Source organism: Alligator mississippiensis, chromosome 4, assembly GCF_030867095.1.
Source record: "Alligator mississippiensis isolate rAllMis1 chromosome 4, rAllMis1, whole genome shotgun sequence".
NCBI classification, from domain to species: Eukaryota; Metazoa; Chordata; order Crocodylia; family Alligatoridae; genus Alligator; species Alligator mississippiensis.
This window is the reverse complement of record NC_081827.1, coordinates 182,131,969-182,264,622: the sequence shown is the minus strand read 5'-3', so window position 1 is coordinate 182,264,622 and position 132,654 is coordinate 182,131,969. Positions and strand designations below refer to the sequence as shown.

Sequence of the window (132,654 nt, the reverse complement as noted above, 5' to 3'; positions counted from 1 at the left end):
CCGGGGTCGTTTGACCCCAGCATTCTTTCCTGCCCATGGCAGGGGGTCAGACTTGATGATCTGCTCAGATCCCTTCTGACCCTACCAGCTATGAAACTATAAAACTACAACAACACAGGACCCTGACATGTCATACAAACCCCTGCTGCCAAACCACATGGACCCTCACATTGTGCAAGCCCCCCAGTTGCACCACACAGTGCCCTGCTATGCTGACATGCTGCATTATGGAAGCATCCTGCTTGCACAGACATGCACATGCAGTACCGTGTGCAGTCCCCTGTCATATGCTACCCTTGCTCCTCACTGCACTGTGGGCGATTCCTGCTGTACCACATCAGCACAGATCCTTACAAGCCCTCCAGCCATGTGATTCCTCAGCTCAGGGGAGGGGTCAGGCAGTAGAAACTGGAAATCTGAAGACTTGACATCAGCAGCAAAAAACAAAGTGGCAAGCGATGCCTAGACCAGGAGCCTGGTGCAGGGTCACAGTTTAGCCCCTTGTGGACTGCAGGCAGTCCATGGGCCACCAGTTGGAATGCCCTGTGCTAGCCCAATGTTGTGTCTAAAAGGGACCTAAAAAACTTAAATCAAATGCTGTTATTCTTTCAGTTGCTTTCCTTCTCTATTTGAAAGCTCTCTGCATGGGACAAGTTTCACTACACTCCCCCTATAAATTAAATTGCTCCTATTCTTGTAGGCCTTTTGTACAACAACATGGAAAAAAAATGAATCTTAAAAAAAAAGGACAGGAATATGTTTGGAAAAACCAGAAAGATGATCTGAGTGGTTGAGGAATTTGTGCAGTACTTTAACCTATCTTAACTTGCGTTCACAATTTGCTGTGTGCAAAACAATGGTGGCTTTTAAGATACAATTTTATAGATCAGGTGAAAAATCACACATCATAAATCTTGGATTTTGAGATATTCATATGAGCTGACTGTAAATTAAATGCTTACTGTTCCTAGGTGGTCCAGCAATAAAAATAAATAAATCCTAATATATATGTTATTAACATAACCAACTTTGAATCTAACCTTTATCACTATTGAATTCCTACTCAGGCATCATTCTATTGATAATATCCATTTCCATTTTATCAATTATTACTTTGTTTTAAAGCAATATATGGCAGTTAATAAAAATTCAAAGAAAAATTATACACGCAGAATAATATGAGAGGAAGGGAGAAAGCTTAGATAATGTTTAATGTTTCTCAAATTAGTACTTTTCATTATCATGGTACCTATTATAAAGGGTGAATAAATGATTAATAGACCTTTCAATAAATGGTTAGTCAACTGTTAGAAATTGTAATAGAGTCCAACAAGTCATAGGTTGATTAGTTAGAATAATAGCTAATAAACAGGTAGAGCAGGCTGTACCATCTAGACCACACAGTGCTGGCTGTAACATGGCTATAGCATTTTTTACTATCGTATTTTAAACAATTTAGAAATATAAGGCATTTGCACACATGCTTGTGCTGCAGCACTGGGTGCTTTTAAAAGCTCCTGGCACTGTGGCGCATGCATTTGCATAAATGGTGAAATGCGCATCACTGCTGAGAAAATGGCAGTGGCACGCTTTTGAACTAAAACACATCAAAGGTGTTTAGTTCAAAAGCACACTGCTGGCATTTTCTCAGCACTGACATGCATTTAGCTCTTTGTACAAATGCATGAGCTGCAGCACCAGGCACATCAGCTTACATCCTCCACAGACTCGATTAATCGAATCTGCTCCAATGCACCGTATCTCCGCCGTGCCAGAGCAGACAAATGTCTGTGTATAAATGCTTATACTTTTCATGCCAAGTGTGGCCTACTTCATTTCAGGCCCACTACTATCAAACTGGAGGGCAAATGACTAAGAATACTCCTGTTCTTACCGATTAACATGTTATCCCTTCTGTTAGTAGGACCAGGTAAAGTCAAGTATCAGAATGTGGCCTTTGATTGTACATAGTGAAAATGACCTGCAACAGCCTTGTGAATCCGAGTATGTTATTATCTCATGGCAATGGGATCTAGCCTCAAATTTCTAAACTGTGTCCATTGACCAGTATCTGGGAGCTTGACTGTGTTATTTCAATCCTAATTACCTACCTGAATGTTCTCATTATTCATCAGAAATGGGATAGATGTTTGAATAGAAATCCGTTTGTGTTGGTTCAGAGTGTAGGCAGGTTCAAGTTCTTCTTAGAAAGAGTGAAGTGAAGTGTAAACTATATTACGTAGTTAAAGGACAATGTTAGCTGTTTTTTCCCCCTAGAGGTTTTTCATTCTTTGTTTATAATCCTTCTTTCTGAAAGGCTTTAGTATAATTTTTCCCTTCTTTTGTTCTCTACCATTTAGCAAACATTAATTCCTCCCTTCTAGCCCCCTGTTGTGAGCAGCAATGAAAAAATAACAGCTGTGTTAGTAGCACCAAGAACAATTTCACCTCCACGTCATGCCAAAACACCTTTGTCTATACACCAACATCAGCAACTGTTTCAGTACGGCATTAAGAGGAGGATTTGCAGAGCCAGCAACGACAACAAAAATGGCTTTTCACGTGTCCTACAAAAAATGACTACTAAAAAACATTCTTACCAAAGGAATGGCATAGTCTTAAAACAGATCTTGCTACGCAAAATCTGAAGGGGTTTAAGGAGATTTTGGAGTAGAATAGTTTTAACATGTAGACAGCAAAAGGGTCACTGTGCATGGAAAAAGCTATTGCTATTTCCCAGTGGGTTTTGGTATCTCAAACTTTGTTTAGGGGAAAACCTTCCAAATTTTAATATTTTCTGGAAAAGAGACCGGAACCCCAGGTCCAGGGCAGGACATCTAGTCAGTGGACTCATGGCAGTATAATGGAAGGATGGCTGCTTGCCCTGGAGCAGTGCGTACACAAGCCTGGGCCCTACAAGAGTCCTCCAAAGTGGGCTGCTAAGGAACTAGAGAGGCAAGCTGGCTAGAAACTAGATAGGTTTCCAACAGCAAACTGCCCATTTTCCATTGCATCGTCTTTGAAATCCAACTGCTTTTTTGAAACACTCTAATTTCAATGCATTGCCAGAGTCCAATGGAAAAAAAACAACCCATGGAGAATTTCCAACCAGGCATTGTTATGAACTGTAAGATCCAAAATGAAATGCTATGGAGGTTCACAGATTTATTGTTATGGCGAGCGTCATCAGGTGGCTCAGTTACACTCAGTGTTCCAACTTCTTTTTAGCATGCAAGCTAGCTTTCACTCTTGGAAAGACATCCTATGTTATTAGTTTGGGTTGTGCAAGGTTTTGAACAGGGACAGCTTGTAGTAATAGAGAACTGTGCAAGCTGTGGGACAGTTTACTTCATGCCTTGGGCTTCGATTAGTCAAATCTTGGAAAAGAATTTCTCCCTGGGGTAGCAAACTCCACAGAACTTAGAGAGAAGAGTACAAGTAACTGGAGGAAGAATTTGGAGAAGGCACCAGAAACTGAGTCTTTGCACATGTAACTATAATGGCAACTGAAGTGGAGGCATTTTTGTAAACAGCTGTCTTAATAAACACCCAATTTAGTTTTACAAGCATGGAGTTCTCTCATTTTATTATCCAACATATGGTAAACATCAGGCCAGCAGCAAAGAAATATGGCAAACCAAAGAGCACCTAGAAACAGTTCTCCAGCAGGAAAAGGGACTCACACCACTGGGCGGCCAGTCAAAAATCCACTCACACCACTGGCTTGCCAGTGTTGGGAGTCCCTCTGCCACTGTGCAGTCTTGGAAACAAAAATTGAATCTGTATACAGAGCTAACCAGGGGCATAAAGGTAAAGCATAACCTTTTTTTGCTATCTCACTGGAGAAAGAGGATGAGAAGTGACATAGATGCTGTTGCAAAAACAGTGCCCCAAACCCTGAAACAGCTGATAAAAGAAGTTTGGGGAATATTTTGGCCCCAGACAGAATGAGATTATGGAGAGGTATTAGGATTTTTCATTTGTTTTTCTGAACCAAAGAAGCAGGAGAGGGAATAGACATATGCAGTATAGAAATGCAACCTCTTGCACCCTATGTACCTTCAGAGGCAATAAAGATTTCCTAATTAGAGCCAAAATTGTTTGTGCCAAGCCTGATTCAGCTTATTGAGGAAACTGTTGAAATCCAGAAACATGCCAGCGATGCTGCTCCTGGCATCCCTCTTCAGCTGCTGTCAAGACCTTGGTCTCTGGCACGCTGGAGAAAGGCTGCTTGGGATGACCTTGCAACACTCTCCCTGGTATATGTCCAAGTTTGGAGCAGCAAGTGGGAGTGGATGAGCAGAGTGTGCTTGGGAGTATCATGGCTGGGGCTATACTGTAACACCCTTAATATACACACACTCCAGAAGGCAGCATGTGAACTATGCTAACGGATCAACAATCGATTCTATTTCCACCGCAGCCTGGAGCTAGTCACAGTAGACTCCCTGTCATACTGATATAAGATTCTGTGTACATCTGTCAGAAGTCTATGTATTCTTGAGATAGCCGGCACATTGTAGCATAGGAAAGTGCAAAAAAAATCACGAGGCATCAGTTTTAAAGTACAACTCTATACAATAAGTGCAGCTAATATGAAGGCAATGGAAGAGTAGCACTGATCCAAAACCAACAGCCCACAGTATTTGCTAGTAGAGCTCTGACATGTAAAGGAGACATGCTCACCTTGTAAAGGAGTTACTGACTGTGCCAGACTGGAATGATTCCATCAGCTTACCTTTGCGCATCAGGTGGACATGCAGGCAGATCACCAGGTGGTAGGACCTATATTACATCATCTGTTACTGAGACTCAAGTACTATGAGGAGAGGATGAGGTTCTGCTCAGGAGAGTGATTACTGATAGCAGAGAGCTTGAGCAGGTAATTTCAGATTATAATTGCAAGCTCTAAGGAACAGGGGACAAAATTTATCAGGCCACTATCCCTTCACATCTCTGAAGGGCAGTTCCAGGCAATTGAACAAAGTACCAAAGAGGATGGGGTACTAGAGGCTGTAACACAGATTATGGTCCAGTGTTGATCAAACAGCACAGAGAAAGTACTATAGGAAGTTATGTGTAGCTAGGAATGGAGGCATGCCCAAGACAAGCAAGGCAGAGTAGTAACTACTGGTCAGGCATACATGCCTAATTAAAAGCATACACAGAATAGATTCAACATGATTCAAAGAATCCCAACCTTAGGAAAAGGTTGGAACAGATCTGTTAACTTTTAATGATAGATACTCCATGGTCATACTAGATTACTCCACTTGCTGGGAGGTGGACTACCTGGAGGACAGTTAGGCAAGAACCATGATCAGGAAACTGAAGATCATAGTATGCTGGAGTACTCAGAGTATTTGATTGCAAGGCTGGGTTTGAGGACAAGATGTCTTCCATTGTGCACCCATAAGGCAACAGGGAGGCAGAACTGGCAATAAAGCTGCTCAGAGGTTGATGGCAAGGGCAAAGCAGACAGGAAGCAGTCCCTTCCCACTAACATTAAATTGTTGTGGGACACTCTCACAGAGACTACAAAGGAGCCTATCAGAGAGATAGATGGGCCAGACAACCAAGACTGCTTCCTACATGGACTATTCCACATCTCAGCACAAGAACAGCTGAGTATGTGCAGAAGTTGTTGAGAAGACACCAACCTAGGCTGTCTGCCCACTACAAAGGTGGCAAAGACCTGAGGCCACAAACATATGTGAGCAAGCCTGCAGCCAACTGCCAAATAGTGCAATGGCAAAAAGCAACAGGCCAACCTGCAGCAGGACACATGTTGTGAGATAGCTAAAGACCTAGGACAGCTGTAGAGTTTAGAAACAGAGCTATGCAGTAGTGGCAGCCAGCCAGCATACTGTACCTGGATAGATGAGGCCAAAGCCAAGACTGAAAGGACTGAGAACGAGCCTCAGCCATCAACTGGTTTAACGTAGGAGGTATCTGAATAACATGGAGAATCATCCTGGTAGAATCACAGCAGCAGAGTAGATATAAACCCCTTGCCAACAGCACTAAGACAAAAAAGATGCAGGAAAGTAGTCTGAAGACCAGAAAGGTTATGAGAACTGCCGGGCCATAGTGGACTGGTAGCAAACACTATGCCCATGCAGTGGAATATATGCTAACAACCTCTGGTCCCCACAGGTCATCACATGCTTTCACAAGACACAAAACAACCATTTTAAAAAGGAAAAATGTAGCAATCTTCATGAATCTTGGAGAAAAGAAGAGGTTGGGGAAAGTGCCAGAAGCTTAGTCTTTTTACACCTGGATATGCTGCTAGCTTTAGTTGCGGCATCCCTGTACACACCTCTGAATCAAAAGCTAGTTACATTTTTACAAGCACAAAGTCCTCTCATAGTATTACTCAGGATGTAGCACATGAAGCATTTGGGAACTGGCCATTGTTATTCGGCTAAAATTCCTGAAAGATGAGATTCTCCTTCATGTTTCTTGACCACCCCATGTCAGGACTGGTGTATATAGTACAGGTACGACTGAATATATACCCACTTCCATATTAGCAATTTCTCTTCAGCTCAGAAACTGACCTGCAAGGCTCTGCTAATGTTTATCAAAGAGGTGTCTTTGGACTCTGAAGAAAGGGCAATATTTTTTTTCAAATATAAATGGCCAAGCATAAGAAAGCTCCCATTTTGGGCAATGACAAACTTGGCATTTATGGTGTAGTTATGGTCTTATTTATGGAAATAGCTTCTATATTAAAGCCTCATTTCATCAAAGTGCTAAAGGGCATATGTAACTTGCAGTGAATGCAGGGTCTCTTGAACCCAATAATGTACTCACATCCTTAAAGCAATACAAGGACTAAAGAGCATTGTTTGAACACAGCCTTTTGGGGGAGGTCATATGCTTGACTGCACCATCCCTTTTATTCCACAAGTGAACAATTCCCATCCCTCTTCTGCTTTTTTGTTGTTGTTGTTGTAATGGCTACTTTATTTGATCAAATAAATGCTCAGTATTTCTCTGGGATTGTTGTAAATATGAAAAGAGGACAATTATGGTTTTGTTGGTAATGTGTTATGACACATGCTTCATCTATTATTGATGAAATGTGTAAATGATTGCCTACTGTCAATCTACCTTACTGTAAAATGTTAATATTAATTATTAAAAAAAAAAAGAATATTTTTGAAAGGTCACATTTGGGTCCTGAAACATTGGACTGTGGTGTGCATCCATTTGGCTTCCTTTGTGCACACATCCATGAGACATGACTGTGCACTATTTTCCAAGTGTCTCCTGAAATGAGAGTGACTGTTTTTGCTAGTTTTGGGTGTACAAACTATTCTAGCTCCCAAAACTTAAATATTCTTTCCACAGTCATCTGTAGGCATACGTCTGTAAAGAGGAGCACCTTCTGGCAGCAGTTTAAGCTCAGTTCTGCAGTGCTGTCAGCTCAATCCCAAAGTCCTCACAGCATCTCTAAAGTTTCCAGTGTCCGCATTCTACAGCGCTGACTCTCAAGACCAGTCATTTTGCTCTTACACCTTAAACCTCCCCATCCTTGCTCGTGAAAGATACATCCCCTGTCCCCAAAACTCTCCATTTCTGCCTACTTCCAGTACAAAAAGGAAGACAGCTAACTCTCATGTCAATGTGACATCCATTGATGTCCTCTTTACAGGAAGAGCTTTTCAAAGATGACCATCAACACACCAACGGTCCAATACACTGAGATGGACCATAACTCAAAATGTCCTTTAGGGAAAAAGTATGAAGAAAGCAAAGCATGGAGCCCCCTTTTTCTACTCTCCTTGCTTTCATTCTCATTGGTGTTTTAGACCTCCAGCCTCCCTGGTCCAGAGAACTATCCCTTAAACCTTTAACTAAACTAAACAGAACAGAAGGGTGTAAAAGCCAGATCTGCGGTGTGGAAGAATTTAAATCTATCTGAAATAGGGTGGATCCATCTGAAATTGGCCAGTGAATGTCATTTAGGATACCTGGAAAACTGTTCTTAAAAAACTGCTCTCAAATAATAATTTTTTTTTAACTTCTTTACGGTGATGGCAGGAGAAAAGCAGAACTCTCAGGCTTAATCATCCCTTCTCCATTGATTGCAGCATGCGTCACCGAGTGCAGGCATGTGGGAGGTGCAAGCAGCCTCACAATCAAACCCGCAGCCTTTCAGGATTCTAATAACACCTCAGGGGGGACGCTTGCTTTCTTTTCCTTTTCAAAATAAAAACAGGAAAGGAAATAAATACTTCTAACAATATAAACCAAGGGGGGAGGGAGGGGAAGCCCCAGGAGGAAAAAAAACAACACCCCACATTTTATGTTGTTTTTTTGTGCGTGACATCTGGTGGGTTTTTGTTTTTTTACATTGTTTGGTTCAGCAGCAGTTAAAGATAATAGGGCCCCCTGGTGACCCTGAGGAGATAGAGTAGGAATTTATGGACTTTGAAGCTATGGGGAAAAATGCTGGCTTGGTCCAGCCCTGAGTTTTGGTGCCACTTCTAGTTGCACCGATGCTGTGTCACCACTTCCATACCGCTTGCTGCCTCCCCACCACCTCTGTATCTGTCCGGTTCAGTCCCAGGGCACTAGCACCTTACCCAGCTAAAGCAACTTCCACCCAGTGTGTTAGGTAAATGGGGGTTCCTCACCAGAACTTTTCAGCTCTGCTGCTGCTCTCTGCAGCTTCACCACTGGTATCAGGACTGATGGTGTTTACATGCTTTCCCTTTCTCTATTCTCACCTCTATTCTTAGACACAGTGTTCAGGGCTTCAGGCTTTTAACCAAGAAAGACTTAATGTCACCTTTGTGAAACTAGATCCAACTTTATGGTTCAGTTTTGTCCTTGCATTATGGAGGGGTTCAATGGTACATTGGATCCTTAAACAGAGTCTTTGCTATATGGGATTTCTCCCCACACTTTATGGGATGGATCTGGCTTTGGCTCCTTTCAAATCCTGCAGAGCTCTAGGGTTTCTAAAGCCTGGATGTGCAGAGATACTGTCATGCAGCACTGAAAAATGGATGGAAGCTTGAACAATAGGAGGGCTAAATAACAAAGCTTGTTCAGATTAATCAAAATGTATGTAGTTTTTTAAGAACAAACAAAAATAAAAATGCGGGGGGGGGGGGGGGGGGAGTTTTTAAACCAGCTCCATTAGCTAAACTCTTCCTTTCTTTTAATCGGCTGGGGAAGGCTAAATATGTAGGCACCTCCTCTAGGTGCCAGACACTTTTTCATTGACAGCATTTACACCTCTGTTCTGAAAGGCAGGCCTTCCAAGAGTTTGTGCATAAACTGCCATGTGTAGTTTCTTTAATGGAATTTTTATTCTTCAAAGAGCTGACACAATAGACTGTAGCTGCTGATCAAGCACACAAACTCATATTTAAGGAAAAAAAGGCATTTTATTTGCTCAGTAATTCAAAATTATTCATATTTCAGTCTCGCGCATAAATCCCTCATAGTCCATAGACTTGACGGGATTGTAATGACTGTGGCAGCCCCAGCTATCAAGACCAACAGGAGTCATATAATAAAATGCCTATCAATATTATCTTCAGTACCAAGAAACCGATCTTTTGCCTTTCCTGAATAGATCTGAACTGAAGGTTTGGGAGATGCAGGTACTTGGCACCTTGGGACATGAGACAATACCTCCACCAGCCTGCACTGCATAAACAGTCAGTATTTTATGTTTCCTGTCTTGAGACTATCATGTGTATTTCCAGAATAGCCTGAAGAGGTGTTAGGCTTACGGCCTCATTGGCATTTATTATGAAGAGGTCTACAAGATGGGCACCATTTGAAAAGATACCTGTTGAATTGTAAATTCCTGTCTGAATTTGCTAGGGGTGCTTGCACTCTAATGTTCCAAACCAAGTGCCAGATGTGGACACAGGAAAGCTAAAGACAGAAGTACTGGCTATTTGCTATACCAGCTTTCCACATTGCTCAGGATCTCCAAGGGTCACTGTGTCTGATGACACCAGTATCATTTAGGAGAAACCCTCCCAGAGAGGGAGAAACATTCCTGGAGGAGAGGAGGAAACAATCAATTCAGTTACCTATGTTATATATTCTAGGCATATCATGAGACTGAACAGCTTCCACAGGAGATGTCTGTGTAATATTCTGAAAATAAAGTGGGAAGACAATGCTAAACACTGAAGTACTGGAGCATACAGAATCGACACACTTAGAAACCACTATCAAGAAGATGAGGTTGCAATGGATTGACCATGTCAGGAGAATGGGAAAAGACCATATTTTGTATGGTCAAGAATATTTTGTATAGTGAGATTCAGGACAGCTCTAGAAAGTGAGGTAGCTCTCTATGGTGGTATTACAATATCTACAAAAATTATATGAAGTCATTCAACATCAACATAGAATAGGATTTTGCACGCTCCTCCCAGCTTTCTATCTGGAGGGAGTATCTGGCACTAGGTGCAGCTCAACAAGAAGTGGCTTTGATCCAGAGGATGGAAGCAAAGTGAGAAAGAAAAAAGCACCATGCTGTAAAACTGGGACTCTAACTCAGACAACATCTGGATCTTACGGGTATCTATACACCTGATGGACCTCTGCTCTGACGCATGCTAATTAGCATGTGTCAGAGCAGACTTGATCAACTGAGTCTGCTGGAGTGTACTAATTAGTGTGCTACAACAGCCTCCACGTCATGTGTATTCAGCATCCGTGTTTCAAAATGGCAGCGGGGGAGCTTTAACTAAAGTTCATTGAATGAGCTTGAGTTAAAGAGCCCCTGCCACCATTTTGAAACACAGGGATGCTGAACACATGCGACACTAAGGGCACTTTAATTAGAGCCACTCTAATTAAAGCGCCCACCCCCACCCTAGAGCACTTGTTACAAGTTTCACAGGGTGTCTATACAAGTATAGGTGTGCAAAGTGGGCCCTATTCGATTCGGATTCAGATTTGGCCCAAATCAGGGACAGTGATTCGAACTGTTGATTCAGATCACTCTCCCTGATTTGATTTGGTTGAATCCGAATCTGACGATTCAATGCTGATTTGGAGAATCAGAGATTTGGCTATAGACACAGCTTTAGATGTTTTTTCTACATACCTTGAGGTACCAGGTGCAGCTTGTGATCTTTGCGATACTGGGGTGCATGGAGCATCCCACAGGAGTGCAGGGTGGAGGGGGTGGGGGGTCTCCATGTGCTTGGCGGCAAACCTGGAAATGGACTGGAAGTACTTCCGGTCCACTTCCGGGTCTGTTAGGAGCACGTGGGGGAGTCCCCCCTCCGGCTCAGTGATCGGCTGTGGGGGGGACCCCGGCTGCCTCCCCCAGACCCAGAAGGCACCAGTTGCTGAGCCAAGGGGGTGCTTCTGGTCCACTTCTGGGTCTGCTGCCAAGCATGCTTGGGACCTCCTGCACTCCTGTGGGATGCTCCATGGGCCCCAGCATCGCAGCATTCACGAGCTGCCTGCTACCTAGAAGTATGTAGAAAAAACATTTAAAGCTGTCTCTATGTCCGAATCTCTGAATCTTTCTGAATCTCTCTGAATCGATTCGGGGGGTTCCGATTCGATTCAGAGAGATTAAAGGGTCCTCTGATTTGATCTGGATCCAGAGATCCAGCCACCGAATCGGCCACTGAATCGGGCTGAATCAAATCAGGGACCGAAGCTTCGCACGGCCCTAGTAACAAGGTGTATTGCTCTCAAATTAGACTCGTCAGCCAGAAATGGATTCTTCAGGCACCTGACTAGACCTTCTATGCGTACACCATAATCTGGAGGATCAATGGTTGCCTACTATAGCAGAGCCTAGGGGAAAAGGGGTTTTAATGGAGGGGACTCTGACTGAGTCCTGGTTCAGACACAAATAACCTATGTGACAGTGGGCAAGTTATTTAATCTTTCTTACCTCTCTTTGTTTCATCTGTAAAGTGAGGAGGACATTTCCCTGTCTCGCTGGGGTGCTATGAGGATAAAATTCCATTAATGACTTTGAAGTACTCAGATACCCTGGTGACAAGCACCATCTAAGTACACAGATAAAATAAAAGCTTCATGGCCACTGTGAAACAGGAGAGTTATAGCAAGGTCACAGTAGTAAACCAGGGTTGTAAGATTAGCATTGGAGAACAGTGGGAAATCAGCCATTTATCCTTTCTGAACTAGCCCTCTGGTAGTCGCTGTAACCTAAAATCACATACCGCCCCAGAGTGACTGTTCCTTTTTTCTATTAGCTTTACATTTGGAAAGCTCACAATCCAGCAGTCAGATTCCAAATTATGTTTTTCTGAATGTGCTGCAGTTGGTGCTCCATTTACAATAGATACATTATTCTATTCTATTCTCCAGCCTGTGAGTAATACATTCTATTGGTATTAGTCATGTTTTAAATGCTTACCTTTCAAAACTGCATTGGATTCGATAGGCTAATCTTCCAATAGACATGCAGGAAGTTTTCATTGAGGGATGCAGTCCTCACAACAAATTACAACCTGCAGTTCTTTGTACTGCTACATTGAATTCTTTTGTTAGGGTGATGTTTGAAACCTTGAGTGGAGGGAATCAATAGCCACTTAAAGGTAGATTTCAAGTAAACAATAGGTTTCCAGCATTTTGTGAAATCCAAACAACACTACAACCACATTGGTTACCTGCTGTAAGATTCCCATTTCTGACCTTAGCTTCAAAGGTTTTTCTTCTTAGGGGTCTGAGCTCCAACACCTGTGTCAGCATACAAATGACTTGTTTCTCTTTTGGAAAATATATATATTTTTTGCCAGCTGGTATGAGGTGAATATAAGTTTTACTTTGAAGATATCGTACAGTGGCACTTGTAAAAAAGCAGTTTTCTCTACAGACTTGCTCACATTAGGAGATGGATTCTTAATCTGTGCCTTTATTCATGCTGTACTGTGTTTAGTGCCCTTTCCAACGACCCAAAAGTGGAGGGTTTTGACTGGTAAGTTGTTCCTTTCTTTTTGCCTTTAGACGTACAATAACTTTGAATATATGCAGTGATTGTAATCCAGCACTGCAGAGAGATGGGACAAAGAGAATGGTTATTCATATGGAATCAAGCTGCAGAACTTTATGACGCAGGACTGCTGCACCCTCCCTCAAGAGTAGTACTTTACATTCTTTACTAGAGACAGTTAGCAATTCTTTGACATTCTTTGATTTTCCAGAAAATGATGATTGGTCCCCATACTTACAGGGTTTTACTAAGACATCTGTTTCAATAATCTTCCAAAGGAATACAGTCAGTGGGATTCCATGTTGCCAAGACTGTGGGTCCGGGCCAACCAGCAATGAAGACCACCCTGCAGTCTGGAACCCCAGTGCCTTTTGGGTTTGCATTTCCAGAATGACACACTGCAAGATTTCAGTTCCATTACAATTTAAGGTTTGGGGCATTTTGTCCCAACTGGGGACATTAACAAATTTCCAAAGCTTAAAAATCATCATGGAATGGGCATTTTTATTTCCAGCTGCCTGTTCTTTATTACTATCTGCTGCTTACTACTCCTAACTCCTTACTTCTTACTCCATACCTGAAGAAGAATGTCTGGCATTCAAAATCTTGTCTAACTCTATCCCAACTATGCAATTGATCCAATAAAAAAAAAATACACCACCCAAAGAAATTTTTGCCCCTCTCATAATTCCTGACCCATTATGGTTACAGTATCACTCTAACACCGCATTACTACCACAGAAATAGATTAGAGACAAAAGAATGGCAAGTGCATCTGGCAACACTGGGATAACCTCATTTCCTGTTAATGTAGCAGAAAAGCTATTCTCAGAGCAGTGCAAGAGCAGGCCATGAGACTAAAATCAATCTTAAGTGTGGAAGGAGGAATCACTGTCTAATTCTTTGGCATGGGAAGGATTGCTATGTACCCTAGCTAATACAGGATAATGTTTTTAGATTGATATTCAGTAAGACTCAAAGTTCAATATGGGAGCCAGATGTCAACCTGGAAAAGCAAACTAACTACTCAACATCTGGTAGAAGTACATGCAAAATTGCCTCCTATAGTAAAAAAATACAGCCAGCACCAGAATGGTGAAAAGAACCCACTTGGGGGTCTATTTACTCTCAGTATCTGAGATTAAGATGGGGGTATTCTTGTTTACCTGTTAGTATTTCAAACACAATCATGAAGTCTGTATGAAACAAAATGCATTTTTACAATGATCATTGTTATTTTGGTATCTAGAGATCCCAACTTAGATCAGAGATCCATTGTGGTAGGTGCATTACAAATAGATAGTAAGAAACAGTCCCTGCTCCAAACAGCTTACAGTCAGGATAGACAAGACTGGAAAGAGAAGACAGTTACACAGGGGTATAATCATTTTTCCAACGTCACTCGGAAGAAGAACTTGACACACCACATTGTCCTGATTATTTGTTGACCTTTTTTCCCCCCTCAGAAATAACCATAAAAATTGCAGCCAACCATACCCCTTGCAGAAATACTGAATGTTGATTATTGTAATATTTTAGGGAAAAAGCAGTGTTTCCTAAAATTGAACGTGTAAAAGCAGAGATGACTTATAATCAGAACTTTATAGGTCTTCTTTTTTTTTTTTTTTTTTAAAAGCATGGATGGTATAATCTGTGACCCACCAGAAAGGCTGCTGACAGCAAGAAGAGAATTAATCCAAAGCACAGGGTACAGGGCTGATAGAAGCTTTTCTTCAGAGAGTTTCTTAAAATGGGTAGCAGCAGGTTTGCAGCTCTCTAAGAGCATGTCTGAAGGGTTGGGAAGCCCCACCTCCCTGTTCTACAATAAAGGAAAGTGTAATTAAAATAATCCTCCCCTTAGTATGCTGGTAACAGGCTCAAATGTGTCAGACAGTCGAGGCCTGATTCTCTCCCATCCTGTGCCTCGCATTGTCACTTATATTAGAGCTAGGGTGGAGTGTAAAATCAGATGGTTCTCTTTTATGTATGCTTTGGGCTGGTGTAAAAGGCATATGCCAGGAACAGGAGTAACAGAATATAGTCCTTATTGTTTTGCAACAAGGAAAATTTAGAATAGTTTAAATAAATCTGAGGGCTTTCATTTTTTAATTGTCTTGGGAAATCTGGAGTGCAGGATTTTGTATGCATATCCTGGATAGTGCCCCTGGTCACAGCTGGGGACGGGAGGACAAGAGGGTGAATGATTCTCCTTTTTAATGTAAAACAGTCCACACGTTTTCTAGCATGAGACTCCTATGCAAATGGTTCCTGTGCTGTTTAAACCATTTGGGCTCCTTCCTTATGCTGTTTCTAAGTTTGAAGAATGCCTGCTGGGTATAATTAATATTCCTCCTCCTACACTTACCATTACTCCTGACAGTAAAAATTAAAACATGAGCTTTTCTTCATTCAACCCCAGCCCACGGGAATTTGATTACACAGGAAAAGTTGCTAATAAAACGAAAGGTTTGTAGATCTGCATTCACCCAGGCAAGGTGTAGTTTTCATTCAGCTACCCTGATGGATAAAGGATCTCTCACCTCATTCTGATTGGATGCTTGGCAGTAGCACTGTTTAGCCCTGTTTGGAGAGAAGTGACAACAGACTGCACTGCTGAGCCAGCGTAGACTGTTGATTCAATTGCCTCTCTCGTGGTAGATGCCTGCAGTATTGTTGCAGTCTTCCTTGTACCAGTCGGTGTTGCTATGGGCACTGCTGCCTAGGGAGCAGAGAATAAGACAGGGAATAAAGAGAAGCTGTCCCAGAACCTTCAATAAGTAGCTTAGTTTTATGCTGCGTATTTTATCTTCTCCTGTAGAATAAAGTTTTATTCTTATTCTAAGCATTGTTGGCAGATGTGTTAATTCATGTATTTAAATAGACATTTAACAACCAGGGAGAAGCAGCCTCTAAATATAAATCATTATTCCAAACAGGCTATTTAACATCAGACTAATTCTTTTGCCTTATTAGAGTGTCATTTCATGCACATATCAATTTGGATTAGCAGGAGTAACTTTATAAAAACTTACAAAAGAAGAGAACTCAGGCATTTTATAGGCGTGTCAACCAATTTGTTATAGGTTTACCATTTTAGCCTCCTTTGACTTGTTCACTCATGACAGACAACAGATTTTTTTTTCCACCTTGCTTTGCAGCAGAAGGCCTAGAAAATGATCCATCAAACTGAAAGACTACCACTCAGCCCAGTGGCATCTGACCTACTGGTTCTCAATTCTATAGTTTGATCCTTTCTAGAACTGAAAAAAGGCATGTAGGAGGTTAACACTACCAGTTCAGAGGACTGCCTCTGCTTCTATACTGCATAGAAATGAGGACCATAATGGGTCTGTGTTGCTCAAGCCAGTTGTTCAGGGAAAAGGATGGAATTATTTATTGGAAATACTGAAGCTCCCTCCTCACACCCTATGGGAAAAGGGTGTTGCAGGCAAACATGCTTCACCCACTTCTTGGTCTTCAGTGCAACCAGTCTTGGAATGAGCAGCACAATGTCTTGGAAGGAAGGATGGATAAAGCTTAGCTGGTTATAACTCTATGCAGAACACAATGAACAATGTGAGACGCAACCAGAATGACAGACAGTCATCATCTGTTACACAGGTCCACAAGGAAGGGACTGACTTTGAACAGGAGCACTTTCAGGATGCAAGTTCAAGAAACCCTTTGTAGTTCAGATTTCGAGAGAAACTGACACACTCTTGCTTGCTGTCATCCCTTCAGGATCCGTCACCTGCTGTGGGCCTTCAAACCCAGAAGCTGCATCTAAACTTACTGTGGCTAAGGAAGTTGTGAAGGGGATTAAAGAGCAACTGCCACCTTTCACCAGAGGCTATGGAGGGTTTTCCAAATCATGGACTGTGGGCAAATCACCCGAATCACTTTAAGATTGAACTCAGTACGTTTATCAGATGGACAGCATGATGGGAGAGGGAGTTCTGGCTCAACAAAAGGTGGGTGTAATATGTGAAATCATGTATTAAAAAACCCTATGGTGGGGGAAGGAGGTAACTTTCTTGTAGTATGGTAGGTCTCTGGTAATCTTATTTTTCAGGATTTCTATTGATTATCTGCAGGGGCCAAGAAGGATTCCCCCTCTCCCTCCTCCCATGAACGTTACTAGCTTTACAGGGACAAAGGAGAAGGGAGGCTTACTCTCTGAAGTATTGGATATTCGTCAGAGCTAAGGCCGCAGGTTTTTGACTGGTGTGTACTAATGCTCCTGTCAGTACTTTGGAGTCACTGGCCGGAGTCTCTCTCTCTTTTGCTAAGAGTCAGACCAGTTTCCTTCATAACGCCGTTTAGCATTTTCTCCACAGATCAGATTGGCATCAACTGCAGGGCTTTTTACCTTCCTCTATAGTGGAGAGCATGGCCCTTTTCCTACAACCTTCTTAAGCATGTGTTAATCGACGACTGCCCTGTCACTGCAGTGGCAGGATATTGGCAGTGCCCTCCTCTCCTCTCTTCTACTTTTACTTATGGCATATTATAGGGTATTCTTGGTGTTTCAGGTACTGTGTCTCAGTTACATGCGATGGTTTGAAGGGGAAATATTGGAGGTAATCTGGTAAATGATGGCCCACGATCACAGTGCTGAACTCAATGCCTCAGCAGATCCCTTCTGGTCCTATGTTCCTAAAATCTTGAATGAGCCATCCTTTGTACCCACTACAGCTTTTTCATGGGCAGTTTTCAGTGCAGCTTTTTATGAGCAGCCTCAGAAGTAGCAGGAAAGAAGCTGATTGGTAGAGGCAAGTAGGAATTGCCACATTGGAATAGTCTGTCCTGCCCACTGCACCCAACAACAGTGGGCTGCACCAGTCATTTTGTAAGGTAAGAATCCATGCAGTAGTGGCAACAATAGGTCTCCCCATTGGCAGAAATCAGACTGCACTTGGAAGCCTGTAGGCTAGTATTCCCTCTGCAGTGCTTTCAGTTTTTACTGTCATAGTGCTGGATATTTTTCCCCAGCCATTTTCAACTGCAATCCCATTTTGACTCCTGCTTTGCTCTGAGCCTCAGTGATCACAGAGGACCAATTCTTCCACTATAAGCCTGCAGAACCAACTGCATGATCAAGTCACTGGAGATGAGTGAGGTAAATCGAGAAAGGCAGTCCACTTGGGAACTAGGTCTTGTGCATCATAACCAAGTGCCCTAGTCTATTCCTGAAAGCAAATGTGCACTGCATACACAGAACACCTTCTTTAAGGTCTGCAACTGGTCATTCCCCTACTCTCATCCATCATGGGTTTGATACCACCTCACTGGTCTTTCCTAGGTGAAAGTGCCAAGGGCCCTGGTGGCAGGAGTGACAAAATACAAATGCCCCAGTGCAGCAAGCTGATGTAACAAAACAGGAGGAAGCGCAGCTAGAGAAGGTGAAGGATTGACAGCCTTCTGGTTCATCTCCAGCCCCATTCTTTTATGTTGGCCAGGCTGCCCTGAGTCCTGTCACAAAAGACAGATGGGAAATTCCTTGCAGCAAGAAAGATCTGAATTTTGAAAGGAAGCTGGGTTCAGCAGAATCCCTGCTGCACTGAGCAGTGCCATGGGAGGAAGTGTGTGCAGATGCTGTGGTAGAAGCAGATACAGAGTTACTCACTTACCACTGCTACAACATTTGCAGAAGCTTCTGACTTAGAATCACTGTATTTCTACAGATGGGATTGTATTTATACCAGGCACACTTGGCTATGCAGAGAAAGGCTAACAGGACTTACAAGCAAATGGCAAACCCTGTAGAGGTTTTACAGGGGAGCTATTAAATCAACAATATTTCAGAAGGTCAGAGCATGATGGACCCAGTCAGTTCCCAAGAATTCAAGCTATTGGACTGTTTATCCATATGTATTAGCTTTCATCTTTGAGAAAGAATCCTGAAAGAAAGTAGCAAGATTGTGGAAAGGTAGAAGTGAGCAGCTTTGAAACACTCGCAGGGAAGTCAAGAAGCATCAAGAATTTTTATATGGAAGTTGAAGACCTGGAATTGTAAGAGATTCCCCAAATTTCATTTACAATTAACATTCCTCATAGCTGCCCCTGCTCTTGATAGTGTCGTTCTTCAGCTCTGTAGTATATCTGTCTTCAGGAGGAGAGTGGGGCCTGAGCAAATACTTTTTCTCCATTGACTTAATGCCAAATCCTGATCCCAGTGAAGTCAATGACACACAAACAAAACTTATTTAAAAATAAGTACTGCAATGGGGCCAGAATGTAGTTCTTAATGCAACATTTATAACACATTTCTTTGCTTTTCTGATGTTTATAGACTTCCCAAAGATATTATAAGAGTCACAAAATCCTGAAATAATGAAACAAAATATGCCTATGTAAATTGCTTTGAAATGTTCTCACAAATAAGCAGCTTAATAACTAAGAGAATGCAGGAAAAAACACATCTGGGCTCACTTGACTTCCACAAGGATTAGCGCATATCCTCCACTCCAGGAGAGCAGGGGCACAACCTGACTTCAGGTCACAACTGGACCCACAGTGGTGGGGGCAGACACAGGGCTCCATCCCTGTCCCCCCCTGCCCCCATCATTCTTAATGGGCAATTTGCTAGTTATTATATATAGATGTATGCCCTTTTTCATTTTTTAGATAAAGACATTTCTTCATGCGGTTTTCCATGCCCTTGATCTCATTGGTCTATACTCACTGCACCCTTTCCAGCTCTTAATATTATTTTGAGGTGGTATAAACCGTGTACACAGTGGCCAGGTACAGCTGCATCATTACTTTGGACCAGTTGCCATTCCTTATGCACCTTACCCAACTTGCTTTTCTGACTTTGGCATCACGTGAAGCCGTATATTATGACGATGCCCAGACCCCTCTCCATTTCATATAATTAACTTTGAACCCTGCAAGGTGTAAAAGCAGTTTGAATGTTTCCCTGTGATGTGCACTAATATGCAGGAGTCCTTGAATCTCATTTACTGTGAGGCGTGTCCATCCATCTAGCTCAGTAATGCTCAACTTCTGGTCAGCAGGTGTGATCCAGCACACAGAGTCATGATATCTAGCCTACAGGGCAGCAGGGGCAATTATCCATGCCACTGCTACTCCACTTTCAAATTTCCAGGCCCCACTGCAAGATGACATGCCACAGTGTGCCATACTGGGCTGGCATGTGAGGCTGTGGCCAGGACTGGGGTGGCAGGTCCAATCTGGCATGCATACATCATGGCCAATGGACCAAACTCGTGCAGTGAATCTAGCCTGTGGACTGCTCAGGGTTGCCAAGACAATTTTTTTAAACTCATGATCTGCAGACTTCTTATTAACAACCAAACTTTTTTACTGACACTTTACATATTGTAAAATTTAAAAATTGTCTTAGTTGGCAACCCTGCTCGATTGTAGCAATGGTTTTATACCATGCTGCACCCATCCCAAAGGTCTCCTACTCACTCCCAAATCTTGGTACCCCTGAATGCACCCCATAGCATGCTGCCCCCCAGCCCACCTTCCAGTCTTACACCCTGCCAGCTCCACCCTTGCCTTGGGTCTTGGCACAGACCCTCAAGGAAGGACTACTGTCTGCCTACCTGTCACTCCGCAGTGTTACAGACAGACAGGAGGTGCCCCAGGAGCAGCAGCAGCAGCACATGGCTGGGGGTTGGGGAAGGAGCCAGAGAGCCCTGAAAAGGGTTCCCTTTAGGGTGCTGCACTCCTGCTTGGACACTAGGTGGTACTGTTGAGCTCTGTGCTTCAACATTGCTTTCAGCTTCTTTTGCAACCACAGAGCTTCAATCAGCTCCATGTTTTTATGGAGCTGATTTTATGGAGGTGTTTTTGCTTCATGTTTTTACAGACAGCACATTTTAATGAAATTTAAGGACAGGCAATTTTAGCCTGGTTATTTACAAAGTGTCTGTGCATTTAGTAATAGTTGGAAACCCTGGTACCGACACTGAACCATTTATCCAGCATGCAGCCAGAACAGTTTGGGCACAAATGATCTAGCTCATTTAGGTCTCACTAAAGTTCCTTATTTAGAATATTCAGGGCCAGGGAGGACTGTACCTACCTTTTTGTTATGAAATATTGAGGTCCCTTCCTTATCTTTTGCCAGGATGAAAATTTATTATTTGCCTTTCATCTCCTAACCAGCTTTTGAGCTATAGAGATACTTGGCCTCCCACTGTCCCCTCTCAAAAGAGGTGTTTTAAGAGTGGATGGCTTCCCTCTTTACCCATCTCATTTGGTTAGAACAGATCATTAAACACCAAACTGGAGAACTGTCTTAGACCCCGGAATGTTCTAAGACATGTCTTGTAATAGCAAGTTATATAATGCTAATGAACCAGAGGCTCTTATATTTTTAGCATGACAAGAATAATTTTAATTGCAACCCTTCCCCTTCAATTAGCACCCCCTTTTAGAGCCAGGAACTCAAAATAAGTCACCAGAAATTACGCAGCAGAAGCAAACCAGAGAAAATTACCATTTTATGGTAGACTCTGTATTTAAGTCAGGAAGCATAGCTGTTATCTGCAATAAGACAGACACTTTACTGTATTCACCTGTCAAGTTCTATTGCTTGCTTTCTTGCATTTTATTTATTCTTTAAATGGTGCTATTCCCACAGTAATCCAGTTGCTATAAATTATCCATCTATAATGCATCACACTTTGCTGATGGGTGTTCAATAAAGGAGGCTAAAATTAAAGAATGGTGGGCTTCAGGTTTTTTCCTCCTTGACTAAATGGGGCAAGTACCTCTGAGATACCTAAATGCCTTTGCAGTGTATCACACTTCAAGATACACCCTTGTTAAAAATATGAGCACAATTGCTTGACCTCATTGTGGCCTAACAGGGAGGGTTTGGAGGAAAAACACAAAGTATATTGCCTTGACAATTCTAATTGTTCAAACTTTATTCTGTCTGCGTAGCTGCTAAGACCTAATCACACTCACAAAAAAGCCATTTCAATGGGTGTGCTGAATGTGGAGAAATACACAGCCAACAGTGAGGAACAATCATTTTCTTTTCATCCTTGTTAAATAAAGCCAAACAGAGTAAATTAAGTCTGGTTTTAATGAAATTTTTATAAGTATGTAAAGGTCGGTCTAAGCTAATGGAATACAATTTGTTTGAACTCTGTAGTCCTTTTTTAAAATTAATTTTTCATGATCCATTTCAATTTTTCTATTACTGGTAGGTTCATAGAATTCAATTGTCTGACTATGTTGATAGATTTAACCCTTGCAGCTCCTAATAGTTTGTAGGCAGTGTGTGTGTGTGTGTGGGGGGGGGGGTTGTGTGTTGCGGGGGGCCAGGGGGTGTTAGGTGGGAATAGATACTTATATTTTGGAAGATCTACTGGCATTATATCATTTCCTCCTACAACTGATTGCCATGAAACCCACAAAAATGATGGTCTCCCTCTTAAAGTGGATCCTATATAGACAGATGTACCTCCTGTTCTTTTGCAAACAGCAAAGCTGCCTCACTTATTCTGTAAATGTCAAGGTGCTAATTAATTTAAACTACAGTCAGCTGTGGACAAATCAAGGCATTTAGAAGAGAAAAAAGAGTCAACAGAAATACAGCAGTGCACACAGGACTGCAGGGTATGTTTTACATAGTCTGCTTGCAGTTTTTGAAAGAAGTGGTTGAAGTTTGTGTGATGTCTTACACAAAGAGGATCTGTGTCATACTGATAAGAAGAATTCAACTAGAAATAGAGAGGGCTTATTGTATCTTCTAGTTCAATGCTGTATACCTCTTCAAAGGCCCAGGACACCCAGTGACCAGCTTAATTGTACTAAATAGGGAAGGGGAAGGCCATGCTAAACCCCCAGAAAGCCACAGACTTCTGCTCCACAGCATTCCTCTTTAGCAACTGAAAGGAGTGTATGAATAAGACCAATAAGATATGCTAGGATATTCTGGACAAGATCTGTGTCTATGTTCTGCAGTAACAGCAAGGCTACCTTAAAGTGAGAAAGACCCAATCCCTCTTAATGTACCTGCACAATAAAGCCCATTTAGTAGCTTTGCAAGATCTAGGATGTTTCCAGCATTTGGCCTCTGGGTGTAGACTCTGCAATGACTTCATATGCATGAGTTGTCTCTCAGATTTCAGTAGGACTATTTATATGCATTAAATGTATCATCTTTGCAGAACTAGGAATTTATTCCTCTATTTCCTTATACTGTATCTAGCTCTTATATAGTTCTTGTCATCAACATAACTCAGAGGGGTTTACCAAAGAGGTCAGTATCATTATTCCCATTTTACAGATGAGGAGACTGAGGGACAGAGACAAAAAAGTAAACCCTGAATCTCTGTCCATTTTTACACCCATTAAGCCACATATTAGGCATCCCATTCTGAAAATTGGCATCAAGCAATCGCAGAACTTTCTTCACATTTCCTGTTGGCTGATGCTCTACCTTTACTTCAACCATGCCCTGCTCTAGCCATCTATGAGATTTTAGTCAACATTTTGTAATTATAATTTTTCTTGTTATATTTTAAGCCTCAGGACACAAATGTCACATAAGTCCTCTTTGTTTAGATGGTGTCCATTGACCATTTAATTACATAGTAATTACCATGTAGCGGTTGGGTAATTACATGGTAAGTACCATATCATTACATATGAATACTTCTGTCTTCTTAACCATGGTGAAAGTCACGTGGTAATTACTTTTGGATCTACTAAGTGCAATTGCACAATAATTTACTTCAGCCTGTAATTATCGAGTAGTTATATAGTATTTACAAGTGTGCCCTATAAATTACCATTTATAAAATGGGCAAGACAGAGGAAACCAGCAGAATGGCTGATGAAAGTTCCAACCCATACAATTATAGGGCAATAACCACAGAGGACAGCATTTTTTTGCCACACTGGTCTCTCTCTGAACCATATGCCCACAGGGAAAAAACAAAGACTAACAAAAACTCAAAACCCATATTCCCCAATGTAAAACTGATTTAACCAGCATGGAAAGCCCCTGGGCTTCTTAAGAATTCTGGACTAGTGTCAGACTTGACTCTGCACAAAGGAGCCATGAAGTTCATGTGAAATCTAAGGAAGCAAGTAAGTTTCTTGTTTCAAGTCTCAAATGACCAAAATTCAAAGTCAGCTGTATTGGCTAATGCAATTAGCTCTTACCTGTTTCATGGCTCACAGGAAGTACTGGGGAATATGGGTATTTAGAGGAGCAAGCAGAGTCAAAGACTAAGGCACTCAACATTTTGTCCACTGAATCCTAGAGGTAGCTAATAGCTCCTTTCCCCCTTTACAGGGATACACACCATGGAAACTGTGTCCCAGGTATGGCTGTGGGAAGACTTAGCTGAACAGCTCATTCACCAAAACATGCACTTTCTGGTGAGCCAAAAGTATTTGTGAGTTCAGGCTGCATCTGGCAAATCATTGTAACTGATTGCAGTTTTAATGGTGAGTTTCTTTATTCATCCTCTAAAATATCATTTTTCCCTCAAATTAAAAGACTCCCAAAGAATCCCAAAATCAATTAAATAAATGAGGCAGCAACAAAAAACTTCAACAGTAAGGCTCTGCCAAAGGCAGGTGAAACCACAACCAGTAGCGAAATGAGAAGAGGGTGGAAAAATGAAGACCCAGTGAGAACATCAACACAAAAAATATTGCACACTGCAGTGACACTCTTACTCACCAAAATGACTGCTTGTTAAATTTGGCTTTCATGGTGAGGTACTCCTTTATGATCTTTGTATTCTCCTACCATTGCCACATCTTGCAAAATTACTTCTCTTCCAGTATCTACTCTTTCAATAACTTGGAACAACTTTTCTTTTACTCAAGCCTCTTTCATCAACTCAGTTTCCTTCCTCCTTTCCGGGAAGGAGAGGGGGGGTGTCTCTCTTCCTCCCACCCCCACTTCTATCACATGATCCAAGCAGCCAATCTAGAACTGCCCCCACCCTCTATTTCCTCTTCCTTCTCTCACTTGCAGGCGAGTTTCTCAGCCCTATCACCATATTAGTTTCCTCTGTTGCAGCATTTTCCGTCTCCTCTTATAAGTCTTCCATTTTCCTGTGGAACCTTCTCTAGTTATCCATCCTTACTGATGCCCATGCTTCAGTAAAGTATATTCTGACTGCCCTGTCATCTAGCAGATCCCTTCTTAAGGGAGAACTTGTTTCACACTATTCATGGTAAAGTGCCTAACCACAGTGGGTAGGCAGGTGACCCAGCAGTGATTTGTTACTTTTGGTTGCTCATTTTTCTTAATGTAAAACAAAATCAAATGTGAGTGTGATACTTTCTTGATACCAGGAAGCAGGCAGCAGCAGCCGGGCTCTGTGCTTTGCTCCACTGCAGGAGCTGCTGCCTCCTGCAGGTGCCAGTTGAGGCCTGGGCACTGCTGCAAGGGGCAGGGGGCTGTGCACCCTGGTCCCTGGCCCTGTAGCTATGGAAGCTGGGGGCCCCTTCTGGTAAGGCTTGGGGGTGGGGGGGGACACCAGCAGGGCCAGGGAGCTGTGGGGGGGGGGGGCAGTGAGGGGCACTGGCAGGTCCAGGAGGCTGTGGGTGGGGAGTGAGGGGCACCAACAGGGCTTGGGGGGCTGTGGCTTGAGACCTGCATTCTGTGAGCTAAGGGGGCAGGGGGAGCTCTGATTTTCCAAGATAAAAACCCCCAAATCAAATACAAAATGTACAGGTATTTAGAATGTATTTTATTATAGTGATTGAGGCACTGGTAGGGTTCCAAATTGCTTTAAAATTGTAAATATATCAAGAAAACATTTGGTTTAACTGATACCTATATATATATAGTGGCCTTTCATTTTAATCACAGATTTGGGGCTTTTGCGATTTTTTTTTTTGTCAGGGAAAACCAGGATCCCATTGATGCACCAAATGTTTAGGGCATGTGCCTCCCAAAAGTAGTATGTTCTGCAGCTCTTGGCATGTAAAGACTGTAGCTAGAAGACGGTCAAGAAGTTCAACTACATCCAGACAATATAATACAGTTCATTGAAGGAGGGCTGTACTGCAAATGCCAGAAAGACTACAGAGATTAGATGCATAAAAAAGTCACAAAAGTACACCAAAGGCCAACAGTTGAGGTTCTTAGAAACTACATCTGCACTTCAGTCTCTGTGGAGCATAGATGTACTCAAGCTATCATTAAACTAACTAGGGCAGATACCAGTAGCAGTCTAACTAGAGTAGCTAAATGAATTCTTGCAGCCCTCACTGAGGTCTGTGCTGCCATAGCTGTTCTGCTACCACCTGACCTGGCTAGTTCAGTTATGTCAACATTGGGAAAGTACACACATGGACACTACTCATCATTTCTGGTTATAAGTTTACACAATTGTTTTACCTGATACACAGTGGGCGTGTCTATGCATGCATTTGATCCAAGATCAATTTACTTGCAAGTAAACTACTTTGAGTAAATGCTACCAGGAAGGCATCTTCATGTGCAGGGACATGGCAGCAGATTTTCTGCTCATAGCAGCAAATTGGTGCCGCTTCCTGTGCTCCTGCAATAAGCTCCTGCTGCCACCGGGGCAGCTCGAGGCTCTGGCTGCAGCTGCCAGCAGCTGGCAGCCATATTGAAAAGGCAGCCCTGCTCTCTGTTCCCTGGCCAGCCACTTCCCTGGCCAGGAGCAGCGTAAACAGAACAGCAACAGCATGTGGCAGGTTTCTCCTCACCGCCTCTACCTTCCTGTGCTATGGCTGCTCCAGATCCTGCCCCTAGCAGCAATGACTATTGCCCCAGACTTCTGCTGGCCACTGCACTGGCCTTGCTGGCCCACCATGCCAACTGCTGGCTGGCCTATGGCCATCTGGGCCCTCCTGGCTCCCCCACACACAGAGACTGGGTGGCCAGGCACAACATGCCATCCCAGGGTTGCCGCCGCAGCACAGCTACGGCCTGGACCCCATCCTGCTGGCTAGACCCCAGGAGAAATGCTGACAGTGGGCTGCTGGACACCACCACTGGGAATACCCTCACCCTCCTGGGTCTCTAGTGCCGCTGCCTCTGGGCCTGGTGGACCAGCCAGGACTGGTGGCTGTATGTCATACAGTGCACCTGGGATGACAAGCAGTGGCTGAAGGTGTTTTGGATGACCCAAATCATCTTTTCGGACCTCCTAGGGCAGCTCCAGCCACATTCCTGGTTCCATGCCCTGGGATTTCCCCAATGCATCAGGGCCCTGAATGGGACCCACATCCTCATCACCTGCTCACCCCACAGGAACCGCCCCTACTACAGCTGTGAATGCTGGCTGGGTGTGCCCATGACACCCACATGTTTCACAACTCTGTCCTGCCAGCCCTGGACCAACTGGACCCCCACCAGACCCACTTTAATTGGTACCTGGGCCAGACCCACACCCTGGTGGAGTGTGCCTTTGGCCATCTCAAGGATGCTGGTGCACCCTCACTGCCTGCTTTGAGTCGGCCAATGACAACTTCCCCTGGGTCATCATCACAGCCTTTGTGCTGCGTAACATCTGTGAGGCCCAGGGGGAGCTCTTCCCCAAGGCCTGGGTGGAGGAGGCATGGCAGGTGGAAGATTCTTGGCAGCAGGAGCACCAGATACAGTGGTAGCGACAGTGGTGGGCCTCCCCCCCCGCCCCCCCCCGCCCCCCCAGTGAGGCCCCAGGACCAGGGCATTGCATGCGAGGCACTGGCTGACCACCTCCCCCTGCACTCCCCACTGTAGCCCACCTGAGGAGCCTCCCACAGACCCCCCCATACTCCCTGCATGCACCCCTAACACCATGCTCACTGCAAACACATCTCAGAAGAACAAGAGTTTTTTTATTCTCTTCACATCAAGCAGACTGCCCCCCTCCCTTCCTTCCCAACAAAGAGACTCCCCCTCCTGGTCAACAACAGAGCCCCACCACCACCCACCTCACCAACCAACATAAAACACCCTCTTCTCTGTGCAAACTATTTACAATGTGGTTTGTGTGCTGTCTCAGGATGTGGAGCTGTTGGGTGGGGATGCCTAGGGGGCAGAGCCTGGGGACAGACAGCCAGCATCCTGGCCTCTGGCTGTTCCCCTATGGGTGTGCATGCTGTGGTGAGCCTGGCAGGTGAGGGGCTTGCCCAGGAGTGACATTGGCCAGTGGTCCCTGGGGACAGGCAGCTCCATCTCCAGTAGCAAGTATCTAGGGCCAGCAGGGCTGGCATGTGGTCCTGGCCCCACTGCAGGCAGTTCCAGCTCCATGCCCATGTGAAGACAGGGTGAATGGTGAGCCTGGGCCCAGATGAGGGACTGGGTGGCAGGGAACCTGGGGAAAGGTCCAGGGCAGGGGCTCCTGGCTGGTGGAGGAAGTGCTGGACCTTATCCAGGCCCATGGGGAAGCCTGCTGCTGGGTGGCAGGTGGCTGCCAGAGGCAGGTGGGATGAGGGTCAGGGGCCAGGCCGTGAAGGTAACTGCCAGGGCCAGGATGGTGTCCAGCACCCACTGGTCATCATCTATGGCCTGCACTGTCCTGGCCAGACTGCAGTCTGCTCTTGCAGGGCCTTCACCTACTCGTGCTGCAGGGCCAGGAGCTGTGCCCATAATTCCCAGTCTACCCCATCCTGTGCCTCCTCATACTGGGCCCATGCCTCTTTGTGCCAGTGCTGTGTGACCTTGTGGGCCACATCCTCCACCCACCACCTGTCCTGGTGGACCACATCCTCCCCCCCGCCAGGTCCATGCATCTACCAGACGGTCCTCTGACACTGTCACCAGCAGTCCCTGAGGATGGTGTGGTCCTGGGTCCTCCTTCTACGGAGGGGGTGCATCCTCTGGGCCCTGGCTATAGGCAGCGGTGACCCGGAGCCCACTTCCCAGCTCTCAACTGCAGCTTCTCTCCTGTGTGCAGCTACAGGGCCTGCAGAGCCATGAGAAAGAAACTGTTTGTGAGAGTTTGCAACATTTCTGAGATAAGATGCTCTGTACCAGGGGCCGTGTGCTGCCTGGCCTCAGATTGTGGGTTGGGTGTGCACAGGTGCCCAGGGACTATGGTGAGTCAGGTGGACAGGCCTAGGCCTAGGCCCAGGCAGCTGCCAGCCGAACCTCCCATCCTTGCTTGCCCCTTAGGGGCAGGTAGGCTGCTGGGGGCTGGCCACAGGCAGCCTGCCTCCCCCACCCCACTCATAGGGCAGAGCAAAACAGGCCAGGCTCCTGGAAGTACTAGCTGCTGCAGCTGAAGACCCCACTGCCCCCCACCTCCCCTTGCAAGCCAGTTGCTCTCCTGTGCTGCCATCAAGCCCACAGTATCTGGTCTTAGGGGGTGTGGGGCTCCCAGATGACTGGGGTGAGGTGCCCCCACCATCTCCACAGGTGGCCTCTCTGTGGAGGCACCCCAGGGCCAGTCCCACCCATGCCGGTGCTGTACTGCAAGTGTGCCCCTGCTGTACATGACCCAGGTGCTGCACAAGGAGTTGTTTTCATGGACTGAGGAGTGCCTGACCAAATATGCCATGCTGCTGCTGATCACCATCATGCCCTGGATGCATCTGCACAACTGGACCAGGACCCTGAGTTTGACAGTGCAGGGGGCAAGCCCAGGCTGCCCTGCAACCTCTGCCACCACCTGGAGGGCTACCTGTGGCTGCACTACATGTCCCTGCCTCCTGCAGCTGAGGAGGACATTGCTACTGGCATTTATATGTTCCTCAGCATGTGGGAGGCCCATGCCCACCTAGCTGCAGGGGCACAGGCTGCTCAGTAAAGGTTTGTACTATCTCCTGCCTTCCTGTGTGTTGTGGGGGGGAACCCAGGGGCCAGGGGAATGCAGGCAGGTTAGGCAGAGGGGGGGGTGGGGGGAAGTGGCAGGGGCCAGGGGCAAGGGCAGGGGCAGGGAGGGACCTTCCCCCAGTGTGGGGCTTACTATGTAGCCAGGGCTGGTGTGGCTAGGAGGCTCTGCTTGGTCCCAGCTGGTGGCAATGGTGTGCAGCTCCAGGCAGATGCTTTGGATGGCCGGGCATGGTGTATGAGCACCTGGGCAGGCCCCCACTCCACTGGGTTGGAGCTGGTGCTGCTAGTTGGCAGCAGTGACATGGCTAGCTGCACCTCATGGCTGGGGGTGAGGCTGCAGAGCTGTCAGGCAGGCACTAGCTCATACTCCCCAAGTTGCTGGTGGAGACTGCAGGCAAGGAGCTCAGTGGGATGGGCTGCTGGCACCCCAAGGGGCCCTCCCCCAGTGACATGTCACCGTGGGTGCCAGGCCAGGGCAGGGGCTTGGGCAGGCTGCCCATGCTGTTTCCTAGTTTCATAATTGTTAGGGTCAGAAGGGGCCACAATAGATCATCATGTCCGACCCCTTGCCCTGGGCAGGAAAGAGCACTGGGGTCATGTGGCCCCAACCAGGTGCTTGTCTAGTCTCCTCTTAAAGACCCCCAAGGTAGGGGAGAGCACCACCTCCCTTTGAAGCCCATTCCAGATTGTAGCAACCCTTTCCATAAAGAAGTTCTTCCTGATGTCCAACTTAAATCTTCTCTCTGTCAGTTTGTGGCCATTATTCCTGGTTATTCCAAGGGGTGCCCTGGTAAGCAGAGCACATCCCATTTCTTGCTGCCTTCTCCCCCCCAATTAATTTGTAAATGGCCACAAGATCCCCTCTCAGCCTTCTCTTGCGGAACCTGAAGAGATCCAGGTCCCTCAGTCTCTCCTCGTAGGGCCTTACCTGAAGGCCCCTAACCATATGAGACGCCCTCCTCTGGACCCTCTCAAGGTTATCCACATCCTTCTTGAAGTACAGTGCCCAGAACTGGATGCAGTACTCCAACTGCAGCTTGACCAGTGCTGCAAAGAGGGGAAGTATCACCTCCCTGGACCTTTTCGTGATGCACCTGCTAATGCATGATAGAGTGCGGTTAGCTTTACTAATGACTTCATCACACTGATGGCTCATATTCATCTTGAAGTCAACTATGACTCCGAGATCTCTTTCTGCTGTTGTGCTGCTGAGAAGGTCCTCCCTTGGCCTAGAGGTGTGTTGGTGATTCCTTCTCGCTAAATGCAGCACTTTGCACTTGTCTAGTTGAACTGCATCCTATTCTTTTCTGCCCACTTTTCCAACAAATCCAGGTGGACCTGGACAGGATCCTTTCCCACAAGTATGTTTACACCATAATTTTGTGTCATCCATGAATTCGGACAGAGTGCTCTCCATTATCTCATCCAAGTCAGTGATGAAGACATTGAATAGCACAGGTCCAAGGACTGAGCCTTGGAGGGCCCTACTGCCCACATCCTTCCAGGTCAATACTGACCCATCCACCACCACTCTCTGGGTGCGACCCTGAAGCCAATTTGCCACCCACCTGACTGTGTAATCATCTATGTTACAGCCGCTCAGCATGTTTATGAGAATAGGATGAGGTACCGTATCAAAGGCCTTCTTAAAATCCAAGTAGATGACATCTACCTCGACTCCTGCATCTGAGCATTTTGTGACCTGGTCATAAAAAGAAACAAAGTTAGTCAGGCAGGATCTAGCTGCTGTGAACCTGTTTTGGTTCCCCTTCAGTATTATTTTTCCTGCTGGTCCCCCATAAATGTGATCCTTGATAATTTTTTCAAAGGTTTTCCCAAGGATAGAGGTGAGACTAACCAGCCTATAATTAACCAGATTTTCCTTCCTCCCCTTCTTGAAAATAGGGACCACACTGGCCCTTTTCCAGTCTTCTGGGACCTGACCTGAGCACCATGAGTGCTCGAACAGCCATGCCAGCAGCTCTGCTATGACACTGGCCAATTCCTTCAGCACCCTTGGACGAAGATCATCTGGGACTGCCGACTTAAACACATTCAGTCCCTCCAAGTGTCCCTTTACTAGGTTGGGGCTGATCGTTGGTGGGCTGGTGTCCCTCCTGTGCCTATCTATAATGCAATTGGGAGATTTGTCTTGATCCGAGTACAGAAATAGAGGCAAAATACTCATTGAAGAGTTCAGCCTTGTCCCTCCTATCTGTCACCAATCGCCCTAGCCTGTCCTGTAGTGGTCCTATATTACCCTGTGCCTTGTTTTTGCTCCCCATATACCTGAAGGACTTTTTGTTGTCTTTAATTTTTGTTGCTGCAATCTGGGTCCTGAGGCACAAGGATCTCTGTCAGTTGCTTCATAAAGGGCAGGGATTTATGGGCACTCCTGACTGATGATTGTGGTCAGTGATGGTGACCCACTATGCCCACAAGGCCTTGACTTTTATACAGCACTGACACCCATGCTCCTGCATCTGGCCGGACAGCCCCTCATACACATGGGCATTGAAGCACCCACCCCATGAGACCTGGCTCTGCACCTCTGCCTTGCCCCACAGTGCCACAAAGTTGCTAGTCTCTTCCTGTGACCAGTTGGGGCCCTGGGAGGTGGGCACTGGCGTGGGCGATAAAGCCATCAGGGGTCCTGTGCAGGCTCTCCAAGCCTCCACGTGGCTGTCCCTGTGCTGCTGGGCCTGGTCAGCTGCCTGCAGTGCCCAGTGCAGAGGTATGGCACAGGACTTGCAGCCGTGTAGTGAGGCAATGCCCCACAGCACCTGCAGGCTCTGGGCAGGCTGCTGGGGGTGGTCCGCAGGCAGCTGGAGCTGGGCCCGGTGGCCGGGAGCTGCCTGCAGTTGGGCCTTGGTGCTGACAGGCCTGGCAGGAGACTGGAGCAGCCTTAAGGCCTGAACGATGTGGGCGTGACAGCTGCGTGGCACTTCAGTGTCAGGCATCAGTGCTGAGGTGTGGGCAGGCTGGTGCAGCTAGCCTGTGGCCTGCCCAGGGGGACACAGGGGCCTAAAGTGGCCTCAGGCACCCTGCACATGCATCCCAAGGCCCAAAATGCCTGCAGGCTTTTAACGTCCTGAGACTGGGACTGCCATAGAAGTGGTCCAGCCCTGCGGCAGGAGAGGCTCACAGACCCAAAGCCCTGGGGCTAGCCTAGGCTGGCTCCCTAATGGCAGGGCTGACTGGGAGCAGATTTACTCTCAGTTAGCATCTATATGTGTGTTACTGCATAGTTACTACTTGTGAGTAAATTTGCTATTTGCATTTGCAGGTAGCAGAGTTACTCGTGAGTAGTATCATTTACTGTGCAGTAAGTGTGTGCACATGTAGATGCGTGCACTTACTATGCAGTAAATTTTGCTACTGCTCAGTAAAGCATCTCATGTAGACATGCCCTGTATGTGCACACACTTCTGCTGGCTTATATTTAGAGTCTCATTGTTCTGAATAGATATAATATGGGAGGTAGCTTTCTCTTTCAGCTCTTCAGTGCACCTAGAAAAAGAGCCAGTCCTTCTAAATGGTGAAATCAGGGCATGTCAACTGACAGAGTACACTGTAACACAATACAGTGCAGAAAAATAAAAGGCCACACTGTTTGACCATTTACTACTTTGTCCCATTAAATCCATACTTTTTTGGCTCATATCCCTCACTAGAATCTGGATACAGCATACATTAGTAAGGAAAATGCTGTTTGTCAGTCTACTTGTGAATACCATTTATTTATTTATTTATTTATTTAGCATGACATTTAACTTAGGACATATGTATAACCAGGGTTCATTATGCACAAGAATTCAAATTTAGCTATACTGTCAAGGACTAATATTTCAGTATTGCTTGGAGGTAAAGACATGTTTGAACAAGATCTTTGAAAATCTGTTTCGCAAGTGATTGTACTCAAATGTGTAGCACTGTTCAGGTTAAATCTTTCAATCTGAAAGCAGACTTTGCTTTGAGATGGTCCACTTCAAAGACCACCTTACCTAGTTCACTATATTGATACACCAGGGAATGATGTTGCTTATTTCTCTCTCATGATACAATCACAAAGCCATTCACATGGTGTGGGGACAGGGAGGAGCAGGAAAAGACATCACAAAAATATCTGAGAGCCTCAAATATTTCACAAACTGCATGAAGTTGGTAAACTACTCTTCTACTGCAAGTGCCCTTCCTTGATTACAGCAGTGATGTTGATGCAACCTGAGAGAAAGCCAACAATTCCCCTCTCAGATGGTGAGAAGGCAGGTGGATTTGTCTCCTCTTGTCCTAGAAATATATTAGATTTCAAGTTGGAATAGCTGCTATAGTCATCTTTTGTCACACCTATATTCCCAACAAGATGTAGAGCTCTAATATAGTTAGGTCATTGGTTTAATTTCACATAAAAACTGTGTGGAGGCTGTACAGTTCCTTATGATGTGACAAATCATTGCTGTAGGCCATTAGCAGTGGATGTGATGTGTCCATAGCTTTCCATAGGAGACAGGGAACAGAATTCACCACGCACTACATGCACCGCTGCAGGTCTCCAAAAGACTCTTGCAGACAAGCAAGAATTGACAGTTTTAAGGCTCAAGTGCTAGACAATATTAATTCCTGACTGTAATATTCCCTAGTTTGCTAATGTATATTCCCTTGTTTAGTTTATAGTTGTCTGAAGTTTATAAATGCATTTTTCCATACCCAAGAAAGGGTTGTATAAGTAGCCTACAGCCACAGGGATATCCTGTAATAGTTAATAGTGCTTGTTTGTACTACAGCAGCACATCAGGCCTCAATTTCTGGCTGAGGCTGCTGTTGTATTAGACAAGGCTGGATGTTGCTTAGGCCATGTGGAGGGACAGCAGAGGCAGACTGGAGATAGGATAAGTGGGCTAGTTAAGTCTCCTGCACAAGTCCTTATGTAGGGGCATGAAAAGGCCAGCAAGCACTGGAGCAAGGCATAGGGGAGCTCTTCTGTAATTTCTAATTGTACATGGAGGAAGAAATTGCATATTCCTCTACACAGTGTTTTACTCTTGCTTTGTTTGGAGTAGGTGCCCAGCAGGCATTAAACCAAATGGGGGCACATATATGTACAGCATGTAGGAAAAGTAACATTCAAGAGAAAGTATACTATAAACTAAAAGGGTTGGTCATTAGCTGTGACAATTCATGCTATGGACACTATTAGATTTCTAACTGCAAAGACTCCATTGCAGTAGTAACATATGACAATGCTTTTACTCATCACACATCTACTGATAGAAAAAAGTTTTGAGCTCTTGAGGAGAAAAAAAAAAAAGTGCAAGGGGATGGATAAGGCAAAACAGAGAACATTTTTTTCCAGGCAAAAGTGATACAAGCTTATTGTTTCTATCTAAAGAGTACAACTGCCATTTAACATGGTTTAAAGCAGAGGCGGACAATTATTTCTGGTGAAGGGCCGCTTAACGAAGTTTGGTGAACTTTCAAGGGCCGCATAGGTAGCCCTGTCCCTTGACAGTTGCCTTGCCCCTGGTCACCATCTTGGGACCAAACATCCCCTAACCCCTGACCTTTGCCACTGGAAATCCCTCCCCTTGCCCCCCAGAAATACTCCTTTGGGAGGGGACGTTGCCATCTTAGAACCAGAAAAAAACCCCACTAAAACTCAAACACTTACTATAAAATATTTTAATTTTATTACAAAAATATTTTTGTCGTGATTTGTGATTGTGTATTGTATATAGAGGTGATTGCATAATAACTCAAAATAAATTCTTAGTTTTTTATATTGTGTGTGGCGGGGTGTGTATGGTATGTGTGTGTATGGTGGGTGTGTATGTATTGTGGGGGGGTGTGGGTTGTATTTGTATGGTGGGGCAGGGGTGGGTGGGGGTGTGCGTATGGTGAGATGTATGGTGGGAGATGCATGTGTGTGTATGGTGGGGTGTGGGGCTGTGGCTGTGTGTGGGGGATAGGGTATGTTGGGGGGTTGTGTGGCATTTGTGAGGTGAGGGTGTGTGGCTCTGGAACACACGGTCCTCTCCTGAAGTCAATGCAGGCAACACTACGTTGGGGGTATGTGGTGTTTGTGGGGTGTGAGGGAGGGTGGGAGGGATATGGGGACCCCCTCTATGCTCCCCCATGGCACAGCAGCAGGCAGGGATGCCTGCACATCATGGCCAGCACTGCACATTATGGCCAGGAGTACAGCCCCCTGCCAGGCAGTCTCTATTGCCGGCACTCCTCACAACCACGTGGCAGGAGAGGGAAGCCCCACGCATTGGAGCCAGCTGCCATCCCCGCCTCAGCCAGCTCCAGCATGTGGGGCTTCCCTTCTGTGCCAGGTGAGTGTGGAGAGCACCAGCAATAGAGACTGGCCAGCAGGGGGCTGTGCTCCTTGCCGCAATGTGCAGCACTGGCTGAAGCCAGGCACCAGCACCAAGCACAAGCTCCTGGAGTGCCCCTGTCTGCTGCTGCTGCTGCCCCTGCTGCCTGCCAGGGCTGCACACCATGGGGGAAGTGTGGGAGGGGTCTCCACACTCCCTCATCCTCTCTCACACCCACACACTGCCCAGTTGAGTTGTGCTCTGCCACCACCCCCCGGGCATGGGCTCCACGCTGCTGCCAGCCCCAGCCCCATGCTCCTGCCCAGCTGCAGCCCTGTCCCCACCTCCTGCTTCCCTACCTGCTGTCCAAAGGGACCTGGAAGCCAGGGAAGCCTGCAGCAGCAGCAGCCCCACCTAGTGCTTCTGCCCACAAGGTTGGGAGCAAGGCATAATAGAGTATGTTGGGGCAGATGTACACATGGGCACCTCACTCCCACCCTAGTGGAAGGAAGGGCTGGGCAGGGCACAATTCATTGGTGGGCACTATGGGTTGGATGAAAGTGCCTCATGGGCCAGATGTGGCCCGTGTGCTGGATTTTGCCTGCCCCTGGTTTAAAGCAAATGTCCTTACAACACAAATAAGCATTCCAGAAAGTGTCCTCCACTTTCCCCTGCTCATGGGCCAATGCAGTCATTCTGTAACTAATGGCAGCATTGACAGATTATTTTTTGAGCACGAATCCTTTTAGGATGGATGACAAATAAGTGGAGTCAGCGAGATCTTCCATTGCCCTTTGCAGGGTATTTTTGTTCCACATTCTAGTATTACCTGGCTCAAAGTCTCACAGCTTTGCCTATTGGAGTTCTGGTATTTTCACCTTCCCAAAGCCAACTGATTTAGTGGATTTTTCCTGAAAAATTACGAGGCAAATGAGGGCTCTGACCCATGACCATCATCCATCACCACTTCTGTTAATACGGCATCTCATTTGAACTTGGTAGTGGTTTGCTTCAAGAGCTGCTCAGTCTTTTCCAAGTCTGAGGCAATTTTTCCCTCCTTTTGAGATTTTAAAAAGAGGTTTCGCAACAGTCACAACCTCATCTTTCCATATTTAGACTGCCTGGGCCTCTCACGTTGCATGAAAGTGAAAGTCACGCTCGGCAGCTCAGAACAAAATAGAGGCACAGTAAGCTCAGCTTCAGAAGTCATGAAATCTTCACCCCTAATGAGCCTGCACCCTCCTCTGCCAAGTCACATTACCACTCTCTGGGCCCCACGCTAATCTCACAGCATTTTCACTCTGCTGTAATTCCATCTATTTAAGTCTAATTACTCCAGATTTACATTTAAGCAAGATCAGAAGTAAGTCTGTTGACTCTATAGTATAAGGCGCTGCCAGCCATAAAGGAGAGATGCAGCGCTACTGTCAAACGCTTGAAGGTCTTTGGTTCTGTTCCTCACTAGGGGAGTTGCTGTACCAGTCTTAAATGGGATTCAGCTCTTGCCAGTAAGAAACCTCACCCACCCACAGCGTGAAGGGAACCATTATTCCAAGTAGATGCAGTTGCAGTTTTCCTGACTGGCTCTGTCAGCTTATACCAAAATTCTTAAGGAACAGTTGAGCAAGCATCTTTTCCATCCTTCAGTCCATGTGCTCGCCTTTCTGGGATTTGGTCATTGATGAGCACAACTCTACAAATGTATGCTTAGTTCAAGCCTTCTCTTCAGCCATGGCTGTTATTTTCACAATAGGTCTTTTCTAGAGATGCAATGCTAATTGCATTATATTCATTCATATATTCAGTAGAGCAGTAAGTCACATACGTTATGGAGTCAGCAGAACCCATCTATCCCCTTCCCACCTACTAAAACTACCAGTCCATGATAAGAATGATTGAAACAAAAGCTGGAGTCAGTGTTGCCCATGGAACGCTGCTGTTTCAAAAGCAGGCCTATTTTTGCAACAACATACAGCAAGCCCCAGAATTAGCAACATGTAAAGATTTAAAAAAATAGTACTCAATGTCACTTAGAATGTGATCAGCCTTGATCATTACCACAAAAATAGCTTTGTGACAAGCAAGAGTCACACAAGCACCAGGATAGCAATCAGAATCTTCTTCCTGTGTGAAAGGTGTCACATAGGAATAAAAGTGCTGTCCTGGGTCAGACTAGCCAGGTCCATCTAAACCAGCATTCTGTGTCTGACAGTGGCAGAAGTGGATGCTATAGAGGCAAAGCATCAAACCACATATCTCTAGAGTGATCAATTGCCTTCCTGGTCAATATCCTCCTGACATTCACCATTATTGGTTTAGAGATGCCAGAGGAAACATCTCCAACCATTCTGTTCAATAACTATTAATAGATCTGTCATCCATTAATTTATACAGTCCCTTTTTTTAACCCAGTTATACTATCTGCCTCCACCACTTCTTGTGGCAATGAATTCCATAGGTTAACTACCCAGTTTTCTACCCAGGAGAACTTTTACAGTCTTTTCGTGATGAAGGGTGTTTGTGCCCGAAAGCTTGCAATTAAAGAATTTTTTTTTTTTGCAAAAATCTTCCTGGTCTGATAAAAGATATCACCTCTACCATGAGCCCTGATAAGTTAACTACATGTTGCATAAAAAAGTACTTTCTCTTGTTAGTTTTATACCTGTCACCTACTAGTTTCAGTGGGTACACCTTAGTTTTAGCATTCTGGGACTTGGGGAACAACAACAGTTTCCTGTTCATTTGGTCCACACTCTTCATGATTTTATAGTCCTCTATCATATCCCTCCCCTCAGTCTTTCCAAATTGAATAGTCCTGGCCTTTTTAGTCTCTCCTGGTATGGCAACCACTCCATACCCGTGATCACTTTGGTTATACTTTTCTGTACCTTTTCTAATTCTACTCCATCCTTTTGAGATGTAGACCCCAGAATTACACACAGTATTCAAAATATAGGCGCACCATGGATTTGCATAGTGGTATGAGGACATTCTCCCTTTTGCTTCAAATTCCTTCTTAATGATGCCCAATATTTTATTTGCTTTTCTGGTCGCTGCTGCACACTGAGCTGACGTTTTTAGAGAACTATCTACAATGACTCCAAGGTCTCTGTCCTGAATTGTAACAGGTAGTTCAGAATCGAGCACCGTGTATGTATAATTGAGGTTATTTTCCCCAGGGGCATTATCTTGGACTTGCTGACATTAAAGTCCATCTGCCATTTTTTGCCCACTAATTCAGCTTTGTGAGATCTTCCTGCAGCTCCTCTCCATCAGCTTGGGACTTGACTACTCAGAATAATTTGGTATCAAATCGGTGATTCAGTAAGAGTCAATCTATGCTTATAAGCAACAGTTTCAAAAGCTTTTGTGACTTAGAACCCAAGTCACTTAAATGCTTTAAGCAATTTTATCTTTAGTCTCACTGAAGTAATGAGACTTCAGAACCAAAGGCCAAAATCCTCAGAAATGTTTACTGGATCACTATTAACTTTAACAGACGGTAGGCACTCAAGTACTTCTGAGGATCTGGGACTTAAGAAGTTCCATGTTCAAGAGTCAGTAAGGCATTTAAGTCACTTAGATATTATTCATTAGGGGCACCTATACAGGTGCTGGATGTCTGCTCCAATGCATGCTAATTAGCACGTGTCAGAGCAGACCCAATTAATCAAGTCTGCTGGAGTGGGTTATTTAATGTGCTCCAGCAGCCTCCATGTCATGTCTATTCAGTGTCCCCATGCTTCAAAATGGTGGTGGGGGTGATTTAACTAAAGTCCATCAAATGAGCTTTAGTTCAAATGCGCCTGCTGCCATTTTGAAGTGTGGGATGCGAAAGACACATGATGCTGCAGGCACTATAATTAGAGTGGCTCTTAGAGCCACTCTAATTAAAGTGCCCTTCTGGCCCCTCCACTTCAGAGCACATGTATAGCCATAGGAGCCTAAATGCTAAATCAATTTTGAAAGAGATAGTGTTAAACAGTTCCAGGCTTCATGGCATCACCCATGCCCACATTTAGGTAACTTAAACTAAAAATCAATTAGAAAATCTAGCAATGCTAAAAGAGATCACTATTAAAGACACCTAGTGAATGGGCTCATCCACAGGTCCATAAACCACATCTCCAGCAAAAATGCCATACAACCACTAGTTTATGCCTCACAAGATTTGATGAACTGTATATCTTCCCTATCTTGTGTCCTATGCTAGCTTTACCTAGTTTTGTTACTTACCAAGAAAGTTCTGTTTTACTACTAGAATTTGAGGTCTCAGGGGTACATTTTTAGTCTATCCAAAGACACTAGGCCAAACCTTTGTAGTGTTTACACAGTCAGAAAGATACTCACTGACAAGAGTATTTCCTGGGTGACAGGGCAGGGGTTAGCCTGTAAATATAAGCGTTTCATATTTTGAACAAAAGAAAAGAAAAAGATCGAAATGAGACTGACGTTCTAGGCTGGTTTGGAACCAGTAACTTCTGGTTCCAGTTTGCCAAGTCCAAATCAAGAGGTGAACAGTACAAAAAGCTGCTTCTGCTGGGAAAAATACTGGGGGGGTAAAAATGAGGACTAGATTATTTACACACCTCATTCTTGCAACGCTACTGCAATCAGAGCTTTGCACATTTGCCCTCATTGAGGATCTCACTCAAGAGTTAGAGGAAAAACACTGGTACAGCAAACGTACTTTTAAGCATCAGGATATAAGACTTCTATTGAAAAAACACACAGGCAACAGCAGCCCCTTACTTCCCATGAGAGTGTTAGGAAAATGTCCTGATATGCTGAAATTAAACTATAACAGACACCCAACTCTTGTGACTGCAGCAAACAAGTGTATTTCATTGCTAGATTTGGAAAAGCAAGCATCAATAAAAACGCGGTTGATCAGAATCAGAAAATTTAGAGAAATGAAACAAGTTTACTGTCTTTAAGTCAGCATCTGTAGCATTTGAGGAAAGACTGACCAACTTGGGAGACTAATAAAAGGCATTGATCCATCTTATTTAGATAATGTACACCCATTACAGACTGCCTCAGATATGCTATCCTCCAGCATCACTTGGATGGGTCAGCCTCTTGATACTACTCCAAGGAAATCTTTTGCACAAGGTCTTTAATTCTGTTTATTATTCATTGAATTACAGGTCCCAATTCAGCAAAGCACTTCAGGATGTACTTCAGTCCCATTACCTTCAGGGGAGCTTTAAACATGTAACTTAATCCTGTCTCTGTCAAGCAAGGTACTTAAGCCAGCTCTTACCTCAACCCACAAATAAGCAGGGCCTAACTATCCAAAGAGATAGTCTGTAACTGCCAGCCCTGCCAACTCATCTCGATGTAGGGCAGATCCTTAGCTAGTGTGAACTGCTGTAACTTGACAACAAGCCAGTGAGTTACAATCAGTGAGGATCTGACCCTGAGTCTGGATATAAAGCAGACTTCTTTTCACCTTATAAAAAAAATCCCCAGCAGAGATCGTACATTAGGAACACCCTCACAATTCTGTTGATGAGATATTAGAATCAATTTTACACTTTTGTAGCACTGCAGGGGCAACCGAGCCAAGTACAGAAAGTGACAAAAGGCTTATTTATTGCCATTATGGCTACAAATAGGATGTTAAGTAGATGCAGTAGCAGTCAATTGATTAAGATGACATGTTTCTTAGGGTCATTTTTCCATCCCATACTACTTTATACTCCTACTGCACTTTACTGTCAGGATACTGTCTCTTCCGCAAGAGAAGGTTGAGAGGCGACCTTGTGGCTGCCTATAAGTTCATCACGGGGGCACAGAAGGGAATTGGTGAGTATTTATTCACCAAGGCGCCCCCAGGGGTTACAAGAAACAATGGCCACAAGCTAGCAGAGAGCAGATTTAGATTGGACATTAGGAAGAACTTCTTCACAGTTCGAGTGGCCAAGGTCTGGAACGGGCTCCCAAGGGAGGTGGTGCTCTCCCCTACCCTGGGGGTCTTCAAGAGGAGGTTAGATGAGTATCTAGCTGGGGTCATCTAGACCCAGCACTCTTTCCTGCTTATGCAGGGGGTCGGACTCGATGATCTATTGAGGTCCCTTCCGACCCTAACATCTATGAATCTATGAATCTATGATAGACAGCATCTCTCTGGACTCCCTGCCTTAAGCCTGACAATAACTGTATGTTGCAGTTACCAATTGTCCTGAAGAGCTGAGGAAGTAGGATACAAGTAGGATACACTCCAAAACTCTGGACTTTTATGTTCATTTGACACAACTTAAGCATGTGCTTTATTTTAACAGTCATTGGAACTTAAGCACAATGTTAAATTGTGGTCTTTATTAGACCCACCTGTCTCTGTTTTTAGACAGAATAATTGATTAAGACTGCCTGGCTCTCATTACAAAAGCCTGTAATCATTTGCCTATATCATTGCCAAACTTTAATTATTTGGGCTGAACTGGTTAGGAAGGTGAAGGTCAGCAGTCAGTGAGGGTGGGAAAACAGATCTGATAGTGAGTTAATGTTTTTTATGCGGGGGGGCATTGTTGTGGGGAAGGGGGACAAGTTTTAAGCAGGGAGACTGAAACTGGAGGAAAAGATTGAGCAAGGAGCTTAGGGACATCTACTAGTGACTGTAGGGAAGGGTGGGTAGTCAGAGACTAGAAAGATGGATTAGATGTGGAGCAATCCCTGTACGGAATGAACTGAAAGCGGCTGAACTTGTGATAAAAGGCAGGGAAGGAGCAGGTATGGTTGTAAAAGGAGACAGGGGAGCTAGGTTAGAGGATGGGGCTAAGGAGTGCCTCTCTAGACCATCTTTACCTCTGAAGCCTGGACTCAAACCCGCCATCCCCAAGTCTCATTATTGGTCCGCTGTCAGCAGATATCCGTGGTAAGTGTCCTGCGCTGGACTATACAGTAGGAAGAAGGGGTCATCCACCATTAACTCAAGGTAGGGGGTTGTGCAGCTGACATAAGCCTCCACTTGGTGACAGTCCATGATGCCACAGAGTGAATTTCTGGACTCATTTTAAAAGCCAAGGCACTTGTAAAGCCATACAATAAGAACATTATTAGGGCTACAAAACTAAGCCCCCAAATTAAGAAATACAAAGTGCTACCACTCTGTGTTCATATGTCCTTGGCCCTTTTACCTTAACAGCCACAAAACCCCCTTTTCAGAGGAAGGCAAGGGAACAGAGGCCTTCTCAGGGGCCCCAACCCAAGGATGCGGCGCTAAGCAAGTAGAGACAAGTTATGCCGATCCCTTCCTGTTTGTAGCCTTTTCTTCCCATGTTACTCCTTCCACAGATCTTCTCAGCCTGTTGCCTCAGTGGGTCTGGGCTGAAGTCTTACAGCAACTGTTACTAACTGACTGCACGGTTACATGTAGAGAAGATCATGAGGTCTTCATTAAGCCATTTCCAGGCTGCTACTGTGCAAGGTCAATAGATAACACATAACACCTATAATATCTGTCACAGCTTCACCACCTGATCACTGTAGATGTAGCTCAGCCTTCTCTTTGACACTCTCTCCATCCCTTAGCCTTCTACTGGCTCCTTCCTACAGCCCTTCAGTGGTCTGCTCCAAAAGACTCCCTGGCCCTCACCCTCCATTAATCTCTGCAGCCTCTCAAATCCCTTGCTTCCCTGATCCCTGGCCTAAACTCTGAACTCATCAGAAATCAGAGAGCAACTCGCTCTTGTTTCCACCTCTCTGGCTGCCATATACAGTCCCGGGTGTGAATGGACCCAGATGTGGGTATGCCCATTGCTTTAAAGGGCCACCCACCCAGTGCTATCCCAGCATCCAAGTAATAGGGAAAAAGACCTTATTACATTTCCCAGTGTTATCCTGCTAACTCTCCTCTCTGCCCCAGTCTTCCCTGCCTGCCCTGTCCCTCCAGCCTACCAGGAGCCCTGCATTTTCCACAGGCAATCTTTCTGCTGGCAAGTCACCATCCAGCTGTTAGCAGTGGCATATGGGAAAAGAGTGTGGAGAGGGTTCTTGTCACAACCCATCAAGGCTCCCTGTATTGGGGCCATCACTTCTTGGGAGAGGCTTGGTGCTTCCTGTCTAGGGCCCCAGAGCACATGCAGGGTGGCCACCCATTAGCGTAGTGAGTAGGGAGTGCTCGAAACAGCACCAGCACCACCACTACTAGTGACTCTAACAACCCTGTTTACTCTTCTCCATCTCTTGTCACCACTTGCTGATCCTGGTGGAGGCTAGGGACACCCCCCATCTTATGCTTAGTTTAGTGGGAAATTTCCATTTTCAACAGCCATTAGGGAGAGTCTTTGGAGAATGAGAGACAAGTGATGTCAGCTAGAGTTGGAGAAGGTCCATCTTATGAGAACTGCTCCTCCCCTTGTTTCCCAGTTCCCTTTAGCTGATGCACTTTTGTCCATACCCAGGGAACCTGTCCCTGCTGGCCCCTCCTCTGCATCCCAATCAGTTTTGGTTGCAAAAGCAGTTAAGTGCAAGTCATCTATCAGCTGGTCTACTGGTCTCACACACACTTTCTGCAGACTCCACTACCAAGCCTGCTGTTGAGTTCCCTGGGAATGCCCGATGTGGGGAGTTGCCTGAGAAGGCAAACGGCTGCAGATGGTAATGACACTGTCAAGATCATCCCTCCACAGCAAGCCCTCTTGAAGAAGATCCCTCTCCACCATCAATTCTCTCAATAGGGCCGAAGTGAGACTTGCCTTGACTGTTGACAGAAAGTTAGGCTCTGTATCGCAGCCATTTTTTAAAGACTGGGGCCCTGGGTGTGATGCTGTAGCTCAGAGAAAGGACAATCTTTTACCAAAAGGCCTTAGTCTTGGTCAGTGTTTCTCAGCCAAGGTGCCATGGCAATATTAACATAGTTAGGTGTGCAAAAACCTATGCTATTCACAAGATAAATCCAGAAACTTCTTCAAATAAGAATCCATAGTCAAAATCATTTTGACCTGTTTTTTTTTTAGAGGGGGGGGGTTAGGTTTTTTAGTTCTTTGTAACAGAAGAACCACTCTATTGTTTTTCCATAGTCAATAAATGAGTGAAAGCTAACAGCTGGCACTTTCCAAGGGGTGCCTTGAGTCCAGTGCGAGGTGTCTTGAGTCTGAAAAGATAGACTCAGTACCTAGACCAGTGCGTCTCAATCTCAGTGCATGGAACTGACTGCCTGGAGCACCTTCCCTTCCATCTTTTTGGCTCCAGAGACTACTGAGGCAATGGTTGGTGCCAAGTCAGGTCTTAAGACTTTTGGAGCTGAAGGGGGGAAGCAGCCATTCCTGCAGAATTCAGGAAGCCATCACCTAGCAGCAATTCACCAGTCAGTGATAAGGCTGTGGGTGCTGCTTCCTGTCCCAAACAGCTCTCCTTCTGTATGAGAGGGGGTAGTATTGTACACAGACAGCATTTCTTAATTTTGGAGGGGTGCCTGATGCTACTCCTACCCCAGAACTTCCTGCCTCCTTTGCTACCTCTGGGTCTTCCACCCTTCTTTCTTTGTTGAGGGGTGACAGGGAAATGAACTAGATGATGGGATATGGGTGGTGCTGCACTGGGAATCTGTGACTGTTTTGGCAGAGCCAGCTGTGCCCCTCCTTGAGGGCTATGTGGGTACAGATGAGCGGCTGGTGGAGGACAACGGAGAGTCCCAAAATTTAGTCAAATTTCTTGCCTCCACCCATGCCACAGGCTCCAATTCCTAGAGAAGACACAAGGCTTCAGGAAGCAGGAGCAGTTTACTCTCTGTTGGTGTGGAAACTGTGATAATATCTTCCAGTCTATGAGGACCTTATTCAGTGATGGCAAAAGGTCCTCTGTTAGCATGCCACCATATACCTGCAGTCCCATGGCTCTGAAGTTGCTGGCAGTGTTGCAACCAGCTGTGAGGATTTTCAGAGCTTCCTATGAAATCCACCCTCATAGCACCTTTGAACATCAGGGGCTGTAGGTATCTCACCTTGTGGATGAGGGTGTTCTTTGATCTTCTTGCAGGAAACAACTTGTGCTAGGTCAACCTCCATGTCAAGACAGAGGCAGAAGTGAAGGGATTTGATATGCTTCATCCATGGTACTACAGTGTTAGGCAAGGTGGGAACTGGACTCTCTGTTGGTTGTCCTGTACTAGATGTCTTGCTTTGGTCCTATTGTCTAATACATCATTTAGTATCCATTTTAATTTGGATCCTGGCTTGAATTGCCACCAGGCTGAGGATGCTGGCCTTGGGTACCACCAGTACCTGCACTTTTCCGAATGATCTGTTCAACAAATGAGTCTCAAGTCCTACAAGCACCAGCCTCATATACTACACATCACTATTTCATCCTCAGAGCAAAACAATCCTGTGTACTGAATAAGACAGTGCCCTAAGAAAAAAAAAACCTAAACAAACCATATTTTCTTGCATATAACATTCATTTCCCCCTGGCCCTACACGCCAAAAAAACCAAAACAAAACAAAAAACCAGCTCCACAAAATTGTGGTACATGTGTTAAGCAGGGAAGCTGATTTTTTTTGCCCAAGTTAGGAAGCAACCCACTTTGACTCCTGCTCCACAGTGCAGCACCATTACTATTAAAGCAGGTGAGGAAGTCAGTTGACTTGATGATCCATTGTTCTTCACTCCATGGGTATTAATGGCGGTCTCTCCTCAGGGGTGGCACCAGCCCCTTCCTGGTGGGGGAGGGGCGCTGAGATGGGCTAGACAGACCACTGTGGGGCCCCACAGCCTGGACCAGGAGCATCGCACCTCTATGGGCTGTGGGTGGGAGCGGGGTGGGCAGCAGCAGCCTAGGTGTGAGGTGGGGGGTTTGGACAGAGGCAGCACTGGGAGCAGTGGCTACGTTGGGGGGCAGCAAGGCAAAGTTAGGGGTGGTTATAGCCCCCCCCAAGCCATACCCAGCACCACCCCTGCCTCTCCTTTTTAATTGTCTTAATCTTCTACTAATTAAGCTAACCCTTCTCAAGTCAGTTTTGCTGGCTGCTTCAGTTACCCTAAGGAAAAGGAGGAAGGTGAGTTAATTGACGATCAGGGCCTGTCCCTGCTTTTCTTCATCATTCTGCCTTTCACAAAAAAGGTACATATTGTATTCTGGCATATGTTTTATGCAAAAAATATGTGATTATGTAATTAAGGCTGAATTATGGTTGCACATGCCCCCTTCTTGAATCATCTTTCAACCTGTGGTCCATGGACCCCTCAGAGTCTGCAGATTACCCTTAAGGGATCCATGAAAGATGATTATGAAAATAAAGTTTCAGATCCCAGAAAAGGCATTCCATTTCCAAAGGGGTCTGCACCACCATTTGAAATTGTTTAGGGGTCCGTGAATGAAGGAAAGGTTGAAAACCACTGATCTACAGGGTATGAATGCTGATTCGTTGGCATTCAATACTACCGCTTACTCTTCAGAACTAGCTAGCAGGAAGGGAAGGCTGTTCATTCCTTGAAGGGGATTATTTGTTAGGTGCTAACAACCCAGTTCTTTTCTTGGATAGGAAAGGACAATAAGAGGGCTTTTGCCCTATATGGTGCTCCTAATGGATGGAGCCATATGCTGCTTATAGAGGAAGCTTTCTCTTTTTTTCTCCTCTCAGGAGCTGGGGGAGTTCTTGCCCTAGGGTAGAGTTGGAGAGACAATAGGACACTGACTCTGGAAAAGTCATTACAGGACACCCAGTCTATTTCCTCCTCCCTGCTACACCTATTCTGAAACCACTTCTGCTGCTAGGCCAGGTTTTTTAGAAAGCTCAGTAACTCTGAGAGACTGCCAGGCCGGCTGGCGAAGTCAGGTTTTCCAGCTAAGTGGGGATCTTCCCCGCCACGCACACTTTCTCATTGTCCAGTGCATGGCCTATGGTAACACAGTTCCCTAGGGAAGCAAATGAGGGAAAGGAAAGGGTGATTTTTAACATCTCCACTAACGCTGAATGGAATTTCACAGAACAGAGAAAAGGCACATCTGTAGCCTGAGGGGGTTCTTCCCACTGAATATCACGGCCAGTTGCAAACAATGGAGCTGTTAAAGCTTTCTAAAGAAAAGGTCACACAAATCTTTTATGATGGAAAGTTTTAGGCAACATAAATACATGGGTCCCCGCCAACTCCTCCTATAATACTAAATAATAAAATCAAATCAAATAGAAATGAATCAGTCCCTATGCTTCTGTGGAGAAGGAAAAAAGGAAAAAGCCACATGGGACAGATGTAAGTCATATTACTTAATGCGCAACTGGAAGGCCCTCTAACACTATGAGGAAGGTGATATAAGAACCATAAAATAGAATAAATGCTGCTGTTCAGTTGAGAAGAGCAAATCTGATCTCCACAATAAAGGAGGATTTCTTCTCTTGTCAAGCAAACAAGACAGTTCTAATTTGAGTACATCACAGTCAGAAATTGCACTTCTTGCCACAAAATCATTAATGGTCTCAATCAAGGTTTATAGCAGGAGGATAGCAGGCTGCATACAGCTTTGTGAAGCATCCAGTTCTCCTCTCTATGTACACAATACGTGAACTGGGGGAGTGAAGGTGGAAAAAAGACTCTGTGTGTGTGTGTGTGCGTGCACACGCGCATGTGAGCACATGTGTGCACGCATGCATGCACGTGTGCCTGGAAACCAAAATAACACAGATGTGTGGGAGGGAGCCTGCCCATGTCTGTGAGTCACCCACTGCTCTGAAATGCCCTTTCCTTATGAGGAACACACGTATTTCTCTCTTCCCTGCTTTAACAAGTGCTTAAAAGAAAACAGCATCTTGGTCATATCACAAGCAAGTAACATCCCTGTGTCACCACCTAATCCGATGTGACCACAATTTTACAACAAGAGAAAAAAAGTGTCCACTGGGAGGAGAATGTGTGCTATTTATAAGTCAAAAATGTACCTCCCCAGGTGTCCCCCTGACAAGCTAAATTATTTCCAGACGTATTGCCTCAAAAGCCAGGATTAGCTCATTTCCTCACTACCAGAGACCCTCTTAATCATTTTAGATCCTAAAGACATTTCCAAATAATTAAGTTATGCTGTCTTTTTTTTAGGTAGATGCTGCTGAATAGCAACAATTGAATTCCACTTAGGTCTCATCACCCTGGACAGAGTACAAAGGGGCAAACAGCCAACTGTGAAGTTCATGGGGTCTTTTCTTCAGTGTTTTGAGTCAATTTAGTGCTTGTGAAAATGAAGGATGAACAGCATTGCTCTCAGAACAAGCACAGTACAGCAGACAGGGGCTGCTCTCCACTTTGTACTCTCACAATACATCTCAACTCCTCACATTGCTGTTATATCAGTTCTTAACTCTGCCAAATGAGGACTGCCTATTACTGTGTAGTGGTTGTGTAACATGGACATCTTAACTAAAGTTGAGAATAAAAGCACCAAACCCGTATACCTTTCAGATGAGACATGTGCTTCTCCTGAACTGAGGAACTAGTTGTACAAGATTAGACCCATCTTGAAAGGACAGCTATTTGTGGTTGTACATGTGCAAGGGTAGAATCTGATTTTCCAGGATATACTGCCATGTATGCCTGAATCTCTGAGGATGTATTTCAGTGTCCCTAAGGGACTAGAATGCTGAATTCCCATTAGAAAATAGTGGATACTGATCATCCAGGTCTTGTATACGGCTTGTAGATCTATTTAGGGTGCTTCTTGTCCCTACTGATTGTAGTATTTGAGAACGTCACAATCATTTATATGGTTATCTCACAATTCTAATCCTCAGTTTACAAATGGAAAATCAAGCCATAGAGGTATTAAAGGCCAGATGTTTAAGAGTACTTAAGCACCTAACTCTCACTGAAATAGTTTTAACTGTCCTAGTCCTAAGTGACTTGCTTACAGTTCTGTAAGAAGTATGGCAGGGCAGGATTTAAACCCAGAGTTTCTAAAACCCAAGGAGGTGAAGTTTGGATGGCTAAACAGCTCTGTAGGAAAGGCCCTGGGGGTTACAGTGGACAATAAGCAGAATATATGCCACCAGTGTGCCCTTGTTACAAAGGCGGCAAACGGCTTGCTGGGCTGCATTAGTAGGAGTGTTGCCACTGGGTTGAGGGAAGTGATTATTCCCTTCTATTTGGCACAGGTGAGGCTGCATCTGGAGGACTGTGTCCAATTTTGGTCCTGCCACTACAGAAAGTATGTGGACAAATTGAGGAGAGTCCAGCAGAAGGCAACAAAATGGGTGGGGGCTGGGGCACATGACTGCTGAGGGAACTGGGTTTTTTAGTCTGGAGAAGAGAAGATGGGGCAGTGCAAGGGGGGTGGGGAAGAGAATTTAATAGCAGCCTTCAACTACCTGAAGGGTGGTTTCAAAGAGGATGGAGCTGGGCTGGTCTCAGTGGTGGCAGATGACAGAACAAGGAGCAACTGTCTCTAGTTGTAGCACGGGAAGTTTAGGTTAAAACTTTCTCACTAGGAGGGTTGCAAAGCACTGGAACAGGTTACTCAGGCATGGGATCTCCATCCTTGAAAATTTTTAAGACCAAGCTTGACAAAGCCTTAGCTGGGATGAGACAGTTGGGAATAGTCCTGCTTTGAGTAGGGGGTTGGAGTAGATGACCTCCTGAAGTTCCTTTCAACTAGGGATGTATGTGGTTAAACGATTAATCATTTAACTACAGGGGTTGGACTAGATGACCTCCTGAAGTCCCTTGCAACCCTAATTTTCTATGACTCTATCTTGCATCCTAGACATGGAATTCTCCCTCCTCTTCTTCAGGAGTTGAAAAAAAGCAAATCAATTATTTGGCTCATCCATGAATATGCTTAAACTTAGTTGTATGGGAAATCTTACTCAATTACATTGATCTATCACTTTTGCATTCATTAATGACGCAGAAAAAGCAGTGTATTCAATAAATGCTTCAGTCCTTTATTCAGAAAAGCAAGATAATGTATTTATACCTTACCGTGATTAGGAAGTTCTTTCTATTCCATCAGTAAGCAGGGAAGATGCAAACCAGCAGCAGCAAAATTAAACCTTTTTAAACTACTGGATCAGATAACTTGTTGTATCAACAAATTAACCATGAATATTTTTAAATGAGCAATATTGACTGTTACTAAATCTAGTGTACTGGAGAAAAGCCAATATCTAAAATGACTAAACTGGTAACAACTGATCAGTTAGCTGAATATTAATTCTAGTAAAAAGACTGGGAAGAAGAGATGGTTTGGGATGCAATCTATAAAGAGTCAAAGGATTATAGCAAAAAGAATGACAGCCAAAATGGTTTTATGGTTTCAGCACAGCTGATGTATTTTTTGTGAGTTTACAAGTCTGGATGATAACAGTAACTGTTGAAATGATAGACTTTATTTGAAGCATGTTACTTAGAACTGAGTGACTACCGGATTTTTTTGGTTTCCTGCAACTTTAGAAAAATCCAAAACAAACCCTAATTTTAGGTCGACTTAAATGAACATTTTAATTTTTTTTCTGGTGATTTTGTAAGTAAGAAATTGTTTTGGGTCAAACAAACCATCTAAAACAGTGATTCATTTTGTTGTCAAACTTAGAAAAATGTTTACATTTTAAAAATATAAAGTTAAAGTAAATTTCAAAATGAATTGTTGCTTCAAATCAAGTAATCAAAACTTTGGGTTTAAAAATGTCAAAACCAAATGCTTAAATTGTTTTGGCATGAATAATGTCTGAAATAAAACATTTTGACAAAAATCAGCATGAATTCATAAATTGCTTTTGCTGACATACATCTGTATTTTTATTTTATTTTTTGGTGGAAAATTTCACTTTGCTGTGACCTTAATCCCTTATGACAGTCTGATAAAATGTGACCACCATAACAAACTAATACAGATTATATCAAAGGGATTTAGATAGAAAGTAATTTGAAAATGAGGAATTATCATTCAGTGGGGATATTTCTAATGAGGTCTTGTAGGAAATCTGTTCTTGATCCAATGCTATTCAATAACTTTATCAATGTTCTAGAAAAAAATATTAATTCCTAGCTAGTAAAGGTTTCAGATGCTACAAATACTTGTCAAGTAGTACATGACAATGGGGACAAGTGAGCTCTCTCTAAATAAAATGTGTGTGTATATATATGTGGATGTATGTATGTTGTAACAGGACGGGGCCCCCAAGGGTGGTCACAATGCCCCCTGGTGGCTGTATGACTCATGCCCTGCTCATAACTCATACCCTCCGTTCCCTCTCTCCTGCTACGCCTTGGTTGTAATAAATTTGATTATGACAAGGGAGGCTGCCCAAGGGTCCTAGTGTGATCCCTCATCTGTCTCTTGGCCAGCAGGACCCTCCAGACCCTGCTGGTCCCAATCCTGCCCTGAAGTGCTAAGTGGACCTTTCTGGCCAATCTGTGCCCCCAGGGCACCTCTTGCCTTAAGTGCTATTCATGGCCCCCTTCTGCATCTGCATACATGCCCATGCCTTGCAAAAGTTACTGATTAATCATTCCAATGTCAGGCCTCTTCAGTCCTTTACACCCTCATTGGGGCCTTGACCTTCTTGGCTTCTGCCCCTTTCCTCTAGCTGGGCTCTTTGGCCCACAACACCAAGCATCATCTTATGGGATCCAGCCCCTCTCTTGCCCCTCTTGGGCTTTGGGCCCTTGGCCCTGGTTCCTGCCCCCTTTGAGCTGGGCCCCAGGGCCTCCCAACTTCAGGCTGCCTCTCTCACAGGCTTTAATCCTCCTGACTTTGGCCTGGCTTTGTTTTGAGCCCATCCCTGATAAGGCCCAAAACACTCACTTATACCTTGAGCACAACTATGGCTTGTGCCCCTGTCTCTGGCAGCACTTAAGACCTCACATGCCCTCTGACACCCTCTGTGGTCTCTGCATCACCTCTTATAGTCACACCCAGTCCATAAGTGTAAAGCTTAAAAAAATACAAGACCACTGGCTATGACTAAAGTTATTCCCACACTGAGTCATACTTTCTTGCAAGGCATAAGTCTTTACTTTCAAATCCAAGGGTAGCTCAGGTATCAGTCACTCCCACTTGGGGTTACCATACATCTGGGTTTTCCTGGCCATGTCCTATTTTTGGGTCCTCCCATCTCTGTCCAGGCAGTTTTTTAAAATATCAGCAGATGTCCAGGATTTTGCTCTGTCTCTGCTTTCCTGGCTTGCCCCAGCAAGGAGCTGTGGGGGAATACGACTGGAGGCTGAGGCATCACATGCTCTGTGTGTGAGCCCTGGCAGCTGCAGGCAGGTAAGTGTGTGCATGTGTGCGTGTGTGTGTGCACGTGCACACACACATGCACACACACCTGCTAGCACTGGGGCTGCAGCAGGATGGGGAGGTGGGGGAAAGGCGTGGGGGTGTTCTTCAGGGACAGCAGGGCTGGGGAGCACGGGGCTGCAGGTCAGGAGTGATGGGCACTGGCAGGGCTGGGTGGGGCAGGGGGCTGTGGGTCGGGAGTGAGGGGTATCATCAGGGACAGGGGGGCTCTGGGTTGGGAGTGAGGGATGCCAGCAAGGTCTGGGGGGCAGGGTACTGTGGATCAGGAGTGATCTCCACCCCCCCCCGGTTGTCCTATTTTTTAAAACTGCAAATATGATAACCCTACACTCACTCCCCCAGCTCTGGAGCTCTTCTCCCTGGTGCCTGTGGAGCCAGACTGACTGCGTGGTCTTAGGCAATGCCTTTATGTGCCTCCTAAGCCCTGCTCTGTTCCCGTCAGGTGACTCCAGCCACCCACAGAGGTTTCTATCCTGGGCCTAATGACCAGTCTACCTTCTGGGCAGCTTACTGCTGCTACTCTTTTTGCCATAGCAATGTTCTTGCTGTTCAAGCAGGACTTTACCCTCCTGGGAAGGGTAACTGACCTTAGAACACCTTGTTTAGGAGTGAAGTATATTTGCTATCACTTGGATTTCGAAGCCAAAAATCAGCATCTTTCAAAAATATATGCTGTAGCTCAAATAGGAATGATGTGTATAATGTTGGAATCACTGTGTGATGTTTTTTGGCCTGTACTATGTGGGAACTTGGACTAGGTGAGCATAGTGTTCTCCTAGGGCCATAAAACTCTATAAACTCTATGAGTACGTACAATGACGTATTCTGATCTTTTGGAATAGCTGATTCTATTGGGACTACTAAAGCTCTACCTCTTTCTTTCAGGTATTAACCAACATGATTTAAATTCCTGAGGCCAGGTGCTCAGGCTACTCTTCTAGCAGGTAGGATGTCTGCATAACCGATGTTCTGAGGATTCCACTTTTGTAAGGGTGTTTCCAAGTAGAACAGAAAGCATCATAGGAAAAGAGGACTGGGAGGAACCTCGTGAAGTCATTTAGTCCAAACCCCTGCTCAAGACAGGATCCCCTCTGACTAAGCCATCCTTGCCAGGCGTCTGTCTAACCTGCTCCAAGGATGGAGATTCCACAGCTTCTCTAGGTAGCCTGTTCCAATGCCTGACCACCCTCGTAGTAAGTAAGCTCTTTCTCATTCCCAGTCTAAAATTTCCTCTGCTGCAATTTGAAGGTATAAAAATAGTGTAACTAGTATAGGGAGTGTATCTGGAGCATGAAGCAAAGGAAAGGGGATAAGGCCAGAGTATCACCACATTTTGAAGGACATAAGTTGTTTGAATAATCCTTTAGAGACCTTTGCAATCAAGTGTAATTTAGCACAACTGTAAAGCCTCCTTTTGAGAAACCATGAGCCATAAAAATGGCCAATCAGTCTCAGTTTTAAGGCGTAGTGCGTGTAAAAGTGTTGTGCAACTATTTTTGTTCCCATTTTAAAGGCTGTCTTATTAACAACCCCGAACTCCATTATTTACATTTAATTCCAGTTAAATTGTGCTCTATATTCCAGGATTACTAATAAATAACTTGTGCTCCCAGCACTGCAGTCACATGGACTATGGGGGATGATTTTAAGCACGCTTTCAATACGAACCATTTGTTAAGGTCAGAGGAATTATGCCTATGGAGCATTTTAAGGGGCAGTACAATAATTCATACAGCAATGGAAGACATCCTCCAGAGTAAAACAGAGACATGTTTTAACAAAAAAGCATGGCAAACTCATTCGCTAATGTCAGTTTTGCCAGTCACCTTAATTTCTCTGCAGAGACTGATTGCAAATGGATAAAGCAAAGAAGCTAAAAATGTATGGCAAGCCAGAGAGCAAATTCATAAAAAGGAAAAGAGCACAAGCCTACAGCAAATGCCAAAGTGTAACAAAAGTGAAGCAGCAGCCTTATTTACCATGCTCCTCATTAAAATAGTCCCAGAGCTATTTTGCCCTAACATTCTCCTCTTTGTTTCCTGTGACTCACTTGCATTTTCTTTACAAAAAGGTCTTAATGTAATTGGGCATGAAAATGCTTAGTAAAAGGCCTCTTTGCATCTGACATTATTGCTTTTTGCTTGCATTTCATTCCTTCTGACTTTAACCGTTTACACTGTAACATATTCATATTCGTACTTTTAAAATATGGTACTTACTGTTGACATTGTGCTTGTCACCTCTATTTTGTATAGTTTTATTTTGGAGATGATGGCTCCATATCTTGATTTTGCAGCTTGTTTACTGCTCTTTTAGTCTTTAAGCAGATATAGTATACAAGGAACCTACCCTTTGCAAACAAAACAATGCTTCTATAACTTTTTAATTTTCACTTTCAGCAAACTGATATAACAGCACCAGAATAATATGGTCATTTTCACACAACTTCAAACAGAGCATCTTTATTAGCAGGTGCTAAATTGCTGCTCCAGCTGCTGAATGGTAACAATTAACTCAATTAACATCTAAACAGCTGTAATTTTTGAGGAAACGAACAACATTAATAACCACCGAAAGGGGAAAAAAGCTGCAATTACAAATGTGGAAAAAATCATGCCACAGCTACAGACAGGCGTATGCTGTTTCCAATGTCCCCTGGAGAGCAGTTAAAGCACAGCCCTTTCTCTGAGTGTTGGCAGTACATGCAGTTAATAATATCCATCATACTTGCTGCTCTGGATCACAATGTGTCTGGAATGGATACAATTTAGTTTGTGACCACCAAAAGGGTTAAGATCCGAGGGTTTGATCCTTAATTGAGACACTCTATGCACATGTTACTGCTATAGTTGGATGATTCCTTTTCAGTACAGTTGGAACTTTGCCAGAAAGGTGATCCAGATCACATCCAAACCAAAGAGGGTGGGGAATATATAGGTAAATTTTTTTGCCCCAGTTTTTATTCTTATGCATCTCTTTACTTCCTTATTTCAGTTGGGATAGGAAACACAATAGACTAGAAATAACATGTTGCAAATGGATGTGTTGTCTTCGCATTAAAAGCAGAGAGAGTTGTTACTTAACTAAATTATGTAACGCAGAATTTGAGCTCCTCAAGCTGTCTCTTCTACCCTTCACTCCAGAGCTCAGCTTTCTAGTATGCAGGGTGACCTTTTGAGTTCCACAACCAACCGCATCCTTACACAACAATTAACACCTGCTTTCATCAGTGTACCAGGTTCTTACGATATATGGAATCACACACAGTCCATCTTAAACAGGATGCATTAATTACAACAAAATGGCAAACAAACAAACAAACTGGCCTTTATACAAATCAAGTTGTAGCTTAGTCACCTGTGTTTATCAGGACCTGCATCATGTCTGGAACTCTATACAGTATGCATAGATATCTGATGGCTGAACAACATACTGATTAACATGTCATTACAAAGTTTTCTACTCAAGAGCAAAGCTTGGTGAAAAATGCAAAAAGTTTCCCAGAAATCTCCATGTGAGTTACTACATTTATTTTCTTTGACCTTGCTTATATCCTGTTTCATTCAGTGTCTATTAATATTTGAGGGAGTTAGATTTTACCATCATAAATGTTTGTAAAAAGAAAATGTCAACATCTCATGCAAGCGTATTTATAGAATCTGCAGTTTACAGTCATTCACATATCAATTCATGCCAAAATATTTTTTTACTTGGTCAGTGTCAATAAACAATGTCATGTGACTCATCTGACAAATCACAACTAAAATACAGCTCAAATTTTGAATATTTGTAATGCATACACAATCCGTCTAAATATTCAAAAAAATTCAAATAAATATGATTAAGCAAATCCTTGTCTTAAGTGTTCTAAGATGTACCTGTGCTAATCTGAAGGAAGTGACTAGGTGACCACCAATCACTGCACATTTTCTCAAATCTTTGTGGCTGATACTAATGGTGATGTCACAAAATATTCAGTAGGGGCTCAGGGCTAAGCCTAGAATTGGCAGCATCATTTTGTTGCTGTTATTGATGATGATTTTGGGCATGCCAATGCCAAGTCCCTGCTGAGATGCCTGTCCTGAATATGCCCTTGTCCAACAATTAGACACCTAAACACCTTGAGGATCTGGGCATTGAGTTAGGCACCCAAACACTTTTGAATATCTGGATAACTCAAGTTAAACATCTAAATACTTATGAGGATTTGGACCTCAGTCACTTGAGGTCACTCTACTCTATCCCAATGCTTTCTGGAAAGATGTTCAAACACTTCCTGCCTATCCACTGCCCCAAAACGAGAAACGTAGCAGTGAAGCCACTTAGGTTTTTTTCTGTGCCAATGCTTTTGAGACTATTGTCTCCAATACAGTTGAGAGCAGAGCCAGGGAGGTGCCCAAAGAACATCTTCACTACCACATTTCTGGGTTGGGTTAGTGTGACTGGGTGCGATTCGGTGAGTCGGGCTCAAGAGTGTCCCTGTCCAGAGTATCAAGGACAGGGCATATGCGTGCATAGCCTTAGCTGCTTCTGAAAATCTTTAACCAACTGAACCTACCCATCCTTTAAAGCATAGCAGCAAACAAGGAATGTGTTCCCTAGTATCAGCATGCTAATACAGTAAATGCCATTCTCTGTTACATTTAATGTTTAGATTAAATTTTAAACAGCATTTAATTGGCAATCACTCTGTTCTTTCCATGTATTCACCCTGAATTTCATTCTGTTCATTTGAAAGTCAAATCTGAGAGAGACTTTTTGTGTGTGTGTTGGGGGGGGGGGGAATGGGGCGGGGGGAGCACAATATGCTCTCTAATTCTGTGTGATGTCCCAAGGGAACTACAGTCAATCCCCCATATGTGACTGCTAATAGCTGTCGTTCACCCTCCTTATATTATGCTGCTGAGAGATCCAATGTGTATGAGTGTCTGTGTGTCTGCGAGTGTAACTGAGACAGATGCACACAAATAGCCCTTTCTAAAAAACAGTTGTGCACTGTACACTCCTTAGTGCATTTCAAGAGTTTGCTGCCTCAGTACTCCTTCTACAAGTTACAGTACTGTATCTGTTACATCCTCTAAAACAGCGATGATGGGGGATGGGATTTTCAAAGCTGCATGTCATTTGAGCACCTAATTCCCACAGGCTCATTTGACAAGCCTGGTTGAAAACTGAACTGATTTTCTGCTATGTTCCCAGCATGCAAACCTAGGATTTAGTGCAATAGCTATGGATCCTTTCACCCCTGAATCAGTCATTCAAATCCAGTTCAGGTTGATAGTGACAGATGGGGGAGTTGCAAAAGAAGATGGTTGTCTCAGAACAGAACCTATCTATCTTTGGAAGTGTGCAATGCCTGAGCGCCTCTCAATCTTTTCTCTAGTCATCCTCACAACAGTCCTTTATTATCCACATTTTACAGATTGACAGCCACACCTCCCAAGTCCTAGACCAGCACCCTAAACCAGCTCTTGTCTCACACTGCTAAATCCATAATCCCACCAGAAACAATAAGATTGCAAACAGACATTGCATTTGTCCCAGACAAAAGTGCAATCATTCAGGTATCTGTGTCCTTTGTCTCAGAAAAAATCCTAAAAGATTCAAGGGATAAGATGTACTAACAGTTTATTCTGGTACATCACAATGGTTATCCTGTGATTGCATCACTGAATCAGTGGCAGTGCATTCAGCTGCTCACTCAACCCCAATTAAAAAGGCAATGTGTGTATAGGCCAATCCCAGGACATTTCTGTTCTTGGACAGACACAGGCACAATGTATGCAGGGCCAAAAGCAACATCCACTCCTAACCTAAGAGCCCAAGGCAAGTTGTGGGTGTGTCCAGACGAAAGTGTACATGTGGTATGCGGCGCTGCAGACCTGTCTGCAGTGCTGCATACTGCATGCGCCGCACATGCAAACATTTCCCATGCTGCACATCTGCAGCATGGGGGGTGGTGGGTGGGGTGGGAAAGGGAGGGTTGACAGTGGGAGATTCTGGTGTCAAAAAACCCCATGCTTAAAAAAAGCAAGGTAGCACATGTGGCAGCAGCGCGTGCTGCCTGAAACCAGAGCCTGGCCAGCCAGAGCCACACACAGACTGTTGGCCAGGTTCCCTGTTGCAGGATCACCATGGCTGCAGCCCCCAGAAGCCCCCACGACCCCAGGTAAAGCTGCTAGATGCTGGTCCCAGCCTCCACCACTCCACCTGGGGCAATGTGCCACGTGCCAAAGCGCATGTGCACAGGAGTTCCTCGGGGACAAGTAGTAATGGCACATATTGTGCCTCTGCTGTTTGTCCCCAGGGAAATGCACATTCCCACTCATGGATGAAGCACAAGACTGGGTGGCAGAAGTTCTAGACCTCTACTGTTGATGCAGGAATGGGGGCTACCTGTTCCCCAGATAACTAGCTGGGTTAATGGTAGCCATCTAGCTGCTGCAGCATGGAGCTCAGTGCAGAGTTATTTACTCAGCTTCTTGGTTTTGCAGCCCAAGCTGAACTCTGTTCTGCTGCAGCTAGATCACTGCTTTAAATCTAGTTCAGATATATCTGCACTAAGTTGTAGATGTACCTCTGTTCTCAGCTTTGCTGAGGACTTCCTGAATGACTTCAGGAATTTCCTTCATCTCTGAATACCTGAGTTACTTGTAAAATACTAACTATACAGGGAGTATTCCTGGATCTTACAGTTGCATCTCCAGAAATGTAATATATCTCATCCAATGCCCTAAATGCCCTGATGAAAAATATGTGGGAGAGACCAAACAAAAACTGCGCACCAGAATGAATGCACACCAGAAACGCACATCAGTTACCTGTGGGGGCACATTCTCACAAGAAAACCACTCTCTCTCCACTCTCTCAGTTCTAATTCTCAAAGGGAATTTACAAAACACCTTTCACAGATGAGCCTACGAACTTCACTTCATCAACCTACTGGAAACAAAAAATCATGGACTAAATATAAACATTGGATTTATGATACATTATAACCTGCCTGGCATCTGACTCCCCAGGTACCCCTCCACTATTTACCAGCTACATTCATTCACCCCTGCTTCCCTCTTCCACAACCTGTCTCTCACACATTGACTCATATTTACATTGTCACTGACTGGCTTTCTTGCATGCATACCAGCCTCTGGCTTCTTTATTATTCATTTCATACAGGAAGAGCACACACCAACTATAAATGCTTCCTCAGCCTGATGAAGGGTGTTCATACCTGAAAGCTTGTAAAGAAGATTTTTTTCCAACTATCTTGGTCTAATAAAAGGTATCAGATTTACCCAAAGAACCTTGTCTGCCTATGGCTACAACCTATAGCCTTGAAACTATGTCGAGATATGTTTATTGCACAATTTGAAATATCTATAGAGAAAATGCTATAGAACTGCAATGCATTGTTTTTCCCAAATGAAGTCAGTTTCATTTCTTTCCTCATAAATTCTTTCTAAGTGCTCTCAAAGCTGAATTCCTCATATGTAAAATGGGAACAAGAACCCTGTAAAGTTTTACTGATCTACAGGTACTCGTCACTATATGGGAGCACAACTTGTGTTTCTATTATTCATCTTAAATATTTTTTTCCTTCTACTGAAATTGAAATGTCAGTAGACAATTTCACCTCTTTATCAAAGAACAGTAACCCAGGCAGCAAAAATGTTTCCACTTTTAGCAAATGAAAGTTGAAGAAAATTGGCCAAAACCCAGAAGTAAATGGCAGATGAAAAACAAGAAGTTTCAATGGTCAGGTTTTCCAGTTTGCTGTTGAAATTGTTTTTTTGAGACAAGCAAACATTTCCTGCTAAAATGTTCAGGTATTTAAAGCCATAATTTTCAGCAAGTGAAAATTTTCCATACAGCCTAGTGCATGTACAAACATGCAATGAAAAACTAAAGAAAATCTAATTCACATCTGTTGTTACAATGGGGCAGATCTGAGTAGACAATCTTATCATGAAATTTTTAGTGTTTCATCCAAAATAAATTACATTAGTTTCTCAGTTTCATCCAAAATAGTTATATTTGTTAGCCAAACCAACAAACCTAGAAAGACATTACCAGTTGTACTGTACTGGCATAGTTATACCAGCAAAGCGTGTGCAGGAGATGCAGCTCTAAGCACCAAGAAGAGTTTTGTAATTTCATAAGATTTAATAGCACAAGGAATTTTTTTGGCAATAAATTTAATCTATGTGGGGCTTGGCAGCATATTTGTGTCAATTATGGGTGTTATTTTAACTGTCCTAATTAACAAAACCATGCCAAGTAAATTCTGTAGCGTAGACCAGGTCTAAGTTGCTCTTGAACTGATATAAATGCCCATAAAGGGATTTGCACTGGTTTACCTAAATGAGGGTTTAAACAGATTTAAAATAAATATAATCAACTTTCTGCTGTAGACAGATCTCTCTGATAGAAGTTTGCAGGACTGAGCCATATATTGTTATGACAGTAAATCAATCCTATGCTTGGATATAGGTAACTGGAGACCTAAGGCCCCCTGCCTAACACGGTCCCCATGACTGGGATTTGTAGGCATTAATGCTATTTATGAAATAGTGTAAATACACACACATACACCCCCTTCTAGGGTCAGTGAGCTATGTACACAATTGTCTTTGTGCTGGTGTGGCACCCCTTACACAGCAAGGCTGGCTGTGTAATGCTCACTGCAGGGCCAGGGTTTGAACCAGGAACTCACTCAGATCCATATCACCCTGAGGAAAGCAGTCACATTGAATCTGTTACCAAATAGGGGAACTGTAGCCAGGAGTGAAAATGAGTGTAGGAGACACTCAGATTTGTTCCTGAAGATGAAGAAGGAGAGGTTGAAGACAGGCAGCCAGGGATGTGAGTTAATGCCCCCAAAAGGCTGAGTTTTCTTTCTTCTCTCCATTTCCTGGACATGAACCTGACTACAATACAATGAAGATCATATAAATGCATATTATAATCTCATCATTTAATACACAGTATATTAACTTTAGAGATGAAACCAATGGATACGAGTATCAAGGCACTTCAGTCTTCCAGGGTCAGGTACTGCTGTTGTTATAAACTCCCTTCTTAGAGGACAGGTGACTAGCTACCCATGCTTATATCTTGTTAAATCCATCTGGGATTTAGCAGGCAAAATGGCAAATGATGTTCAAAACCTATACACCCCTACTGTATTTTTAAAACCAAAAAGCTCTTTTGTCATTCTTCCTGGGGCTTCCAAAAACTGCTTCTAATCAGCTGTCCTCTTTTACACTCAAGATTCAGAAGAATAAAATTGTGCATATTTACTAAGTCAATATAAAGCTGTTTAGCTATTTTGAAGGCAGAAAACATTTTCTCTGCTATGTTGTCCCTAAGGATTTTGCAGATGTAATATTCTATGAATGAACAGCAGAACCGTTTAGTGGGGTCTAGTGTCATGGTAATCCCCGCTAAAAACACAAAGGCTGACAGAAGCTGTTCTCTGATGCTCTGCTCTGTTGTTCAAGTGAGAAGACAGGCTGCACCTGTGTCTTTAGTGGGCGTTCCATTGTACCACACTTCTGACATAAAGTATTTTTACCATTTAAACCAAGCACACTCAGTGGAGATGCCTGAATGCAGCCAGTGGTGCTCAGCCTCTTTGGCCAGTGGGCTAGATGGGCAGTGCCCAGTCAGTCTGTGGGCCAGATCTGACCAATTGTCTCAAACCAGAGCCTGGGGCAGTTAAGCTGGGACTCCATTTGGCCATGTGGAATGGGGGCAGGGGGGCTGGCTCAGCCCCAACTCAATCCCACAGGGGAGATTAAGGGGGCTTGACTTGGCTCCAACCCAGCCCTGTGGTGGGGGGGTGCAGCCTGGCCCCAATCCAGCCACAAGAAGACATGGCCCAGCCCTCAGCCAGCCACAGGGTGAGAGGCATGGCCTGGCCTTGATCTGGCTGTTGTGGGGTGGCAGGGTGGTGACCCAGCCCCAACCTACTGTGCAGGGCTTTGGGTTTGGGATTTGCCAGCAGGAGAGGGTGGCTGCATTAATTGCCATGGTTTTCTGCTGCCAGATTGACCAACCCCTCGGGAGCCATGGGCCAGAGGTTGAGCATCCCTGATCTTGACCATATCACATCAAATTATCAACCATGACTCTGGCCTAACTAGATAATTTAGGAGCTGGTAATGGGCCATAATCTTTAACTTGTGGCTTGCTGCTTGGATTTGTTCCTGGGCCAGCTGTGATGCAAACTTATTGCCACCTAGTAAATTTAGTCTATTTATATACACACATAACATGACTGGCTTAGATGAATCATCCAGAGCAGAAGCAGAACCTAGGATCTCTGGGTCACCAAGCATGAGCCACTTGCATTCATGTCAGCACAAAGCCACCTGAATGACCTACCAGCTAGAGGGCTGCATAGAGCTCTCTCCACTGTCAACAGGTCACATATATGATCCTACCAACATTAAATCTGAGTGTTTCTCAAGCACATCTTAATCATAACATCCTTTTGAGATAGTAAGGCTTCATCACTCATGAATTGAGTGCTGAACACAGATCTCTGCAGAGAGGATACTGGACATGTTCCCACCCCCAGCATGACTATTATAAAATATGTTGGTAGTGTTATTGGCAGCTGTAGTGGAGAAGCTAATGAATCACTGGATTTGCAGACTCAACTGTGTCAGGGACTGCCTGTTCTGATGTATTTTAGCAGATGCACTGTGCTGCAGATAAAAAGGCTCATATGCATTTCAGGCCATCCTTATATGAATATCGGGTTTTTCTTTAAACGAAAATACAAAATAAATAAAGTTATTGCCTAAAGTCGTGCTTTCAGCTGCGAACAGTCTCTGCCAAATAGAATGTGCCATTGCCTCCTAGATTCTAAGGGGGTAAAATAAAGCTAGGGATCAGGGAGTCTGCACAAGTAAAGAAAATGGAAAGCTATGGCTTCCACAGCATTTTCAGTTCAACATATGCCAAGGCATGACAGCATGGGTAGTCTGTTCATTAAAAGCCTCAAATCAGAGAGTCCCCTTGCATACTGTATCTTTCATTGTACCTTCTGCAGGCACAAGGAGTCTGAGAGATGCATGTACTTTTTAATCAACAATAAATGACAAAAATCATGTTGGCTTGTCTCTCACCTTTGCTGCAGCTTGGAGGAAAGAAATGTCAAGTTTTCCTACTGGAAAAGACTCTTAAATTCAAAGGAGGCATGTTCCTGGACATTCTGCCTCCTGAGGTGTGCCACAAGGGTGAACAGTAGGAAAATGTTGCTTAGGTAGTGATGCAAGTATCAAAACATCATCTCTCTCCATAGGCCAACAGATCAGGCCCTGCTGAGAAGCACCTACCATTCCATGCATTAGCCTAATTACCCCTAATTTTAACGCAGAGACTTTAAACACAATGGTAAACTCCCAGGGGTGTCTCATCAGTGCCTGAAAATAAAATACATATGGCCAACTGGCCCACTGTTTCTGATGCCCATTTACAAATGGCTGATTCCTATGAAGTTATTGAGACCATGGGCTCTTTTTACAGACCAGCTGAGGTTACTTAGATGTATGACCGGGTTCAACAGGGACCTGAGGGAACACTGCTCTTCCTTGTGCCTAACATGTTTCTGGGGTATGAGCCAGAGAGTGCCCAAGTGAGGTCAGTCTTCATTGCTACTTCCATTGCTAAATTCATAGTATCATAGTGCTTAGGGTTGGAAGTGACCTAAACAGATCTTCAGGTCTGACCCCCTGCCCCGGGCAGGAACGGGTGCCGTGGTCATATTACCCCAGCCAAATATCTGTCCAGCCTCCTCTTGAAGACCCCCGAGGTAGGAAAGAGTACCACCTCATTTGGGAGCCCATTCCAGAGCCTAGCAGCCCTGACTGTAAAGTAATGTCTCCTGATGTCCAGCCTGAACCTTCTCTCTAACAATTTGTGGCCATTGTTCCTAGTAACCCCGGGTGGTGCCCTGGGGAACAGAGCCCCAATTCCTGCTGGTTCCCCTTGGTGAGTTTGTAAAACACCACCAGATCCCCTCTCAGCCTTCTCTTGTGGAGGCTGAATAGGTTAAGGCCCTTTAGCCTCTCCTCATAGGGCCTGCCCCGCTGCTCCCTGACCATGAGAGTGGCCCTCCTCTGGACCTTCTCAAGGTTAGCCACATCCCTCTTGAAGTGCGGTGCCCAGAACTGGATGCAGTACTCCAACTGTGGCCTGACCAATGCCGCACAGAGGGGAAGGATAACCTCCTTGGACCTGCTTGTGATGCATCTGTAGATGCACAACAAGGTGCGGCTAGCCTTACTGACCGCTTCCTCGCAATGGCGGCTCATGTTCATCCTGGAGTCAACAATGACTCCAAGTTCCCTTTCTGCCACCACGTTGACAAGAAGGGTGTTCCCCAGCCTATATGTGTGTTGCTGGTTCCTTCTCCCTAGATGCAGCACACTGCAGTTGTCTGCGTTGAATTCCATTCTATTCTATCCGCCCACCTCTCTAACCTGTCTAGATCTAGCTGGATTCTGTCCCTCCCCTCCAGCATGCCCACCTCACCCCACAACTTGGTGTTGTCAGCAAATTTGGGCAGAGTGTTTTCCACACCCACATCCAGATCACCGATAAAGATGTTGAACAGTACGGGCCCCAGGACCAAGCCCTGGGGGACTCCACTGCCCACATCCCTCCAGATCAAAAATGACCTGTCCACCACCGCTCTTGGGGTGCAACCATCTAGCCAATTTGCCACCCATCTGACTGTGTAGGCATCAATGCCACAGTCACCTAGTTTTTTTTAAGAGAATGTGGTGAGAAACCATGTCAAAAGCCTTCTTAAAGTCCAGGAAGATGACATCCACCCCAACACCTTTGTCCAGGGACTTTGTGACCTGATCATAAAAAGAAACCATGTTAGTCAGGCAGGACCTGCCCTCAATGAGCCCATGTTGGTTGCCCCTGAGCATTACCTTCCCTGCTGGGCTCTTGCAGATGTGCTTCTTGATAATTTTCTCAAAGGCCTTCCCAAGGACTGAGGTAAGACTGACTGGTCTATAATTGCCAGGATCCTCCTTTCTCCCCTTTTTGTAATTGGGGACTGTCACAGGGCACTAAGGTGCCTGCTTGTTTAAGGGCTGCAACTGTTAGGGAGAGAGCCCTAGCAGTCAGTCAGGAACCCTTCAGCTGCAAGTTACCAGGGCAGCAGGAATGAGGGCATTAGCCCACACCTGCAGGTGGTCAGCTGACCAGAAGAGGCAGGGCCTGGGGCATATATAAACCCCAGAGCTGGGACCAGAGAGTTAATTCTCTGCCAGCAGCTAAGGGGAAAGGAGTTCTCGTAGAGGAAGCTAAGTAAAGAGGTTTGACCACCCCTCTCCTGCTTCTGGTAAGGTTAAGGGACTTCAGGAGCACACCAGAACCTGGCCTGCAAGGCATGTTGTGCTGGGGGAAGGGTGATTCATTTAAAGGGGCAGAGCACTCCATGAGCTGCTTGTATTATTTTATAGCCCAGGGGCTTGTATTTTGATTTCTGTTTGTACACCAGTGGATTGGGCTGAGCCTATTGGGGAAGGAGGAGGCCTCACTGGGGGCCCACTACAGTGTGGGGACCCCAGCGCCAGTGTGGGTGCAGTATCCAGGGTGCACAGCTCCCAGCACTAGTGTGGGCGTAGTATCTGGGGTGCACGGACCTCAGCACCGAGGGGTACAGAGAGAGATAGACACAAGGCTGCGGAGAGCCCAGTAATGACCAGAGGCCAAGTGAAACTAAGGCCTCAGAGGGACACTGTGAATGTCATCTGCGAGGCTTGGGGTGTGGTAAAGGGACGGTTTGGAGCTACGTATCTAGCCCATAAGGCTGAGGGTGTCCTGAGACCTCCATTTTGGAGTGGGACCCAAAAGGGGTCCAAGAACCCACACGGTCCAGCAGGGTCCAGCAGGACCATGCCCAACGTAAACTTGAGGGCAACCTCCCTATTCATAATTATTACCAACAAGACATGGCGGGTGAGAAAGAGTGTGCTCATTGGGCGGAACTGGTACGGTCAAGGGGACCTAGGGGTCACATGGCCATCCCTGGGGACCTCGTCCCATGACAGGGACCAGATTGGCCCTTTTTCAATCCTCTGGTACCTGGCCAGTGCCCCAAGAGCGCTCATAGAGTCGTGCCAGGGGCCCCACTATGACCCCCGCCAATTTCCTCAGCACTCTCGGGTGAAGAGCATCTGGACCTACTGATTTAAACATGTCCAGCCCCTCCAAAAGTTCCCTAAGTCGTCCTTGACCCTAGGCATGGTGGTGCCTCCCCTGGGTCCATCTGCAATTCTAGTGGGGGAGATGTCCCGGTCCTGGTTCAGGAATATGGAGTCAAAGAATTCATTAAAGAGGTCAGCTTTTTCATTTGCCGCAATCACCAGATTGCCACACCTATCCTGTAGGGGCCCCACGTTACCCGGTGCCTTCTTGTTACTTCCTATATACTTGAAAAAGGACTTTTTATTATCCTTAATTCTGGTTGCTAGCCCTAGCTCCATCTCTGCCTTGGCCTTCCTAACAGCCTCCCTGCAGTCCCAAGCAACAGAGGTGTAATCCTCCTTGGTGATAGCCCCTTGCTTCCACTGTTTGTACACCTCCTTTTTTGCCCTCAGGCATCCTTGGATGCCTTTGATGAGCCATAGGGGCTTCTTAGCGCTCCTACCCCACTTGGTGCGCATTAGGACTGACTCCCTTTGAGCTTGGAGGATAATCTCCTTGAGGAACAACCACTCATCTTGGACTCCTATTTCACTGAAGCTCTGAGACCCCAATGCCTCTCCTACTAACCTTCAGATGGAGCTTTTTACCTGCTCCCCTTCTCCCGAAAAAAATGAAGACGGGACAGTTCATTGCCCACTATTTAGTTTATTTTTTCTCACATAAAGAACTCACATTTCTGAAGTCTCTCCACTCTGGACAATGTGCAAATACTGTCCTTACTCTGAAAAACCAGTCCCACAAAATGAGTGTCAGAGATTGGGGAAACATATCCATTTCAGAAGTATTGCTGTTTTGATAATCCTGCCTCTTTCAGATTTCTCCATCTGAATTTAGTAGTGTCCTCTTAACACATACCAGAAGATAAGTTAACTTCTGTTGCTGGTTCTGGTGGTTATCAGAGATAGTCTTATAGGAAAGCCTTTCCTAGCTTTTCTCTAAGAAGATTTTTATGCTAATATAATTATTTCTCTGAAAGATTTATACTGAAATAATTATATCCCTTGTGTGGACACAGTTACACCTGTATGAAGATACCTTCCCTGTATAGGAACAAGTTCTACTAGTACAAGTATTTTTATAGTGGTATAGCTCGCTGTACTATCTCTATGTTGTACCAGTTTGACTACAGTGCTAGAGTTAAAAATAGTACAAGGTTTTTTACATATACAAGGTCTTAATTATTCTAGTGTAAATACTAAATAAACTGAAATACTGATCCTGTTTGAAGCATTACAATGGAGTTGTTCTGGATTTACACAAACATAATTTACACCAGAATGGGCGTGTCTACATATGCATTTTACTGCACAGTAGACTAATTTGCTGCACACTGGGCATGTCTACACAAGATGATTTACTGTGCAGTAGCATAGTTTACTGTAAAGTAAATGTGTGGGTCTACACGTGCACATGCTTACTGTGCAGGAAAAATTGCTACTCTTGAGTAAATTTGGTACCTGCAAATGAAAGTAGAAAATGTACTTGGGAGTAGTTACTGTGCAGTAACATGTGTAGATGCCAAGCAGGAGCAAATTTGCTTCTGATCAGCTCTACCACTAGGGGTCCAGCCTGAAGCTAGCCCCAGGACTGGAAGTCTCTCCTGCCCGAAGGCTGGGCCAGTGCTTTGACAGCCCTAGCCTCAGGCCCTTAAAAGTCTGCAGACACTCAGAGCCCTGGGGCACATGCAGGGAACCTAAGGCCACACAAGGCCACTGTTTTCCCCCTGTGCAGGCCACGGGCCATCTGTATCAGCCTGCCTGGCCCCTGGCACCACTGCCTGGCACTGCAGTGCTGCACAGCTGCCAGGTCCATGCTGTGCCTGGGCCTCCCAAGCTGCTGTTGGAGGTTGCGGGTGGGGAGCTTGGCAGGATAGGCTGCTGGTGCCCCGAGGGGCCCTCCCCTGGTGATATGTCACTGTGGGTGCCAGGTCAGAGTGGGGGCTTGGGCAGGCTGCCTGTGCGGCTGTTCACAACAGAGCTGCAGCCTGGGTCCTGGGGCAAGAGGTTGTTAGCTGCCACAAAGGGCATGATCTTGTGGGCACTCTGACTGATGGCTGTGGTCAGAGATGGAAAACCACTGTGTCTGCAAAGCCTCGACTTTTGTGGAGCACAGTCATGCTGACCAGTCGTGCCTGCACTCCCGCATCTGGCCTGACAGCTCCTCATAGACATGGGTGTTGGAGCACCCGTCCTGCACAAACTGCTGTTGCACCTTCACCTCACCACACAGCACCATGAGGTCACCAGTGTCCTCCTGCAACCAGCTGTGGTCCGAGGAGGTGAGTATGGTGTCAGCAATGAGGCCATTAGGGCACCTACGTGGGCTCTCTGGGCCTCCACGTGGCTGTCCCAGCCTGGGAAAGGGGTGCGGGAGGCAGGCTGCCTGTGGCCAGCATCCAGAAGCCCACCAACCCCAGGGGAACAAGCAGGTATGGGGGGCTTGGCCATCAGCTGCCTAGGCCTGGGTCTCTCCAGCTAACTTACCATGCTCCCTAGGCACCTGACTCTGATCTGAGACCCAGCAGCATGCAGGCCTCTGGTACAGAGCATCTTATCTCAGAAATGTTGCAAACTCTCACAAACAGCTTCTTTCTCTGCAGGCCCTGCAGCTGTACTCAAGGAAGAGGCCACTGTTGGCAGCTGGGATGTGGCCTCAGGGTCCCCACTGCCCACAGCCGCCATCCACAGCTGGCTCTAATAAAGGAGGACCCAAAATGGGACCCTCCTCCTAGAGCAGCTGGTGACAATTGCAGAGGACTGTCTGGTGGACATGTAGGCCTGGTGGGCAGAGGACATTATCTACAAGGATGTGTGGGATTGGGTGGATTTGGAGTTTCGGGTGCAGCTCCTGGCCCTGGAGCATAAGCATGTGGAGGCCATGCAGGAGCAGTCTGCACTTGTGGCCAGGGCAGTGGAAGCCACAGAGGATGACTGCCAGGTGCTGGAAACCATCCTGACCCTGGCAATTGCCTTCGTGCTGCCTGCTGCCCTGACCCTGACTGTAGCCCCACCTTGCCCCTGGCAACTGCCCACCGCTGAGCAGCAGGCCTCCTTGTGGACCTAAGCAGATGTCCAGCTCCACCTCCAATGGCCAGGAGTCCCTGCCACCCAGCCTCCCTGTCTGGGCCCAGATGCATCACAAGCAGGTGCAGGGAGGTGATACTTCCCCTCTATGCAGCATTGGTCAGACCACAGTTGGAGTACTGAGTCTAGTTCTGGGCGCTGCATTTCAAGAGGGATGTGGCTAGCATTGAGAAGGTCCAGAGGAAGGCCACTCATATGGTAAAGGGGCAGCGGGGCAGGCCCTATGAAGAGAGGCTAAAGGGCCGTTTGCTCTGGCTCCACGCAGGTGCAGAGACAGAGCTGCCTGCAGTGGGGCCAGGACTGCTCACCAGCCCAGCTGGCTCTGGATACTAGCTGCCAGAGGGGAAGCCACCCATGCTGGGGGACCAGAAGCTGCTATCGCCTCATGGAGAGTGCCCCACCTCCCAGGCTCGCTATGGTGTGCGCACCCATAGGGTAATGGCCAGAGGCTAGGGTGCTGGCCACCTGTACCCTAGGCACCCCTACCCCATGGCCACCCACCCTGGGAGGGCACACACACAACCATAACATTTCACTTGTTGCAAATAGTTTGCACAGGGAAGAGTGTTTTATTGGTGGTGGAGGGGTTCCTGTTGAGGAGGGATGGAGATCTATTTATTGTGAGGGCGGTAAAGTGTTTGTCTGAAAACTATCTGCAGTGAGCATGGTGCTGGGGTTGGGTGGGGGGCCTGTGGACAGCTGTCCAGGTGGGCTACAGTGTGGAGTGCAGGAAGAGGTGGTCGACCAGCGCCTCTCATATACAGGTGTGTGGCTCACCTGGGGCCTTCGCAGAGGGGCCCACTAGGGCCAGCATCATGGCCATCAGGAGCCTGGGTTGCTGAGTGTCCCTGCTAGGGGAAGGGCTGGAGCAGCCATGGTGCAGGGAGGCAGAGGCTGCAGTGAGAGCTGTTGTGTGCTGGCTTTAGCAGCTGGCCAGGGATCAGGGCTGCCTTTTAAAAATGGCTGCTGGCAGGTGTGGCTGGAGTCTCACGCTCCCCCTGGTGGTGGCAGGGGCCCATTGCAGGGCCCCAGGAAGCAGCAGCAGTTTGCTGCTACAAGCAGCAAATCTGCTCCCATGTCCTTGCATGTGTAGATACCTGCCAAGAAGCATTTACTCATGAGTATTTTACTTGCAAGTAAACTGATCCTGGATCAAATGCATCTGTAGACACACCCGGGAAAGTGTCACAGTCTACACATGAGTAGCAATTAAGCCAGTGTAGACTAATTTACTGAGCTGTTGAATAGTTCCGTCAGACAGAAGTACTATCTGATGGCAGAGTAAATTACTGTGTTTAAATGTATGTGTAGAATATGATGTCTGGATTAGTTCACTCCAGCTCAAATTGCACTGGAGTTTATTCAGTCACATTAACTGCATGTATAGATATGCCCAATCTGTCCCAAATTAGTCCAGTGACCTTGATTTAATACTAAGACTTAGATCTTACACAATACTTTTCATCTATAGATCCTAAGATTCTTTACAATTGGTCAAAGTTCAGAATTTCCATGTGGGACATTTTGACATTTCAAAACTTGTTTTATTTCAAATTGGAATGAAAGTAAGTATTTTTGAAATTTCTAGTAAAATAACAATTTTAGAAAACAATTGTTTAGGCAAATATTGTTTTGAAAAAATAAAATGTTTCAAAATGAATTCTGAATGTCTTGGTTTTTCTCATTTACATTACTTATATTATTTCACAATATGCCAGTAATCATAGTGCACAATATGCCACCTTGTGTCAGGCTGTGATAATATTAGAGATATTATACACTACTACTATTGACATATAATGAAATGATGTAAAAGTCATGTAAAATAAATTTCAAAATAAAAAAATTGTATCAAATTTCAAATTTATGTTGCCAGTTGGCCCATGGGAGAGCTTGGAATGGACTCCAAGTCTCCTGAATCCCAATTTATCATCTTGTCTACTAGGACATACCTACAAGTCCAGAGATGTCCCCAGCAGTGTACAGAACCAAGCAGCATCACATTTCTGGTTCTGGGTATGTAATTTCTATCTCCAAAATGTATTTGAGAACCAATTCATAACAGTGAATAATACATCTGCACAGTATACTGAAGAACCTGGACACTGAAAGGCTGAAGGAGAAGTTTCTGCCTCTCTGTACTAAGTCTGAAATGTTTTATCAGTGCTCATGGGAGGAGACAGCTTCGGGAAAATACTGTACAATGCCCTGCTGCTTGATCCTTCAGAAAAGCAATTTAGCCTGCATCAGCTTTACTAAAACAAAGGATTCTTCAATAAATATTGATTTATCCTAGACTGGAAAGCCTGGATTGGGGGTGGAGATGACAGGCCACTGAAAAACTCCTCCAAAGACAACAAAAATGTGAGAGAAAAGGAACATCATTAATCATAAAGAATGAATTATTTTACATTTCACATACAACAAAAACACTCGTATTGATCCAGTAAGTAAAAAGCAACATGGAAATCTCATCTTGTCTTTGTTTGATCAACATTTTTTCTCAAAACCCTATTTTCTGATAAAATCTTGTTTTGATAGGAGATTCGGAACCAGCCCTAATAATTATTCTTAAAGTGTTATGGATGGAGTTTCAATAGTATCTTTTTTGAAGTCTGCTCCACCTGAAGTCAGTGACAGCAAGAGAAGGGCTAGTTCAGTGCTAAAAAATCTAGTCCGTCTGTCTGCCTAATCTACACATAATGACAACATCCCTGGGTGGGTTGTTCGTAGCCAGGATTCAAGCCAAGACCTTCATGTCTAAAAAAACCAAACATCAAATTCCTGAAGTAAAGAATCCACCTTCCTTGACACAAAGTCTTTAATAGCCTCATCCTGTATAGATTAACCACTAGACGGGGATGAAGAGCCATACTGCGTAAGCATGCGCTATAAGCAGCGGATGGGCTAGACAAATGATGTCCCAATATGAAGGCTGCATTGTATCCGTGCATAGGCTGGCCACAGATGTAGGCCTTGTGCTTGCCAAATGATGAGTATGGGTCACAGTATGCCAACAATATTCTGTAAGGCTGGCAGACATCCTTTGATACGTTAGCTAAGAGTGCTCCCCTGAGCCTAATCAGAGCCTTTCAAGCACTGTATTTCCCCTTCCTTTTCAGCTGTAAATAAACCTGGTGGTTCAGCATAGATGGGCAGCTGTCTAGATAAACAAGACATAGTGGAGGTTTTGGGTGCTTTTAAACACCAATAGATGCTTGACTTGACCACAACTACAGTAAGCTCCAGTTTTCAGGAGGGTTTGAATCCATCTCCATCTTTCCTTCTCCTCCCTTCAGATATTATGCATCTACTGCCAGAATGGCTAAGGCCTGTATAATCAGAACAACAAATGGCTTGTTGCAGACTAATAATTGCTATCCATAATGATTCAGGAAATAAAAAGTAAGTGCAAAAAACCCCTCTAAATGGATTATAGACAAATTGCAAACATAGAATGAGGCACACACTGCAACAGTGCTTATATCCTGTGCCAGGGCAGGCAAGGAAATGGTGGATTTCTTTTCCCAGAAAATGGCCACAATTCTCTCTCTTTGCTGAAGGGACATCCAGGAAAGGATAGAAGTAGCTGTAGAGAGGACCCACTTTCTACTTTCCCCTGTACACTGTGAGAGAGTGCTGTTGATTGTTGACTCCAGTACTAAGATTTAATGTCTATCCTCTCTAGTCTCTCCTGCCATGACTTGTTATAAATACAGAAAAAGGGAGGGTGAATATTATGTAGAGGATGGTAGAATACCTTCAACTCAGAGTGGCTGTTTCACAGGACACCTCTACCTGTACACTCTGTCCCTTTCCATTCAAAGTGTCAATGGCCAATCTCTTTATGTAATATCTAGTTACCAATTTGTTTCCTTGTTTTAGATCTTTTAGTCTGGTTTCTGATGTCTCTTCAGTCCTTAACAAAATCAATTTAAATCAATACATTAGTCTAACAATAGGAGCACAAATTCATCAACTGATCAATTATCTGCATCTGGATCTTGTTGTCCACAGATTCCTGCAATTCACACTTCCATCAATTAAGTTCAGCTAAAATGTCAGCCTACTTATAATGGAGCATCCATTATTTCACACCTTCACCTGAGAAATCACAGCAACTCAGTAAGGTCCGTCAAACTCCCAAAGTTCATCACACAGTCAATTAATACTCAAAGGTTCCCTAATTCATGAATTCATAGAGATAAGCAACCTGATCTGTGGGGAATCAATTATTAACCACAGTCTGTCAATTTTGGAATGCACACAGAAAGGTATAAATAAAATAAAATAAATAAAATAATCAGAAGTTCATCAATTCATGAACTTCAACAGAGAGGTAACAGAGAGGTAACTACTAGGGCTGCGTGAAGCTTCAGTAGCCAATTCAATTCAGAGGAGATTCGGCCCTATTCTGCTGAATCCTGAATCTCTGAATCCGAAGCAAATCAAGAGACCCATTAAAAGCTCTGAATCGAATCGAAGCCTCCAAATTGATTCAGAAAAGATTCAGAGATTTGGAAGGCAAACATGCAATTAACAGAAACTGGGGGTGAAGAGGGAAGACTCTCTGATATTGACATCAGTAGTTGGCCAGTGACTGTGGTCTTTCTCTGAGTTCCCTTCCAATCACAGTGCTTTGGGGGGAGGGATGTAGAAATAACATATAAGGCTGTGTGTGAACTTATCTGTGTGCCTTTTGTGAGCTGTCTCTCTGTTGCAGCAGCAGCATCTGAAGGGCTCTGGCTTGGTAGTAGGTAGTCTCTTGCCACCAAGTTCTATCCAATCCTTTCCTGTTTACTCTTGCCTACAATCCCTATTGTTTTCCATTCCTTTCAGCTTCTTCTTCCCCCAAAAGCCTCTTATTTGTTCTTGTTAGCCTGTCTTTCCCCCTTCCCTCCCCCCACAAAAGAAATGTGTGTTTTTCCTGACAGCATGTCATCACTGCAGGAGAGTGCAAAATACATTACATATATTACACACAGATGCACATTTTGCAGGACATTGGAAAGGCAGGTGCCAGGTCTTCTGGCAGGTGAGGGAGAGGGGGCAGAGGGACAGCTGCAAGTTTACACCCCCCAAACATAGATGCACCCTCTTTCCTGGCAGCAAGGTGTCTTCTGCTGCTAGTGGGAGCAAGGAGGCAGGATCTATGTCTGCTTCTGCAGCACCCCCAGTAATACCAGTAACCACAACCAGCAGCAGCATAACATTTTCCACTCCAATTTCAGTTGCCAGTGTGAGCCTTCCAGTGCCAGAGGAGGAGCTGGATATGGAAGCAGTGGAGCTGAGTGCCATAGCCAAGGAAATTCTGGGGAAGGAGGGGGAATCTGTGTTTGTGCACCACACCTCTCAAAGTTCCCCTAGAGGCACGTCTCCTTCTCTGGAAGGCACCTTGGAGGAGGTTGTGGGGGAAAGTGGCTCAGCTCTTCCTGTAGCTCTTCCTCCTGTTGTGCCTCTGCCTGCTAAGGAGAGGGATAAGGTAGGATCTCCAGCCTCAACCCAGAAGTGGGTGGGTAGTGTAGTGCAGGATCATTTTGAGGTGGCAGATAATCCCAGGTATGCTACCTGCCAGCACTGATGAAAACAGATCAGCCGGGGCAAGGACGAGAAACATTTCACCACCACAGCAATGCTGCTGCATCTCAGGAGGCAGCATCCCTTTGCCCTTGTTCCTCCTCAGTCTGGCACCAGTGTGAACATGCCCAAAAAGAAGTCTCCCTCTTGCTCCAAAGCTCCTGTCCCCAAGAAGCAGATGCAGGCCACCCTGGACCAGCGGGGGAAAGGCTGGGACAAAAGGGGGAACATTCCCAAGGTGAGCAAGGTCACCCAGAGCATTGGGGAGATGCTTACTCTGGATGGCCAGCCCTTCTCCTTTGATGAGTGTCCAGGGTTCAGGCAGCTCATGGCGCTTGTGGCCCCATCCTACCAAGTGCCTGCATGCACCACCTTCAGCAGAATGGTGGTGCTCTCCCTGTAAGAGGTATGCAGGGAGTACTTGAGGGTGAAGCTGTGGAAAGCAGGTCTGCATGTAGCTTTACACTTCTTTTCAGACATCTGGCGCAGCTGGGGTGGAGATCATGCCTACTTCTCCCTCACAGGGCACTGGTGAGATCAGTTAGGGTGTCGGTGGGTTCTCTTTCAAGCAGAGATGATGGATGAGTTCCACATGGCAAGGGAGATCATGGTAGCTGTGAACCACATGGTACAGGGGTGGCTCTTTGGGCAGGCTGAACTCACCGGCAGGTTCATGGCCACTGACAAAGGGGCCAATATAGTGAAGGCATCTGCTGTGTTGCACACAAGTTTCACGTCATAGTCAGGGATGCCTTGGAAGTGGACAGGGCTTCTGGTGATGGTGCTGTCACTACCATGACCAGCCAGCTCATTTCAAAATGCAGGCAGGTGGTGGGCTACTTTCACCGGAGCATCAAGGTGGGCAAGATGCTGCAGAACAAACAGGCAGAGCTGAGCATCCTGCAGCACAAAATCATGCAGGATGTGGAGACTCAGTAGAACTCCACATACCTGAAGCTTGAAAGGCTGGTTGAGCAACAGAAGGCCATCCATGAGATGGCCTTGCTTGGGGGGATTGGGATCAGCGGTCCCCTTAACAAAACTGAGTGGGATACCATATCCCAGATCTTGGTGATTCTCAAGCCTTTCCTCAAGGCCACCAAGAGCCTCAGTGCTGGCGATGCATTCATTAGCGAGGAAGGTGGCAGTCAGGATTCCAACTGGCTTGAAGGTGGGGCCAGGGCCTAAAGGGGAGCCAAAGGTGAAGGAGAGCCTAAAGGGGAGCTCCACAGTGAAGGAGCTTAAGAATCAAATGGAGAAGTTCTAGGGGATCAGTGTTCCTAGCTGGGGCAAGCCGCTTTCACCAGAAGTGCAGGAAATGGTGAAGGCTGAAGGAAGGCATCAAAAAACATCTGGATCCATTGCGGTCCAGTACAGTTCACATGCTGGCAGGCATGTGTGATCTGAGGGTGAAGGGGAGTGTCTGTAGCAGCAAAACCCTCGATCACTGGATGGAGGTGCTAGTGAAAGGAGTTAGGGAGGCAGAGGGGCAGAGGTGGGGGGACGTGGAAGAGGGGGATCCACTGTCCTGTACTAGCACTCCAAGCACCAGCCAATCTCCTCCACCACAGATGCTGCCAATGTGAGACAAGGGCATGGCTTCAATATTGGGGTCCAGAGGCACCAGACCCTACCATGCAGCAGGTAGCATGCAGGCCTTGGTGGCTACCTATCTCACTGAGGATGTGAAGCCACTGTAATGTGACCCCTTGGCCTATTGGGCAACCTGCAGCCAGCTGTGGCAGGATCTAGCCACAGTTGCCTGGGAATACCTGTCCTGTCCACTGACCAGTGTTCTAAGTGAGAGGGTGTTCAGCATTGCTGGGGATGTTGTAACACCCCACCGCACCTCTTTGGATCCTGGTTTAGCAGAGCAGCTGGTGTTCCTGAAAGTGAACCTCCCGCTGCTGGAGTTCCCCAAGCTCCACATGCAGATGGAGTGAGTGCCACCCTCTTCACTCTGCATCTATTTCCTTTCCTTAGTTGCTTTCACAACCATTGAATGCTTTGCTCTCAGAGCTGAAGGCAGCAGTTTAGTTTTTCACAAGTCAGCAAGGAAAGAACATCCCCCTGCTGAGCTCCTGTGCCAGGACAAACTTGGAAGTATGGGCTGGGGCTATGGGGAAGGAGGAGGCCCCAGGTCCTGGGCATGACCTAAAACTGCACCCTGACAGGGTAGTGGGGCCTGGTGGGACTGCCGGTGGTGTGACAGCCCCACAAAATGCCAGGACTGTGAACCTCCCTGGTGAAAGGTGGGTAGGAGGTGCCTGATAACCTCCAGTCACTGCACGCATTCACAGTCCTGGCTGGGGAAATCCCAAATCTGTAAGATCTTTGAGAGGCCAGAGGCTTGCTGGTTGCAGTGGAGTTGTGAGGGCGAGAATAGGCAGGCGGCTCAGATCTGATCTGAGGTACCTTCAACTGGTCTGTCCTGGGGCCAGGACCCAAGGGGAGAGGGGTGTTGGAGGGCCAGAGGCCCACCATGAGGAACGCCCAAAGCAAGAGGCTCGGGATTCCAACTGGCTTGAAGGTGGGGCCAGGGCCTAAAGGGAAGCCAAAGGTCCCAGAGAGGGGACCACAGCTGAAGGGGGTGAAGGATGCAATCTGCGAGGCATGGGCTGCAGCATAGGAGAGGTATGGAGCTGCAGAATGGCTGTCACTCCTAGACATCAGGCGACTAAATGGGCAGCCTCTCACCTGGGTAATATCTGAATCAGTTTTCCATCAAGGCATGATAGGAAAAAGAGGGGCAGGCGGTTGGCCCTGAAACAGGTGGGTGGGCCGAGATCTAACCAGCACTGGGAAGGCCCCCTGTTACAGGCTACTATCCCTGCTGCATCCTGCTCTACCTTAACACACACAAGGCAGACAAGGTTCTTTGGGTCAATCTGATATCTTTTATTAAACCAATTGAATAGTTGGAGAAATATATCTTGGCAAGCTTACGGGTTTAAAAACCCTTCGTCAGGCTGAGGAAGCATCTGCAGTTGGTGTGCGTACTCTTCCTGGATGGAATGAATAGTAAAGAAGCCAGAGGCTGGTATGCATGCAAGAAAGTCAGTCAGTGAAAATGTAAATTTTGGTGTCTGGGGGTGAGAGACAGGCTGGGGGGGGAGAGGGGAAGGGGGATGTAGCAGGTAGAAAGTGGAGAGGTACCTGGGGAATCAGATGTCAGGCAGGTTACAGTGTGTCATAAATCCAGTGTCACACTGGACTGAAATATCTATATTGAGTCCATGAGTTTTTGTAACGAGGAGGTTGATGAAGTGAAGTTCATAGGCTCATCTGTGAAAAGTGTTTTGTAAATTCCCTTTGAGGATCAGGACTGAGAGATTGGAAAAAGAGTGGTTTTCTTGTGAGAAATGTGCCCCCACTGGTAATTAGGTATTCTTGTCTTTAATAGATGTCCAGTGTGCATTCATTCTGACAAGCAGTTGTTGTTTGGTTTCTCTTATGTATTTTCCATCAAGACATTTGGTGCACTGGATGAGATACATTATGTTTCTGGAGGTGCAGCTGTAAGATCCAGGAATGATGATGGTTCTGTTGTGGGGTGTAGTGATTGTGAGTGTACTGGAGATATATTGGCAGGAGCTCTTGTCATGGCATGGTCTGGATCCATTTGGTGTGTTTGGGGCTGTAGGAAGTTTGCTTCTAGTGATGAGGTTAGTGAGGTTCAGTGCTTGTTTGAATTTGCAAAACACTTTTCAAAGATGAGCCTTCATCAACCTCCTCAATACAAAAACTCATGCTTCCTCAGCCTGACAAAGGGTTTTTAAACCCAAAAGCTTGCCGAGATATACTTCTCCAACTATTCAGTTGGTCTAATAAAAGATATCACATCTACTCAAAAAACCTTACCTGCCTATTCCTTAGACCAACACGGCTACAACCAGAAACCCAGTTAACACACACAAGTGACGTGAGTTTTACTTTCAACAGTTTGAGGTGCACTTTCACAGAAGCCCCTGCACCTATCTCCTTGAAACCTGGTAGGCTTCATGCCCTCAGAAGAGGATACCATCCCTGCTGTTTTCATCCAAATCTGCAAAAAAATGACAAAATTATAGGCATTTTAGTGATTCCCCATTATAGTCTATGGCCGAATCACTGAATTGGCCAATTCGGCGGCTGAATCTCTGAGAATCTGATTCGACCAAATTGAATCAGGACAGTGACTCAAATCACTGAATTGAATCACTGTCCCTCCAAATCGGCTGAATCTGAATTCAAATCAATTACCTGCGCTTCGCACAGGCCTAGTAATTACTCAGATGTTGAAGTCTGCCCTCTGCTCCAGGTTTAGAAGTAGCTGGTCCTGCCCACTCTTTAGTTAAGATGCTTAATAATAAAAAAGCAAGAAGAAAATACCAGGGCTCCTGGCTCACTACACATGCTGACATACTGCTCTGCATGGCCACTCTGTCTCCAGTCCTCTCAGTGCTACCCAGCTACTCCTGGTTTGTCTCTGTCTGAGCCTTTTGCAATGTGCCTCTGCTCCGTGCTTCCCTGAGGCTCTTCTCCATGTTTACATGCAGCTCTCTCCTACTCAGAGCTGTGTGTTCCCCTCCCTGGGGGACCCAAGAGCCTGGCCCATGTTTCCTGTTCCCTGGAAGCTCTCTAGCCCAGTAGAGACCTGTTGTGGGAATATGTGACTTTGGGGACTCTGTGTCATGGTTCTCCACCATGTGTTTCTCCTCAATGACTCCAGCTCATCCTCCTTGTTCCAACCCCCACCTGCCGAGTCCCAGTGTCCAGAATATACTCAGGTAAGACTGAGTAGCTCTGAACCAGAAGATCAAGCTGGAGGAGTGATTCTTTGTTTAGTTGCATTGGTGCAATGAGCAGGAGAGAGTGGCGAGTTCCCTTCCTTTTCCTGTTTTGGCCTTAAAGGGGTGTATCCATGGGCAGATCTAAAATTTTTAAAATGGGGGTGTAGATGGTGAGGTGCATCATCACATATAAAAACAACACATATTTTTCTCTAGTTAAAAATAAACTAGAAGCTTTACTAATACACTAGGGGCCTAGGGATGTATTATGCAGTTTAAGATTGAAGCAAAAACAAATGTAACTTTATTGCAATGAGTTAAAAACAACCTGCAGGGATGTGAAATAGGAGCTTCATTATCAGGAGCAGCTAACAGAGAGCAGAATTGCAGAACAAAGGGTAGTCTGACTGTTGGAACATCAAGATCATTAAAAAGAAGAGAGGGTTGTTAACACCTCTAGATTAAAGAGTGCAGAAGGGATCAGAGAGATTATAATGAACCATAAAGTCACCTGACTCCCTCAGCAGTGCCTGACTAAAAATGCCACTGCCACTGCTACTGCCAGGCAGTTGGTTTTAAATTCTGGGTGGACTAGGGCACCCCCCCTGAATCTGCCCTTGGTTGTATCCCTTTCATGCCCTATGCCTTATGATCTGTTTATTGTAAAAAAACAAGGCTACTGCTTTGCTCATTGTTTGTGTATAGTGCTGACATTTACCATCCCCACAGGGACTAATGTGCTGCACACACCTTACAAGGGGTATAGTAAAGGTCCTCTTCTGTAGCCAGCTATCTGTTATCCAGTCCCCATGCCAGTTTTACAGCATCTCTTTAGACTAGAGTCCTTCAGGAACCTGTTCACTTCCACTGCAAATTCTCTGCTTCTCCAAGTCGTCTTCTTCTCCTTGCACAGGTCCATCACCTAGTCCCTTCCTGTGTTTCTCTATTGTTTCTTACTTTTATCTTGCACAGTTTCCCTTCCAGACATCAGGATGGTGGATTCTTCTTTCTTGCATTCTTGGAATCTAGAGAGATTATAGCAGGGGGCTAGAAGACATCAGAAGTAGGTTCTGTACCTGACTACACCAATGGAGTGAACCTCTCTAATTTTCCCAGGTATCAGAGGGAGTAATTACCTATCCTCTTTTTTGCGTAGCACTCGGAGATCTCCAGCTGAAAGAAGTAGGGCACTTAATACCATTACTAACCAGCATGCAGTAATGTATACACACATTTCTCCTTCCATAGAACAGTTACAGTCTCTCAAAGGAAGGCTGTGTGTCAGACAAGCTACTTTAACACATTCCTTTACAATTGCCAGACAATCATGTGAACTACACATTGCAATAGCACAGTTCTTCAGGAAGGTGCCAAAGGCATGCTGACTGATGGTGTCAGAGTCTTTCTCACCTGGCCAAACCCATGCAATCTACTATGATTTACTGAGCTACCCTGTAGGATATTTCCTGCCAGCTCAGAAGTGACATTTCTGCTCTGTTGGATGAGGTGAGTTTAGTTCTTGCCACCTTTGCCATTGGTCCAGAAAAGCCAGCTTGTTCTTTTCAGAAAAACATATCTATCAGACTATCGTAGCAAAGTGAGAAGGTAGGTTGTGCCTAGGTGGGAGAGGGGGGAGAGTATAGAGGAGGGAGTCCCAAGCCCTTCTGTCACCATGCAGGAGCCAGGAGGGGGAAAGCACCTGGTCCTACTCTTTCTTTTATATACAGTGATCCCATGTAGGTTGGAGCAGTCACACGTCATTCTGTCAAGGGGTCACATAACAATTATGTTTCTCCAGCGTCTGTCTTTGGCTGATATTTCCAATGGAAGCCTGTTGTGGGCTGTATCTTGAAAGTACAACTTAGTTTTAGTTTTGTGGTATAAGAATTAGTCTTAGTCTCAATTTAGTCTTAGTTTTGTACCTTCAGTACAAAGAACCAGTGGCTGTGTGAAAGAAATAGGTTATAGGTAAACTGCTTCCAGTCCCAAGCATGTATTTGCATATGCATAATGTATAATTTGATACCAGAGCAGATGTATGGAGGAGAGTTTGAGCTGTGCATTGATATTTTAGGAACACATACCTGGAATACTATGCCAATAATGGAAGCTCTTAACTGTATTGCACAGAAATTGAATCATTACTTAAAGGTGTTTTCTTTTCTTTTTTTGACCAAAAAAATAGTTTTCATTTGCAAATGTGGGTTGATTTCTGTGAACAGTTTCAACAAAATACAAATGAAGGGGGAAAAAAGCCCATTGGGAACTGAGTGCAGTTCACAAAAAACAGTAAGGAGGTAAGAGTTCTTTCACATCTCTCCCATCGATTCATTTCAGGGGTTAGGGCACTCAACTGGGCTATGGGAGATCCCAATTTAACTCACTTCCATGCCTGAGAAACCACAGAGCAAAGTAATGAACTAGGGTGTCCTAACTGTAAGGGAATGACCAAAATCCCTATGCTACCAAGCCATTCATAGTCTTGCTCTGGTCTAATATAATGAATTTCTCTCCATACTTATTTAAAGACATGTTTGAAACAGATCTTTATGTTTTCATGAAAGCTTATGTCATAATGGTGCCTGACAGCTGCTGCTAAATAGCCATTGTATTCCTTCTTTTGGACCTGTAGTTAGCAGGTCAAATAAAAAAAACAAAACACACTGGAGAGTAAACATATTCATTGCAAGGGGTTTAGCAAAGCAGAAGAGTTAATCCACTTACTCTTCCTTCCTAAAGAGGGACCCTAACACAGGCTGAAACCCTGTCAGACTGCAAATAAATGTTAGCCTCTTATTTAGCCATTTAGTAAAGCCACCTCACACAGTTGCAGTACTGCAGGCAGTCCCATAGAAAGAATGAATGCAGTACAACCATTTGCAAGTCAGTAAGAAGACCTTATACCATGTTAGCCTGAATTTTAGGATGTACATGGGACAGAAGTTCTACTTAAGTCTAACACTACTATCCTTTTACATAGGTGAATTTCAGATATCGGAAACTATGGATTTGACTTATATTAAATCAGATCATTGGTTCATCAAGTCCTCATTGCCCAGGCTGGCCAAAACCTCAAATGAAACTATTGATGTTAATTAGTACTAGAGAACAGCTAGCTAATTGAACACCATTGTATACACTAGTGAGGTCTTGACTTCTTCAGGAAATCAGCTTATGCCCTTGGCATAACTAATGGATACTTATTAAAAGCACAGTGTTAAGAGCTCCATGTAATGAACAATGTACAAGCAGCCATCTGCAGTGGGTAACAAGAAGCTGTACTGGGGGCTATGAAACCCAGGAACTATTCTTGCTGAAGGTCATCTACTAGTGCCTCATCCTTATACCCACATCCAGCACTGCTTCAGTGCTGTCCTTTTATTAATTCCTCTATCCTACTGTCTTTTGGTTCCTATTGTGCTCCTATCACCATGGAATCCGAGTATATTCTGGAAGTAGGTTAAGTAACGTAACTAATATCTGCCATCTATAGTTCATTTTTTCTTCTATTCTCTCCCCAAGGGAAATTTGCATAATTAATTAATTTAATTAATGGTCATAAGACTTCCAGCTCAGTTCTTTTCAGCATCCAAAAACAGTATTCAACTTGGAATCTTGCAACAGTAAATCTCACAGGTGGAAAATGAACTATAGAATATGCTGTGATAAATGTCTCCTTTATTTATTGCAAATGTTTGCAGCTCAGAAAAGGTCAAGGTGTTTTAACAGAGAGGCTGAAGAAGGGTAGGACAGAAGTACATTAGGATTAGCACAGCTATGTGTGAAAAATGCACAGCAACCTGACTTGGTTGCATCTGGATCTTGACAAATTTGTCAGACTTTCACTTTCCTAATGAAAATAAACTTTCAGCGGTAAATGGCCAATTTTCAAACATTTTTGCAGCTGCCACCACTTACATATTGAAACAGGAATGATAAAGAGAAGATGAATGTGGCCACCATGTAAGCATGCCATGCAAATTCTTAAAGCCTTTCATGTTTTGGGGGAGATTCTCCACCGATAGAGATTTTATATAATCAAAACTGAAGGTCTCCCTCCATCCCTCAGAAGATATCTACTTCAAGTAGGAATTAATGGAATTAATTCCAGGAAGTGCCAGTGCCTGTGATATACAGGAGGTCAGATTAGATGATCATAATAACCCCTTTTTGCCTTGTAGTCTATGAATTATCTATTTAATCCTCACAAGAATGAGATTGGGGAAGACGTCTTTCCACACTCTACTCATGGGGGAACTGACAGAACAAGGTAAGGTCAGACAAAGAAGTACCACAGAGAGAATCAGCATCAACACTGGAATTAAAATCAGGAGCTCTTGACTCCCTGTTCTGTGCTTAGACCACTGCCCCCTCATCTCCCCCCGCCCCCCAATCCCATTTCAACACTATAAAGCACACAAAGTGGATTTTTTTTCCCCATGCAGCAATTCACGCTCATCCAGTGATCACCTATGCTTACAAACTAAACTAGTGAGTGCTTCAGAGAAGCCAACAAGTGGAATTCAGTACAGTTGAATTTCTTAAATGATATCTTGTTGCATGTCCACTGAACAGCTCTTCTGGCATTTACTGGTGATTACTGTATATGCCCCCATGAAATGCCAGCTCCTGAGCACTACAGGTTCACAAAACTTTTTCCACAGAGAAAAATATTCATCTTGGAGCTCTGCAAAGATGCCACACTTCTCACTTGTCAGTGATGGGGCTTTGAAGATGTAGAGGATAATCCCCCAAACTGCAAAATGAGGATGCACATTTGACAGTTTCCTTCTCCTCCCTTCTTTTTGACACGCTGTTATTGGTATATTGGTTATGGCATCAGTACCGCTGTTGTCACAATGGACTGACAAACCCACTTGGAGTGACAGCAAATCTGGACAGAGCGCTGCATACTCTGCCCATTAAATACCAGATTCTTCTTTTGAAGGGATTCTATATGTGAGCAAAGAAGTAAAAAGAGAGAAAGAACAGCAGAGGCAGTGTCACTTATATGAAAAGTCGCTTCACTTCCCCTGAACAATCCCTGCATTAAAGCACAATATAGGGTTTAATCCTGAAATAGGAACATCCAGAGTGCCATTTCCTCTTCCCTCTTCAGGGACTCATTTCCCTAGAAATCAAACATGTCTGTTTCGAAAGGTCTCATTTCAGTCGTCAGCTCTATGGCACAAGACCCGCTTTCCTCCTATCCTTTGTAGTCACACACCTCTGTCACCTGGATTTTCAATTACTGAACTGGCCTCTCTCTCAGAGTGAAGCCCCAGGCATTGGCAGTTAAACACTCCTCCTCATATCTCAACACCAAAGTTAGGCTAGCATGGTCTCCCTCCAGCCTTGCCTCATTCCTTGGTCTGGCCAGCTAGTATTCAGTGCAGGAACTGAGAGGGGAAGGCAAAGGTGACATTACGTGTTTCCAGAAGCATGTGCAGTTGACTCCCTGCATAAGTTAGAACTACCCAAAGGCTAGTCTGATTCCTATCTATCTGCCGCTGGCCCTAAGAGGATATTCTGCGTGACTACACCTCCCACATCAGTAGCTCCAAGGGGCAGGAGGGTGGTATAAAACCTTGAGCATGGGCCTCATCACACAGGACACCGTACATTAGGCCTGTGCAAGTAGGCAGATATTCGATCTGGCTTTGGATCTGGCTGCTTTGGATGCCAGCAATCTGATCCGGAGCTCCAGACCGGGTTCCTGCTTCGATCCTGCCGAATTGGCTCCGAAGCTTCGGAGCCACCTTGGAGATCCGGCCATAGGGTATAATGGGGAATCAATTAAATATCTATAACTTTGTTGTTTTTTGTTTGATTTGGATTAAACTTGCAGGGCTGGCAGCCTCTGCTGAGAGCATGAAGCCTGTCAAGTTTCAAGAATATAGGTGCAGGGGTTCAGGGGGAACTGCACCCCAAATTCTTGAAAGCAAAACTCATGTCACATGTACGTGTTACACCACAGGGGGGTGAAAACTGCAGGGATGGTGGTCCCTGCTGAGGCCATGAAGTCTGCCAAGTTTCAAGGAGATAGGTGCAGGGGTTTGGGGGAAACTGCATCTCAAGCTGCAGACAAGCAAAACTCGTGACATGGGTGACAGTGTGTGTTAAGGCTCAGCAGAGTGAAAGCTGCAGGCCTGCTATCCCCTGCTGTGGCCATGAAGCCTGCCAGCTGTCAAGGAGATAGGTGCAGGGGGGTTCTGGGGCTCCCCAGCCATGGGAGTGTGATGGGCCCGTGGTGGCCTGGGCACCTCCATCCATGGGAATGTGATGGGCCCATGGGGCCCCGCATCTCTAGCTGCTGACAGGCAAAACTCATGACATGGGTGCTTGTGCAACTGACTGTATCTGTCTTGGGGCGGTTGATTGTCTGTATTGATTATTTTCTCTCCTTAGTCTGTGGTTTTGTAGGTGTTAATCCTTACTAATTAACTTGTTAACACCTAATTAATACCTAAACACCAACAACATAGCCCCATGATTCATTCGCATTTAAGGTTCTCTTAAGGCTCAGCTATTGAAAAGTAGGTGCAAGGGAGTCAGCACAGAAGCTCAGCAGACAAGATACAGAGATGACGTTCATAGGGATAAGTTATCCATGGCACAGGAGCGTGAATCAAATGTTTACACATATAACGCTGACACTTGCATCTTAAAGGGGCCAGGGAAAGGTGTAATGATACTACCCTAGAGTCGCTTAGGCCCCAATCTAGATTTGGCCCTATGCTTACTTAACAAAATACCCCTCTTTGGTAATTGCTCCTGTGATGAGACACAGTGATCCAAATTCAGAGGTGCTGTATAAGCAGGCACAAGCTTGACCTGTTTCACTAATCTGGACTCTTTTGCACACAGTTAGAGGTGGATTTAAGTCCAAGGGAGCCTGGGTGCAAGGCAGCTGAATTTACCTCACCACTGTTTGGTCTAATATGCAGGGCTAAAACAACAGAAGTAAAGGACATAAGATTACCTGTGTGCCTTGGTCAAATGTTGCTGTCAAGGGGTGTTTAAAATGCTTTTTTAGACAGCTGACCATTCAGAAGGATGTTGTCCCTAGTTTTAGAGGGATGATGAATGGCTGCATGGAACATCTAGGCTACAAACAGGTGTCCTTTTGGTTATGGGATCAGCTGTGCTGGGATTTGTCCCAGCTGCAGCCAGCCTCCCAGCTGCACCGGCTCTGGAGAGCTGCTGCCAGTTGGGAGCCCGGGCTGGCTATGGCATGCCGAGCAAAATGGCCTTGTGTGTCATGCTTGGCACGTATGCCAGGGGTTGCCAACCCCTGCATTAGAACAATGGTGCAGGGCAACAGCAAGGGTCAGTTGGTTTCTAAAAGCCTGTTTGCGACAAAGTTTCCTTCAAGGCTCACTGTGTCTGACACAGGCAAGCAGCAAGCAGACAGGCTGGGAAATTGAAGACATGTACCACATTGTTCCAAAGCATGAGATGAGGGACTCTGCTATGTTGGCCAGGTCACAGTGCCCAGTTGCACAACCTTTGGGATTTCTGGTTTTGGGAACCAGACCAAATTAGGAGGACATCAAAAAGAACCAAATTAAGATGTGTGCATGCGATGGGTTTGTGAATCAAAGAAATATGTTGACAGGACAAAACATGGACACTACCAAGACCACAGGGAGATCAACCAATGATGCCCAGAGATGACGAGTAATCAGAGGGGAGAAAGAATACAAAAGAAGGGATTTCAGAGCAGCAGAAGGTCCCTGAGAGGGGAACCCAAGGCCACCATGGACAAACGGCGCACCAGCAGCCCGTCTCACCCACCCCACTTTGGACTTTGACCTCTAGGCTGTTGATATTTGACATTGAAGAAGGAACCTCAGGGTGAAGCTCGTGTACTGGCCAGACATACTTTCCCTCTGATGACAGCTCTAGGACTGGTAGATATAGAATTGTTTACACTATTCTTATCTACTATCACTGTGTATCAATAAAATTAATCTGTTTTTTAACTGAAAGGTCATGGTCAGCCTGAAGGTTTGGGTCTGACCAAAACTAGGTCATAAATCCATTGTCAACAGGGGCAAGGATTTCCATGCACTCCCATCTTGTGCTGGTATAAACATGTTTACAGCGGTACAAGGGCGATGTCCGCTTGCATTCTTATAACAACATTTACAGAGTCTAGAAGACCTTCTGAAGCTGTGATTTCAGAGAACCAGGATGGCCCATTTGGCAGAGCTTTTTAGTAAAGACAAACAAGGCACACACACACCAACTTTAGCTTGTTATGATGTCTCTGTCATTTGGGCTTCCCAGTGTGAGATTTGCCCTGGCAGTGGAAAATGAAACCACCAAAAAGGAGAATTCTGCCTCCCAAATCTTCAGTCATAAATAGTGAGATTATCATTGCAGTCTCCCAATCTCATTGTCTCATATAGCTGCTACACCTACAAACCATGCAATTAGACTAAAAATGTAATTATAGGGTGTCATTAATTGAAACATTAAAACAGCATTTGCACCATGTTGCACTGTGTTCTGTAATTGATGTTGTGCACTGAATGGTGTCAATGATCTTCAATTGATGTATAACAAGAAATCATTTAGAACTTGCTCCCTGGGAGTTTTGCCTTTGACTTTAATGGGAGTAGGAAAGGCTCCTTAATTTACTAAATGCCATTTGTCATTGTATTTAATGTAAATTGGTATGAAAATCGGTGCAATTGAAATGAATATGGCATAATCCAGCTCTCTTTCAAGACAACAGGAGATTTGCCGTTGACTTTAATAGGAATGGAGTTTGAGCTGTAAACCATGCCTTCATACATGTTAAAAATATTACAGATATTCTTCTCCAGGAGCTGATATCCAGGCCTTTGAAATTAAGGCAGTCACAAAGTATCCAAAAAGCTCACGATAAAACTGAGCTAAACATGGCACAATGAGAACATGAAGGCAGGGAATCCCAGTACTTCTAATTCTTCGTGGGCTCATTTATTAAACATTGACTATTAAAAATGCTGCCTGGCACATATTGAACAAAGATAACACTATATGCACACCTTACAGAGTCATACCCAACATCCTGGATGGTTAGAAGTTTGGATATTTTTCTTTCCTAAAGATTTGTAGCTGTATTTTCCCAAGCAGCACCCAGAATCAATGCTCATAAATCCTGTTTTGTGACAGAGACTGAAATGTGCAACATATCCATGTACTACTTAAAAAATTAAGTTCTACACCAATGGTTTTTCATACTGTAGGGGGCACCCCCCTGGGGGGCGTGAAGGAATGTGTGTGTGGGGGGGGGGGCACAGCACAGGTGGGCAAGGGCAAGAAGTCTGCAAGTCTTGTGGTGGGATGCAGGGGTAAGGAGACCTGGACAGGCTCTGCCAGTGGGTTGCTGCACCTCTGGAAGCCTGGCACAGCTTAAAGCCACAGCAGGGCCTAGGCAAGAGGCTCTGGAGCCATGGCAGTGGAGCTTGCACCACCGAGCCAAGCCGAGCCACAGTGGCGGCTAGGATGAGGAGTGCCCTGTGCCTGTCTGTGCTGCTCCTCTGGGGAGAGAGGGGCAGGAGGGGTGGCGGGGCATGAAAAAAACTGTAACTCAAAGTGGGGGCTCAGCTCAAAAAGTTTGAAAACCACTGCTCTACACTGTCTGTCCATTTCTATCTTTGTCTTATCTGTTTGGCCAGGACTTTTCACATGCAGTCATCATTACAGTGTCTGAATATCAATTCCTGATACCTTCTTATGGAAAAAACAAAACAAAACAAGAAGGCATTCTTTTTGGCTGGATAATTTACAAGATTTGTTGCAAAAAAAAAAAAAAGTTTATAATAACAATATTTTACACTTCCAAGACACTTTTTATTAAAAGACTTTACATTGCATTACAGAGATGGGGCATTATTAGCCCCTTGCTAATAAAAGGACTGTGGAAATTTGATCAGGGTAGACTGCAGTCTTTTAGATGCAGATCCTAATGCCAGAGTAGACTAGTAAAAAATGGTGAATAACTTTTGTCAAAGAAAAGAAAATTAAAGTATTTTTCATTCCCAGAAGTTGGGGAAAAAAGATTTGTTTTCATTTGTTCAAAAATATTTTGCAAAAATAAATGTTATAGGCATTTTTGGTGCTATAAATGTGCAGTGTCTTTATGAGGAAGAGTTTTCTGACAGCTGATTCTGCTGATAGCCCAGCCAGAAATGGAGAGTTACTATTATTAGCACTGCAGAGATGTTCAGAGGCCCCCACCAACATCAGGACCCCATTGTACTAGGGGCTTTCAGAGAAGCTTTCAGAAATTCCAAGGGCTTCACTTAATATTTCTAGTAGCGGTGATGCCACCACATGATCTTCTTCATCACTGCTGTGATCACCTTAGAGCAGAGACTAATGTGCTTTGATGTTCCAGTGTGACCTTCAATAAGCCTAATGTTTTTCCATACTGTGCATGGATTTTTTATATCCTTCCCACCTGTATTTCCTGATGTGTCTACAAGTGAACTGTTTCAGTATCAATATGTAATTTAGGGCTCCATCCTGTTCCTTTTCAAATCATTGGTCATATCCTATCAACTTCAACTGTCTTAAGATAGACTACTTTCAGGGGGATTTCTAACTCTTTTCGGAAACATGCCTCTAAGGGAGGAATGCCAAATCCTGACATTTCTAATCTCCAGTAGCAGTTAGTGGTGGCATCAATGTGGTAGATACCTTCTCAGTGTCTTCTTACTTTAGTAGGTATTATTGGTAATACTCTACTATAAGCATGGATTAGCTCCAACAGTTTCCCAAGTCTCCGTTACACAGATACTCATTTTTGCTAATGTGCCTTCATGTTGAAGACCCATCACATTGATAAGAGTCAGTGTATTAGCAAACAATAAATACATAAATAAATAAACTGGTAGCTGTATGTAGGCTAATTACTTAATAAGACTTGGGCTGTATTTCTGTAGCATAGCAAAAGTGATATTTCAGTGTCTGCATAATGAAAGCAATACTGCTGTAGAATAAACACATAGGCTTTTCTGCTTTTTGAACTATGCTTCCTAGTTTCTTCCTATAAAGGGGTCCTCACAGCTGAACAAGTGCATGAAACCTTCCTCTCTGATCCTGGGCTGTTTGTCCTGGTTACCAAATGTTGCTACCCTAAAGAAAACCATTTGAGGCTGTATTAGATACGTTATCATCTCTTCTCTGTTGGGGTGTCTACACATGCACTTTAATGTACATTAGCCTATTTTAATAAACATTAAAGCATCACAAAAACCTGTGCGCTTTCACTAATGTTCATTAAAATAGGCTAATGCACCTTTTTCTAGTACTTCACAATGGAGGTACTGAATTTAATGTGAATTAGTAAAAATGTATTAATGAACATATAGACATGTCAATTTTGTGGTATTCCTGGGCCAGGTATAGTGAGTTTGGTATGCCCTGGGAACCCCAGGCTAGTTCAGTCCTTCATTAGAACCTGCTTAGAGGAAAGATGGAAAAGGTTGTCTTTCTAATGCTCATATCTTAGCTACACAAAACAGTTCTGATTTTTATTTAAGGACAATCCTGATGATATTTTTAATGTGAGTCCTCATTTATATAAGGCTCTAAAAACTGATTTCACCAGGAAGATGAATTTTGCTATCCTAGATTTTATCTGGAGGTCCTGTGGCCCAGGCATAGATACAAGAAGTAAGGTTAAAGGGTGTAACAGATAAGGAAGTTATGTTTTCTCCTTTTTCATTTTAGCTCCTAGTCACTGAATTGTAGCTGCTTCATCTCACAGATTTACTTACATATGAACTGGTAGCCTGTAGATCTGAAAACTAGACCTCTTCCTCGAGCCCAAGAAGCAGATATGACCTGCTCATACATCAGGGCAATTATTGTGGGTGGAGGGCCTCTTACTGAGTTTTGGCAAGCCATAGAGGGCCACATGACAGGCAGCCAGGGGTGGATAAATATTAATTTTCTAAATTTTTTAGGGGTCCCACAGGCTGGAGAGAATGGCCTGGCAGGCCGCATCTGGCCTGCAGGTCACATTTTGCCCACCCCTGTCCTACATGAATTTCTTATTTTCTACCTTTCGAATATCTATCTGCCATATACACCATTTTCCAGGAGTCAGTACTCCTCAGAGATCTTCATTGGCTGGGTGGTAAAGGACGCTATACACATCCCACAGCTGCATATCTGAGAATGGTTACTTTGATACTGGCAGCATCATCTTAAGCAGGGTTTTTGGGTGGGGGTTGTTGTGGTTTTTAAATCATAGTGACACCTCCTCTGAACAGGTTTTCATGAGGCAGTGATAAAAATACTTGAGGCATGTCTAACAGTGCTGCTTCACCATTGCGGGTAGTCACTGAAAACTAGGCACTAATTTTGCTGAAGTAAACTTATAACTATACTTTACTTTCTGAAGTAAAATGTATCATATTCCCCTCCTCTGCAAATATACACAGAGGAACAAATGGGTCCTGAAACTATACAGCTGATACAAGAACCAGCAAGAATACAGTGGCTACATAACCATAGAGATAACTGGGATTCAAATCCACCTCTACAGATCCTGCTCCTCTCAATATCCCTAAGAACCATGGTAGCTCAGTGGAACTGGTAGATGTGCTACTGTTAACAGCCGAGTTCTCATCCAAAGGGGACAGAATGGCTGGCTCAGAGCTTCCCATATCTTTTGCTCTCTAGCTTATGCAGTTTTGCTAGGGGAATATTGCTGCTTCATGAAGCATAGCCAATCCTGAGTTCTATATGCACGCCTGATCTTTAATGAGGTTATTCATGTCATTGTTTCTGGGTATTACAGTGACCGAAGGTATGATTTAGAGATGCTCCCCAACAGGAGACTGAGGAAGTTGGGAATTGGGAGATGGTCCCTGAATTAGAGAACAGCCAGTTAGAGATAAAGGATCTGCAGAGGTTGCCTAATGCTCCACAATTAAAGTTTGTTGTTTCGTTCTTCTCATTCACCATATGCCTGTATTTACTGAACTGAAAGATCACTAGAGGTAGTATGTACAATATCTGAATAAAATAACTCTGCATCTCAGGGAGGTGCAACCAGCACACAAACACAATAACAGAGCTCAGCTGCTTTTTCAAGAAATAATAAAAGTCATTCAGGATGCAAGCCAGTTCCCATTGCTGTAGCATGTACAAGGTCTCCACTCCAAAGCTTTTTGGAAACCCTTGCCTGGTAGCTTTTAGTATTTAAAACTGGTTTCCCCTCCTCATTGATGCACTGTCTCTTTTTCCTGCCAAAACCCATACTTTTCATGCCAAAATAAAAACCCACTAGTGTATGAAAGCAGAGCTCATCCTCCAGGGAAGGGAGAGAGAGCAAGCAACAGAGGACAGAAATAGAAAAGGTTTCCAGGAAATAATATCTACAGTACTGTTTTATCTGCTTCATCACAGCACAACCAAAGGAGATTTTACCAGGGTCCATAGGAGCCCAATTAAAGTCCTCTCATTCTAATTTTCTTAGAGTTGTACCAATCTGTTCAAAACTAAGTCACAGACTCAGGTCATGGAGAGCCTGGGTGGGTGTATTGTTCTTTGCATTCACTGTAATCCAGTCCTTTTTCATTGGCACTAAACTGCAGATAGGTTATATTTTTATCCTCCTCTTCCTTACTGTTCTGTGGCAAATTCGGCTTCCTTTTAATATATAGTGGTATGTTGCTTATGTCAGGTGACACATTCTTCTAATAAACACCTTTGGCCATTGGAGGGGGGAGATTATTAGATATTCTTGTCTAGAGAATAACAAAGATTCACATCTTCCTATGGTGCGTTACAATAGTATAAACCAGGATTACTTGGCTCAGACTGCAAGGGACAGGATGGGTACTCAGAATTATAAATGAATACAGAAGGAAAAACTGGACACTTCTTTTTTGGTCTGTCGCCCAAGGAACAATATTAGATGAACTCAAGGCAATGCAACCTTTTCTCATGACCACACATTTGGCATTTCTGATGCAACAAAGGGGACAGACATCTGTTTGCTTTTGCTTTGTGACACCCTAAAAGCTTTCATGGTAGCACCATCGTGATATCTGTTTGAAACAAGGAAGAAAAAAAAACACTGGAAAAATGACCAAATGCCATATGAGAAAAATGACAAATGCTGGTGGGATGAGCAGTGGGTGGGGCTGTAATTTTTTAAAATGCCTTTTACACTGTTTTGAAATTGCCTATATTGGTCACACACCAAGGCATAGGCAGTCTGACTGGTGATTCAAACACACCATTTGCTGAAGGTCCAAGGGATAGTCAAGATCAAAGCCCAAGCCAGGGACAAAATGCTAGGCAGAGCAAGGTCACAGAACAAGCCAGGTCATATACCTTTTGAGAGCCAACTTCCAACAATCTAAGATGAGGCAGATCTGGTGCTTGGTCATAGGGTCAAGGGTTTGGGACTGGGTCCTGGCAATATTTTAAGTGGATAAAGACCTGTTAAGATCTCCCATCCTTTTTAAATCAAGTACCTTCTAACCTAGCAGTCTTTTCTATAAGCTTAGAAATCAAACTAGCTCACTGTGTATAATGGTGGACACCAAACAACTGTAGCAGACTTGCCTTTTGGAGCTTGGGTTGAGTCCCAGGCTTGAAATCTTGCTGTTTTGATTGGTGGAGCCCATACACCAATCAGGAGGCAGCAAGAGGAGTTAAGTCATGCTTCTTTCCTGAGGGGGAAGGGGGAAGAGGAGCTCCCCCCCGCCCGGACCTGATTGCAGACTGCAACAGTCAGATCCAGAAGACTTCAGGGGCGGAGCCCTGGAGAGTATAAAAGGAGGTGTGTGCCCAGCAGGAAGGAACACATCCAGGACAGAGAAGAGAGAAGAGCGAGGCTTAGAAGAGCTGAGGAGAGCTGCTCAGCAGGGCAAAGCAGTTGCCCGGAATTGCCCCTGAAGACTTCCAACAGTGAGGAACGGCAGACGGCTCCAGCAGCTAGGCTCTCAGTGTGCAGCACGGTGCACAGCGTCCAGACCCTGGGAGCTGCGCAAAGCGGCTTGGATCTGTAACCTCTAGCGTGCAGCCAGAGACACAGTGCACAGGCAGGTGCATGGAACAGGATCTTTGGAGCACTTGGGTGGCTCAGGTACTCAACCCCCGGAACGAGGCTGGGAGCTCGTTGCAGGAGGCGCCGCATGGACAGTCTGGGAGCAGACCGAGCTTGGCGCTGCATGAGGTGGCCCAGGCCTCCAACCCATAGCAAAAGGTTGAGTCCAGGGAGCCAGACGGTGATCGGGCTACTGAGCCAGCAGACAGGGCCAAGCCAGAGGCCTGCCTAGAGGAGCCCTGTTCCAGGGGACAAAGACCACCCCTACCCCCCACTCCTGTCCCCGAAGCCTACCGCAGGTGAGAGAGCAGCTTGGTGCAGAGGACAAGGGCCACCCTCCAGGCCTGGGAGCCATGAGTTGCAGGGAAAAGAAGATTCCTACAGGGGAGGGGGAGAAGTAGAGTCCTATGGCTCTGCTGGGACCTCTTGTTGCTATTATTTCACCTGTTTATTTGTATTTATTTGTGGGTTATTTATTGTTCATCCATACTTATCTATAGTTTATCTGTTGGCTATCTAAGTTTATTTTGGGGTTTATCAGTTTCAGATCAGATACTTACCTGTATCTGGAGCACTGGTGTAAGGTTTTATAGCATTTATCCAGAGGGTATTGTTTATGTTATTTGTTTAGATATCCTATAAATATATATACATTGTACATATGTTTATGTCCATGTTTCTTTTCCTTGTGATAAATTAATGTAAATAAATGTGTATGTAGTTAAGTGCCCTGACTGTCCTGGCCTGGTTCTATAGGGACGGAGGGAAACTGAGCGGTCTGCAGTCCCCACCCCACAGCACACCTGCCAGCTAACAGTCCCCTTCAATTGGAGAAGGGGAGTATATACCCGAGTTATCTGGGCTACACAAAAATGGATGTTTTTAACTTGTGTGTCAAGATATGTATTGTCTTCCGTGAAAAAACACAAAGGACTACCTAAGTGTTTGCTAAATCATAGCCTGAAGTCATTTAATTCTGTCCAGCCCTGACATCAGAAAACAGGCATCTTTCTATCTTGCAAGACAACACATTTTTGCTAACTGAGGCATCAGCTTGTTGAACATTTATGAGTGTGGCTCTAGAGGCCAGTTCTTTAGTTACCTTGATATTACCATAGATAAAATAATGGTAATAATCATCTCAAAGGATATTCTTAAGAAAAGGTAGAAAGTAGAGAAGGAGTACATCTAGGTTGTAGAATGTGTGTGTGGTGGGGCCAATCATGTTATAAGTGCATGTAGTGAGTTGGCCCAAGATGTATATAAAGAAAGGCAGGACAAAATTGGCAGTTTTGTGCACTGGATGCTCTGTAAGAGGTGTGTACTACAGGTTTGAAAGGAGTGTTGGCATCCCAAACTAGACAGAATGGCAGAGAATAAGACAGTAAAACTATTTTTTCAACAGTTTTGTTAATGAAGCATGTATTAAAAGACCAGTTGGGATGCTCATAAAAAAGAAAGAGGGTCAGGCCTTACCGTAGACTTCTTTCCATTTAATGAGAATGGTCAATTGAAAATGCAAGAACTATGATCAGCATGGGCAACTGGTGCCTCCTGGCTCTGGGGGGGCACCAGCGGCTGACCGCTGGGGGGACATGGGCCAGCGCTCCCCACTCCCTGGCTGGCAAGGGCCAATTTCACGGGGAGCACGTGGCCCCCCTGTATCCTCTCTACGTGTTGCCTATGATGATCAGTTACAAATATAATTAATTATGGCAGGAATTGAAGTGAATCTGTGGCAGGAAAACATAATACCAATTGCTTGTGGTACACTGAGAAATTGTGATAGGGGTATCAAAGTAGCGATGCATATATTGGAAACTATAAAACCTTTAGAAAGTAACACTGATGGGTGCTTCTAAAGTACCAAGGAATGTAAAAAATGTTCTAAACTCACTCATGCCTGGATCCAAGTTAAATCCACTTTAGAGAATGTAGCTGCTAAGTTCCTAGATAATGGAAGGAGATCTATAGTACTCTTAATTGCTCTTGGCACCTTTTATCTGCAGATCTCAAATCACTGTATAAACCAGGGGTGCTCAATCTCTGGTCAGAACATTTGGTACTGGGGGTGTGGTAGCAATTAATACAGCCATCCTCCCGCACTGCCGAATCCCAAACCGCAAGTCTCACACAATGGGTTAGGGCCAGGCCATGCCCCTCCTTCCTGCAGCTGGATCAGGGTCTGGCCATGCTGCCCCACCCCCCACCCCCGCAGGTCTGAGCTGGAGCTGGGTCAAGCCTGCTTCACTCCCCTGCAGGGCCATGTTGGCGCTGCCTCAAGTCCCCTTTTCCTTTCTGGGGCTGGGTTGGGCCACCTCCCATCCCACCTCTGCACGGCTGGATTGGGTCCCACTGCAACCACCTCAGGCACCGGATCAGAACCACCAGCCGGATCTGGCCTGCAGACCAACTGGACACTTCCCATCCAGATCTGCTGGCCAAAAAAGGTTGAGTATCACTGGTATAAACTAACAACCAGCCTTTCCTTTTTTCCAGGTCATCATATGAGCTGACCACCTTCAGACCTCCTTGTGGAATTCTAGTGTTCCTCATAATTTGACACCTGGAGTGGGTATCCCTCTCGTCCACCCCTAGTTATGCTACCACGTGCTTGTGGGCTATACAATACTGTATAGAAATGGAGACCTTTCAATGCATGTGGAACTTGCATGTGGAACTAATCGATTACAATAAAGGGTCAGGGTAGATTGAGTAGGCCTAAGGCCTGCTTGTCCATGCTCCCAGTTTCGTTCAGGAAACCAGAAGAATTTTTATATCATGTATTACTGTAGTGTCTCAAGGACCCAGTGGAGATACGTGTCCATTGAGTTAGGCCCATCATATAGAAAGGTTCAATCGGAGCCAGTTCTTTCAGCAAAGAGCTTACAATATTCACGAGACAGACAAACGGTGGAAGGGAAAACAGGTACCCAATGACAAAGTATCATAATAAAGTCACACCGATCAGTGATTGACGCAGATCTGCTGACTCCCAATACAAGGCCCTGTTGACAGGGCAGTGCTGCCTGCCAGCAGATCAGATTTTACCATACTAAGGCCAAATACTAAGATCATATCCTAAACAAACCACCAGAGTTCAATCTGATGTATTCCTGAGTAAAAGCTGCGTAAAACCCATCTGGATTTGGCTTACTAAAAGCACAGGCGCAAGCAACTGCAATTTCTACCCATTGAAGCACTCAGTGGGTGCATCTATATGAGACGTTTATTGTGGAGTTGACTAATTAGCTCTGCAGTAAATGTCTCAGTGTCTATATGTGCACTCCTATTAGGGGACAGGAAACTAATAAACTCCGCAGCAGGGTAGCAATTTGGAAATTTAAGTTCTACCTTGCTAGAGATTTTTCTTGAACACGTGTAGATGCTGACCCAGCTGGCTGAGGCACGAGGGTGCTTCAGTGTGGGGGCTGCCTGTGCCTCAGGCAGCCCTCAGCAGCACACTGAGCCCAGTCAGAGTAGCTCCGAGCTGACAGGCCGACCCCCCCTGGCCCGTTGCCAGCTGAGGCTGCTCCGACCTGGCTCAATGTGCTGCGGTCTGGGCACATGTATAAACAGTGTGCCCAGGAGCTTCCTGGGAGCAATAATCTCCAGAGCAATAACCTCTGTGGTTTATTGCTGCACATTAATGGTATGTGTAGATGTGCCCAGCATCTCTAAAACTAGGCCTTGTATTTACAAGAAATAAACTTTCCACCCATCAGCATGTTTGAGAAGTGGCAGAAAGATCAGTCTTGCTTTTTAAAAGATGGTCTTTGGGGAAACTGGCAGCAGGTATGAATTTTAGAATCCCACTAGAACATCTGTGTTATTTTGTGTGTCCAGAGGGAACATTTCTCATTATCTTTCCTCTCAATTTAATTAATCTGCATTCAGTAATGAACCTTGCAATTTCAATTAAAAACATTATTACTAATCAGGATAGAATTCAAACTAGTCAAGGGGCTCTTGGTTCTCTGTAACAGCAGGAAGTTTGGTTTCAAAGTAATACTTATGTGCATATTCGATCAATCTCTTTATTTTGGACCATCAAATCCACTACACTTTACACTTCTATGTTTCTTCTCTTGTTTTGGCAAATCCAAGAGAGCTTGTGTCTCAGAGCCAGTACAGAAGAGGCCTGAATTAATTTCAGATTTCTGGTTTATATAGAAAGATGCCAGCTTTGGAAATAAATCTTAAAATGAAATGTCATTGAAAAATCACCACCACAGCAAGTCGATTTCGCTTTTGGGACAGGATGTTGTATAGGAAGTGGCATGTTTGCCTGTGTATTGTCTGGTGATTAAAATCTTGTAAAAGAAGATCTGCATATTTTCAATTCATTAAACAGATTGCCTTGGCATTACTCTGCAATGCTGTCTGGCAGTAAATAAGAGAAACCTCAGAACAGAATTGCTGCCTTGGTAATGTCAGTATAACCTGACCTGATAAAGGCTTCCTTTTCTTTGTCCAGCTAATAGCCCTCACATTTAATTTGTTGCCCCTTTTCCTCAGTAAACATGTCAACTGCTCTTAAAAGTTTAGGAAACCCCTAATCTTACAGCCACAGAAACACCACTGGGAATTAGGATATGACAGGACTTTATAGTTGAGCCAGACCACAGCTCTAATTCACAGTTAGCTCATCCACAGAGTGGAGACAGTTGTATAGAGGAATTATCCACAATGAGAGGATGGCAGATTCCATGAATTCTTGCAAGAAGCAACAGAAAATCTACAATTACCATTGTTTTCCTCCTGTACTGATGACCCCGTGGAATCTTCTGACACAAAATATTACACTCTTCACTGATTTCTATGTCTTAATCATCAGAATAAATTGAACTTCTCAGATCTGAGAACATTCAAATTGTCAGCTCATTACAATGCATATCTAGTTATTCAAACAACATATGGTTGTGATAACTTATGGTTATGCTGCTATCTCCAAGGAGTATAGTTACTAATCATTCACAAGATTCAAACTGATGAGTTCAGACTTGATGATCTGATTAGGTCCCTTCCGACCCTACCAACTATGACACTATGAGTTTTTCAAATTAATGTGATCGCTTCCTTCATTAAAGCTTATGGGTAGTACCTTTTTTCAAGTGGATCCCCTATTCATTAGCACAAGTGACATGTACACATGGTTGGCTCTGTGTTTAAGTCAGTGTATGATCTAGGAAGATGTGAATCTGTCATTTTCTCCTAGGACACATCTGTACAGGCTCATTCTGCCAAACAACCTACAAGGTTTTGTGTGGCCCAGTGAATAAAGCATCTGTCTGGGACTTGGATAAAGTAGTTTCTCTTCCCTCCCCTCCCACTGCCTTCTCTGTTATTTTAGGCAAATCACTTCCTTCCTCTGTACCTTCGTTTCCTCTCCTACTTTTGGTTTGATGGGTTAGCAGGTGTTTCTTACAATGTGTTATGCAGTATCTATCATAATGGGGCCCTGATCTTAGTAATGACCTTTAGTTGCAACCATAATACAGTATTGATAATTTGCCATCAAGAAGCAATAGTGCCACCAACAATGGTATTATGGTATCAAAAAAAGAAACAAATCCCCATTGAATTGCCATTTAAAGATGTGAAACTGATGGTGATGGCATAAGGTATTGCACAATCTAAACAACAGGACAGTCCTGAAAAATAATAAGTGGCTCTGTGACTTACATTGTGACTACATTTCTCTCTCCACTGGAATCAGTAGTAGGTGCTTAATCTCTGCAATTACACACAGGTGAACCATCATGTAAAAAAAATCAAAAACTGCCTCTGGGAGTGGATCTGGTGACTTTGTAGGCTTCTTACCCTCATTTTTCAAGGAAGTGAGCAAACCAAATCCCCAGACTTCAGGCGTTAGGGCTGCCATCCTACCAACAATATCAACATTTAATGTGTGTTGGACTCAAACATTAGAGAGAGAAGACTTGCTTTTTCCCTTTTTGTACTTCTGTCTTTCTCATCGTAGTTTGTTTTCTACTTGCCCAGTGAGCCATGATGAGCCATGATGACTGGTGCCACAGAGCAGAAGCTGACATGCTGGCAGAAATCAGAGACAGACCTTTCTTGAAAATACTGTTATGCTATCAGTGGGAAAATAAAAAAGGGCAAAAGTTAACCCTTGCATTTATGTAGATAGAAGCTATCTAATCTAATGTCTATGGATCTTGACAAAGAAAAAGAGGTATAGGTTGGGAGGAGGCCTAAAACAGCACACTATCTTTAGATAGAAAAAAGACACACACCTTGTGGAACACTTTAAATACTTTAGAGGAGCTAAAATATTAATGCAATAGAGTCCCTATAAATACCCAGATAGTAGTTAGATAAAATGTCCTTGCATTATTTAACACCTATCACAACCACATTTGATTACTTCGTAGGCTAAAGAACACTCACAGGGAAACCTGCTATTAGTGACCGCTACCAGAGGCTGGCCACCTGGCAAAATACCAGATGGATATCTAAGTGTTTCTCTTCTTGACATGTCATAGCTGAGATATCCCCAAGCACATCCCACCTGCCTGCATGTTCCCAACCCAGTATTACACTGTTGAGGCCACTCCAGAGTCATTCCCAAGTGTCTGCCCTCAGGCACACTGGAGACCAAGGTTTTTAGTTGCAAAGAAACATCCCAGAGCAACTTCATCAGCATAGTCCCAAGTTTGGAGTCCATACATGGGAGTGAGAGGGTGGGATGTGTCTGGGAACAGCTCAAATGAGATGTGCTGCTGCAGCAGTACAGACATACCATAAGGCCAAGTTGTACTGTAAGCTCTAAAGGAAGAAATGTACTGAGAAAAGGTCAAGTTTATTTACCTCCTGTCTCAACATTTCAGTAGTACTCTTCAAATCTGGATGACTGAAAAAGTTATCTTTTATTACTAAGCAGTTGCTTTCATAAACTGAAACAGTAATTTTACAGTAATTAAATCTCACACTTCTACATGTCCATGAAATAACAAATGAAATATTTAATGCATCAGAGTAGGCACTGTTTCTTGGATCTGCAAGTAGCTGCTGATGGCAATCTTTTGTAAAATACCAGAGAAATGGAATGATCTGATCCATAAGGTACCTTTATAATTATGCTACTTTTTTACCAGTGTGTACTAGGGTGAGATCCTGGCCCTACTCAAGTCAATGGCATTGACTCCACTGATTTCAACAGGGTGATTTCACCCATGGTGTGTAGATACTATGGTGTCAGGTACATTGATAAATTTGATTGGGGTGGCTTGACAGGTCAGAAAATGTTTTGAGGATGTAGCTCTGGTTTGTGATGTAGAGGTACCCAGTTCTGCTGTGGGCCCATTCTGCCATATCTGATATGTTGTAAAATTACTGTCAGGCGTTCTATCTCTAGCTGAGTAGCCACAGCCTCAAGAAAACTAGACTGGAATCAAACTGAAGGGTTTTTTATGTAATTACATATCAACGCATATCATAGTAGACATATACAACCACCTTGGTGTTTATCCTAATGAAACTTCAACTGATCCCCACTAACCTGTTGGTTCTTCTTCATAGGCTTCCCTCCCCAACCCTCCAAACCTGGTTGCAATCTAATGACTGTATTCCTTTCATCTTTCTTTTGTTCTGTTATCTACTTACCTATGTTTGTCTCCTTCATTCCAAAATAGAGTCCAAACCCCCTATTAAATTCTGGCCTTGGCTGCAATGGGAGAGAAAACTTCACTTGTACTGACTAGCAGAGTCCCCTTATTCTGGCTGCATACAAGTTTGTGTGTGTGCATGTGTGTGTGTATGCAAGCCCATGTACATTTGCGCACATGCAAGGGTCACCTCATCTGGGTTAAGAACTAGGCACTCTGGTCAGAATCCTCACAAATGAGTTCAGGAACTATGATCCAGATTTCTAGAAGTGTCATAATATTGTTGGGGGTTGAGCACCTTTGCAAGTCAGCTTACAAATATATCAGGGGTGAGCATCAGGGGCTAGGCCAGGGTCGGGCAATTATTTTGGGTGGTGGGCCGCTTACTCAGTTTTGGCAAGCTGTCAAGGGCCGCATGGATAGCCCCGCCCCTTTACAGGTGCCTCATCCCTTGACAGGTGCCCTGCCCTCTGGTCACCATCTTGGGACCAATGTCCCAGGGCCAGCACCGGTGGGGCACAGGGTGGGGTGCAGGCTGGCAGGGGTCTGTGGAGCCAGGCTGGGCTGCACCAGCAGGGAGAGGGGGCAGCTGACCGGGCTCCATAGAGCCCCTGCTGGCTGGGACCCTGTACTCATGCTGCCCTGCTCTGGGCCCTGCTGGTGCTTGCCCCGGGACACTGGTATGGGCCCCACGCTCCTGCTTACTCCCAGTGCTCCCAGCCCCGCATTACAGGCGGGGGACAGTGGGCAGGCCCAACCCCCTGCTCCATGACAGGTAACTAGCTGGTACAGAGTGTGGGGAAAAGCAGCCACTCGCCCACCCCATGGCCAGTGCTCCCTGCTGCAGCTGCTCACAGTGCACGCGGGGCTGTCCTGAGCAGGCACAGGCAGCCCCACATGGGTCTGTGTGCAGAGCAAGTGTCTGGGTCATCTATGAACAAGCAAGGCATGAGGGTTGAGAACAAAAATGCAGGTGCGGGGAGGATGCATAAGGTCTCCTTCACCGTGGTTTGGAGAAAACAACATAGCCCAAAACTGTATCCATGTCTTCATAGACTGCCCTTGGGGCTACCGCAGTGAGTCTAATAGTTATCTCAGGCTATCAAGTATCTTCAGTTTATACTGCTAGGAATCAGAGCTAGGGCAAAGTCCTGGGGTCCCCTATGAATGAATTGGGAGCCCTGCAATTACCAGAGCATCTGTCCAGTTTAGGGACAAGGGAACATGGCTGTTTCTTTGGGGAAGCAATTCCTGCTGCTCTCAGTAAGATACTATGCTGGATTTCTGCTGCATGAGCTATAGGAAAGATGGAAGTATCTGGGGGCTTCCTTTGCTTCTGGTGGGCATCTAACTGCCTGTGCCCTTGTGTATGAGATTCTTTACTCAGAAGTGGCTGAAAACACTCTGAAGAGCCAGCACAATTCTGGAGGAAGGGGCTTGCTGCCTTGGTTTCATTGATTTCTTTTGCCATGGAAGAAAAGATAAATATTCCCTGTTCAGCCAACTTTAACTCATCCATTTCCTTCTATTCCTTGTCTGCCCCTCTTCCCCTCCCTCACAGTCCCCCATGACCTTCAGAGAATCAGAAATGAACCCAACTGTGTGGATTCCTACTCAGGAATGTCAGATATGAGCAGGTTTTATTTGGTATTTTGGAATTTCTCTGAGGCAGTTTATGCCATTTGCCGCATGTGTGGTTATTAAGAAAATGGTCTGATCACTTACACACTGGAGTGGGCAAAGGTAAAGCTGGACAGGACCCAGGACCAAGTCCTCTTTAGTTCTAAAATGTATTTTCAGCCATTCTTTAAGCCAAGGACATGTTTAGGACCTTCTCCAAATGGCTGGCACGCAATAAATAATAAAACAGGTGACCGTTTACGCTATACACTGATGTCAACTGTGTGCGTGTCACACCAATGTATCTGGGATCACTTAGTGGAGTATTTACTGCTAGGTACATAAAAGGTTACTCACCATAGGCTGGCATTGACACTTGAATTCTTCTGCAGAGACAATATAGCTCTTGTGCCATCAGCTCTTTCCAGAGCCAAAAGAAATGTGCTGTTGAGCTGCTGATGCCAGTTTTGTCTTCAGTGTGCCCAGTCCCATAACAAGTCTTAAAATGAGGTTAGCAAACAGGTGATAAAAATCTCATGCAAAATATGGCTCACTCAGCTGCCTGGAAGCCTCAATCTTTTGAGGTTCAGCTAAAAAAAGAACTGAGAATTGAGCCTCTGAGCTTTGACAGGTGTGCAGAACACCAGAGCTTGGTGCCATCACAGCACTCTTTCTGGGAACTGGGTTTTTTTGGGGGGTTTTTTTTTGGTTTGTTTGTTTTTTTCCAAACCAAGTTCTTCAAGGAAAGAACGCATCACCAATGACGTAAGCAAGCCTGCCCAGGCAGCTCCGAGAGCTCTCCTCAGGGTGTCATGTTTCTCCAAAAGAATCTGTGCTTTGAATTAAAAACTGAGTCTCAGGGCCAACCCAAAGCTGTTCAGTAACCAGGGAGAATTCCTTCTTCCCTTTTCACTATTTGCTAATACAGAATGATCCTCTTTGTGGCAGTCAGACTTCCATGGCAGCCCATGAACAATGTTTGAGAAAGACCTGCATGCCCTGGAAGCGCTAAATAGAAAGGAGCAAACACTGCAAAGCATTTTCTGTCACTCTGCAGACCTGTTTGCTGAGTGCATGTCCATACCTCTTTTGTATGTGCTTTCTGTGAAAAGAGCCTGATCCACAGGCCAACCTAATGGACAAGTTTCTTGACAGGAACGTTGGCCAACAAAGCAATACTGCAAAATAATTGTGAAAAACAAATCTGAATTTATTAGCATTTGGGCTGGATTTTGATCCCTGGACATTTTCAACCAGCTACTGTACGGTTATGAGACTTCCGTGCTGGATTAAAACATGTCAATTTTGAAATTTTGAATTATTGGAAATTTGCAACAAGCAACTGAGGTACACACCAAGAATAAATGATGTAGCAAGTGACTTGGAACAGTGGACACTAGCTAGAAAGCTGTAGTCTGTTTATTGGCAATGCAGACACAGGAAGGTAGATAAAAACATGATTTATCTGAATAGTCCAGGCAGGGGGATAAACAGGAATTCTGGAAAACAAATTCTGAGTTTATGACACATTTCTGAGGTTGGAACAGACTAAGTAGTCTGGGGGTTGGGGTAAACTAGATGGCCCTTGAAATCTCTTCCAAGTAACCATGTGATTCTAATAACTGGGGTCTGGATATTTAGATTTTACCTTTACAGACAAAATTCACTTAAATTATTCATTACACATTCCTCGGCTAGCACTAGTTATTAAATAAAAAAGGAATAAGCATTAGAAAAGCCAATAGCATGACAACACTTTGATTGCATTACTAAACGAGAAAATCCAAGTTTCAATTCGTGTAACTCAAGGTTATTCTGAATTTCCTGTGACTGCATTTTTCCTAGCTTTCAACATGACAGTTGAGCTACCCAGGTTAATGGTATAGGCCACCAAACTCTCTAGTGTGGTTTTCCTGGTTACTGCAGGAGTGAAAGGCTGCAAACTCTGTTTTCTAACAGGGCCACGAACATCTCTCTCCATAGCTGGGCTTAACTTTGGGAGCTGTCATTTTCTGAATACCTTACCATGTGATCCACAGTGCTGAAGACCTACCTAACCTCTGCCCAGTAAGTGCAGAAAAAGTAGCCTTATTAGAATGCGGTAGTTGAGAATCAGAAAAAGATGCCGGACGATATTGCATTTTTTTTTCCCTCATGGAAGACTCTGCTCTGTGTCTCCCCTCTGACCCCCCACCCCTCCTGCCCCAATTTACCTGTATGCTATATTGGGAATAATCAGCATCCTATAACTGCTTGCTCTGGTGGAAACTCTCAGTGGGAGGTAACACAGAAGTGAAGAAAGCCTTCAGCAGTGTCTGGCTTTGCAAAGCACACAGAAAAGAACTCTGTTACTAGCTCAACACTTCTGACAGCAGGCATTTCCTGAGAGGCTATTTGGAAGACATTGAAAAGCACACTACAGCTGCATGCATGTTTAGTTTTCTCACCCAAATTAAATCAGATAAAGCATTGAACAGAACAGATTGACTTTTTTTTTGCCTTTGTTGAGGTTTTTAAAGCTCAACCAAAGGGTTTTTTAGTGGGGTTTTTTTTTAAATCCTGAAATTGGATGATCAGGACACAGGGCTGAGAAAGAGCTGCAGGGGATGGGACTCTTCCCAGCCCTGCATAAATTGTCTACTGGTAATTTGTCTACTGTGCAGTAAAGCATCTCATGTAGAGGCACCCAAAGTGTATGTGCCTGGGATGGTAGGTCCTAGTCCATGACTAGCGCTCCTAGGTGTTATAGTAACGTACGTCATAAATAATACTCAGGTGCATATATCATTGGCTTTTGGTTTGGGGGAGGCAAAAAGAAGTAAGATGGTTATGAGAAACAGAGGTCGCAGTAGTCTAGGTAGGAAAAGATGAGCTGATATTTCTGTGACTGCCTGGGTCCTCACAAGATGCACTAAAGCAAATGAAAACTCATTGTGATAACTACTGAAAGTATATGTATGCACCTTGGCTTAATGGCTGATTTCTAACTGAAAGAAAAAATGGGAAATTAAGAGTACGCCTTAGTAGAGCTCAAAGCTATAAAGACACAGCAACATGCTATTCCAACACCAGGGGGTGTGCATTGTCAGCCAGCTGAAACATCCTATTGATGAGAAAAGGGGATATTGGCAATTCAGATTAGATAGTGTATTGTTAGAGCTGTTCACTGTACAGTATCTCTGTACATGGTATAGAGCAGCTGTAAAATCTGCCACCTTCCTCTGGGAATGAAAATTAGCTAGTGCAGGACTGTAGTAGGAAAACTGTGAAGTGGTGAGAGGAGACATAGCGAGGTATCTGCAGTCTGATGGGGGTGATACTTTTTCTGCAGCCATAGCACCAGCACTTTCACTGGGCATTCATAAAAAGAAGCTCACCAAACATCCAAGGTCTAAACAAAAACATCCAAGGCATTCTTATAATACCCGTATGTCCTACACTCGGGGGAAAAAATAGTCTCCCGATAGAGAGAGCTCCCAAATCTGCATCAAGAGTGTTACTTTGTGAAAGAGGGGACCATCTCTTGACTCCAGAGGGAAAACATCTTGTCACAAGGAGGCAACACCCCATCACAAGGAGGCCTTGTTCTATCCAACTTCATAGAACCTCCCTGGAGATTTCTTGGAATGGACTGTGGAATGAACTTCATAGATTTCATAGACATCCAGGCTGGAAGAGACCCCGAAGGATCACTGAGACCAGCCCTCTGCCCCAGGGGCAGGAAGTCAGCAGGGGTCATAGGATCCCAGCAACATAAACATCCAAATGCGTCTTGAAGGCATTCTAAGTGGGTGCCTGAACCACCTCTGGCGGTAGTCTATTCCAAACCTTGGGGGCTCAGACAGTAAAGAAGTTCTTCTTTATGTCCAGCCTGAATCGGTTGCGGCAGAGTTTGTGACCATTCGATCTTGTCATCCCTTGGGGCACTCTGGTGAACAGATGTTCCCCCAGATCCTGGTGAACACCCTTGATAAACTTATAGGTGGCCATCAGATCGCCCCTGAGCCTGCGCTTTTCCAGGCTGAAGAGTCCCATGGCGCTCAGCCTCTCATCATAAGGTCTGTTTTCCTGACATCTGATCATGCGCGTGGCTCTCCTCTGCACTCTCTCAAACTGGGCCTGGCAGGAGGAGAAGAGAGCTATCAATCCCTAGTTTCACCCAGAATCAGTGACTGTTTAATCTGCTTTGCCCAGTTCTTTTTGTACCCAGATGCCAGTAGCTGTAAGGGTTAAGACTCTGTTCTTCATCTTAATGACCTAGCCATTTTCACCTGGGGTCCCTCCCTAACACTAGGGGTGAGAACCTCTTTGGACAATCTCTACTATACAAATCCACGCTGAATCTGAAAAGGCTGTGGGTTCCCTTGGTGTGTTTAGGGCAGGTCCTGGCTGGTGTCACCAGGACTGAAGACCTCCTGGATTATTTCTGGGGAGACTGGGTTGACCTTATAATGCTTGGCTAGGGTATGGGGTGGTATCCTGGGCAGTGTGTCCTCTAGGAGGTGAGAGCAAATTTGACCCCCACCATACTTTCCTAGTACTTTCAGTGAGTCTCACCTCTGGCCTTCCAGAGATCATCTTCTGGTCCCTGGCCTATGAACCTCACTAGACACCTCCCATGCACCAAAATAGAGCTAGTCTGTTTCTAAACTATGTCCCAAAAGCATCTGCACACACTTGTTTTTTTTACACAATCCACTTCCTCCCTCTTGTGTCCCTCCCCAAAACCAAGCAGCGGGACCTCATGCTACCCAGGGAGGGTGAGAAACCCCAGTGGGCCAGCCTCTACTCCAATCTGGTCATGCAGCTTTCTTTCTCTGAACTTCTCTTTTCCCTTGCTCCTTTATGCACTTCCCATCCCAGGCACCACTATGTCACAGGATCCCCTTGCTAACCATCTCTGGGCCTCAGCTAAAATATCCATTTGGGCCACAAGAGGGAAGAAGCCTATTGGGGAGTGCCTTGAAATTGTGAAGCCTGATGTCAATCCCTGGTTTGTTCAAGTCACCTGATACAGCCTGTGGGCAGTGTTCAGAATCCCTAGAAAGCTCCCAGGAGTGGTGGGTGCTGTGGGGGATTTGCTGTTCAGTGTTCCAGTCCCCACGCAACTCCCTCGGCCTCCCGATCTGTAGTTCTGAAACAAGAAGTGCACTGACTTCCCTGTTCTTTCTTTAATTTTTCCAAGGTATTAGCTGGAGCCCAGAAGCTTTTCCCTCTGACCCTCCTACTCCACCTTCCCTGTTATGGGACTGCTTTAGCTTGTAATGCTTATCACTAAAATTCTAGATATTCTTATCCCTTTACTTTTTTTATCCTGCCGAGCTCTTGGTCTCAGGGATAAGTTGTGGCAATAAGTCCACAGGTAGTTATTTGGCCTAGGCCCATACCTCTTAGAAAGACCCATTATGGTTTTTGTAATAGGAAGAAGCAGGTGAGCTTAGGTAAAGAGAATACAATAATTACCAGGGTAAACATATCTTTTTTCCCCTCATTTTTCCATGCATTTGATGAACATGAGAGTATTTTGGGATTTATATAGCCAGATTTTTACATCCTTTTTGCATTTATTTGGCCTGGGAGACATAAATTAAAGCAGGGACTCCCTCCAAGAACTAGCTATTTTTATCTAAGCATGTGTCTGTGAATCAGATATGGGTGATGTACTTCTGCTATAACTATATGTTCAGTATGATTTATAATCATTCCTAGTCTTTAAAACCATGTTTCATTTTGGAGTACTTAATGTATCTGAGTTGTGGCTTTTTTTGTTTGTTTAAAGCATTTTTTGTGATCAGTTTTGGGTTTTAGTGGTTGCCTTGTAACACTTTAATACAAAGGAAGAATATAAAACAATGAAACAAAATTCTAAATGGGTTTGCAATCAAACAGGTCCCTCTGTAAATTGATCTATGTGAAATGGAGAATAGACCATTACAAAGAGAGTGCTTTTTCAATATTTTATAGCTTTGTAAGCATGGAAATTCATCACCTGGATTTAGAAGCATAATTTGTGTTTCCAAATCTGCTGGAGATGCATTTGTATAGTTAAGCATGCAACTGCACCCCAGGGCCAGTCCACCAATGCCTCCATTTGGCAAAAACTTACATGTGTTCTTAACCTGGTACATGGGAACCTTTCATTCAGTGCAGTGGGATTTCTCTCATGTGTACACCTACGCATGCATGTGCTGGGTATGAAGGCTCAAGGTCTTATTTTAGTGGATTGCTCTATAAATGTATTTGTTTGTGATTGGTTTTGCACTGTCTGTGGAAAATGCTCAGACATGCTTGTCTGAGTCATTAGCTGAAGTAGGCACAAAATATGAAGCCTCCTTTGCCAGTGAAGATTAGGAACAGGATGAATTTGGGGAGTCAAGCAGCACTCCTTATTGGGTTTTCAACTACATCAGAAATATCTGAGGACAATAGTCCACAATAGGCATGCACCTTGCCATTTCACACACAGACACAGACAAACCAGTTTCACTGTTTTTGAAAACAGGTGTCCTAAATGAGGTGCTTTATCTGATGCATGGCTTTTCGTGGTTAGTTCAAGGAGCTAAGTAAAGATATGATAAGGAAGAATGGTTAGAAATGAAATTAAGCTTGCAAACCATCTGCTGGCTGTTCTTTTGGTGCTGGAGCCATCCTTGATGCCAATCACATAAAGCAAAAGCAAAAATTCCATAGTGCACGGTGAAATGAACCTCTCAGTATGCAATAGAGGTAAAGGTGATAGTGAGGGACACATCTCTTTCACCTCTGTCCTCTGTCAGTCTTGACTGCCCATTTGTCACCTCTCCTAACAGGCACCTTTGCACTTTGTCCTATGTCACCTTCTCTTGGATTCATGCCAGCAATTTCCTTATAAACATGTGTGTGGACTCCTCACTGGCCTCCTTCAAACTCTTCTCTAACAGCCTGCAATAACTTGCTGATAATTAAGCAGCTGCCATGCAAATACTGTAGTTTTAACACTGTTCATAACTGTCTCCTTGGTTTTCTGTGTGTTGTACCTACCTGCAAGTTCTACAGGAGAAAGAGACGGTCTTTCTATTGTATGTTCAGGTACTGCCTAGAATGGGGCATGGGGTGTGTGAATCTGATACCTGACTGAGTCCCTAGGTGTTATCACTGAGCAAATTCTGTGTGTACAATGGAAACTGAGGAATGGGGTGCAAGTCATGTCCTTACATTTCGTTAACAAATGTTACGAATATACTTAGCAAAAGTATTTATGGAAGTATTTTGAGGAGTCAAGGAATGCCCACAGAGGCATAATGGGGCAGCTCTGCATCCTGGGGTTGCACTGATGGCATGGGGTTGCCAATACCTATTTTGGCACTCCCACTCGCAAGAGCTCCTGTCTTGGTCACTCCCTGTAGTTAAGCTACTGAATGTAACAGTAGCTACTGAAGCAGTCACAAAAACCCAGTGGCTAGGGACAGACATTCAAAACGCAATAGGCTGAATTGATTCAACTGTTGCAAGTTAGTTTAACCTCCCTAGGTTGAACCAGTTTGCAACCATGCAGACTTTCCCTCTGGATTGAAGAAATGCAGGCACATGCCTGCAGTGGCTCAGGTTAGAAGCCAGGGGATGCTACACCAGCCCTCCCTTGCCTTTTACAGGGCTGAGCTGAGGAGGGGCCTGGCAAGGTCTTGGCAGGATGCTCTGATTAGGTAGGGGTATAAACCCCCACCCTGGCCTGCATCATCCCAGGCTTTTCCCCACTTACTGCTCAAGGGGTGGGAATGTTGCCAGCCCCTAGCCCCCGGCTAGCACTCTGAGGCAAAGGGGGTATTTGTAGTGCATGCATCTGTTGATGATATTGAGCTTTTCAATCTCCTTCTCCCTGCTTCTTCATAATGTCTGCAAACCTGACCCTGCTGCAAAACAGCAGGGGGTGATAACACAGTGTTTATCATCTCATCAACAAAACAAAACAAAGCCTCTCTCATTAGTTCAAGCTCTTCTTAAACAACTTTTTCCAGGGAAGGAACAGAGGGACATTACCAGCTGACCTGTTGATTAGCTCTAAAAATCCCAAAGCAGATACTGTTCTGTCTGCCTGTCCCAATGAAACTGGAGACACACAGACACTTCTCAGCACACAGACACCTCTCAACATCAGCTAGTATACCACATGCCTAGGGTCTGTGGGGCTGGGGTCCGTGCTATGGGTGATGGGGTGGAGGTGCAATTCCTGCATGAGCAGCAAGCAGTAAGGGAAAGCCAGGCAGACCCTGCTGTGCCTGCAGTCTCCCCCAAAGATCTGGCTAGGGAGGAGAGGGGCAGGGCCAGCCTGTTCTCTGGAGCAGACAGCCCAGCCCCAGGGCTGCAAAGTATCTGGGATGCTGGGGGACTCTCATTTAACTTAAACAAGGAGATGGGGTCTGGGACGGACATTGCATAAACCGGTTTGAACCAAATCAGTTAAGTATGATACTACTTTCAATTAGGTTTATCTTAAACCAGTTTCAGCCATTTTGAAACTGGTTTATGTGCACTGAATTTATGTTCTGTTGCAGGCTTAAACCAGTTTCTAATCACTTAAACCGGTTTACGTGTAATGTCTGTCGCTAGCCAGTGAGTTTAGGTTAAGACTGGTATATACACAGGTCCCTGGTTTAGTCTGTATTTGATCAGCTTCAGCAGCAGTCAACTTATCTCTCTTTAGGGAACAAAATAATCCTTGTGGATTATAACTACACTCCTCGGAAATCTTTGCAGAGAATGGAATCATCTTAATTCTCTAAACATACCCCTTGTCACCTCTCTCCTTGAGCTTCACTAGCAAGGGATAATTCATATTCTGTTCACCTACATTTGCTTCCTGGCTATAACAGAGAAAATAAGTCCTGATCAGCGTCACTGATCAGCAAGATGCCTGCAGCTGGTAATTAACAGAGTGAAAAAATGGATAAATCATCTTCTCCATACTGATTTATGAGATTATAAACCTGGGAACTGAGATTCTCCTATCACCATCGATGGGACCCGAGGGACAGTTTTGAGTTAATGCAAAGTCAGAGGCTTTCCTTGGTTATGCATTCAGAAGGTGATCTGGGGAGTATGAAACAGAGATACAAGTGTTTAAAGATGAGTGTGGCGGGGCCTAGATTTTCTGGGTTTGGTTTCAAATACTTTTACTACCATCCTAACAGAAGGTTCAAGTGCTTTGAGGTTAACGAGAGGACCATACTGGACCACTGCCACCCTCTTTCAGGCTTAATGGAAGGATTGGTCTGAAGTTACAGTCCAGCATGGGACTCAAGGGTCCTGGTTTCAGTTCCTTGCATCATCACAGTTTTCCTGCATGACTCTGAGCAAGCCAGTTAAAGCATGATCCAAACTATTGCCTGAGGTGCCTCCACTCAGGGAAGGTGCTCAGGGTACACGTACCAGATTGAGCCTCTGGGCAAGACAGACAACAGACCACCTACTTTCTGAATTCCACTAGGTTTTAGGTACCTGAGTAGCTCAGTACCATAAAGACTAAGATGGCCAAGTACATACCAAGCAGCAGACATGTAGGCACTGGGGACCTTCACTGGTGGAAAAATAGGCATGCCAGGAATTTAGATGCTACAGCATGTTTCAACAGCTGAGCAGAGGCTTGCAGGTTCTACCTTGAGGAAATCTGGGGTTATAAAATGTGCAATACTTGGAATGGTGGCATTATGGCCTTGGCCTGCTGTTCTTTGAAGACAGAAAACTGTATCTTTTCTTTGAATCGAGGGGCAAGCTTAGCTATGACTAGTTTCAGGAGGGCCAGGTTGTGTAGTTCATCATGCAGGTGGTGACAAACTTGTGTAAAAGAGTTATAAAAGAAAAAATGCTTATGAAATACACATTTGGGAAGGAAAAGTAGCACTGAGGAGGTAACTGGAAAGAAGTGTTTTAACACACAACCAAAAGACCTTGATGCTTAGGCCTGAGAGACCGAGAGACAGAAAGTTGAGGGCAGAGTTGGTTGTGCAAGTTATCACAGACTTCCTGGAAAAGGTAGGAAAAGAAAGACAAATTTCTTGATTTCACATTGCTAAACCTCCATGGAAAACCTTTCCACTCCTCAAACCTACCCTCAACTTCTCTGATGAAATGGCTACATAGATTCCAGTTAAGGTAACCGCCTTGATTAATAATTCATTACTTGCTTTCAGGCTTGTTTTAAGATACAGGGAAATCTAAAAGCTCCTACATACATTCTAATCAACAACATTGCTCGAAGGATACCTTTTTAAAAAATAAAAATCAGTGAAAGCATTATTAATAAAACTCCAGGGTCAGGTGACAGCTCTCTCCACAATTTGGATTGCTTTTACTTACAGAGTTTTTTTCCCCTTAAGTCACATAATAAAACACTGTAGTGAAACAAGAATAAAGGTAATAGACAAAGGAAGTTAGAGGCAAGGATTACACCTTCAAAAAAATAAGGAAAGGTTGGGTAAGGTTTCTACAGCTAGGACATCATGAAAGCATCGGTTATGTCTGCCACGTGGTACAGAAGTGAATTTATTAATTAATAGCATAATATTGCATAGTAATACTCAAACAATCTATCTCCCTTGAATAGCTAGAAATGTTTCTGTCTCACAAGACTGCTACTCTACACACCCTGAACTTTGGAGCAATTGGGTCCAGGGTTTGAAATCTGACCCAGCACAACATCCCAAGGATGAATATCAGTGTTGTAAGGGAACGAGGCATAGGCAGTCTTGCCTAATGGTTAGGCTGCCAATGGAAAGTAGGGCCTGGGGTTGGGTCAAAGGGCAGCAGTCACATACCAGAGCCATAGGGAGATTCAGAAACAGAGTCCTTGAAACAATCCAGGGCCAGGATTCAGGGGTCAGATGCCAAGCACCACCAATCCAGGGGGCAATCCACAGGGCACAGTCCCAAACCAGGGTCAGAAGCCAGGAGCAGAACCAAAGTCCAGAAATAAGTCAGAAGCTAGGAGAGTTGCCACAGGAGAACTACTGGCTGACCTGCAGAGCCAACGCCCCAGATGGTGTTAAATGAATAGGTGGTGCTGCCAGCAGCCAATCAGGATGCTCGCTGCTCCTAAACTGGGGTATAGTTCATTAGTGGGGGCTTGCCGCAGCTATGACTGCTATGGTACTTGGCTCAGGCTGCCTGCCGACTCGAAGTCCCTGGGCGCATCTACACGAGACATTTACCATGCAGTTGACTAATTAACCATGGAATAAACATCTCAGTGTCTATACATGTCTACACGAAATAAAAAAACTCTGCAGCAGGGTAGGATTTGCAAATACAAGTCCTATCCTGCTGTGGAGTTTTTTTATGTGCAGCAGCGCACATATAGATGCTGACCAGCTGGCTTGGGCATGAGCATGCTCCAGTGTGGGGGCATGGCAGATGCACACCCGGGAACTTCCTGGCAGCAATAACCTGTGGAGCAATAAGCAATAAGCTCTGCAGTTTATTGCTGCCCCCTACTGGCATGTGGGGTGCATGTGCACCCCCTGAGCTTGGCGGTGCACCCCCTGCAAAAAGTGCCACTAACATTGCTGGCAGCCCCTGCAGGCGGTCACCGCTCACCATCTCCCACCCCCCTTTGCCACCGGCGGTCCCTGATAGCCACTTCAGGCAGTCCCTGATTGCTGCTGGCCGCCACTGACACTGTTGGCGGTGTCTCAGGGTGGTTGCTGACCACTAGTCGGTAGTTACCACACCCTGAGCCCCCAACAATAGCATGGCCACCTGCAGGAGCTCCCCACTCACTGCTGCCATGCCCCCACCACCATTATGTCACCTGTGGGCGGTTGCTGTGACATGCCAGTCAACTGAGGGCACACGGCGTTCATGGAGTCCCTGACGTGTGCTATACTGGCCAACTCTTTTTGATCCTGTGGTTAAGGGATCCTCAGAGGAACTGGGTTCTGAATGTTATTTCCAGCTCTGACTGTGATTTGTTGCACAATTTTGGATCAATCCTCAGGTCTAAAATTTCAGAAGGAACCTCCTGTTTGAGTGTTTCTATGTGGGTGGGGGGCATCTTAAGATATCCAAGACCTAAACATCAATGTTGTTGAATGTACCTGACTCCAGCTGACCTCAGTGGGAGCTGCAATTGCTCATCCACTCTGAAAACTGAGGCCCCAGTTTTCTCTATCTGGACAGCCAAAACCTTGAGGCACACCAAATTAGAACTCACTTGAAAATTTGGGCATGAACTTTATGCCTCTCTTCCCCCACTTGCAAAATGAGCAAAGCAACATATACTGGTCCTCAAGGGAACGCTGTCATGTTCAATTTACTAATATCTGTAAGGTGATTTGGGCATTTAAGATGGAAAACACTTGAGAAGGGCAAACTTTGTCATCTTTGCCATTCTCAGGACCTTGTTGTTACCTACATAACGTAAGCACCAAACTGAAGAAGACTGAGAGAAGAACAAACTTCCTCCCCCAATTCTCCCCTACCTCCCTCCGCCTTGCATTTCAAACACGAATTTTAGTGCTTATTTTAATCAAAGTGGCTAGTACTGGCTGGAATCAAACATTCCAGATGCTAAATCCATCTTAATCCTTGCCTACAACCATACTTCCTCTTCTTGCTATTTCAGTAGTAAACCCCCCTCGCCTTCCCTTTCCCTCAGGAGACTGCCACTCATGTGCTTGTGAACCAGCTAAACATATCTGCTTACAGCTTGGATGAGGGTGGAAAACTCTTCAAGGTGTCTGTTTCATACAGAAAACAAAGCATCTATAGACTACATTTTTAAAGAAAATAACAACGTTTCCCTGCCTAATGACTGGGATTAAACTAAGTGTACAGGGGTACGTTTGGTTTTTGACATGTACCCTGTTATAACGCCTGGAGTTTACAGTTTTAGACTGTGAATGCTTCAAGACAGTCTATGTTTTGTTGATGTATGTCTGTTCAGCAATCAGCACCATAGGACCCTACTTCCTTATGATGCTTTTGGTATGCTACCAGAATGAAAATATGTAATGTTTAAAAATAATAATAATAATCATGACACCAATAGTACAGTGACCATCATGAGCATAAATCGGACCACTTATCAATGGCTGGAATCAGGGGACCTCAACCTGATGTTTGTCACCACCCTGCCCTTTCTACATCACTGCACAAGGGTGATGTTTGTTTAGTACAGTACGTAGGAGGTTTTTGCAGCATGAAAAAGGTTGAAAACCACACAGTCAGTTTATTATTTTATGCCATTTCCATGCACCTTCTCTGTGGACTGCTTCCTGCAGCTCCACTAAGAAATGATCTTCACTTCTGTTGCAGTAGTGCCTACAGTCCCTGACCAATGAACTTGCAATCTTGTGATCTGATGGAAGTGTATTATTGTGTTGCAATTCTGAAGCTTGTGTTGTATATTCTTCTGTGTACAAATCAAAGGAAAGTGTCTTCACTTGAGACTTAGGTACTTATTAGAGCTTGGAGGTTCAGAAAGCTAGATATTATATGCAAATGAACCACTGGCTCAATCTGCATATTTATACTAATGTTAATAGCTATGCAGGGCTTTATTTACACAACTGCCAGCAAACGATTTGCTTGCCAAAGCATAAGCCTAGTTAGGATTTAGAAACCCAGGGATATCTGTGCTTGGGCTGAGCAAGTGGACATGGGCCCTTGCACTGTGTCAGTCTGGTATATCCCTGAGCTGGTGACCAAATAACTCTCATTGATCTGTGAAGCACTGCTCCCAGACAATTTGTGTCCTGGATGGAGTGAACAATGAAGGACAAGCTGATAACCCCAGCCTTAGGCAACTGTTTGACCTAAGCCTTGAGTGAATCTGACTGCTTTCTAGCATCACATGGGAGATGCTACAACTGTGACTTACCCTGACTAAAGCCGGGGGGAGGGGTGCACTTCTACTTGCACTGCCCCTGCCACTGCTTGTGAGCAGAGCCCTGTTGTTGGTGAGAAGGGGTGAGAACACTGCCCGGGGTCACTGTAGCCACTACTCTGTGGCCATGGGTATGCTTGGGTTCAAAGAAGATACTCTAGGGCAGAGGAGTCAAACTCACCCCACCCTTGGGACCAGATCTGGACTATGGGGCCCCTCATGGATGGATTGGGACACAGTGGTTACAGCCTATTAGAGCTGGAGCTGTGTTCTCCAGATTTCACTAGCAAGCCGCATCCCTGCTTGCTCCACTCCCCAATTCTTATCCCCTCTATGATCCCATGAGCTACATGACATGGGTCTATAGGCAGGATCCAGCCCATGGGCTGTAAGTTTGACATGCCTGTTCTAGGCTCTCTCTCTATGGCTGAAACCTTCCTGAATAGCCCATAGAGAGACCCCTGAAGGACTCTAGCACTATCCAGATCAGTCCCACCCCCAGCCAGAGCACAGCTGAGCTGTGCAAATGATTGTGTCGGTAACACCCAGGCTCCCTCTTCCCACACAAAGGAGAAATGTGGGCCTGGCAGGACTGGCAGCAATATAGAGCACTGACCATGTGGGCAGAAACAGCTTGGCTCTGCTACAGGCTGGGAGCAGCTCTGTGCAGTGAGAGGGGACCTCAAGACCCCATCTGTTTCTCACTCTTACCAGCACCCACTGCGTGTACAGTCAGATCCTTTTCACCTTCAGAAAAAATATTTTCTTCCATCCAACGTGACAAATTATCAACATTGAAACTGTTTGTGGGAAATTGTCTGTTTCAGTCAATCTCCTGATCTGAAATCAATTTGGAAGAAAACGTCACGCTTGTTAAAACATCTGAGTTTGACCTTTTCTTTTTCCAAAAGAAAAGTTTTCCTTCCCTGTTTGAAATGACTCTGTTCTACACTTCAGCTACATCATACTGAAAAGAAAAGCAGAACAAATTAAAAAAGATCAAAGCTCCAATGAAATGTTTAGGAAGGACAGAAACACAATGATTTGATGGATCCCAATTGATATTTGTGGAGATTTTGACTTTTCACCTTTGTCCAGGAGGGAAAAATGTTGCTCTCTCAAAAACCTGTAGAACAGGATGTTGGTATCTCAAGAACCTGCAGAACAGCAAAACCTGTTTCTGTCTAGCTTGAACCTGTAGCCTGAAGTAAAACAACCAGGGCTTGTAGAGTGGCAGCAGCAGGAGCTGGGCTTGCTGTGGCAGCTAGGCTGGCAGTGCCAATTGCTGCCATTCATATAGCCTGGTTGTCTGTCACTGGTTATGTTACTGCTTAGCAGGGTCTGGCAGACCTTTCAAGTGGCAGGCCAGAAAAACCCAGTCCCCATCTGGTGTGGGCCAATTGGCTTTGGCAGTGCATCTGCAGGGGAGGGTGAGGCGGGGTCTTTCCCTGCACTCCTACTGGAGCCAGGTAGCTGGGAGTACTGCCTGTGCTGCTGCTGCTTCTCCCCGCCCCCCATGCTCCAGCTGTGCACAACTTCCAGCCAGCGGGGAGCTGCACCAGGCCTGGGGAGCTGGGAACTGCTTTTGCACTGCTCCTGCTTCTCCCTGCCCAGCCCCAGTGGAGATATGCCCTGACTGGAAGCAGTGCTGGAGCATCAGGGGTGAGGGGACAGCTTCCAGCTCCTCGGCCCTGGCACAGCTCCTCGCTGCTCAGCACAGGCACGGGCACGGATGCAGGCACAGGCACAGGCAAAACCCTCAGCTCCACAGGTTGGGTCCTGCTGATCCCTGGCCTACAGTATCCGTGCACAGGCCTGGATGTGGGGCTGCATTTCCTCCTCCCAAATCTTTTCACTCTTCAGCTGGGTCACTAGCATACTTCAAGCTGCAGAGAACCTGGTCCAGTGATTAACTGAAAGAGGGGCCTGGACCTTTAGCTACAGCTAAAACTGACCACCTAAAACCCATGTTTCTGGCACCAAAATTATTGGCATGATTTCCAGAGCTCCTGGGAAGCTCCAAGATCCCACTGACCCCATGAAGACACCTCTTTTCCCAAAAGCTGGGTTTTAGCTGTTCTTGAGGTTAAATTTCCTCTACCTCAGTTGTCTTGCTGGAGATAACAGGGTTAATAGGCTTCAACCCAGAGTCCTGCTACCTCAGAGCAGAGCTGTCTCCTGCTAGCTGGCACATTAAGAAAATATGTCTTGTGTTGGCTGGGGATGAGATGCTGATATAATTACAGCCCAGCCCACATGGAGTACTGCAGGCATGCTCTTCAAAGGTAGCATGGCTCAATAAGAATAACAGGCCGGATCCTCAGCTGCTTGCAAAATGGCAGAGCTCCGCTGCAGTTAACAGAGCTAGGCTGATTTATGTTGGCTCAGGATTTGGCCCAGTATCTACAGTCCTTTCATCTGTAAAGAGGTGCTTTATTAATTTATGATATCAGGGATCAAGGAGTCCAAGCATGAATGCAAGGAAGTGCATATAAAAAAAGGAAGCATGTTGTTTAATTCCACAACATGTGCCCTCACTTGCTGGCAGCCGGGAACACTCATTTGTGCTGCAACAGAAGGAATTGTCAGACTGGCTCAGACTTGCCGTTCTTTTGCTCTAGTATCCCATCTCTGACAGTGACTCTAGTTAGTACCAGCTGCTCAAGAGGTAGGTCTGTGAAACTGGAGGCAGCCAGAGGATGCCCTGTCTGCTGCTCCTTATTTTCCTTCCCCTCGCTATTTAGAGGTCACTTTATGCCCTGAAGGAGGAGGCTAAAATCCTTTCCAAAACTCGTGTTGATTTTAAAGAATATGAATTTAGTCCAGTGACTGTAGGCTATCGTTATCCACAGGAATCTCCAGAGCCCATTTTGAATCAGCCTTGCTCTTGCCATTTGGCAATGAGTTGCACAAGTTAAGGACGCATCCTGGGAAAACATATTTACTTAATTAGTTTTAAATACACCCTCATCATATCACCCTTACTCTGGTGAAAGGAAGTTCCTCCTCTTCCTTCTCCATCCCATTCACCTTTAAGAATACCTATCTCATGTCCCCCCCCCCCCCCTTACATGATTTTCTGTGCCCCTCCCATCCTTTTATTGCTCAGGACTCCCTTAGACCTTTCTGTGGACAAAGCCACTCTCTCTGTCCCAATAGTCTCTTTTTCTTTTACAGTCTGAGGAGAGTGTGTGTGTGTGTGTGTGTGTGAGAGAGAGAGAGAGAGAGAGGGTGTAGAGAGAGGTTTCAGCAAAGTACATACAATCTTCCCAACAGGTTCCCAGCCCTTTCTCCAAGCCATCTGTGATACACTGTTGTTTTTCTGCCACCTCCAACTCTCCTTCATGCCACAGGCTGAGGCTTTTGCCAGACCCACCATCCCTTTGACCTACTACTTTCCTTCTGGCACAAAGCTTTTTCACTCTGTCAGCTGTTGTTGCTTCATGTGTGAAGGTTCAAAATGCTCTTGACTGCTTCACGGACATCAGCACACAGGCACTACTTTGTTTCAGTCATTGGCTGTGATATTCCTTTCTTTACTTTTCTATTTAGCCCCATTCACATTTTCATTTAACTTGGTTTGTCCTCTTAGTTCCAGCTGCCCATTTGGGTTTCATATAATTTATGGGGCTTGGCAGATTTATTACAATTCTTAATTGGATGCAACTTTAGGAGGCAATAGGCATGAACACTTTTCATATGAAACTTTCCTTGACTAGAATTAGAGATGTCCTATAATGGACAACAAGGGTTATCAGAAGTTAATCTCAAGGTCTCTGACGATGCTTTGGGGCCTGGCTCTCATTTTACATTAGAGAGAGAAAAAAGATTGCACCAGTGGCAGTGGCACAGTACTGTGTTGCATTGTAGCCACCTTGGTGAAATGCTGGGTATATGCCAGTAAATGTGTGTTTCAGGTGTATTTATTGGCACATGCTCAGTGCTGACATTACCTCCGGCTCAGACCACAGCATGTCAGGGCAGACAAGCCGTGTCTCACAGAGGCTACTTGCCACGGTCCTTTGACAGTGTAGACGTGCCCTATGTATTCAAAATGCCTTACACAGTCAGTGATCTGCTACAGAACAGCAATTGCGGTAACAATCAGAGCAGCTGTACAGCACCCAGAAAAAACATACACAAATATTATTACTATTGCTGGCTTTCATAAACTTATTACAGATCACGTAAAATTTGCTGTTTCTCGAAACACTCCAGCTCCTGGAGTCACTGCATGATTGTATGAGAACTGAAAACAAAGGAAATTATCCATAAATGTATTATCTTTAAAAAGCTCATGATTGTTGAGAACCTGACTCATAATTTTTGAATGCTTGGAGTTGATGGAATTGAAGTATCAAAATCCCACAGCACCCACTGTTTCATGAGCCTGATTCTGATTTGCACTACAACTCCTTTACTCTGTGTAAAGTGATCTTGAAACAGGAAGAAATGACACCCACTTTAAGGCCTCTCAACACTGCCAGATATTTTCAAAAGCCTGAAAGCTCATAAGTGTAAAGTTCAGAATATCACAGAGAAATATATGACCTGATATACGTAAAATACATGCATATTTTCATCTGAGGACTCCCGACACTGTCCATGATGTGATCACATCTTACTTTGCGAACATTATAATACAGAAGCTATTTGGCTCACCACCAAGCTTAAAAACTACCTGGGCTTATTGTGGCAGATTAATACTGTTAAAACACCATTATCAATATTTGTTGGCACCACAGATACAAAGAGAGGGAACCATGATCATCTGATGCTACCCTTTATTTTCACAAAAAAGTAAAGGAGTCAGAAAAGGGTATTAAAGGAGACAGGCAGTTTTATTACTAGCATACCCTTCACAAGCTTCCTGATGAGCAATGAACAGCTCAGAGACATGAGGAGCTGGACCCAGTGTAGGATGAGGTAGAATCATTTCAGAAAGACCTGCAGTAAACACCTGATTATCCTTTGTCCAAGCTTTGAATTATTCAATGCAGCTAATAATATGTCCAGCTCCTAACTTAAGAAAGGAAAGCCAACACACATACAAGCCTCACAACCCATGCACAACATAGGGAACAGATACAGAAACACAAATGCATTTTAGAAAGGACCAGTCTTCGCCTTTTTCTACCTGTATTACAACAGAGCTGAGGGGACCAATGGACTCTGTTGCTTCCTAGTGCTAGGCGTGAACATGTAGTGAAATCTGCCCTATACAATTTATAGTCTAGACAGAGGCAAAGTGAGGTGAAATTATTTGCTCAAGACCACAGAGGTCCATCCTGAATCCCAGCTCAGTGTCATAGCCCCTAGATCAAGCTGCTTCCATTTTGAAACCTCTGTGGGACAGCAGCCATTGAATGCAAACATCTCTTGAAGAAGGAAAGAGGTATTGAAGGAAAGTGAGAAGCTGTTCAGAAAGTGAAGGATCAACTATACCTTTAGACACTGGAATAAATTGTAAGAGGGCCCATAGACCTCAGGCTTCAGAACGTAGACAAATCCCAAACAACTAAAGAGGATGAGGGAACCTAACATCGGCCTGCTTTAGGGTCCTTACATCTTGCTTTGAAGCATCTGGCACTGCCCACTGGTCAAAGGAAAGGCGAATGACCATGACGGGCCACAGGTCTGAGCCAGTCAAGCAGCCAATTCCTAGGTGGCTTATAATCACAGTTACCTGTATCACACCAGCATTTGGAGGTCCTATGCAGAATCAAGATCTTATTTCACTGGGTGCCATGTAAGCCCACAGTAAGAGAGCCCTTGCCCTGAGGGTCATAGAGTCTAATTTGAGAGAAAAGGTAACAACTGGCTATAAACAGTCAATAGGAAGGAGGAGACAACACATGCAACAGTGGCAGAGAAACATGCTAGGAAAATAAACCCAGACAACAGAAGAAGCTTATTTTGAAGGGGGGAAAAAAACCCTACAGAAAGGGAATTATGTTTGGTTAATTTAAAACTAGTTCACCTTTTATTTGTCTGTGAAACCCCCCCCCCCCCATGGAGTTTTTATGAAATCCCCACAATCATCTTCTCTCACTTTTAAATCTTTTATTTGCACCTATTTTCCCAAGGGAAGGAAAAAGAAAATGGGGAATTTTTTAAAGAAGTGAGAGAAAGTGAAATTTTCCCAAATTAAGTGCAAAAATGTTGAAGAAAGAACTCAATGTTTTTGAGAAGTGATGCCCACATTTTTCACGTTCATTTTTTCCCCCCAGAAAGCAGGACATTTTACAGAAACTGAAATATCTGCACAAAACATTTTGATGATGTCCAAAAGTTAATCTTTTTTTATTCCCATAATGTCAACTAGGAGATATAAATAGCTGCATGCACAATTAGTAGGTTTCAGGACAATTAAAAAAATTATAATAATCCAGAAAGATCAATGAGATCAGCTTTCCCTGTTGTATAATAGCAAAAGGTCAAAAGGAGATCAAAGATGCAAAAGATACGACCCTTGGGATAGGCAATGGAACAGTGGCAACATCTTCTCAGCTGCGTAGCATGGACCTGATCCAAAACTGACTCAAGTCACTGGAACGACCCCCCTGAACTTCAGTGGGCTTTAGATTAAGCTCTGCATCATTCCAGTAGCATGTAAAATCAAAACGTTCTGTGACACGTTTGTTTGATTAAAAATGCATGACACTGACTGTGGCAGAGGCCCCCAAATCATGTATTTAATATTTTATTCATACAGCCTGTTTAACTGGAAGGAATTTATTACCCTTACTTTCCAGCTGGACACTACCCCAGAAGCTGAATGGGATGAGGTGGTGGTTTGTCTCTTTTGTCTGTATTGCACCACGCAAGCCAAACACACAAAGCTGTGCCCTGCGTTCAGCATTTACTCATAACAGCCGGCAGGCTACAAAATCCAGATTGTGAGTTTTTAAGACTGTTTCCTGCCTCTGAAATCATCATGTGATGGTGTGGGAAATGTATTATAACAGAGAGCAGAAAAACTGCTCGGCTAGGACTAGCAACAAGACGCATAAAATCCTTTGTCTCAACCCACTGTTTGTTCAAGACCTAGACAGTTCTGGGACAACCTCATTAAAACAGTCAAAGTTTAGTATTTATTCTAACAAACCAGGCAGTAAAGCTCAACCATTAGCTGACAAAATGCAGATCTTGAAGAAATACATATTTTACCTTCCCTGTGGTTTTTGTTGCCTGGTTTCATCAGAAGCTGCCTGCAGCTTTTACAATCTTTGTTTACAATTTAACCAAGAGACTCTGATGGTTTTGCAAGGCACATTATATACTCTGCTGGCACACAATAAATTATCCCTAGCAGGTAACTGTGTGAGTGGTTGCAACTCATGTCTAAACACTAAGACGTTCTTTCTGTACTAGTTCCAGAGATAGGATATGTAGATTTGGTTCAAGAGAGTCACTAGACTTTATGTTCTCTGCAATTCCTTTGGCAGTGCTTTTTCTGTTGTGTCATTAGGTAAAAAAAATGCATTGTGTAGAAAGCAAAGATTTTATTTCAATACTGATGAAGACCACAGAATAAAATCTAATGCTGATATGCTCCATGAGGCTGGAAAGATGGCCACTAGGCCCTCACTCTGAGGACATTACAGTTATTTGGAATGGGCATGCTCACTGGCTGAAACTTGGTGTCAGATGGCACAAGCCATGAAAATCTGCACCAGCTGGGGATCTGCCCCCACTTTGTTATTTACAGGGGATCATTCAGACCTATTGGCTAGCTTGCACTTTGAAGTTGCTAGCTAACATGCTCCATTTTGAGTATGTTAGAGAATGGTGCTTGGCCAGCCCAGAGGCTTAGTGGATGGGATCTTCTTTGCCACATGAGACAACAATTTAAATTCTCAACTTGGGTATCCTGAATCTCAGCTTGACTGGTGCTGGAGGCACTGTGCTCCAACCAGGGACAGGCACAAAGGGAACAAATTGTGCTGCTCATCAGTAGTCTCTCCAGATGATTTAAGGAGGGATGTTGCCAACTTCCAAACTGAAGCCCTTTCCAAATCCCTTTGGCAGGGCTGGGGCCAGGGAAGGGTGGGGAAGGGGTGAGAAGAGATCTTCCAAAATCTACAATAAAGTTAATGGAATTCAGACCACATGTGTTCTACATTAGTCAAAGCCCAGTTAATTGAAAAAAGAAGCTTTAAAAATGAATGACATTTTTTCTAATACAGTTTTGATGCAGACAACTGATGCACCAAGCCATTGAAATCCATACTACCACCTGACCTTGTGCTGGTGCAATGCAATTTATAATAGTATCCTCATTACCCCAATTACTTACTTCTGAATAAGATTTCCCTTTAGAAACATCACAAAGAAACTCACTGACCCCCACAGAATTTTATCCACTACTTGCCAGCTAGAGAAGGTCCTGCATGTATTTTTTCCACAGTGATGAATGGACAACAACAATTGCTTATATATGGCACAAGTCAATTTAAAACCTTGCCAGCAGTGTACAAGAACATTGTTAGACTCTGGCTTTACATGCTTCCAAGTTCCAATATTCTTTAAGTCTTTTTTTTATTAAACTCTCCTCAACAATTCTGCAAGGAGGTAGTACTTAACATGCACCCCTGAAAGACAGGTAAATACTACAACCACCCTGTAAGATAAGTAACAGTCTGATAGCCATTTAGCCAATTGGGAAATAAAAGTACAATGAGATTAAGTGACTTGATGGTGGACACACAACATATTCAGTATCAGAGCTGGGAATAAAAATCCAGATTTCTGGCTCCTAGCCAGTATGCTAAATACTAAGCTAAGTTGCCTCTGACACCAAATGAACCCTTTTATTTCATATGTAATTATTTTCAGTTTGTGCCAAGCTGTTCTTGTATACGTGGTCCTTTCAATAATTAGGAACTTCATTTTTGTTGGAATGCTCTATTTTTACACTTTAATTATGATATATTCATTCCCTTCTCCTAATCCTTAATCTTTCCAACCCATCATATGGGGCACTCTCCATTCAAATGACCTACATTCATCTCCAGCAAAAACATATAAACCTAATCAATGAAGTGCAATTAATGCATCAGAATACTACATTTGACATTTCCTTATATCATAGTAATGTGAGACAAAAGACATATTATCTATGTGCATTTCAAAGGAGTTTGATTTCCCCTTATATTGCTGCTTGTATTTTCAGACGTCCACTAAAAGCTGAATCTAATTTGTGACCTTGACATAATGCTCCTATCATGTTTGCATGAGAGAAGTGACCTGCAATCAAAGAGAACAGATGCTCACTCCTTGACCAGTGAAAATCATCAGGAGGGACTCAAGCCTTTGAATACATTTCCCAGAAAACAAGGAAATCAACTAAGGGCAAAACTTTCCATGGGAGGACGACTTCTGTCTCATACAGCATCAAAAACCTTACAGTTTGCTTTCATTATTTTATGTACTTTTCTGCTGTTATGATTAAACATAGCAACACAAAGTGCTTTAACAGCTGGTCGTCTTCAAGAGCTGAGAGTACGCTTTGATCAAAATTAAGCTATGAGGAAGCATGTTGCAGTGTGATATAAAATTGTTGTTGAAGTTTACATTTTATCCTATTTGGGGATGACTGGCTATGTGAACCTGAAACCCGGAGATTTAGCACTTTTAAATAAGGTTGTGACTACCACATATTGTACTCTGTGATTTATGTTATTAGATGTAAGGGAAATGCACTATATAGGAACTTGACTGTCAGGAGACCACACTTTTATCGCCTACATCTGAAAGTGACTTTGAGTAAATTGTTAAGGTTTCTGACTCTGTTGCCCATCCTACTCCTTATCTTGCCTATTAAATTTCAAAGAATAGGGCTGTGATTATGTATGATTTTGTGCATGTCTCTCACCTGGGTGGTTCCCAAGATTGACTGCAGCCTCTGTATGACTGTAATACAAATAGGGTACAATTTCCATAAGCAACTGACTTAGGATCCAAACTTAGATTTCCAAAAAAGGCTTAAGCACGCAGACAATGAAATCTGATGAGCCGTCAGTCAGAATACCGTGTATCCTGTTTTAAATGCATTGCCTTTGGACTGAAAAAAGGCTATGTCATTAGTGAGAATATGAACTAGCCTAAACCAAACCTAGACTTTGCTAGCAAGCACAAGAACAGTCTAAGTTTTTCACTGCTCATTAAGGCTTGTTACCTTGTTTCTCAGAGCATCTTATGCTTCTGTTAACAGCATTAAAATTGATGGGATTTATTCAATTTACATGAGATTGACAGGACCAAATTACAGGCTGCTTTGAATCCTGAAATTAAAAGCTCCTAATCAGTTTCACCAATCGTGAATGTAAATGGAATACAATAACATTACCAAGTAGGCAGCGGGGCTGAGACTATGATGCACTTACACAACTTTGCAACTTTGTACTTAACTGATTTGCAGGTAACCATTGTTTGCTCAATGTAAGCAACAGGCAAGAAATTGGGACCAACATTATGATATCTACGTAAACAAATGCCTAAATTGGGTACACTGTAATGCCTTTTCAGTGTGCTGGCTGCAGCACCATATTGTTTTGATGAGAAGGAATTTACATATAAATCTAAATATGAACTATAAAAATAACAACAATCTCTAAACTTAGTGCAATTAACAACCCTATTAAAAACAGGTGTGAGAAGTCTTGTTATTTCAGATCACGATGTGCCTCGGCTTGCAGAATTTCTAGTGTCACATCCTATACATGTTACACTGGGGATAAATATCAGGGGGAGGCCTAAACCTTTGTATGTGTACTATTGTGATTCAGGCAGCCTTTTTAAACTAGACTGAGAACTCCTGACAATGCACTGGAGGTGACCAGCTGTTATCTGGTCTAACCCTGCCATCAGCCCATTGGTACTGGGAAAGCACTCATTATTGTTCCCAGAGAGCCTAGGTTCTTTGGAACGGCTTCCCATCAAGCTGCGATTTACCCCTGTGGCGTAAATCAGTGTCATTCCATGGACTATAAGGAAGCTACACTAATAACACTAGCTGAGCATGTTCCCCTTACTCTGAATATCATACAGTGTGGCCCTCATGTACAACACAGTAAGGAACTACTTTTTGATCCCATTAGTATGATACAGGTCCCCTTCTTACTTTTTTTTTTCTTGAAAAGTTTTTTGGGTAAGTGGAAGGAGCTGTTTTCAGCGTGGCAGGGAGCCAACCTCTGACCAACTGTCTTCCCTTGGTAGGCACATGATACTGCAATAAGTTGGCATTCAGGTACCATAGGAGATGGACAGATATTTCACTCCTGTTCCATGTTAGCAGGAATACATGCACAACCCATGGCCAGGTTTTGTCGGCATCAGAAAGGCTAGGCTCAGTTACCTAGGGAGTCCTTCTGAAAAATGAAATAATGCTAGCTCAGATTTCCTCAGCCTCTGTAGAGAGCTGGGAAAATAAATGACTGCCCTTGGGCACCGCTGGCAGACAGCCTTTAAAGAAAAGGGAATTGTACTGGAAGGAAGAGGAGGGAAACAGGAGAAGCTTGGGAAAGCCTAAGATCCCTCACCAATAGTCTTAACCTCAGACTTTCTTTCAGGATTATAAATGGTTAATGAGCCAATGATTTCTAGCATTACACATGCACTCCTTCCCTTCCTCAGGTGTACCCCACTCACAGTTTGTTGTCCAGATGTGGTGGAGTCCCAAACTGGGGATGGTTGCTTCTCTAGCCCTGCATGGGATGTGGTATCTGGGGTGCTCCAGAGGCTTTGTCACCTCAGCTCCAGCTCTGGATAAGGAGGCCCTCACAAAGTCCATTAGCAAGGCAGCTGCTGTCTGTAGCTCCACCCCAAGCCAACTCTGCAACTGTCCTCCATTTCAATGCTGCCTTAGCTTTTTCTGCTGTCTTCATGCCATTTGCCCTAGCTGTTCCTCAAAGCCATCTCAGCTCTGCATTAGGCCTTCAGAAAAAAATCAACAATATATAGAACTTGTAAACCAGAAAGGCAGCCACATAAAAGGTGGGAGTCATCTTCCTCTCTCTTTCTGCAGCCTTCTTTCCCCATCCTGCCACACTGAGGTCAGGCAGATGGTAGAGCAGGGTGGCACCTTACAGACTAACTGCTTTAGAGAGGTATACACAGAGGTCAGCGTGACCCTTCACCTCATGCACATTTGCTGCAGTACTCTTGTTTTCTCAATACCTAGCAGGGACAGGTACATTTTAATTCCTGCAAATTAAGAAAAAAAATGATATGGGATGATATTTCGATCAACAGGACCCAAAGCCTCACATGCACATGACATGCAAATATAGCCTGGCCCATGCAGTTCTTTCCCCCAAGCTTACCAATAGATGGCAGTAGAGGGCTCTCACGCTATAGCAGTGGCAGGCAAAATATGGCCCACCAGGCAATTCCATCCAGCCCACGGGCACCCACCAATTAATTGTGCCCTGCCCAGCCCACATGCCTCACTCCCACCCTGGTGTGCAGAAGGGCCTGCCCCAGCCAGCACACAGCTTCTGGGTGGGGTTGCTGCTGCCACTGCTGAAGCTGCTGGGGGACCTGCTTGGCTTTCCCAGCCTCCAGTAGTTCCTCTTTGACTCCCTGCTGCAGTGCTTGTTCCGGGCAGCAGGTAGAGAAGTGGCAGGGGTGGGAGCACGGGGCTGGTGGCAGCGCAGGGTCCGCACCCAGGGGGGTGGTAGGAGTGTAGAGTTTGGGTGGGCAGGGTGTGGATGTGAGGAAGGTTGGGGGTGTGGGACCCTCCCCACATACTCCCCACTATGGTGCACAGACCCTGCCAGCAGCAGCAGCGGCAGCAGCAGCAGCAGCAGGTGTAGCCCTTGGGGCACTCATGGCACTGCTGCCTGGCAGTGCACAGCTCTGGCCAGCGCTGCCCATCAGCAAGGAGTGCATCGTGCCCAGTCTGCCTCTATCACACGAGGCTCCACGTGGTGCACATGTGGCTCCTGGCACTCATGCACTGGGAGAAGCCCTGCGTGATGGAATTGGCTGCTGCCACAGAAGCAGGAGAAGGGCTCCCTGCCACTTCTGGCAGAGTCCTGGCAGTCACACAAGGCAGGGAAGGCAGCTGACTCCATTGTGCGGGCTTCCCCTGGAGGTACGCAAGTGCTGGGAGCTGCAAGGGCATTGCATGGAGCCCTGCGTGATAGAGGTGGGTCGGGCAGACTGTGCTCCTTGCCGCCATGTGCAGTGTGGCCAGAGTGGCCTGAGGGCCCCCGCTGCTGCTGCTGGCAGGGGTTGTGTGCCATGGGGAGGAAGGGGGCGGGGCTCCTCACATCCTCCCTCACACCGCATAAACCGCACACACCCACAACTTCCCCCCCCACATAAACACACCCCGCAACATACCCTACACCCTCCCACCCCCAGCCATACCCCATACACACAAAATATAAGAGTAGGACTTTATTTTTAACCTATTATGCAGTCTCCACTGTATACAGTACACAAACACAAATCATGATAATATATTTTCATTTTAATAAAATTAAAATACATTACAATAGTTGTATGACTTTTTGAATGCAATTTGGTTGGGTTTT

At 44.8% G+C, this 132,654-nt stretch overlaps 2 long non-coding RNA genes across 3 annotated transcripts; both read right to left on the bottom strand.

The window, feature by feature from the left end:
* Nucleotides 1-11,114: 11,114 nt before the first annotated feature.
* On the bottom strand, nt 11,115-24,879 carry LOC109284252 (uncharacterized). Of its 2 annotated transcripts, XR_009462043.1 has the most exons (4): nt 24,654-24,879; nt 15,508-15,686; nt 12,392-13,024; nt 11,115-11,957 (listed from the first exon to the last, which is right to left on the bottom strand). It is a non-coding gene; the product is annotated as an uncharacterized LOC109284252 (long non-coding RNA). The 2 variants fall into 2 exon arrangements; XR_002091630.2 differs by having other exon boundaries at nt 11,115-13,024.
* A 2,879-nt stretch (nt 24,880-27,758) lies between these two features.
* Nucleotides 27,759-105,957, bottom strand: LOC132250364 (uncharacterized). The gene is made up of 3 exons (XR_009462042.1): nt 105,610-105,957; nt 31,286-31,419; nt 27,759-28,848 (listed from the first exon to the last, which is right to left on the bottom strand). It is a non-coding gene; the product is annotated as an uncharacterized LOC132250364 (long non-coding RNA).
* Between the last annotated feature and the right edge of the window lie 26,697 nt (nt 105,958-132,654).